The 144,179-nt window shown below is 39.7% G+C and overlaps 5 protein-coding genes, 1 long non-coding RNA gene and 2 pseudogenes across 7 annotated transcripts in view; 3 read left to right on the top strand and 5 right to left on the bottom strand.

Moving 5' to 3' along the window:
- Nucleotides 1–9,690: 9,690 nt before the first annotated feature.
- Nucleotides 9,691–85,155, bottom strand: LOC136671371 (guanine nucleotide-binding protein G(q) subunit alpha-like). The gene is made up of 4 exons (XM_066647044.1): nucleotides 85,013–85,155; nucleotides 83,561–83,689; nucleotides 17,476–17,604; nucleotides 9,691–9,746 (listed from the first exon to the last, which is right to left on the bottom strand). The coding sequence occupies exons 1-4, from the start codon at nucleotides 85,153–85,155 to the stop codon at nucleotides 9,725–9,727; spliced, it is 423 nt and encodes a 140-aa protein (XP_066503141.1). The 3' UTR covers nucleotides 9,691–9,724.
- LOC136672015 (mast cell protease 4-like) lies at nucleotides 23,434–28,892 on the bottom strand. Its single transcript, XM_066647949.1, has 6 exons — nucleotides 28,835–28,892; nucleotides 28,074–28,224; nucleotides 27,078–27,222; nucleotides 24,752–24,982; nucleotides 24,373–24,517; nucleotides 23,434–23,441 (listed from the first exon to the last, which is right to left on the bottom strand). The coding sequence occupies exons 1-6, from the start codon at nucleotides 28,890–28,892 to the stop codon at nucleotides 23,434–23,436; spliced, it is 738 nt and encodes a 245-aa protein (XP_066504046.1).
- Nucleotides 44,764–47,783, top strand: LOC136671581 (uncharacterized). The gene is made up of 3 exons (XR_010795728.1): nucleotides 44,764–46,394; nucleotides 47,181–47,407; nucleotides 47,634–47,783. It is a non-coding gene; the product is annotated as an uncharacterized lncRNA (long non-coding RNA).
- Nucleotides 50,080–54,522, top strand: LOC136671579 (granzyme-like protein 1). The gene is made up of 5 exons (XM_066647313.1): nucleotides 50,080–50,137; nucleotides 51,107–51,257; nucleotides 51,806–51,953; nucleotides 53,665–53,895; nucleotides 54,139–54,522. The coding sequence occupies exons 1-5, from the start codon at nucleotides 50,080–50,082 to the stop codon at nucleotides 54,292–54,294; spliced, it is 744 nt and encodes a 247-aa protein (XP_066503410.1). The 3' UTR covers nucleotides 54,295–54,522.
- LOC136671578 (guanine nucleotide-binding protein subunit alpha-15-like) lies at nucleotides 64,858–79,487 on the top strand. The gene is made up of 5 exons (XM_066647312.1): nucleotides 64,858–67,314; nucleotides 70,175–70,303; nucleotides 72,527–72,656; nucleotides 74,442–74,595; nucleotides 75,381–79,487. Exons 1-5 carry the CDS (start codon nucleotides 67,280–67,282, stop codon nucleotides 75,578–75,580), a joined length of 648 nt encoding a protein of 215 aa, XP_066503409.1. The 5' UTR covers nucleotides 64,858–67,279; the 3' UTR covers nucleotides 75,581–79,487.
- A 4,179-nt stretch (nucleotides 85,156–89,334) lies between the features above and the next one.
- LOC136671372 (duodenase-1-like) lies at nucleotides 89,335–93,297 on the bottom strand (annotated as a pseudogene).
- Nucleotides 93,298–106,704: 13,407 nt separating this feature from the next.
- LOC136671345 (granzyme B(G,H)-like) lies at nucleotides 106,705–111,143 on the bottom strand (annotated as a pseudogene).
- A 27,550-nt stretch (nucleotides 111,144–138,693) lies between these two features.
- The window catches only part of LOC136671343 (mast cell protease 4-like), a 6,987-nt gene continuing 1,501 nt past the window's right edge, over nucleotides 138,694–144,179 (bottom strand). Inside the window, exons 2-8 of one of the 2 annotated variants that reach the window (XM_066647025.1) lie at nucleotides 143,888–144,038; nucleotides 143,111–143,258; nucleotides 141,192–141,422; nucleotides 140,814–140,958; nucleotides 140,270–140,373; nucleotides 140,049–140,113; nucleotides 139,835–139,876 (exon numbers count right to left, since the gene is read on the bottom strand). In XM_066647025.1, coding sequence (XP_066503122.1) covers nucleotides 140,081–140,113; nucleotides 140,270–140,373; nucleotides 140,814–140,958; nucleotides 141,192–141,422; nucleotides 143,111–143,258; nucleotides 143,888–144,038 — 812 coding nt within the window. In that variant the 3' untranslated portion in view covers nucleotides 139,835–139,876; nucleotides 140,049–140,080. Of the gene's footprint in view, nucleotides 139,877–140,048; nucleotides 140,114–140,269; nucleotides 140,374–140,813; nucleotides 140,959–141,191; nucleotides 141,423–143,110; nucleotides 143,259–143,887; nucleotides 144,039–144,179 lie in introns of both variants that reach the window. The other variant, XM_066647026.1, reaches the window with a different exon arrangement.

Consider the following 144,179-nt stretch of genomic DNA (forward strand, 5'->3'; position numbering starts at 1 on the left):
AGGCGCCGCGCTCTCGAGGACAGGCACGGCTGGAGACGCCGTAGGGAACCTGCGACATCGTCCACGGAGGCAGGGGGACCTGCGACGTCGTCCACGGAGGCAGGAGAAACTGCGACGATGTCCACGGAGGCAGAGGAATCTGCGACGTCGTCCACGGAGACAGGAGAAACTGCGACAATGTCCACGGAGGCAGAGGAATCTGCGACGTCGTCCACGGAGACATGAGAAACTGCGACGACGTCGCAGGTTCCCCTGCCTCCGTGGACGTCGTCACAGTTTCTCATGTTCATGTTCTCAGTTTCCACGGAGACAGGAGAAACTGCGACGACGTCCACGGAGGCAGAGGAATCTGCGACGTCGTCCACGGAGACATGAGAGGCGGGCGTCACGCTCACAAAGACAGGAGAGGCGCTCGCCGCGCTCATGAAGACAGGCGCGGCAGGAGGCGTCGCGTTCACAAGGACAGGAGCGGCCGTTGGCGCCGCGTTCATGAAGATAGGCGCGGCTGGAGGCGCCGCGCTCTCGAGGACAGGCACGGCTGGAGACGCCGTAGGGAACCTGCGACATCGTCCACGGAGGCAGGGGGACCTGCGACGTCGTCCACGGAGGCAGGGGGACCTGCGACGTCATCCACAGAGGCAGGGGGACCTGCGACGTCGTCCACGGAGACAGGAGAAACTGCGACGACGTCCACGGAAGCAGAGGAATCTGCGACGTCGTCCACGGAGACATGAGAGGCGGGCGTTGCGCTCACGAAGACAGGAGAGGCGCTCGCCGCGCTCATGAAGACAGGCGCGGCAGGAGGCGTCGCGTTCACAAGGACAGGAGCGGCCGTTGGTGCCGCGTTCATGAAGATAGGCGCGGCTGGAGGCGCCGCGCTCTCGAGGACAGGCACGGCTGGAGACACCGTAGGGAACCTGCGACATCGTCCACGGAGGCAGGGGGACCTGCGACGTCGTCCACGGAGGCAGGGGGACCTGCGACGTCATCCACAGAGGCAGGGGGACCTGCGACGTCGTCCACAGAGGCAGGGGGACCTGCGACGACGTCCACGGAAGCAGAGGAATCTGCGACGTCGTCCACGGAGACATGAGAGGCGGGCGTTGCGCTCACGAAGACAGGAGAGGCGCTCGCCGCGCTCATGAAGACAGGCGCGGCAGGAGGCGTCGCGTTCACAAGGACAGGAGCGGCCGTTGGCGCCGCGTTCATGAAGATAGGCGCGGCTGGAGGCGCCGCGCTCTCGAGGACAGGCACGGCTGGAGACGCCGTAGGGAACCTGCGACATCGTCCACGGAGGCAGGGGGACCTGCGACGTCGTCCACGGAGGCAGGGGGACCTGCGACGTCGTCCACGGAGGCAGGGGGACCTGCGACGTCGTCCACGGAGACAGGAGAAACTGCGACGACGTCCACGGAAGCAGAGGAATCTGCGACGTCGTCCACGGAGACATGAGAGGCGGGCGTTGCGCTCACGAAGACAGGAGAGGCGCTCGCCGCGCTCATGAAGACAGGCGCGGCAGGAGGCGTCGCGTTCTCAAGGACAGGAGCGGCCGTTGGCACCGCGTTCATGAAGATAGGCCTCCGTGGACGACGTCGCAGGTCCCCCTGTCTCCGTGGACGACGTCGCAGGTTCCCCTGCCTCCGTGGACGTCGTCACAGTTTCTCATGTTCATGTTCTCAGTTTCCACGGAGACAGGAGAAACTGCGACGACATCCACGGAGGCAGAGGAATCTGCGACGACGTCCACGGAGACATGAGAGGCGGGCGTCGCGCTCACAAAGACAGGAGAGGCGCTCGCCGCGCTCATGAAGACAGGCGCGGCAGGAGGCGTCGCGTTCTCAAGGACAGGAGCGGCCGTTGGCACCGCGTTCATGAAGATAGGCCTCCGTGGACGACGTCGCAGGTCCCCCTGTCTCCGTGGACGACGTCGCAGGTCCCCCTGTCTCCGTGGACGACGTCGCAGGTTCCCCTGTCTCCGTGGACGACGTCGCAGGTTCCCCTGTCTCCGTGGACGACGTCGCAGGTTCCCCTGTCTCCGTGGACGACGTCGTGGCTCCCTCGGCCGCTCCTGTCCCCGTAGCTATGGCTTCGGCCATTTCGCCACCTGTGACTGTGGCTCCGGCCGCTCCTGGTCGTGTCCGAGGGACGGTCCCTAGGACTACGGGGCCGATCCCCAGAACTGTGCCCAGGCTGGTTCCTCAGACTGCCCCACAGACATTAGCCAGTCCTGGGCACCCCCCTGTTATATTGGTTCCCCTGTCTGTCTCTGTCCTGGCTCCTGTCTCTGTCCTTGTCCCTGTGCCCGTGTCTGCCTTTGTCTCTGTCCCAGTCCCGGTCACTGTGTTTGTGTCAGTCCCTGTGAATGTCTTGGTCCCTGTTCCCCTGTCAAGCCCAGTCCAGTCTCCTGTGAGTCCTGTCCAGTCCCCTGTCAGCCCTGTCCAGTCTCTGTTTCAAACCCCTGTCCAGTCTCAAGTCCCGTCTCCTGTCCAGTCCCCGTTTCAACCCTCTGTCCTGTCTCATGTTCAGTCCCCTGTTAGTCATGTCCAGTCTCCGTATCCTTCCAGTGTTCAGTCACCTGTCTTGTCTCCATTCCAGTCCCCTGTCCTGTCACCTGCCCGTGTCCAGTCTTCTGTCCCCAAACATGTCCAGTCTCCGTATCCGTCCAGCGTTCAGTCACCTGTCTTGTCTCCAGTCCAGTCTCCCTTTCAACCCTCTGTCTTGTCTCAAGTCCTGTCACCTGTCCCGTCTTCTGTCCAGTCCCTGTTCCCATCCAGTGTCAGGTCCAATGTCAAAAATCCTGTCCAGTCTCCCGTCAAGTCTCATGTGTCCACTCCCGTCCTGTCCAGTCCGTTCTCGTCTCTTTTTCAGTCTCTTGTTGCCCCCCTTTGTCAGTCTCCTGTCATGTCCCATGTACCATCTCATTTATCCGGTCCTGTCGTGTCCCCAGTTCCTGTGTCTGTTCCTGTCTAGTCTTGAGTCTTGTCTTCCGTGGTTTTGTTTTCCGTGCCCTCTCCTGTGCCAACTCCTGGGAGGTTTAGGAGTACAAGCCCCGGGAGTTGCGCGTTCATGGGGGGGGGGGGGGGCATCTATCACGCCCTCGTCTCGTCATGTCTGTTTTCCCCGGTCATGTGCTTTTAGCACATGGCTATGTTTTGTTTATGTCCTTGTCTCCGCCCTTGTCCCGCCTTTGTTCCGCCTCCTCGTCCGTGTCATGTGTTAACCCGTCCTCCTCGTTATCTGTCCAGGTGTGTCTCGTTTGTGTCAGTATTTAAGCCCTCTTGTCTCACGTCCTGTTTGTCGTACATTTCACATTTCTCCTTTCTCTAGTTGGTCGTGTTATATAGTCTGTCCGTCTGTCTCCACAGTTTCCCCGTCTCTTTTCCTTTGTCGTTGTTTTCGCTTTTTGTCCGTCTGTCCCGTTTACCCTGTCTAGTTACCCGTGTTTAATTTAGCCTGCTTGGCTCCCTGTTTGTTTTCGTTCTGTTTAAGTCTCGTTGTGTTGTTATAATTCTATATTAAAAACCCTGTGTTTTAGCAAGTGCGTCCGCTTCCGTCAGTCCGCCAAGTGATCCGTGACAATTATGTGCTCTTCCTTATTTCTATATTCACTGTCCATTAACTCAGCTTCACTGACCATACAGGAGCACCTTCTACTTCTACAATTACAAAGTGTAGTTCATCTGTTGCTGTGCACACATTGTTTGTCGCTCTTCACACTGTTCTTCAATGGTCAGGACCCCCACAGAGCAGAGAGTATGATTTGGTGGTGGATCATTCTCAGTGCTGCAGTGACACGGACACAGTATTATTTCTGGCAGTTGATTTTTATTTAGTTTTAATCTTATTCTTTAGACTAAAATGTGTATTAGGTTTAGTCTTATTTTCATCATTAAATTCTTCTCAGATTTAGTCTGGTTTAAGTCGAAGAAAAATACCATTGTTTGTACTTTTTGTCCATTAAATAAACATTTATTAATGTAGTAAAATAAACCAACATTACCAAAATGGATAGTGAAATATATGGAAATGGTAAATAAAATGAAAACAGTCTTTAATTATTTATTGTTTGCAATTTCCAATTTTGCTTGTCACCTGTTCCCATCACACACCCCACAGTTAGAATACCTCTGCTCTACAGCCTCAACAACCAAAGTGGGCTTGAGTATCCTATAGAAATAGTGTAGAATTTATTTCTATTAGTGAATGAGTTCCTAAGAGCTTTACTTCTTTATTCTGTTGAAGTGTAATGTAACTAAAGTGCTAGTGTATACATTTCTAGCAGAAATATCCTCCTATGTTGTAGTGCATATAGTCCATTAACCTTAAACCCTAAGGACTTGATATTTCAGTTCCTCACACTCATCACAACATACATTTCATACTCAAAGAAGTTACTATTAACTTCAGAATACACTGAAAGGCATGTCCTAATATCAATACCTGTACAATAAAGCTAGGCTGAAAGTAAATAGCAGAGTTTACCTTCAAAAGCATGATGTCATTGCTGGGGACAGGGTAATGGAACTCTGGATGAATGTGGTGCTCCTTTACTGCTATACGCTCAAAGTCATTGGACTTCAGATCATGAGCTCCGATCACTGCTGTCACTTCTGCCTTATCCAGTCCTTTACTAGAGGAACCAGGAGACAGTAACTTGTTGAAAAATGGTTTTCTTTACTCAGTTTACTCCCCAGTTTAGTAACTGTCCACTTCTGTCATTACTACTAGGTTACACACAATCGCACCATGCTGACAAACTGTGAAGGCTAGCACATGCTTCTTCTGATACGTGTGAAGCCAGCCCCCAACAAACTGCCAGTGACCTAATATCATGTCAGATTTAACAGATTTAAGTTATCTTTCCTATGTAAGTTGCTTTGTTGGAGATAAAAAGATTATTTACAACTGTGATGAGTGTAGTATCTCAGCTTCACTGAACATACAGGGTTACTTTCTCAGCGAGTCAACTTCAAAAATACTATAATGTTAAATATACAGTACTGTTAAACAAGAAATATACTGACATATATACTAAATGTGCCATGGGGCTGCACGGTGGTGCGGCAGGAAGTGTCGCAGTCACACAGCTCCAGTGACCTGGAGGTTGTGGATTCAAGTCCTGCTCCAGGTGACTGTTTGTGAGGAGTTTGGTGTGTTCTCCCCGTGTGCACATGGGTTTCTGCTGGTTTCCTCCCACAGTCCAAAAGCATACATTGTGAAGTGTATTGGCGACTCAAAAAATGTGTTCGTGTGTGTCACCTTGCCAAGGACTGGTGTGGTTCCGGGTAGGCACTAGACTCAGAGTGACCCTGAATTGAATAAGCGCTTACGGACAATGAATAAATCTGCCATAATCTTTACACGGCCACATTTTATTTTTATGCATTTTCAATTTAGCAAACAAACATCACCTGTTTGATTCAGCTATGATCAAAAGCAGAGGTAACTACACTTTGTACTTCTTCTTCTATAAACTACACAACAGCCAAAGCTAATGTAATATCACCTAATTTCAAACTCAGGCGAACAATATAGAAAAAGTATACATGGATGTATTCTTACTCCTTAAATGCCTCACAACACCAGGGACAACAAGCCTCCCCTTTATTGAGGGTGTACCTATAGACTATAGTCTATAGCCTGAACAGAAGAACAATGTGTAAGTAATTTAATGATATACATATGTACAAATAAAAACCAACACACCCACACCCAGGAAGGTGTATTTCTTAAGGCAGGGTATCACAGTGACTGTACAGAGCTCAAAAATTGGTGGTGCCCTCTAGAAGTGCTTCAAGCCTTGTTTTTTGACAGTTAATGGTCTCAAGCATTAGAAATAATGTCCAAACTGTTGGCCCATGGATCCCATCATGTTCTATGACCATGACGCTTATAGACTACTGCTACAGATATAGTAAGTAAAACAAAAATTAACAAAAATGTAAGTTCAAATGTAAAGGTCAGCACTTCACATTCTTTGCTTTTAAATGAACCTTGCTTGATATTTTCTTTTTTTGAGACAAATTTTACTGTATATTTTTTTCGACAAATTAAATCATTGCTAATTGCACACATTAGCAAATGAGTCTCCTGTTAAAGCACAATGCCACTAACCTGCGAATGTGAGGGCAAGCACATGCTTCCTCCAAAGCATGTGAAGCCAGCCACCTGCTCTTTTCGAGCTGCCAATAATAGAAAACCACTGGACATGCCAACCTCACATAGCCAGGTCTATTATATCAGCAAAATATGGCCACATTTGGTAGCATCGTGCTGAACTAAAGACAAATTTAAACAGATTTTATTCATGGTATACAACAGTATCCATCTAACAAATTTTAAGTGCCAGTATTTATGTGTTTGTGGCTTTGCTTATTTTGCATTTTACATATTGCTGTATTTTAAGGTTGAAACATGATATTGGCTGTAATGGTACAGTGGGTCAATATGTACACAGCACAACAAATAGCACTTAATTTTGTGAAGATGCTTAAACATCGTTAAGTTTAAACAAACGTACGTTTTAAAAAATAACACCGAACATCTATTTCATTTTTAGTGTCTCGCTTATTTATAACTGAATATAAACTTCTATGTTTAAGATGCCAGTTCACAATACTAAGATAAATATGATTTACAAATGTATTGACTACCCCTCTCAATTATCTCATTTAAAAGCAACATGATTAAAATATAGATTGCATGAAGGCGTGAGTGACAGTAGACTAAAAATGGAATGAAACAAATCTGTAACGATAAATAAATATGCAGATCCAAGTAGATAAGAACATCAGCTAGTGGAATAGTTTGGGGTGAATCAGGGATTGGACATTATTTAAAGGTACTATTTTTCTCTCTCCCTCTTGTGATATTCAGCACTGAATAAGAGAAACAATGACCCACACAGCCCAGGAAATATACTGAACGTCATGATACCAACAGCATTCCTTAAAGACAATGAGGAATGACTAAGAGTTTCTGTCCAGTGCAGGGTTTCCCCATAACTGATGAATCTTAGAGATTAGCAAATTGTTCTGTGTAAAATATGTTCTAGTTTTTGCAAAGCCTTCATAACTGCTCAACATTGTTGACTCAGTCAGGTCATCATACATGCCCAAAAATCCACCCATCCACAATCAAATTAATAATTCAGATATCTTTGAGAAATCTGATCATATTTGTAAGGCCACTGCAGTCACTAGAAATAACTAAGAACTAAGAAAAAGTTGCATATATATTATGTGACTGTTGCTGTCGCACAATCAAACATTCTCAGGTCAGCGTAAGCTTTTTTTGTCCTTTTGTTTTAGTGTAATCATAATGCTTTTGTATTTTAGCTTTGCAATAAGCTAATAATACTCTCATTTAATTTCTTCCATGAAAATGAGAATTTGTAAGAAAATAAATGCTTCATAAAATGAGTAAAACATCTTCTGGTAGCCCTAGGAAGTTCACTGATTATAAATATGGGTGATAGCCTGAGCAAAGTGTTTCATCAGTTGTTAGATGTTGGAAAATCAAGCATCAAAAAGCTTGGGTTTTTAAAGTAAAACTCAATGTAAAATTGGTAAAAGATGCATATTAGTTTCCTTTAAATGCTTAAAATAAACATATGGAATGTGTTTGCATATAAAGCCTGGATCGTTTCAACATTTATACTAATTAGACTGGTAAAATTAGTGACACAACAACAATATAGATTTTCAGTTTTCATAGAGTGCAAAACCTTATATAGCCCTAATGAATTTGCTGTTTGCTTATACGAGTTCAGAATAAACACGAAATAAAGAGTATGTGTCCTTGCTCGAAATATGGTTTCTGAATTTTTAACATTTAAAATACTGTGTAAGGTCCCCTTTTTGGTGTTATTTTGGTGCGATAAATGAAGGCTAATGTATACTCTCTTTACATATGTAAATGCATATGTCCATTTCAAACATTGTAACCATCACTGCCACATACTTCTATGCATCCTTTATGTTGGCATGGATGTTAAACACCACATCCACTAGAGCAGTTCAGGGTGAAATGTTTTTCATGACAATAACAAAGATGGCGATGTTGGAGGAGATGCTTATGATGTAACGTTACATAATACAAAAAAAAAAAAAAAGACGAAAGAGGCAGCATTGTAAGAGGCAGTGGTCTGTGAGGCCATTAAATAATTCTCGAAATGACTGTATGCATCCGTAATCTTCCAGAGAATGTGCAAACCTACAGGTGAACTGAACACAGAGTTCTGACTGAAGGCTTCATGCGTATCTGTATACGTATTAAACTTTGAGCATAAATGAATTTATTGTGATGCTGAATTTTATAAATAGGACCCAACACTAATGTATTAATCGATATATGAAGGGTTTTGAGATACTGGAAAAAATAAAATAATTCATTTACAAGTAAGAGAGAATTTACAAGGCATTTAGCAGTATGATGTTTTGGGAACTATTTCCAGTCCTAGAATAGTTTCTGGTCTCCAAGTTTCGGATCTCTTAAGAGTTTAAAAAGATTTTCCTTTATTCTAATAATATTAATCTGAGAAAAGCTACTTCACATCTATGTAAATCTTTCAAATTCTACAGTGAACCCTTCTCCATCTCCAGTAGACACAGCAGCACAGTCATAACCACCTTCACCATAATGACCTGCATCAACATCTAACACAGGAGCAAAAGAAGACAAAAAGCCCTAAAACTATTTGGTGGACAATGACAACTCTGAGCCCAGAAAATGAGCACTACAGGCCAGCTTTGCCAGTCCATACCAGGGCACAGTGGGGTTTTTTTTGCAGCCATTAGAAGCAAGGGAATACCCTCAGTGTCCTGAGCTGGTCACAGCACCCCATACTCCTGCAGAGACTTGATCAGCACTGTATCTTTAACATCGCCAAAGACCATGCGGATGTTGTTCGTGTCTGTCGCGCAGGTGAAGTGAGAGTAGACGCTCTTACACTTCTTGTCCTGGTTTAGGGCCTGATGCTTATACATGTCACGAATGTAGTTCATAGCAGCTTCAGCATCTCGTGGCTTACCTGCAGCCAGCACCCAATAGAGAAGAGGAATGGCAAATGCAATGAACAATGAGTGTGAATATAGACTAATTAACTAATTAACATTGAAAAAAGTATCAAGTTGTGAAACTGATCTGAAGTACAGCAGAATCATTCTAAAAGAGGAAACATTATGAGATTTTATCAGGAAAACTTAAAATACAATGTATATTACTGTGGAAATCAGTTATCATTAAAAGTGATAATGACAGTTCTATATATTTCTGCAGTGCCACTTTTCAGAGTTACAAGCTTAGGTATGTTACAGACAACTTTCATAGTGGCGGAGGTGCAAAAAGTCCAAAAATCCTGATGCAAAAAGGGTGCATTTTATAGTTGCCATGGGTAACAGACGGAAAGGAGAAAGTGGAGATTTGGAGATATAGAGCTATGCAGTAACCGTTTCACAGACACAACCGATGAAGGAACACAATCATGGTCAGGGTTTCCAGTATCAGCTTAATGAGGATGGATGTTTCTTTTTTCTTTTATTTTTTGCACTCTCCCATAAGGTGCTTGATTTAAGCAACAGATTCATCTTACCTGCACATTTGGGGAAGTACACCTGCAGGTCTGATGTTTTGATTTTCTCAGCTAGGATGTCCATTTTGTTCAGAAAGAGAATGATAGAGACATTGGCAAACCACACTGAGTGAATGGTGGTGTAAAACAGTGTTAGACTCTCCTCCATACGGTTCTACAACATCAGGAGAGAGAAGATGAGTGTGGGTTATTCCTTTTCCAAGAGAATAAGGATCAAACAAGGCACTTTTTAATAACACAAAGGAAGGGTGTGGGGGACATATCAAAACACAAGTATTTCAAATCTTGGTTTAGACAGAGTTGAGGTCAAGACGTATCTGATGCCTGAAATTTGCACTTTTTTGGACTGCAGGCACAAGGCTAGCTACACAAGAAAATAATCCACCAATTGGCACTATGCAGACATCATGTCTAAATCACTTACTGGCATAAACTAACGTATGTTCACAAGTTCTGCACATTTTTCCCCTCAATATCTTAAACTCACCAAACATAATGTGTAAATGCTGTGCATTCACTGTAGTTGTTGTGGATCTTATTTATTTAGGAAATCTTGTGAGTGTCAGGTGTGCGTAATGTGAATACAACTGTATATTAAATCTGTGAAACACAAAACCAAATGTATTTAAAACATTTGGCACAGTTATAAACCCAGTGTGTGTGAGAAATCTGAAAGAGAGAGAGAGAGATAGAGAGAGATAATGCACCTGTCAACAGCAGATGTGAACTTCTTTACTCGGATTGAGAACGGTAATTAGGGATTATAAGTGCAGTAGGAAAAAAAGCTTCACAATATCCTCTACTCACATCCTTATTGTTCCCCTCAAGGAGCCGGTCATACTTACTGAGTGAGAATTGGTCTTCCATCCAATCACAATATTTTTTATGGTGAGTTGACCAATCAGAGTGCCAGATGAGGTTCTGTTGGTGTTTTGATGAACCAGAATGATCAGAAGGACCCATGTACAAACCGGATTCCAAAACCAATTGTGAATGAAAACTGAATGCAATGATGTGGAGATGGCAAATGTCAATATTTTATTCGTAATAGAACATAGATGGCAGATCAAAAGTTTAATCTGAGTAAATGTAACATTTTGAAGGAAAAATATGTTGATTTAAAATTTCACAGTGTCAACAAATCCCAAAAGGGTTGGGACAAGTAGCAATAAGTGGCTGGAAAAAGTAAATTGAGCATATAATGAACAGCTGGAAGACCAATTAACACTAATTAGGTCAATTGACAACATGATTGGGTATAAAAAGAGCTTCTCAGAGTGTCAGTGTCTCTCTGAAGCCAAGATGGTAAGAGGATTACCAATTCCATCATTGTTGCGCAGAAAGATAGTGCAGCAATACCAGAATGGTGTTACCCAGCGTAAAATAGCAAAGACTTTTAAGTTATCATCATCAACCGTGCATAACATCATCAAAAGATTCAGGGAATCTGGAACAATTGCTGTGCGTAAGGGTCAAGGCCGTAAAACTCTACTGGATGCTCGTGATCTCCGGGCCCTTAAACATCACTGCACCTCAAACAGGAATGCCACTGTCAAGGAAATAACAGAATGGGCTCAGGAATACTTCCAGAAAGCATTGTCAGTGAACACAATCCACCGTGCCATCCGTCGTTGCCAGCTGAAACTCTACAGTGCAAAGAGGAAGCTATTTCTAAGCAAGCTCCACAAGCTCAGACGTTTGCACTGGGCCAGGGGTCTTTTAAAATGAAGTGTGGCAAAATGGTGGTCAGATGAGTCACGATTTGAAGTTCATTATGGAACACTGGGACGCCATGTCTTCCGGACCAGAGAGGACAAGGATAACCCAAGTTGTTATCGACGCTCCGTTCAGAAGCCTGCATCACTGATGGTATGGGGTTGCATGAGTGCTTGTGGCATGGGCAGCTTGCATGTCTGGAAAGGCACCATTAATGCAGAGAACTATGTTCAGGTTCTAGAACAACATATGCTCCCATCTAGACGTCATCTCTTTCAGGGAAGACCCTGCATTTTTCAACAAGATAATGCCAGACCACATTCTACAGCAATCACAACATCATGGCTAAGTAGGAGAAGGATCTGGGTACTGAAATGGCCAGCCTGCAGTCCAGATCTTTCACCTATAGAGAACATTTGACGCGTCATAAAGAGGAAGGTGTGACACAGAAGGCCCAAGATGATTGAACAGTTAGAGGCCTGTATTAGACATGAATGGGAGAGCATTCCTGTTTCTAAACTTGAGAAACTGGTCTCCTCTGTCCCCAGACGTCTGTTGAGTGTTGTAAGAAGAAGAGGGGATGCCACACAGTGGTAAAACATTACCTTGTCCCAACTTTTTTGGGATTTGTTGATGCCATGGAATTTTGAAACAACATATTTTCCCCTTGAAATGATACATTCTCTCAGTTTAAACTTTTGATCTGTGATTTGTGTTCTATTCTGAATAAAATATTAGATGTTGGCACCTCCACATCATTGCATTCAGTTTTTATTCACAATTTGTTTAGTGTCCCAACTTTTTTGGAATCCGGTTTGTAATCTATCAAGAGTAATTGATCTTGGCCAAAATAATACTGGCCTCACTAGTGTATTTATTAACAATTGATACGTTTGATTTTTTTTTTGACCATGTGCTGTGTTGCTCTTTTTTCCTCCTTAGCGTCTGGAATAAATTTGTTCAGTAATGGCCCTGTCATTCATTTAACAAGGAGGAAATAGGCCAGACAGAGGACATTGATGGCTTTGGACACAATATTGCATCCAAGAATTTCTACTGTTGTCACAAGAAATTACAATAAATCAAGCGTGACGAGGATAACACTCAGAATTGTCCTGATATCTACACCGTCTCAGTATTGTGGGTCCCGCCCGCACAGTTGTCTACGTGATTTGAAATGTGAGTTATTGCTTATTACTTGAGGTGGCTAAAATGATAGTATTTCATAATATTTTACAGGGCCAGGGGGCACAAAATTTCAGTGACTTGATCTAAAAAGCCAAATCTGCCTTATTCAAACTCTTCTGATTACTGACGTTTGGACTAATGATAATTGTTATTATTATGATTGACTTAAATGACAAAAATATTAACAAGTAGTTAGAGAATGAATACTGTCATCGCTACGTGAGTTCTTCAGGATTTTCAGACTTTTAATGAACAGACTCCACACACTTATTTCAAATAATGGAAATATTTTATTAAAAGGAAAAAAATATTCACTTAACATAGCATAATCTCAAAATCTCACGGCATCAATGCAGGTGAAGCCGATTCGAATTTAAAGATAAGCTAGGCGATATGACTTGTGACTAATGTGTTGCTAACTGAGATTTAATTAACGTATAAATTTATCAAGAGACTTAATTCAATTTTCAGCTCTGGAAGTGCATAGTTTTAGCTTACTTTTTCGGCGATTCTCCACCACTCGACGGGTACAGAGGCTCTTTGAGGTTATGGAAGGGAGGAGTCCCGCTTAGTTCCTGCAGTTCTTCCGTGGAAGTTTCCAGGCTGGGTCAGCCTGGATTTAGTCACCCGCGAGTCAAGCCCCCTCGGGCGCACTCAGAGCGTGGTGACGTAGACGAAAGGATTCCCTCTGGCTCACTGTCCTGAGTGGGAGGTTCCAACCATATGGAAGCTTTGGACGAGAAGTCTCGCTGGTCCTTGCAGTCTCCAGAACTGAAAATCGAGTCAATAGGCTTATACTTATTTTACGATTTTCTTCTATCTCTGCGTTGTTTCTTACTCTGGCCACGAATAAGTTTCACCTGCTTTGATCAGTCGTGACATTAAACTTAGATTGGGCGATAAAACATAAACACGATTACACAAAGATTACTTAGAGTTACTCGACGTTACGTTGTAGTTTCTGTATCACACTGCTAACTGGCACAAGGCGTCCCTTGGAGCTGAGTGCGATCCTTCTTAGAGTCTTTGAGTCGTTCCGTCGGAGGAATGAAGAGCGTCGCACTTGAAGAGAGTGAGCGCAACGTGAGAAGGTCGCTGGAGAGCGGCAGAAGAGCTCTGAGAAGAGCGGAAGCTGGAAGAGCGAGAAGAGGAAGCGAGAGAGGCTAGAGAGAGCGACGTGAGCCGGGCACTTTCTTTTCAAAGGTGGCGCCCAATTGGGAGGTATCTTTCCTTTGATTGGATCCTGGGTCTGAGGCTCACGTGATTTGTTTCACGTTTCAGAGAGAGAGAAAAGATTCACGTATATACAAAAATGATTTATACATATTTGTGGTATAGCACAATGAGTGTCCTGGATTATTAATATCAAACATCTATGTATATATATCTTGGGTGTTTTACGATTACATCCCACTACAATATTATGTTAGAGGTTAGATACTAATTCGTTTTCCTAATCAGAGACAGAAACTTTCCTTAATGATTGAAACAGTAATACACATCACTTCATTAGATGTTAGACGTTCATCTGAGGACAACAGAGAGTGACATTTTTACATATTGCATAAACATATCTATTAAAATTCGATTAAGTCCTTTATGTATTTAGATGGCCACAGGGCGAAACGTGATTTCGCAAACGTCCACTTGGGATCGCTGTTGGTCCATGTTGTTCGTCCTGTGCGGATGGGTTAACAGGAGTTCAGGGTGAGGTCAATCCTGTTAGCCATCTGCTGATTTTGTGAGCCATTTAGGCGCCAAGGGCCATAAACGGGTTCTTTTTAATTCTGGTCTTAAACACTTTGTTTGATCTTCTTTTTGCCTAAAAGCATCATAAACTGGCTTGTTATCTTTCATTCATGGACCAGAGGCGGGGGGGTCATGGACAGGGTCCTTTGATGCAGACCTTATGTGTGTGCGTGAGGGTGTGTGTGTGGGGGGGGGAATGCAGAGTCTTTGCACACACGCAGTCTGTGGAATGTAGGGTTCTGTCCCAAGAAATCCTTATTCAGAAATTTTCATTTCTTTATTCGATCCATACTCCACTACAATCTTTATTAGCCCTTGTGTTGTCTTGCGGGTCAAAAGTGACCCACTACCATGTTTAGCTGTAGAAAAAATACCTTAAACTATCTTTTTCCAACTTGAAATTTTATGACTTTTCCTAAAGCGACCCCTTCATTAGAAAAAATGATACTTTGTTTTTGTTTATGTTTCCATGTGAGCTGTACACCACTAGGGTACAAATATTGTCTTATGGGTCATTTTTGACCCGTGAATTATAAAAGCATTTAAACACCAGAAAAAAGTTCAAAGGCCACACACAAATTCTCTCTAATACACACACACACACACACACACACACACATAAAAGAAACTCCGGCCTAATAACACATGATCAGTTCTTAGGTCGGAGTTTCTTTGATGGGACCCTGAATAAAAGTACCCCAGTTGGTTGCTGGCTGAAGCCATGAATAGACATTTCAGTGCCCAACAGGTCCTGGATGAGATATTTTCAGGAGCTCTGGAGGAACAAAAGGATGAAGATGTATCTGAAGAGGAAGATGGGGAGGAATGCAACCCAGAGGATGATGCATCTTCAGATGAAGAAGAAGAGGAAATCCCTAACGCTGACAGAGAGACTTTTTTTGTCAAAGAACGGCAAAAATGCATGGTCCTCATCAAATTCAGACAGCAACCAGGGAAGAACAGCAGCATCAAACATCATAAGGATGACTCCAGGGCCAACAAGGTATTCAGCTGCCCACGTCCAGGACATTTTATCCACCTTTCTCCTGTTCATCACACCAGCCATCAAAAAAATCATCCTGGAAAACACAAATTTGGAGGGTTTCCGCAAATATGGAGAAAACTGGAAAAAAAATGGATGAGATTGACCTGCGTGGCTACATCGGGCTTTTGATGGCAGCAGATCAACCCAACCTGGATGTCAGGGAAGAAAAACAAGAGAAGGATGTTCCTTGAGCAGTTGGGAAAGGCTCTTGTCACCCGTGTATTGAGAGAAGGGAGCGCCTGTCCCGCGCAGAAGCCTCTGCAGCCATTGTGGAAGCTGTTCAGGGAGTTGCATCTTGTCCTGATCCACCTGAGTCTGCAGCTGGGTAACTCAAAAGAAAAAGGTGCCAGTTCTGCACCTGGAAGAAGGACTGCAAGACAAAAGCTGTGTTGCACATGTGAGAAATACATCTGCAAAGCCCATTCTCATGTTCGCACATACTGTCCTACATGTGCTAAATAGAGTTTATGTTGAATATTGTTCACAAAATCAAGCAACATTTTGCTGTTTTGTTAGTGTTATGAGAGAAATATTTTTATAATTCACTTCCTAAAAAATATAAAATAAAAACTGTTGACAAAAAAGTTCCAGATTGTTGACTGTCTTTTCACTTTCAATATAATTAATTCAGAAGTAATAACTTCACATTTATATTATAGCAATAATAAACCTGTATTGTGTAAAAGAAAACTATTGTGACAGTGTAAACCAACCCTCCTCTTTTGAGAACCCTTGTTTGCATGAGACTCCACAACCACATGCAGCCAATGGAATGTCATTGATATCCAAAATCAGATTATTTTTAACATTTTTATTAAAACTTTATTTTATATTTTTCACAAAGCTAATTTTGTCATATAGTGTGCCCAGCAAGCTGAAACTACAAGGTCAGGTTTGGATTGATGTAAAATTTTATATCATAAATTCTGATCTGGCTGTACAGGTTTGCACTGCCACCTACGGAGTCATATTGAAGTTATATTACATTTCAGTTGGGAGAAATCTTTCAGATTCAATGATAGCCACAAATTAGATATTTAGGCCTTTCTGACCTGCTGTCTAAAGGCAGCCATGACAAAGTGTTTTAGTGGATGTTTAACTCTTTTTCTGGTGTGGGAATAAATATAAGTCAATATGAGAATATGGACTTTCAAACAAAAAATAAATAAACAAACAAGGATTAATTTGATTATCAGTCAACAACAGACAGGAGTTGCCCAGTCAGATGTAAACAGTTACTCAGTGATATCCTTCTTCAGTATCATTATATATTTTGTCTTTAAGATAAACAATAATATGTTCTGCATACTGTGGATATTGTATGCAATTAAAGAAAGCTGAATCTAGTTCTAGTTGCAGTTGCAGAAGGATTGGTCATTCATTCATTCATTATCTGTAACTCTTATTCAGTTAAGGTGTCGCAGTAGGTCCAGAGCCTACCTGGAATCATTGGGCACAAGGCTGGAATACACCCTGGAGGGGGCCATCAGTCCTTCACAGGGCAACACACACTCACACCTACGGACACTTTTGAGTCGCCAATCCACCTACCAACGTGTGGAGCAGGACCTGAACCCACAACCTCTAGGTCCCTGGAGCTGTGTAACTGTGACACTACCTGCTACACCATCAGTTACTATTGACAGGCCATTAATAATGGCCTGGGGAATAACATTATAAAATTGGAAACAATATTTTTTTTTATAAACATATAACAATTCATAATGAGGCCATTTACTACCACTTTCAAATTTGGAGAGAATATTTACCAGTGTATATTCCTAGATTTACATATCAGATAAAGACACTCAAAGATTATTCATTCATTACCTGTAATCACTCATCCAATTCAGGGTCACGGTGGGTCCAGAGCCTAACTGGAATCATTGGGTGCAAGGCAGGAATACACCATGGAGGGGGCACCAGTCCTTCACAGGGCAACACACACAGTCACACATTCACTCACACCTACGGACACTTTGGAGTCGCCAATCCACCTCCCAACGTGTGTTTTTGGACCGTGGGAGGAAACCGGAGCACCCGGGGAGAACACACCAACTCCTCACAGACAGTCACCCAGAGCAAGAACCGAACCCATAACCTCCAAGCTGCGCCCGTGCCGCTCCACTCAAAGATTAGTTTACTAAAAAGAGTCAAAAGCAGTTAAATCATTTACTCTTATTACCTCAGAGTTATCTTCTCCACTACAAAGGAATAGTCGTTGATCCCAGTTGTTGGAAAGCGCACTCTCAGAACGTCCTGTGCTGTGGGGATGTAAGCTGGGGCAGCAATGCGGTCCAGGTTGTTCAAGAAGCTACAAAAGCACAGTTATATTAAGTTTAGTATCAAACAGCATAGAGGAAATAATATAAAACACGTTAATATCTGTGTAATATACATGTTGTGCATCAGGGACATGCAAATATAAGAAATTGTTCATTAGAGAAAGAACACAAGGAAGTTGTTATCTTTGAAGATGTATATTCTGTGTTACGCTGGTAGTGCATGTGTAGCCTGAGCTTTAATTAAATGCTGTCCTGGGATTGTTTTAGTTTTCTTATCATGAAAATGTTCTGAGAATTGAGCGTGTAGTAAGAGAGGACCAAATAACAGAGAGAAAGAGACAGAGCGAGAGAGAGAAAGGGAGATGTCAGGAAGACAAGGAAGGGCATGATGATTAAAAGTAACAGGTAAAATGCCTCACTCCACCAATTTTTACAGGAAATTAGACGATAATGAGCAGTTTAATGTGGAGTTTAATGAACGGATGCTTCTTAGCTTGTTCATAAATTAAATACTACAAATAACTGGTGAGTGGACGGTGGCGCAGCAGGTAGTGTCGCAGTCACACAGCTCCAGGGGCCTGGAGGTTGTGGGTTCGATTCCCGCTCTGGGTGACTGTCTGTGAGGAGTTGGTGGGTTCTCCCCGTGTCTGCGTGGGTTTCCTCCGGGTGCTCCGGTTTCTTCCCACAGTCCAAAAACACACAATGCACAAGGTGGATTGGCGACTCAAAAGGTGTGTGTGTGTGTTGCCCTGTGAAGGACTGGCACCCCCTCCAGGGTGTATTCCCTCCTTACGCCCAATGATTCCAGGTAGGCTCTGGACCCACCGCGACCCTGAACTGGATAAGGGTTACAGATAATGAATGAATGAAAATAACTGGTGTAATTTGGAGACACTTTGTAAGCACAACATAAAAATACGCAGAATTTCCATAACATGAGTCTGACTATAAACATTAGAATAAATTACTTAATTCTCCACATTTTTTCCAGGTTCTACTCATACTCCATTTCTTTTACAGCTATTGGGCGCCATCTCGTGGATATATACGGTCCTGCAACTCTTACATCAGAACTAAGACAATTTTATTTATTTATTCATTCAACAGATACATCACTGAGTTTTTCATCTTCTCAATTCAATATTAAGACACAATTGCACTGGCATTTTAACGTTTTTGCTATTTACTATATGACAATAAATATGTGTATTGCCGAGGGGTATATTCCTAATTGGTTTCTCAAAACTTCAGATAATCTGTAAGCAGTTATTCAATTTTGAAAATAATATACTGCTGCTCTCCAACCATGGAATATGACTAATTTTATATTTTAATTTGATTAAAACTTATTTTCTGATGCTATTCTTCTTCCCTTGTCATTTTGAAAGGTATCTGCAGCTGTGTACATTCTTTAACATTCCTTCACTTTTATTTACATCTTCATACATGGCACCACACTATTCATTCATTGATCATTGGTAACAGCCTCATTCTGATCAGAGTTGCGTTGGGTCCAGAGCATATCCAGAATCATTGGACACAAAGCAGAAACACACGCTGGAAAAAAGGGCAAGTCCACTGCAGTGTGATTGCACAGGTCTAACATATCAAAATAATTTTATACACTTCAGCTTACTATTCTTTGGAGTCCAGTAGCTGGTACCGTCGACTGTAGCATATTTTAAGGCCAGAGTCTGCCCTCAAGCAATGAATTGCATCCACATATGTCTGCTCCAACTGTGTCACCTGATGAATGTCTACATCTTGAAACATCTGAGCATACACCTACATATATTGAGAAAAATGGAATCCAAATGAATAAAGTATACAACTCCAAATCAAAGCATGTCAACTATTTACAGTGTATAACACATCATAGTCTAATTTAATGTGACATTTGCCTGATTATGAGTAAAACAATGACCTCAAACAAGTGCCTACTATTTAATATTAATTTAATATTTTACACTTCACCTAGTAGTTTACACTCACAAATATACTTAGCCAAATAGCTCCAGGGACCTGGAGGGTGTGTATTCAAGTCTATGAGTAGATTGGTGTGTTCTCCCTGTGTCCGCATGGATTTCCTCCGGGTGCTCCGGTTTCCCCCCACAGTCCAAAAACACACGTGGTTTGACGACTCAAAAGTGTCCAAAGGTGTGTGTGTGTGGACCGAGTTCTTTGACCTGTAGTTTCTTTACAAATAATCCCAGGTGTCCTGAATTCACCTCTAACTGATCTGCTTAGGGCGATAGACAATGTACTCCCTGAGGTGTCCAGTTCAAGGAACATGATTGGCTAAATATATGTTGCTATTTTCTCATAGCAATGGTTTTTGATGGCTGTGATACTGCATTCACCTGGGCGTCTGAAATATTGCCCAATGAAAGCAATGGAAACATTACCAGTAGCAGCTTAATGATAATGAAATTCTCTTTCTGTCTGTGTTGGACATAAAAGGGTTATTTACATCTGTGATGGGTGTAGTCTGTCAGCTCCACTCCAGTGTCCAAATAGGTTAGAGTCCAAACTCAAACTCAAGTTCAGACGCTTGTCAGAATAAGGGCCAGTGCAAACAAAACGTAATAAGTGCAATATACAATACAATCTAGTCAGTGCTCAAACCTAGAAGGAAAAACTAGTCAGTGCTAGTCACTTCTGTCCATACTAATTCTACGCCCTTGGTTTTGTGAGCCAAGTGCAGCAAGTTTGTCTGACATGGACATGAACTGAGTTCGCAGGGTATATATACGGCTGAGGGGAGAAGTTTGAGCATTGTCCTACTGCCAAAATTGTTATTACATAACTTCAGGTATCAGTACAGCTTGCCCATCATTGAGGGAACGTTGAATCCTGAATCCTCCCAAATTGTTCAGGGAAATTCCAGGATATCTGTTTATTAACTGAATCTCAAGAAAACATGGACCATGTGGTAAGACAACAGCCTTAAGCACAGATCTCATTCTACCAAAGAACAGTTAAAAAGTATAAAGTTAGTGTTTTGGAAAGGTCAAGTCAATGTCCTGATCTTAATCCAATGGAAGAACTTGGGGCAAGAAGTTCATATAAGTAACTTTTTTAGTTGAAGCTGTTCTGTTTGAAGGAGTGAGATTAAAATCAGGTCATGTGCAGGACTGATCCTTAACAGATGTTTACAAGGAAGTCACAACACGCACTGAAAGCAAAAATTCATATAATTTTCTCACTCATAGATAATATTGCCTTATCTTCCTCAACACAAATGTTTTTTGAGAAATGTAGAGAAATTCTAAAGGGTTCACAAACTCTCAGGTACCGCAGCACAAAACTGTGAAGCCCATCACAGCTTCATTTACTTGTGAAGTCCAAATATTCTGAATTTAATTTGTATTAAATTTGTGAGGTTTGTGAGGCTCCTCTGTAGCCTTCACCATCTTCAGGAAGTTGGAAACACCCCAAAAAACAAAGATAAGAATAAACATTTCATCAGATGATTTTATCTGGGTTCTAGTGGAGTTAGTGGTAAAGTTATCAGCATAGTGTTTTACACAACATGCTGTGTTTCTGTAGCATATTGACATTTATATGTTCTGATGTTGGATCTTTTGCAATAATATAATAATTATTAATATGATACTACTATATTTCTGTGCATTGTCAAGGGCAAAATTTTTAAAGGCTCTTTAGTAAAGAAAATGGTTCTATATAGAACCAAGAACACTTGAGGAAAATTTTGCATGATTAAAAGATTCTGCGCAGCAGGTAGTGTCGCAGTCACACAGCTCCAGGGACGTGGAGGTTGTGGGTTCGATTCCCGCTCCAGGTCTGTGAGGAGTTGGTGTGTTCTCGTGGGTTTCCTCCGGGTGCTCCGGTTTCCTCCCACAGTCCAAAAAACACACGTTGGTAGGTGGATTGGCGACTCAAAAGTGTCCGGGGGTGGTGGTGTGTGTGTGTGTTGCCCTGTGAAGGACTGGCACCCCACCAGGGTATATTCCCGCCCTGTGCCCAATGATTCCAAGTAGGCTCTGGACCCACCGCGACCTAGAACTGGATAAGCGGTTACAAATAATCAATGAATGGAGGGATTCTTCAGATTGATGGAGAATGTGCTATAGATTATTCTATATAGCACCTTTAAGTTCTTTTATTGTTACGATGTCAAGCTTGTAACAATAGAGGAAGCGTTTTTGGTGCCATATAGAACCCTTCTCTAAATGGTGCTATATAGATCCATCTATAACCCATTCTCTATCCATATGAAGAACCCTTTCATGATGCAAATGTAACCCAGCTTAACGAAGAAGCCATCAGATGTTAAAACAGACAAATGACCTGTCACAGGAAAGAAAATAGATAAATAATAAAGGTAATTAATTCATATGTTGGAAGGGAAATTAGACCAAAACATGATACATTTTAAATAATGACAAAAATAGGAATTTATATTCATTTTATTATTTTAATAAAACCCTGCATACTTTTGTTTTTTGATTGTGATTGGCTTATAAGGCCCTAGAAAGTGAATGCCAATGAAGTTACAATGTTTATAACTACCAGAATGGTACCCAAATAGGGGTTACACAAAGAACCATTTCCTTTAATAAAGAACCCTTGTAGAACCATAATTTTTAAGAGTGTAGGAAGAATACATTAATTACGCAGGTATTTATTAATATAAATGTGCTCTCTTCATGGGTTCCATCTTTGATTTCATTATGAACATGAATCCTTTTGTGGGGATTTTTTACATCCTTTTACATTGTTTATTTCATAAACCTATCATTACAATATTCAGCATGAGAGGACAGATGGTTTTAATGCAAAACAAGTGGTTTATTTATAATGAAACATCAAGTTCTAGATGATGGTCTAATGACAGTTCTTCATCCATACTCAGTCAACTCTTAACTTTACATTCTTTAAATACAACCGGTTTCAGCATATGGCCATTAAAGAACAATTCCACCAAAATCAAGAGTAAAATTACAGGTTTTTATTCACTTAGAGTATAGTCAGATATCATCCACAAAAACAAGGGCAATTATATCTCTCACTGCTAGTGTCACGCCCTAGTCTTGTCATGTCTGTTTTTTTAAGGCCATGTGCTCGCTCTCAGCACATGGCTCTGTTTGTTGTTTTCCTAGTCCCGCCTTTGTTGCGCCTCCTCGTCTGTGTCTCATCTGTTTCCCTGCCCCCTCGTTACCTGTCCAGGTGTAGCTTGTCTGTGTCTTGTATTTAAGTTCCCTTGTGTTTCTCCTGTTGGTCGGACATTTCACCTTTGTTTTGTACTCTCTGGTCTGTCTGTCTTGCTTATTTCGTATACCCTCCAAGTCAGTCTTTGTATCTCTTTTGTCTGTTTGTGTGTTTACTCAGTTTATGTCTATATTCAAGTTTAGTCTGTTTAACTTTCTGTGTCTTTTTAGTTCTAGCTGTTCGAGTGTCTATTTAGTTCTGTCTAAGATTAGTCTGTTTTTCTCTTTGTATGTTTAGCTCTCTCTTCCTAGGTTTCTATGTCCAGTTCCCTTTCTCTGTCCAAGTCATTGTTTCCAAGTTTCTCTGTCTCAGTCTTTCTTTGTTTAAGTTTTCTCACTAGTTATCTTAGTCTGTCTTTGTATGGTTGTCTTGTAAATAAAAGTTACTGTGTTTTAGCAAGTGCGTCCGCCTCCGTCAGTCCGCTCCGTGGTTCCTGACAGCTAGAAGGGCTTTACACACCACACTAAGTTTTTCTAATAATATGTGAAAAAAAAATACCCATAAAATTTAAGTGACTACTTTTAAAAAACTTGCAATTATATTAATATTAAACCACAATTATATTAATATTAAGCTCAGTTCCACCATCAAATCAATCAATAAATCCAAAGGTACAAAAATGTGACTCAGCCCTCTGCACAAAGAGAAACAAAAACATTAAAAGTCAACATATAAAATCCTAACAAATATAATAACAAAAAACATATTAAATTTAACACAATCATAAAAATAGAAAGGGTTTCACTGACAAAAAATAATGTATAAAACAATTATATTTAACATTACCATTTTAAACTTACCACACTGCTCTGATTCTCCCAACCCTTATCAATCACACTTCTGTTTGAATCCTTGTCTGTATCATCTAAAGACAAGCCCAATAACATATACATCAACAAAATATTTATACATTACACCATAATAGTAATGTCCATCAAACATAAAATTCAACTAATCATAGTTCCAACCTCTTAAAAACTATGCTTTGAGGCAATACGATCACACACACACACACCTTTGGACAAAAGCAGAGCATTGCACACTAAATGCCATTCATCGTTTCCAAGTGGTTGACCTGAGTAGTCACACACATGCACATAGCGCTCCTCCCTACATCCCCTGTTTTTGAATGTGGGACAAACTTACATTAGGAATTCCTCCACAATGTACTCAGGCCTTGTGTGGCACATTGGTTAATTGGTTAATGGTTAACAACAGTGAACAATATGGAAAACACCACCCCCTTAATTTTTTAAAAATTATTCTAATGGACATTACGTTGCTCTAAGCAATCCATTGTATTTACTGTGGTTCAACATTTAAACCGGGTCAAAAGGGGGCACAAACTGATCTACTTACTATGTTTGTGGGTCTAGGCTAGTGAAGAAGTCAGTAGCAGGCAGTGCACGAGTGAAAGCAGTAGCATTATCTCCAGTTAAATCTGTATCTTTTGATGTATTTTCAGACATCCCCCCCAATAAATATGTCACAAAAACTGGACCTTGTGTCTGATTTGAGGCATGTAACGCTTGCACAAGTGCATTACTACTCATTTTGGCGTTTACCGATCATGAGCTTAATCCAGGGCATGAATGCAGAAATATTGGTGTGGACATTTGGTTTTTTGGGTTTGTCACATTTGTCCTTCTCGGTGAAGGAAGCAATGCCGACTGCAGTGTCATTACACACCAGAGGACCACCAATGCCCCCCTGCAACAAAACATAAGCAACGTTAACACACTGCTGAACTAAACCTTTATAAAGCTTCTGATAATTTTTTTTTTTTTTTTCATACCAGGGATTAGGCTTAGACCTGGACTAAATTGTACTTTCTGTAGTTAATCTCCAATCAGAATGCTGGGTAGTCCAGGACTAGGCTTAATCCTGGTCCAGGAAACTGAAATCTGCTTGGGTTTAATGGGTTTAATCTTAAGGATAATTTACCTCACAAAATCCACCTTTAACACCACCTGCACACAGTATGTTGTTGTAGTTCCAGTATGTTTCACAATTTTTATAGACATCGACGTTCGTCTCCAGAAGTACGTTACTTGTATTTCCCTTGGTTTTAATTCTTCCCCAACCAGCTACGCTGCAAGACCCATCCATGCCTTTGCTGAGTTTAGAGATGGAAATATTTGTAGCATTCTTGATGTTTTCAGTCGACTTTCCTAGCTGTAACAAAGGCAAGAAAATTTGTTAAATATTGTAAACAAAACTGAACTTGATTAATGTGAGAGAATCTGGATGATGGAGCATGGTGGGAGAATGAAAATTGGGCAACATTACATTTGCTGAATGTTGTTCTGGGCTCGTATTCTTCAAGCATCAGTAAGGTTACTAACAGCACTGGGTGTAACAGCCTCATGACTCTTACTTTAAACCTGCTCTGAGTCCCTGTCACTTTGAGGTGCACACATTTGTGATGTCATCAGTCAATCAATCAATATGTATTTATATAGCACATTTTTGTAAGTGATGTTGTCACAAAGCAGCTTTACAGAACTGGTATCAGAACAAATAACAATGTGGATCAGAAAGCCCCATGCGAGCAAGACAAATGCAACAGTGGCAAGGAAGGACTCCCTTGAGGCTGGAGGAAGAAACCTTGGGAGGAACCAAGACTCACAAGTGGAACCCTTGGAATCATCCTCTTGTCAAACTTCTGATAGAAATCAAAGAGTGAGCAGTTGTGTAAGAGTTAAAACAGAACAGGGAAAGACTCAGCTCACCCCCCAAAGACCCACACAATAGTTTTTTGAGAACACCTCATCAAAACAAATGCATCAACATGGATATTACGGCAGCGTATATTAAATGCTTCTCCTCTATTCACCACATATGAACATAACATCTTTTTCTTCTCCTCATCCAGTCCATAACTTTCCTCAATTCTATTCCAGTTCTTTAGGTAAAACCTTTATGTTTTTATTTTGTTTGTTTCTCTCGTGTAAACTCAATACAGCATCATATCAGAATATTATGTGCTCTTCCTTGTTTCTATATTCACTGTCCATTGTCTCAGCTTCACTGACCATACAGGAGCACTTTCTACTTCTACAATTACAGAGTGTAGTCCATCTGTTGCTGTGCACACATTGTTTGTCGCTCTTCAATGGTCAGGACCCCCACAGAGCAGAGAGTATGATTTGGTAGTGGATCATTCTCAGTGCTGCAGTGACACGGACACGGTGTTATTTCTAGCAGTTGATTTTTATTTAGTTTCAATCTTAGTCTTTAGACTAAAATGTGTATTACATTTAGTCTTATTTTAATCATTGAATTCTTCTCAGATTTAGTCTGGTTTAAGTTGAAGAAAAATAAAATTTTTGTGTACTATTAGTCCATTAAATAAACATTTATTAATGTAAATAATAAATTAATGTAATAAATGTAATAATGTAATAATGTAATGTAATAATGTAATAAACCAACATCACCAAAATGGATAGTGAAATATATTCATTCATTCATTCATTATCTGTAACTGCTTATCCAATTCAGGGTTGCGGTGGGTCCAGAGCCTACCTGGAATCATTGGGCGCAAGGCGGGAATACACCCTGGAGGGGGCGCCAGTCCTTCACAGGGCAACACAGACACACACACATTCACTAACATCTACTGACGCTTTTGTGTCGCCAATCCACCTGCATCATGTGTTTTTGGACTGTGGGAGGAAACCGGAGCACCCGGAGGAGACCCACGCGGACAACACACCAACTCCTCACAGACGGAGGAGCGGGAAACGAACCCACAACCTCCAGGCCCCTGGAGCTGTGTGACTGCGACACTACCTGCTGCGCCACCGTGCCGCCCTTAGTGAAATATATGAAAATGTTAAATATAAATATTTATTTTTTGCCATTTACAATTTTGCTTGTCACCTGTTCCCATCACACAGCCCACAGTTTGAATACCTCTACTCTACAGCCTCACCAACCAAAGTGGGCTTGAATATCCTATAGAAATAGTGTAGAGTTGATTTCTATTTAGTGAATGAGTTCGTAAGAGTCCTTTATTCTGTTGAGGTGTAATGTAACTAAAGTGCTAGTGTATCTATTTCTAGCAGAAATATCCTCCTATGTTGTAGTGCGTATAGACCATTAACCTTAAACCCTAAGGGCTTGATATTTCAGTTCCTCACACTCATCACAACATACCTTTCATACTCAGAGAAGTTACTATTAATTTTAGAATACACTGAAAGGCATGTCCTAATATCAATACCTGTACAATAAAGCTAGGCTGAAAGTAAATAGCAGCGTTTACCTTCAAAAGCATGATGTCATTGCTGGGGGCAGGGTAATGGAACTCTGGATGAATGTGGTGCTCCTTTACTGCTATACGCTCAAAGTCATTGGACTTCAGATCATGAGCTCCGATCACTGCTGTCACTTCTGCCTTATCCAGTCCACTCCTAGAGGAACCAGGAGACAGAAACTTGTTGAAAAATGTATTTCTTTACTCAGTTTACTCCCCAGTTTAGTAATTGTCCACCTCTGTCATTACTACTATGTTACACACAATCACACCATGCTGACAAACTGTGAAGACTAGCACATGCTTCTTCTGATACGTGTGAAGCCAGCATCCAACAAACTGCCAGTGACCTAATATCATGTCAGATTTAACAAGCTAAGTTATCTTTCCTATGTAAAGTTGCTGTGTTGGAGATAAAAAGATTATTTACAACTGTGATGAGTGTAGTATCTCAGCTCCACTGAACATACGGGGTTACTTTCTCAGCGAGTCAACTTCAAAAATACTATAATGTTAAATATACAGTACTGTTAAACAAGAAATATACTGACATATATACTAAATGTGCCATGGGGCGGCGCGGTGGTGCAGCAGGAAGTGTCGCAGTAACACAGCTCCAGGGACCTGGAGGTTGTGGGTTCAAGTCCTGCTCTGGTGACTGTCTGTGAGGAGTTTGGTGTGTTCTCCCCGTGTGCACGTGGATTCTGCTGATTTCCTCCCACAGTCCAAAAGCACACATTGTTAAGTGGATTGGCGACTCAAAAAGTGTGTTTGTGTGTGTCACCTTGCCAAGGACTGGTGTGGTTCCGGGTAGGCACTAGACCCACAGTGACCCTGAATTGTATAAGCGCTTACAGACAATGAATAAATCTGCCATAATCTTTACACGGCCATGTTTTATTTTTGTGCATTTTCAATTTAGCAAACAAACAGAAACTAGGCACAAGTGTCAATCAGATAAGAAAGGTCAGTTTGCCCAAAACTTTTCATTTAAAATTAACATACTTTTTCCAGCAGTGTGCAGCCGTCATGACAAAGAGATCAGACACGAGGAACCCCCCACAGGCGTGCTCCCTGTCTCCTTGAACAGAAACCATATAGGGTCTGGAGTGGGGCTTAGCCACTGTGCCATTCACGATACACACATTCACACTGGCTGAGACAGAGAGAGACAGAGAGAGGTACAGGATTTCAGTACAGAGACCTGCTGGTTATAAGTACTTACTGGTATGTATATTTTTTTTAAATGTCCAAAAAGTGTATATAGAACTGACTGTTCAAGTTTACTAATCGGTTTTAGGTGATATTCAGAATTAAGAAGTTTATGTGTTGATACGTGTAAATAAGTAAAAAATCATTCATTTTAATCTGAATACATTTACATTGTATCTTGTTCTAATTATATAATACAGATTCCACATTGTCCCAGTCTTCACAAACACTGGAGCTGTTCACAATTACATTGATTGCATTTGGCAGATTCTCTTATCCAGAGCACGTTACAGTTTAATCCTGTTTCAAATGTGAGCCAATGTAGTGCTGGAGTTTTGGCAAAGGACCCTTATTGGTGTAGCATTGGGGGGTTCCCCAGCCACACAATTAACCTACCAGAGCGCTATAAATAGTATAGGGTTCATAGCTGTTTTAGAGAAGACAGCAGTCACAACCAAAAATAGACCCTCAACCCTTGGAACAGAAAGCTGACAATCCACTGAGCTACTGGACAACACAGGCTGTGTGTGTGATTATGTGTGTGTGACACTTACCTGAGTGACCGAGGGGCAGCAGTACAGCCGGCAGTAGGAGCAGATGAACCAGAGCCATGACTCTATGCTTTATGTTCTCCACAGTGAGGGAGAAGGTGTTTAATACAAACTGCTTCTTCTTAAAAAAAACACCAAATTTATTGTGAGGAAAACAGTCCCTTATTAAGTTATCATCATCAACGGTGCATAACATCATCAAAAGATTCAGGGAATCTGGAACAATTGCTGTGCGTAAGGGTCAAGGCCATAAAACTCTACTGGATGCTCGTGATCTCCGGGCCCTTAAACGTCACTGCACCTCAAACAGGAATGCCACTGTCAAGGAAATAACAGAATGGGCTCAGGAATACTTCCAGAAAGCATTGTCAGTGAACACAATCCACCGTGCCATCCGCCGTTGCCAGCTGAAACTCTACAGTGCAAAGAGGAAGCTATTTCTAAGCAAGCTCCACAAGCTCAGACGTTTGCACTGGGCCAGAGGTCTTTTAAAATGGAGTGTGGCAAAATGGAAGACTGTTCTGTGGTCAGATGAGTCACAATTTGAAGTTCTTTATGGAACACTGGGACGCCATGTCATCCGGACCAGAGAGGACAAGGATAACCCAAGTTGTTATCAACGCTCCGTTCAGAAGCCTGCATCACTGATGGTATGTGGTTGCATGAGTGCTTGTGGCATGGGCAGCTTGCATGTCTGGAAAGGCACCATTAATGCAGAGAACTATGTTCAGGTTCTAGAACAACATATGCTCCCATCTAGACGTCATCTCTTTCAGGGAAGACCCTGCATTTTTCAATAAGATAATGCCAGACCACATTCTGCAGCAATCACAACATCATGGCTACGTAGGAGAAGGATCCGGGTACTGAAATGGCCAGCCTGCAGTCCAGATCTTTAACCTATAGAGAACATTTGACGCATCATAAAGAGGAAGGTGTGACACAGAAGGCCCAAGACAATTGAACAGTTAGAGGCCTGTATTAGACATGAATGGGAGAGCGTTCCTATTTCTAAACTTGAGAAACTGGTCTCCTCTGTCCCCAGACGTCTGTTGAGTGTTGTAAGAAGAAGGGGGGATGTCACACAGTGGTAAAAAATGGCCTTGTCCCAACTTTTTTGGGATTTGTTGACGCCATGAAATTTTGAAACAACATATTTTTCCCTTAAAATGATTCTCTCAGTTTAAACTTTTGATCTGTGATTTGTGTTCTATTCTGAATAAAATATTAGACGTTGGCACCTCCACATCATTGCAGTCAGTTTTTATTCACAATTTGTTTAGTGTCCCAACTTTTTTGGAATCCGGTTTGTATTAAATTGTTGCACTGAAATATTATTTTTGAACTGACAATTTTCTCTTGAAATTTAGTTGTAACTTTAGTTGTAATTTCAATTCATTTTCAATTTTCACTCTTAATTTGCCCCCAACTCTCCCAAATGTTTGAGTGAAAATATATTTACAAAATGCAAAATTGGGTCAGTAAAAAATAAATAAATTAAGAGAATGTAAATAAAATATTTAAGAGAATGAAAAATCACTAAGTATTTTTTTGCTTTAACACAATTTGTGAAGTTTTCAGGACATGGGATTGTTTATGTTTAATACTCAGTTCAATATTTAGTAAAGGCTTCAAATATTGTTTTTGTTTTCCTTGGATAACTTGTATGTAATAACTGTAGTGACTAGAAAAAGAATAAAAGATGTGTGGTCTTTCACTCACCAACTAGCCAAAGCTTGGTTACCTTAGGCTCATGTGCAGCTTAGCACCTGATTTCATTATTACTTTTCTATGGATGTTATACTAAATAAGCATCTCTATCAAGAATGGGTGCTCCTTGAAGTAGCTGTTTCCAATCATTAAAATTACAGTATTTTGGACACAGTATCTTCAAATGCCTAGAGATGAAAACGACTCCACTGGTATCTTCATATGCATTTAAAAGCCTGGGAATATAAATCAGAAATGGTATATGAAATCAGATAATAAACTGATGAAATAATTCAGAATTAAACTGATAACCACATATATTAGATTGTGGCTGATACCAGTCTAGCCTTTCACATCTCTAGCAAAAACTGAAAAGGGGAAAAACTACAAGACGATTAGAAATGAGGGAGTGTTCTTCATGTGGCATTCTGACTCGTGGCATTCACCCTTGTGATACACATCAGTGTTGTTTTCTCAGAAATGACACAGGTTCCATGTCCATAGCTATAACATGTTTTGCTCAGTTTACAGATCCACATTAAAATGGATTAGTATTAGCTTCAGATGTTTTGTAAACAGCTGTAATTTCACAGATTTTTACCATTGCAATACCTCACTATAGGAGGAAACCAGAGGGCCTGGAAGAACCCCACACAGATACAGGGCGAAAAACATCAAAGTTCTCACAGACCCGATGCAGGGATCTAACACACAATCTAAGCCCTCTGGAGCAGTGTGAGAGAGACACCACCTGTTATGTCACCTTGTCGCCCTTCCTGTTGTAGTGTATGTTGTGTATACACCATATATATATTATATATATTTATATATTGTGTTTGTAGCGTTTGACCTTATTCAAACTCTTATGATTACTGATATTTGACTAATGATAATAATTAATTTTATAATTGACTTAATTAAAACATTAACAAGTAGTTTGAGAATGAATAATGGCCAAGCTACGTGAGTTCTTCAGGATCTTCAGACTTTTAAATGAACAGACTCCACACACTGTGATTTCAAATAATGGAAATATTTATTAACAAAAGAATATGTACGTAACATAGCATAATCTCAAAATCTCACGGCATCAACGCAGGTGAAGCCGATTCGAATTTAAAGATAAGCTAGGTGCTAGGACTTGTGACTAATGTGTAACTAACTGAGGTTTTAATTAATGTATAAATTTATCAAGAGACTTAATTAGGCACCAGCTTCTGGAAAGTGAGTGAAGTTTGCTTGCTTACTCTTTTGCCGTTTTCACCGAGCCGTCGGGTCTCGCTGTTTTAACCTCCGTGCTCCGTGTTTTTGCTTCTTGTCCTCCCCGCGTCGTTGAAGGTAGGCTCGCTGGAAAGGGGATTCCTTCCAGGTTGAGTCAGACACTCTTGGTCTTAGACGTGGTGACGTCAGTCGGGGGGTTCCCCTTCGCGGAGGATTGCAGGCCTGGCTGGTCTTTCCCCTGAGTGGGGTGGCGTCTCAGAGTCGTTAGCTCGTCACTCGAGTCTCCAGAAGCGGTGCCCTCAGAAGTCGGCTTATAACGCTAAGGTATCCACTATCAACTATCTTATCTAAAGGGGTGATATCTTATTCTGGCCACGAATAAGTTTCACCTGCTTTGGTCAAATCGTGAGATTAAACTTCGGTTGGGCGATAAAACATAAACACAATAAAAGAACAAAGGATTATTCGGATTTACTCGACGTTACTGGTAAATTTTCTTTCACACTTTAGCTAGCGCAAGACGTCTCCTGGGAAGCTGAGTGAGGTCCTTTTAGAGTCTTTGTTTCGACGTAAGGAAGAGAAAAACGTCTCGCTTGGAGAGGTTGAAAATCAGAGAGAGAGAGCATAAGAGAGAGAGTGTAAAACAAAGAGAAGAGTAAAACAAAAAGCAGAGAGAAGCGGAGAGTAGAAGTGCGGCGTGATCCGGGCACACTCTTTTCAGAGGTGGCGCGGTCACGCCCAACTGGGAGGTATCCTTCCTTTGATTGGATCCTGGGTCTGAGGCTCAGGTGACTTGTTTCACGTTTCAGAGAGAGAGAGAAAGGATACACGTATACACAAAATTGAATAACATAAAGATTACCTATACATACTTGTGGTATAGTATAATATGTGTCCTGGATTATTAATATCAAACATCTACGTGCATATATCTTGGGTACTTTATGATTACATCCCACTACAATATTATGTTAGAAGATATTAATTGGTTTTCTTAATTAGAGACAGAAACTTTCTTTCGTGATTGAAACAGTAATACACATCACTTCATTGGTTGGTAGACGTTCATTTGAGGACAACAAAAGGGCTAACATTAATACATATTTGCATAAAACAATGTTCATGAACACTCGTTGCTCAGTGTGCATTTAGGAGTCTGTAGGGCGAAACACGATTTCGCAAACGTCCACTTGGGGTCAACTCGAACAGCTGTTGGTCCATGCTGTTCGTCCTGTGCGGATGGGTTACCCGGAGGTCAACTCGAGTTACGTCAGCGCTGCCATCTGTTGATTTTCACACGAGATAAGTTTCGCCGTTTAGGCGCCACAGCCATAAAGCCGAACTGTCACCCACAGTTATTCCCCACTTTGTTTGATCTCCCCTCTGCCAGAGCATAATAAACGGGTTTGTTATCTTTCATTCATGGCGGAGGTGAGGGGGCCATGGGCAGGCATCCTGGTGAGTCCTTTGATGTGAGTTCGTACGCACACACAAAATTCTGTGGAATGTGGGTTCTGTTCCAAACACAAAAATCCTTGTTAAAGTGGAGAGTTCTTATTCAGAACTTTCCATGTCTTTATTTCTTCATTTGATTTGATCCATACTCCACTACACTGTCTTTGCATGTGCTGAGGTTTAAAGTGAGTTATGGTTAGCTGCAGTGTGAAGCGAGTCATTACGTAGATTAAAGCACACATAGAACACCAGGTTGTGTATAATATTTCATCACCTTTAGAACAGTGGCACATCAGACTTATATTTCAAGTCTTTTTTTAGATCAGAGTCTCTATTCATGTAAATACCATGAGCTAACAAGTGGCTGAATGCTCTGAGCTTCCTGACTAACTGTGTGGGTACACATTAGTGATGTGTCGGTCGCGAACGAACCGGTTCAAAGGGCCGGCTCTTGTAAGTGAACGATGAGAGCCGGTTCCTGTCTAAGACCGAGCCATTTTTTTCTAAGGCTTGTCATTCAACAAATCAGAGAACAACAAGCAAAGCTGAGACACTTGGTTTTCCTGAATGCCAATCTGCCTTCTAGGGCTGCAACAACTAATCGATTAAAATCGAGTGTTAAAATAGTTTGCAACTAATTTAATAATCGATTAGTTGGGTCTAAGTTATTATACACATAGGTACAGTTGCTACACGTGACGAACTCTGGAAGAAGGGTTTGAAAAATGGCGGAGGCGGTCACAGCAGAGGATAATGTTAGCACAAACAGAGAGAAAAATGTACGACCCAAGTCATCAAAAGTATGGGAACACTTTACATTAACGCCTTCAAGGAACAGCGTTAGGTGCAAAATGTGCACAGCTGATCTCGCATGGCACAGCAGCACAACATCACTGCATGAGCACCTGAAAATGAAGCCTGTTGGAGCTATGTGTGAAAGAGATTAAGTATAGTAAGTTAATTCTACTTTTTCTCTCACTCAATGTTACTAGAGCCTGCTAGAGTAGTTAAACAACATTTGTTTTTCTTAGTACATTGATATTACACTCGTGTTTAGTGAACAAGCCTTAGACTCCCCCCGAGTTTTCTCTTCCACCTTAAATGTGTCAAGGCTCGACCAGCAGTTCCAAAATAAACCGTAGTTTTAGTCAAGGTAACGTTAGCGACGATAGTTTTTCTCTCACTCAATGTCACTAGAGCCTGCTAGAGTAGTTAAACAAGATGTCTCATTTTTAGTAAATTTATATCACTCTTGTATTTAGCGAGTTTTCAGTTCCACCTTAAATGTGGCGGCAGTTACATTCAGAGTTAAAACATCAATCCAAACATTTTTTAAAATAATATATTTAAAGCCTTTTTCAAGGTCTTTTCTGACTGGCATTGCGTGTTAGTGTTTGAGTATCACAGCCAAGTGTATATTACATTATAAGTGTTTATTACATTACATACACTGTGTTAAATATTGATGAATATAAAATTAATGTAACGGTTGGGTTAATTCTTCATGTAAACACTAATTTTTAATAATGGCAGGTTGTGTGTTCCTTATACAGTTACAACATTATTTATCTAAAATCTTAAATATCTTAACCATATCTGATCATATGTGTTAGATGAATTTCCCTTTTATTCTCAGCACATGGCAGCATCACCCAATATCCATTTATGTAATTTCAAGTTGCCTGCATTTTAGATCAGTAGTTATTAACTTAAAAAAGGTGTATGTTCATATCTACACTTTCTTTCTTACCTCAGATAAAAACAGCCCAGCATTGCTGACTATGTTTTGAAGACGATCTGCACACCACAGCAAGCAGCTGTTCTCACTGATGGTGTCCTGAATATGCTAGTAACAGACAGTAAACCAAATTTGGCTTGTTTTCCTTTTTATCCGATTAATAATCGATTAATCGAAAAAAATAATCGACAGATTAAATAATTATCAAAATAATAATTAGTTGCAGCCCTACTGCCTTCCAAAAAATAGTTGAAGAAAATGTTAAATCAGTTAAATGTTTGTTGACAGTTGTGGTTGTTTCAATCACTATCGTTGAATGCTGCTGTTTTGTACTTTGCAGAGTATTTGTTTATTTTATTACCCAGAAATGGATGATTATTTAATTTAATAAGCTATTTTATAATACCTACCTTTTGGGTTCCATTGGCTATATTTCAGAGTTTACAAGTGATTTTTTATTAAGGTGTTTAAATAAATCTCCAGTTATTTATACAATTGAATGTGTGAGTGCAATCAGTGAGTTATTACAAGACAGCCATAAAAACATAAAAACAAAAAGAGCCGAAATTCCCATCACTACAGCAGACCCATAGATACTTGTTTCATAACTACATTTTAGGATGAATTGACAGGTTTGGCTTTTTAGATCAAGTCACTGAAATGTTGTGCCCCCTGCCCCCTGTAAAATATTATGAAATACTATCATTTTAGCCACCTCAAGTAATAAGCAATAACTCACATTTCAAATCACGTAGACAACTGTGCTGGCGGGACCCACAATACTGAGATGGTGTAGATATCAGGACAATTCTGAATGTTTTCCTCGTCACGCTTGATTTATTGTAATTTCTTGTGACAGCAGTAGAAATTCTTGGATGCAATATTGTGTCCAAATCCATTAATGTTCTCTGTCTGGCCTATTTCCTCCTTGTTAAATGAATTACATGATCAGACAAGGCCATTACTGAACACATTTATTCCAGAAGCTAAGAAGGAAAAAAGAGCAACACAGCACATGGTCAAAAAATAAATCAGACGTATCAATTGTTAATAAATACACTAGTGAGGCCAGTATTATTTTGGCCAAGATCAATTACTCCTGATAGATCACAATCCGTCTGATCATTCTGGTTCATCAAAACACCAACAGAACCTCATCTGGCACTCTGATTGGTCAACTCACAGTAAAAAAATATTGTGATTGGATGGAAGACCCATTTACATGTTGTAGCCTTCTTCAGTATCTGCATTGCAAAAGCCAATATCATGATAAGGATTAAGAAGTCCTTGCCTCAAACAAACGTGTTCCCCCTGCTGTAGGATTGTGGATGTAGGAGGACAGAAATCAGAGAGGCGGAAGTGGATCCACTGCTTTCCCTCAGCGAGTATGACCAGAACAATAAGAATGTGAGTGGAGGATATTGTGAAGCTTTTTTTTTCCTACTGCACTTTTAATCCCTAATTATCCTTCTCAATCCGAGTAAAGAGGTTTACATCTGCTGTTGACAGGTGCATTATCTCTCTCTATCTCTCTCTCTTTCAGATTTCTCACACACACTGGGTTTATAACTGTGCCAAATGTTATATTCTAAATACACTTGGTTTTGTGTTTCACAGATTTAATATACAGTTGTATTCACATTATGCACACCTGACACTCACTAGATTTCCTAAATAAATAAGATCAACTACAGTGAATGCACAGCATTTACACATTATGTTTGGTGAGTTTAAGATATTGAGGGGAAAAATGTGCAGAACTTGTGAACATACGTTAGTTTATGCCAGTAAGTGATTTAGACATGATGTCTGCATAGTGCTAATTGGTGGATTATTTTCTTGTGTAGCCAGCCTTGTGCCTGCAGTCCAAAAAAGTGCAAAGTTCAGGCATCAGACACGTCTTGACCTCAACTCTGTCTCAACCAAGATTTTAAATACTTTTGTTTTGATATGTCCCACACACCCTTCCTGTGTGTTATTAAAAAGTGCCTTGTTTGATCCTTATTCTCTTGGAAAAGGAATAACCCACACTCATCTTCTCTCTTCTGATGTTGTAGAACCGTATGGAGGAGAGTCTAACACTGTTTTACACCACCATTCATTCAGTGTGGTTTGCCAGTGCCTCTATCATCCTCTTTCTGAACAAAATGGACATCCTAGCTGAGAAAATCAAAACATCAGAGCTGCAGGTGTACTTCCCCAAATATGCAGGTAAGATGAATCTGCTGCTTAAACCTTACCTTACGAGTAAAAAAAAAAAAAAAAAAATATATATATATATATATATATATATATATATATATATACTGATACTGGAAACCCTGACCATGATTGTTTTCCTTCATCAGTTGTGTCTGTGAAACGGTTACTGCATACCTCTATATCTCCAAATCTCCACTTTCTCCTTTTCCGTCTGTTACCCATGGCAACTATAAAATACACCCCTTTTTGCATCAGGATGCAGGCAAGACGTATATGTTGCTGCTGGAACTAGGTTGAAGTTTCACTCTCAGGCACAATAACTGCATGTATGATAGTATTTGTGATGTTCCTGTTGCTGATGTCTATTGATGTCAATTTCTCATTTGAATTGTACTAATGAGGCAATAAACTACAACAAATAAAACACAGCAATATTGCTCTCTTTCGAATTCTGCAATAATATGTCATATTTGTTGTCTGCATAGTGTTTCCTAAACCAGATTTTATTACCTCAGCCACACAGAAAGTTGTCTGTAACATACCTAAGCTTGTAAGTGGTACTGCAGAAATATATAGAACTGTCATTATCACTTTTCATGATAACTGATCTCCACAGTAATATACATTGTATTTTAAGTTTTCCTGATAAAATCTCATAATGTTTCCTCTCAGAATGATTCTGCTGTACTTAAGATCAGTTTCGGAACTTGATACTTTTTTCAATGTTAATTAGTTAATTAGTCTATATTCACACTCATTTTTCATTGCATTTACCATTCCTCTTCTCTGTTGGGTGCTGGCTGCAGGTAAGCCACAAGATGTTGAAGCTGCTATGAACTACATTCGTGACATGTATAAGCATCAGGCCCTAAATCAGGACAAGAAGAGTAAGAGCGTCTACTCTCACTTCACCTGTGCGACAGACACGAACAACATCCATATAATTACTTAATACATTAGTGTTGGGTCCTATTTATAAAATTCATTATCACAATAAATGCTCATTTATGCTCAAACTTTAATACGTATACAGATACGCATGAAGCCTTCAGTCAGAACTCTGTGTTCAGTTCACCTGTAGGTTTGCACATTCTCTGGAAGATTACGGATGCATACGGTCATTTTGAGAATTATTTAATGGCCTCACAGACCACTGCCTCTTACAATGCTGCCTCTTTCGTCTTTTTTTTTTTTTTTGTATTATGTAACGTTACATTATAAGCATCTCCTCCAACATCGCCATCTTTGTTATTGTCATGAAAAACATTTCACCCTGAACTGCTCTAGTGGATGTAGTGTTTAACATCCATGCCAACATAAAGGATGCATGTGGCAGTGATGGTTACAATGTTTTTAAATGGACATATGCATTTACATATGTAAAGAGAGTATAAATGAGCCTTCTTTTTTCGCACCAAAATAACACCAAAAAGGGGACCTTACACAGTATTTTAAATGTTAAAAATTCAGAAACCATATTTCGAGCAAGGACAGATACTCTTTATTTCGTGTTTATTCTGAACTCGTATAAGCAAACAGCAAATTCATTAGGGCTATATAAGGTTTTGCACTCTATGAAATCTGAAAATCTATATTGTTGTTGTGTCACTAATTTTACCAGTCTAATTAGTATAAATGTTGAAACGATCCAGGTTTTATATGCAAACACATTCCATATGTTTATTTTAAGCATTTAAAAGAAGCTAATATGCATCTTTTACCAGTTTTACATTGAGTTTTACTTTAAAAAAAACCAAGCTTGGTGACGCTTGATTTTTCCACATCTAACAACTGATGAAACACTTTGCTCAGGCTATCACCCATATTCATAATCGGTGAACTTCCTAGGGCTACCAGAAGATGTTTTACTCATTTTATGAAGCATTTATTTTCTTACAAATTCTCATTTTCATGGAAGAAATTAAATGAGTATTATTAGCTTATTGCAAAGCTAAAATACAAAAGCATTATGATTACACTAAAATAAATGGACAAAAGCTTACACTGACCTGAGAATGTTTGAATGCACAACATATAAATTTGCAACAATCACATAATATATATGCAACTTTTTCTTAGTTCAGTATTCATTCCAGACTGTCTTCTCACTCTAGTGACTGCAGTGGCCTTACAAATGTTATCAGATTTCTCAAAGACATCTGAATTATTAGTTTGATTGTGGATGGGTATGTGTGGGTATGGATATTTTTGGGCATGTATGATGACCTGACTGAGTCAACAATTTTGAGCAGTTATGAAGGCTTTGCAAAAACTAGAGCATATTTTACACAGAACAATTCGCTAATCTCTAAGATTCGTCAGTTATGGGGAAACCCTGCACTGGACAGAAACTCTTAGTCATTCCTCATAGTCTTTAAGGAATGCTGTTGGCATCATGACGTTCAGTATATTTCCAGGGCTGTGTGGGTCATTGTTTCTCTTATTCAGTGCTGAATATTACAAGAGGGAGAGAAAAAAATATCACCTTTAAATGATGTCCAATCCCTGATTCACCCCAAACTATTCCACTAGCTGATGTTCTTATCTACTGGGATCTACATATTTATTTATCGGTACAGATTTGTTTCATTCCATTTTTAGTCTACTGTCACTCACGCCTTCATGCAATCTATATTTTAATCATGTTGCTTTTAAATGAGATAATTGAGAGGGGTAGTCAATACATTTGTAAATCATATTTATATTAGGATTGTGAACTGGCATCTTAAACATAGAAGTTTATATTCAGTTATAAATAAGCGAAACACTGAAAATGAAATAGATATTCTGTGTTATTTTTAAAAATTTATGTTTTTTTAAACGTAACAATGTTTTAAATAACAGTCTAAAGCATCTTCACAAAATTAAGAGCTATTTGTTGTGCTGTGTACATATTGACCCACTGTACCATTACAGCCAATATAATGTATCAACCTTAAAATACAGCAATATGTAAAATGCAAAATATGCAAAGCAACAAACACATAAATACTGGCACTTAAAATTTGTTAGATGGATACTGTTGTATACCATGAATAAAATTTGTTTAAATTTGAATTATTTAAATCATGAATTAAATTTGTCTTTAGTTCAGCACGATGCTACCAAATGTGGCCATATTTTGCTGATATAATAGACCTGGCCATGTGAGGTTGGCATGTCCAGTGTTTTTCTATTATTGGAAGCTTGAAAGGAGCAGGTGGCTGGCTTCATATGCTTTGGAGGAAGCATGTGCTTGCCCTCACATTCACAGGTTAGTGGCATTGTGCTTTAACAGGAGACTCATTTGCTAATGTGTGCAATTAGCAATGATTTAATTTGTCGAAAAAAATATACAGTAAAATTTGTCGAAAAAAAGTAAACATCAAGCAAGTTCATTTAAAAGCAAAGAATGTGAAGTGCTGACCTTTTAACTTACTTTTTTTTTTTTTGTTGTTAATTTTTGTTTTACTTACTACATCTGTAGCAGTAGTCTATAAGCGTCATGGTCATAGAACATGATGGGATCCATGCTTCAATAGTTTGGACATTATTTCTAATGCTTGAGACCATTAACAATCAAAAAACAAGGCTTGAAACACCTGTAGACGGCAGCACCACTATTTGAGCTCTATATAGTCACTGTGATATCCTGCCTTAGGAAATGCACCTTCCTGGGTGTGGGTGTGTTGGTGTTGGTATTTGTACATATGTATATCATTAGATTTCTTACACATTGTTCTTCTGTTCAGGCTACAGACTATAGTAGGTACACCCTCAAAAAAGGGGAGGCTTGTTGTCCCTGGTGTTGTGAGGCATTTAAGGAGTAAGAATACATCCATGTATACTTTTTATATATTGTTCGCCTGAGTTTGAAATTAGGTGATATTAGATTAGCTTTGGCTGTTGTGCAGTTTATAGAAGAAGAAGTAGAAAGTGTAGTTACCTCTGCTTTTGATCATAGCTGAATCAAACGGGTGGTGTTGGCATTACAAAGGAATCGTAGCTGTGAGTCATGCTGCCTCAGTATGATGCTCCTTAATAATACATTTTTTGTCTTTTGTTTCTTCCTTTTCATGCCATGGGTTGTTTTTCTCCCTTTTTTTAGACACATCATCTCTTTTCCCTCCCTCTTCTGTTATTGTCGATGCCACCTTCACACAGCCAGGCCCACCTACCCATACTTCATGTAGGAGACATTTAATCATAACAGCAGCCAACAGATTAAAAGACTGTTCCCGTTGTCGGTTGGTTGGCCATTTTGCACATAAAAGCAGTACATTTTATTTAGTGATGATATTTTTTTCTGTGGGGATTTGTGTTGTATATTTGGATATTGTTTGCAATTTTATATGTAAACTATAGATGAACTGTATTTGTTTTTCTGCATAAATATGTGAAATAAATATGGTATACAATCTATAATATCAGTAACAAAAAGCACTGTCAATCTACCTTTCATTCTCTTCCTCCGTCCACCCCAAACTGTTTCCAGTTTTCTCAATTATCTTGTGTTTTGAAGTAAGGACTTACTTTCTAACATGCTGGAGTAAACATAAATGTCATTCCAGGAAGTTTTAATCAAATGGATCATCCAGCTGCTCTTGGGCAAATAATCATATAGCAGCTTTGTGGTGCCATTTAGAGGAACAGTATACGGATGTGTACCCACGCAGTTAGTCAGGAAGCTCAGAGCATTCAGCCACTTGTTAGCTCCTGGTATTTACATAGGGGATAGAGACTCTGATCTAAGAAAAGACTTGAAATATAAGTCTGATGTGCCACTGTTCTAAAGGTGATGAAATATTATACACAGCCTGGTGTTCTATGTGTGCTTTAATCTACGTAATGACTCACTTCACACTGCAGCTAACCATAACTCACTTTATTCTTCAGCACATGCAAAGACAGGAAGGGCGACAAGGTGACATAACAGGGTGTCTCGCTCACACTGCTCCAGAGGTCTTAGATTGTGTGTTAGATCCCTGCATCGGGTCTGTGAGAATTCTGATGTTTTTCACCCTGTATCTGTGTGGGGTTCCTCCAGGCCCTCTAGTTTCCTCCTACAGTGAGCTATTGCAATGGTAAAAATCTGTGAAATTACAGCTGTTTACAAAACATCTGAAGCTAATACTAATCCATTTTTAATGTGGATCAGTAAACTGAGCAAAACATGAAGTTATTGCTATAACATTAAACATGGAACCTGTGTCATTTCTGAGAAAACAACACTGATGTGTATCACAAGGGTGAACTCACACACATGAGTCAGAATGCCACATGAAGAACACTCCCTCATTTCTAATCGTCTTATAGTTTTTCTCCTTTTCAGTTTTTGCTAGAGATGTGAAAGTCTAGATGGGTATCAGCCACAATCTAATATATGTGGTTATCAGTTTAATTCTGAAGTATTTCATCAGTTTATTATCTGATTCCCTGTACCATTTCTGATTTATATTCCCAGGCTTTTAAATGCATATGACTCCAGTGGAGTCATTTTCATCTCTAGGCATTTGAAGATACTGTGTCCAAAATACTGTAATTTTAATGATTGGAAACAGCTACTTCAAGGAGCACCCATGCTTGACAAAGATGCTCATTTAGTATAACATCCATAGAAAAGTATTAATGAAATCAGGTGCTAAGCTGCACATGAGCCTAAGGTAACCAAGCTTTGGCTAGTTGGTGAGTGAAAGACCACACATCTTTTATTCTTTTTCTAGTCACTACAGTCATTACATACAAGTTATCCAAGGAAAACAAAAACAACATTTGAAGCCTTTACTAAATATTGAACTGAGTATTAAACATAAACAATCCCATGTCCCGAAAACTTCACAAATTGTGTTAAAGCAAAAAAATACTTAGTGATTGTTCATTCTCTTAAATATTTATTTATTGATTTACTTGAATTGTTTTTTACTGACCCAATTTTTTTTTTTTGTATATATAAATATATTTTCACTCAAACATTTGGGAGAGTTGGGGGCAAATTAAGAGTGAAAATTGAAAATGAATTGAAATTACAACTAAAGTTACAACTAAATTTCAAGAGAAAATTGTCAGTTCAAAAATAATATTTCTCAGTGCAATAATTTCATAAATAAATTCAGGAAATCTGGAGAAATATCAGTCTGTGTCGGGTAAAACACTCTGAACTGAGCAAGACCTTTGAGCCCTCAGACAGCACTAAATCAAAAGCATCAAGCTATAAATTCAAAACATATTCAGTGATGTTAAAGTCTTTGCTCTGGTGCCATCAGTCTATTGTTCTGAGAATACTAGCAGTTTTTTTATTAGTTTTTTTTTTTTTTGGAAATGTACTCCTTGTGTGTTTCCTTTTGATTTATAGCTGTTTCCACTGGGAATAAATTAAAAAAAGAGTGGTGCAGAGTATGATCTCTATGCTCTACTGTGAATTAATAAATGTGACTCACACCATGTGATTAACAACCTTTTCTCAAGTACTAAATGACCATTTATTATTCAAATAAAATTTAAAGAAATGCCACATTCAAAACAGACTCTTTACATTTTGTCTTTTCTCACAGACATTTCAAGCTCTCAGACATTTGTGGCTCTAATGTGAACTTCCTGTGTTATTTTTCTCAACTAGCTGCTGGTTGGTTACCAAACCACATATAGAGCTGTCAACTATATAGTTGACAGAAATTAAAGGGGCAAGGTATGCTTATAATCCCAGAAAACCTGGCCTATCCCCGATTATTGGAAAGATTCTATTTCTAACAAACATTTAGGAATCTATGGAGTCCCTTCCACAGTTATTGTAACAGCTGTCTGGTCAATAGAGGGCACCCTGGAACTTAAAAAAACAAACAAAAAAAAAAAACAACCCTCAGTCTTGCTTCATCTATCGCCCTAAGCAGTGTCAGATAATGGTGAATTCTGTTGATTATTTGTAAAGAAACCACAGGTCATAGAAACGTCTAATGTTGCATTATTAGTGTTTTTGGTAATACATCTGCATTTAGTCTGTAATGTAATGTCCATATAATGTAATTTACCTTAAGCACATTAGAGCTGCAATTTATTCCAATTTTGACACCTATTCATCTGCTGATGAATGTCTATTAAAATGACAAATATTCACAGCTCTGGTGTCTTGCAGTATTAAATGTTAAATTGCTTTGGGATGGTTGTTGAAAATGAAAATGTGGTGCAAACAGCCCTACCTACAATATTTTCACCAGCCACCACTGGTGAATGGCACCATGATACACTGTGGTTTTTGTAAAAATAATTAGTCCTTAATAAGGGACTGTTTTCCTCACAATAAATTGACTTCAGTTAAAGGAACGCTAGGTAATATTTTTTACCTTAAATTACACCTTCAACATCATTTTGATGTTTCAATGTCCAGTTGTTAGTTGTAATGCCAGATAATGATAGGGCCATGAGTTTAAAAAGAAACCAAAAGAACTTCATGTTCACACCCCATGCTGAGCACCGATAACTCTGTCACTAATCTTTACACGGTCTCTGTGAAAGTAAACCACACAGGAAATTTGGTGGAAATTATTATTTATTTTTTTAAGAAGGAGCAGTTTGTATTAAACATCTTCTCCCTCACTGTGGAGAACATAAAGCATAGAGTCATGGCTCTGGTTCATCTGGTCCTATTGCCGGCTGTACTGCTGCCCCTCGGTCACTCAGATAAGTGTCACACACACACATAATCGCACACACAGCCTGTGTTGTCCAGTAGCTCAGTGGATTGTCAGCTTTCAGTTCCAAGGGTTGAGGGTCTATCTTTGGTTGTGACGGCTGTCTTCTCTAAAACAGTTATGAACCCTATACTATTTATAATGCTCTGGTAGGTTAATTGTGTGGCTGGGTAACCCCGCAATACTACACCAATAAGACACCAACACTACATTGGCTAGCATTTGCAACAGGATTAAACTGTAACTTGCTCTGGATAAGAGAATCTGCCAAATGCAATCAATGTAAATGTGAACAGCTCCAGTGTTTGTGAAGACTGGGACAATGTGGAACCTGTATTATGTAGTTAGAACAGGATACAAAATCAATGTTAGCAGATTACTGTTTATCAAAATATTTAGTTAAATTTTGTTTAGTTAATATCAACATATATAGCTCTTAATTCTGAATATCTCCTAAAACTGATTAGTAAAATAGGACAGTGAGTTTAATAAATGCTTTTTGGACATTTTAAAAACTCACAAATATGTCAAATTATGTGCAGCAATGACTTAAAGGTTAAAGATGTGGAATTATGCAACAGCAATTTCTCCTCCCTCAACATTCATCGCTGAAGTGCCCTTGCACAAAGCACCTAACCTTAACTGCTCCCTGGGGACCAATGTGGCTGCCTCTGTGTGTGTGTGTGTGTTGTGTGTGTTCATAGCACTTAGTCACTAGTGTGTGTATGTGTGATCATTGCCATGGATAGGTCAAATAATTTTGCAGTACTCTACAATAGCAATAAAAACATGTTTTACATTTTCATTTTGAAATGGTCCTTTAATGAGAACTGTCAACACTTTGATTTGCAAAGGGTACAAAATATTGATTATTTCAAGCAAAATTAGCCAAATTTGCTAGTACATAAGACACCCGTATAGGCTGAAATGGGCAGGAGTTCAGTGACTTGGATAGATTAATACAAAAAACAAGGGACAGAGACCGGGTGGAGGCAATGTATATAGGGTTGAGGGTAAAAGATTGGGTGTGGTCCTACTCCCACAATCATGCTGTTACATAACTTGAATTATTAGGCAATATTTTGATAGATTAACTAACAATAAGTATATGCCTAGAAGAAAAGTAATTCATCTTAAGAGCTTATTATTACATGATCATAGCTGTCGACTGAATATAATCAATAACACAGATATAAAAACACTGACTAGGTTCCATTGATTTCATTTACCAAGTTTGCTGCAGTGTATTTTTTAAAATGTATATTGTTTAATGGCAGTGGCTTGTGATAGAGCTTTGGTTCAGTGTTGTTTCTGAGAAGAGTGAAAAATATACATACCAGTAAGTACTTATAGCCAGCATGTCTCTGTACTGAAATCCTGCATCTCTCTCTCTCTCTCTCTCTCTCTCTCTCTCTCTCTCAGCCAGTGTGAATGTGGGTATCGTGAATGGCACAGAGGCAAAGCCCCACTCCAGACCCTACATGGTTTCTGTTCAAGGAGACAGGGAGCACACCTGTGGGGGTTTCCTCGTGTCTGATCTCTTTGTCATGACGGCTGCACACTGCTGGAAAAAGTATGCTATGTTTATTACTGAATAGTTTTGGGCAAACTGACCTAATAAAATAAAAATCTAAAGGTTTTACCTAAAGATCTGGAATAGAATTGAGGAAAGTTATGGACTGGATGAGGAGAAAAAAATGTTATGTTCATATGTGGTGAATAGAGGAGAAGCATTTAATATACGCTGCCGTAATTTCCATGTTGATGCTTTTGTTTTCGATGGGGTGTTCTCAAAAAACTGTCGGGTGGGTCTTTGGGGGTAAGCTGAGTCTTTCCCTGTTCTGTTTTAACTCTTACACAACTGCTCACTCTTTGAGTTCTATCAGAAGTTTGACCAGAGGACAATGGGTTCCACTTGTGAGTCTTGGTTCCTCCAGCCTCGAGGAAGTCCTTCCTTGCCACTGTTGCCTTTGGCTTGCTCGCATGGGGCTTTCTGATCCACATTGTTATCTGTTCTGATACCAGTTCTGTAAAGCTGCTTTGTGACAACATCACTTACAAAAATGTGCTTTATATATACATACTGATTAATTGACTGATGACATCACAAATGTGTGCACCTCAAAGTGGCAGGGACTCAGAGCAGGTTTAAAGTAAGAGTCATGAGGCTGTTACACCCAGTGCTGTTAGTAACCTTACTGATGCTTAAAGAATACGACCCCAGAACAACATTCAGCAAATGTAATGTTACCCAATTTTCATTCTCCCACCATGCTCCATCATCCAGATTCTCTCATATTAATCAAGTTCAGTTTTGTTTACCACATTTAACTAATTTTCTTGCCTTTGTTACTGCTAGGAAAGTCGACTGAAAACAGCAAGAATGCTGCAAAGATTTCCATCTCTAAACTAAGCGAAGACATAGATGGGTCTTGCAGCGTAGCTGGTTGGGGAAGAATTAAAACCAAGGGAAATGCAAGTAACGTACTTCTGGAGACGAACATCACTGTCTATGAAAATTGTGAAACGTACTGGAACGACACCAACTTACTGTGTGCAGGTGGAGATAAAGGTGGATTTTGTCAGGTAAATTATCCTTAAGATTAAACCCATTAAACCCAAGCAGATTTCAGTTTCCTGGACCAGGATTAAATGTCGTGAATTACCCAGCATTCTGATTGGAGATTAACTACAGAAAGTACAATTTAGTCAAGATCTAAGCTTAATCCCTGGTATGAAAAAAAAAAAATAGCAGAAGCTTTATAAAGGTTTAGTTCAGCAGTGTGTTAACGTTGCTTATGTTTTGTTGCAGGGGGACTCTGGTGGTCCTCTGGTGTGTGATAACAAAGCAGTCGGCATTGCTTCCTTCACCGAGAAGGACAACTGTGTTGTCTGAATATGGATGAAGCACTGTCATTAGAACTTCACCTAGAACTTGATATTTCACTATAAATAAACAATTTCTGCCTTAAAAACTGTTATGAGTTTTCTCACCACTTGTTCGGATGTCATCTGTCCTCTCACGTTGTATACTGTAATTATAGGTTTATAAAATATACAGAATGTAAAAGATTCTCCAAAAATGATGCTATTAGCACTCGAGTGGAGTTTTTGTGCATAATTATGTCAAAGATTAAACCCATGAATGGAGCTACACCATCAGGAGTGCATTTATATAAATGAATGGCTGCATATTTCATGTGTTATTTTGTTCTTAGACAATATCATTGTCTTTGACAATACCCAAGATGAAGCCTAAAATAATAATATCATAATTCATTCATTCATTCATTCATCTGTAACCGCTTATCCAGTTCAGGGTCGCGGTGGGTCATTGGGCGCAATACACCCTGGAGGGGGCGCCAGTCCTTCACAGGGCAACACAGACACACACAAATTCACTCACACACTCACACCTACGGACACTTTGGAGTCGCCAATCCACCTACCAACATGTGTTTTTGGACTGTGGGAGGAAACCGGAGCCCACGGAGGAAACCCACGTGGACACAGGGAGAACACAACAACTCCTCACAGACAGTCACCCGGAGCGGGACTCGAACACACAACCTCCAGGTCCCTGGAGCTGTGTGATTGTGACTCTACCTGCTGCACCACCATGCCATCTAATATCATAATTATAATTATTAATACATATTAGGAATTCAAAAAGGAAAAAATATATGCATATATAAGTAAATAAAATACATAATAAACAATGAACTGTAATCAAAATATATGAACGTTAATATGCTACAGCCCCTTCTAGGGTGTGTTCTCACCTTGCGCCCAGTAATTCTGGGTAGGCTCTGGACCCACCATGACTCTGAACTGGATAAGCAGTTTCAGATAATGAATGTGCCACAGAAACACAGCATGTTATGTATTAATACTACGCTAAGAACTTTACAAGTAGCCCCTTGATCAGAATCAGGGTGTGATTTATACAATGACAATTATTGGGGTAAAAGTTCACGTCATAATGGGAAACCAGTACAGCGCAGGTGTGTGCTTCAGTAAACTGAAGTCTTACAATCCTTACAGAGTCTTGCTTGTTTACTATAATATCTGCAGTACATTAATGATAAATCCATTACACCAGCCAATGTGTTCCATACAGAACAACAAACTTCAGGGGTCACCAACAATATATTATACAGCAAAATCACACAGTGCTAATGGTTACTACCATACACAGTTTAGGCCTGAACATGACTATCATTTATAGCATAGATCACCCAATAATCTAAATCTGTCAGCTATTTTCTCACCCTAAAAATAAAATTCACATTATACAGAATCGTTTGTATGGGAATCATGTGTTAATTAATTCTGCATACATGGGAATAATATCACTGAAAGTCACTGTAGGTTAGGCTTTTGTCCTATCTCATCCATTCATACTGGGACCAATACAGCATCTAAGTGTGAAATGTTAAGGGAAGTGTGGTGGATTGCCTTCATATAGAAGTTTGGCTATTGTTAGTCTACAAAGTAAAATCTCTTTAAGTGAATCACATTAAGTGAAACGTTCTATATTGTGGTGGTGCACCATCTTGCTGGAAAAACTCAGGGAATGTGCCAGCTTCAGTGCATAAAGAGGAAAACACAACATCATGTAGCAATTTCACATATCTAGTAGCCTTGAGGTTTCCATTGATGAAAAATGGCCCCACTATCTTTGTACACTATCTTAGAGCTGCAATTTATTCCAATTTTGACATGTATTCATCTGCTGATGAATGTCTATTAAAATGACAAATATTCACAGCTCTGGTGTCTTGCAGTATTAAATGTTAAATTAATTTGGGATGGTTGTTGAAAATGAAAATGTGGTGCAAACAGCCCTACCTACAATATTTTCACCAGCCACCATTGGTGAATGGCACCATGATACACTGTGTTTTTCTTAAAAATAATTAGTTCTTATTAAGGGACTGTTTTCCTCACAATACATTTACTTCAGTTAAAGGAACGCTAGGTAATGTTTTTTACCTTACATTACACCTTCAACATCATTTGGATGTTTCAATGGCCAGTTGTTAGTTGTAATGCCAGATAATGATAGGGCCAAGAGTTTAAAAAGAAACCAAAAGAACTTTATGTTCACACCCCATGATCAGAACTGATTACTCTGTCTAATCTTTGAAACCGTCTCCGTGAAAGTAAACCACACAGGAAATTTGGTGGAAATTAAGAAGGAGCAGTTTGTATTAAACATCCTCTCCCTCACTGTGGAGAACATAAAGCATAGAGTCATGGCTCTGGTTCATCTGCTCCTACTGCCGGCTGTACTGCTGCCCCTCGGTCACTCAGGTAAGTGTCACACACACATAATCACACACACAGCCTGTGTTGTCCAGTAGCTCAGGGGAAAATTGTCAAAATTGAGGGTCTAAATCTTTGGTTGTGATGGCTGTCTTCTCTAAAACAGCTATGAACCGTTTACTATGTATAGTGCTCTGGTAGGTTAATTGTGTGGCTGGGTAACCCCCCAATGTTACACCAATGAGGGTCCTTTGCCAAACCTCCAGCACTACATTGGCTCACATTTGCAACAGGATTTAAACTGTAACTTGCTCTGGATAAAAGAATCTGCCAAATACAATCATTGTAAATGTGAACAGCTCCAGTGTTTGTGAAGACTAGGACAATGTGGAATATGTATTATTATAATTAGAACATGATACAACGTAATTAAAATTAATGACTTTTTTAATTTACATGTATCAGCGTATAAACTTCTTAATTCTGAACATGACCTAAACCTGATTAGAAAACTTAACAGTCAGTTCTATAAACGCTTTTTGGACATTTAAAAAACTCACAAATATGTCAAATTATGTGCAGCAATGGCTTAAAAGTGAATTTAGAGACAACAATATTCACACCTGAAGTGCCCTTGCACAATGAAAATTATTGGCAAATATTTTGATAGATTTACTTACAACAAGGATATGTCTAGAAGAAACGTATATAATCTAAAGATCTTATTATTACCTGATCATAGCGGTCGACTGAACGTAATCAATATCACAGATATAAGAAACGTTGACTAATTTCCATTGATTTCATTTACCAAGTTTGCTGCAGTGTATCTTTTAAAATGTACATTGTTTAATGGCAGTGGCTGGTGACATTAGAGCTTTGGTTCAGTGTTGTTTCTGAGAAGAGTGAAAAATATTCATACCGGTAAGTATTTATAACCAGCATGTCTCTGTACTGAAATCCTGCATCTCTTTCTCTTTCTTTCTCTCTCTCTCTCTCTCTCTCTCTCTCTCTCAGCCAGTGTGAATGTGGGTATCGTGAATGGCACAGAGGCAAATCCCCACTCCAGACCCTACATGGTTTCTGTTCAAGGAAACGGGGAGCACGTCTGTGGGGGTTTTCTCGTTTCTGATCTCTTTGTCATGACGGCTGCACACTGCTGGAAAGAGTATGCTCTTTTTTACTGAATAGTTTTGGGCAAACATAAAATGTGGCCCATGTAAAGATTATGGTTAAGATTAAGATTTATTCATTGTCTGTAAGCGCTTATCCAATTCGGGGTCATGGTGGGTTCGGCGCCTACACGGAATCACTGGGCACAAGGCAGGAACACACCAGTCCTTCACAGGGTGACACACACAGACACACACACTTTTGAGTCGCCAATCCACCTATCAACGTCTGCTTTTGGACCATGGGAGGGAACCCTGTATGTTCAGTGGATCTGAGAGACTACTCTCATCACAATTGTAAATAAATCTTTTATCTCCAACACAGCAACTTTACATAGGAAAGATAACTTAGCTTGTTAAATCTGACATGATATTAGGTCACTGGCAATTTGTTGGAGGCTGGCTTCACACGTATCAGAAGAAGCATGTGCTAGTCTTCACAGTTTGTCAGCATGGTGTGATTGTGTGTAACATAGTAGTAATGACAGAAGTGGACAATTACTAAACTGGGAAGTAAACTGTTACTGTCTCCTGGTTCCTCTAGGAGTGGACTGGATAAGGCAGAAGTGACAGCAGTGATCGGAGCTCATGGTCTGAAGTCCAATGACTTTGAGCGTATAGCAGTAAAGGAGCACCACATTCATCCAGAGTTCCATTACCCTGCCCCCAGCAATGACATCATGCTTTTGAAGGTAAACCCTGCTATTTACTTTCAGCCTAGCTTTATTGTACAGGTATTGATATTAGGACATGCCTTCCAGTGTATTCTAAAATTAATAGTAACTTCTTTGAGTATGAAAGGTATGTTGTGATGAGTGTGAGGAACTGAAGTATCAAGCCCTTAGGGTTTAAGGTTAATGGTCTATACGCACTACAACATAGGAGGATATTTCTGCTAGAAATAGATACACTAGCATTTTAGTTACATTACACTTCAACAGAATAAAGAAGTAAAGCTCTTACGAACATATTCACTAAATAAAAATCAACTCTACACTATTTCTATAGGATACTCAAGCCCACTTTTGTTGGTGAGTCTGTAGAGCAGAGATATTCTAACTGTGGGGTGTGTGATGGGAACAGGTGACAAGCAAAATTGGAAATGGCAAAAAAAAATATATATATATATTTAAAGACTGATTTCATTTACCATTTTCATATATTTCACTATCAATTTTGGTAATGTTGGTTTATTTTACTACATTAATAAATGTTTATTTAATGGACTAATAGTACACAAAAATGGCATTTGTCTTCGACTTAAACCAGACTAAATCTGAGAAGAATTCAATGATTAAAATAAGACTAAACGTAATACACATTTTAGTCTAAAGACTAAGATTAAAACTAAATAAAAATCAGCTGCCAGAAATAACACTGTGTCCGTGTCACTGCAGCACTGAGAATGATCCACCACCAAATCATACTCTCTGCTCTGTGGGGGTCCTGACCATTGAAGAACAGTGTGAAGAGCGACAAACAATGTGTGCACAGCAACTGATGGACTACACTCTGTAATTGTAGAAGTAGAAAGTGCTCCTGTATGGTCAGTGAAGCTGAGACAATGGACAGTGAATATAGAAATAAGGAAGAGCACATAATATTCTGATATGACGCTGTATTGAGTTTACACGAGAGAAACAAACAAAATAAAAACCTAAAAGTTTTACCTAAAGATCTGGAATAGAATTGAGGAAAGTTATGGACTGGATGAGGAGAAAAATATGATGTTATGTTCATATGTGGTGAATAGAGGAGAAGCATTTAATATACGCTGCTGTAATTTCCATGTTGATGCATTTGTTTTGATGAGGTGTTCTCAAAAAACTATTGTGTGGGTCTTTGGGGGGTGAGCTGAGTCTTTCCCTGTTCTGTTTTAACTCTTACACAACTGCTCACTCTTTGATTTCTATCAGAAGTTTGACCAGAGGACAATGGGTTCCACTTGTGAGTCTTGGTTCCTACCAAGGTTTCTTCCTCCATTCCCAAGGAAGTCCTTCCTTGCCACTGTAGCATTTGTCTTGCTCGCATGGGGCTTTCTGATCCACATTGTTATCTGTTCTGATACCAGTTCTGTAAAGCTGTTTTGTGACAACATCACTTACAAAAATGTGCTATATAAATACATTTTGATTGATTGACTGATGACATCACAAATGTGTGCACCTCAAAGTGACAGGGACTCAGTTTGAGCAGGTTTAAATTAAGAATCATGAGGCTGTTACACCCAGTGATGTTAGTAACCTTACTGATGCTTAAAGAATACAACCCCAGAACAACATTCATCAAATGTAATGTTACAATTTTCATTCTCCCACCATGCTCCATCATCCAGATTCTCTCATATTAATGAAGTTCAGTTTTGTTTACTACATTTAACACATTTTCTTGGCTTTGTTACAGCTAGGAAATTCGACTGAAAACATCAAGAATGCTGCAAAGATTTCAATCTCTAAACTAAGCAAAGGCATGGATAGGTCTTGCAGCGTAGCTGGTTGGGGAAGAATTAAAACCAAGGGAACTGCAAGTAGCGTACTTCTGGAGACGAACATCACTGTCTATGAAAATTGTGAAACGTACTGGAACGACACCAACTTACTGTGTGCAGGTGGAGATAAAGGTGGATTTTGTCAGGTAAATTATCCTTAAGATTAAACCCATTAAACCCAAGCAGATTTCAGTTTCCTGGACCAGTATTAAGCCTAGTCCTGAACTACCCAGCATTCTGATTGGAGATTAACTACAGAAAGTACAATTTAGTCCAGGTCTAAGCCTAATCCCAGATCAGGAGAAAAATATCAGTTTTTAGAATTTTAGCAGAAGCTTTATAAAGGTTTAGTTCAGCAGTGTGTTAACGTTGCTTATGTTTTGTTGCAGGGGGACTCTGGTGGTCCTCTGGTCTGTGATGACAAAGCAGTCGGCATTGCTTCCTTCACCGAGAAGGACAACTGTGACAACCCCACAAAACCAAATGTCTACACCAATATTTCTGCATTCATGTCCTGGATTGAGAAAATCATTGAACACCAGTAATTCCACTGTAAAGAGGCCTTTATTTGGTTGTAGTGGTGTTTCAGTTCACTGAAGGAAGAGCCTATGTTGTTAAACCTATGCCATTGTAAAAGAATGTAAGGTTAAATGTTGACTGAATATGGATGAAGCACTGTCATTAGAACTTCACCTAGAACTTGATATTTCACTATAAATAAACAATTTCTGCCTTAAAAACTGTTATGAGTTTTCTCACCACTTGTTCGGATGTCATCTGTCCTCTCACGTTGTATACTGTAATTATAGGTTTACAAAATAAAAAATTTGTCAGCTTTCAGTTCCAAGGGTTAAGGGTCTAAATTTTTGGTTGTGACGGCTGTCTTCTCTAAAACAGCTATGAACACGTTACTATTTATAGTGCTCTGGTAGGTTAATTGTGTGGCTGGGGAACCCCCCAATGCTACACCAATAAGGGTCCTTTGCCAAGACTCCAGCACTACATTGGCTCACATTTGTAACAGGATTAAACTGTAACTTGCTCTGGATAAGAGAATCTGCCAAATGCAATCAGTGTAAATGTGAACAGCTCCAGTGTTATTGAAGACAATGTGGAATCTGTATTATGTAATTAGAACAGGATACAAAATCAATGTTAGCAGATTACAGTTTATCAAAATTTTCCCGAATATCACCTAAAACTGATTAGTGAAATTGAACAATTAGTTCTAGAAATGCTTTTTGGACATTTCAAAAACTAATATTTCAAATTATGTGCAGCAATGGCTTAAAGGTTAAAGATGTGGAATTTCAGCAATTTCTTCTCCCTCAACATTCATGGGTGAAGTGCCCTTGCACAAGGCACCTAACCTCAACTGTTCCCTGGGGACCGATGTGGCTGCCTCTATGTGTGTGTGTGTGTGTGTGTGTGTGTGTGTGTGTGTATGTGTGTGATCATTGCGATGGATATGCCAAATAATTTTGCAGTACTGTATAATAGCAATAAAAACATGTTTTACATTTTCATTTTGAAATGGTCCTTTAATGAAAACTGTCAACACTTTGATTTGCAAAGGGTACAAAATATTGATTATTTCAAGCAAAATGAGCCAAATTTGCTAGTACATAAGACACCAGTAAAGGTTGAAATGGGCAGGAGTTCAGAGTGACTTGGTTAGATGAACACAAAAACAAGGGACAGAGACCGGGTGGAGGTAGAGTATATATAGGGTTGAGGGTAAAAGATTGGGTGTTGTCCAGTTCCCAAAATCATGCTGTTACATAACTTGAATTATTGGGCAATATTTTGATAGATTAACTTACAACAAGTATGTGTCTAGAAGAAAAAGTAATTCAACTTAAGAGCTTATTATTACCTGATCATAGCAGTTGACTGGACATAATCAATAACAAAGATATAAGTAACACTGACTAGGTTCCATTGATTTCATTTACCAAGTTTGCTGCAGTGTATTTTTTAAAATGTACATTGTTTAATGGCAGAGACTGGTGATTTTAGAGCTTTGATTCAGTGTTGTTTCTGAGAAAAGGGAAAAATATACATACCAGTATGTACTTATAACCAGCATGTCTCTGTACTTAAACTCTGCATCTCTCTCTCTCTCTCTCAGCCAGTGTGAATGTGGGTATCGTGAATGGCACAGAGGCAAAGCCCCACTCCAGACACTACATGGTCTATATGGGACACTACAAGGAAACGGGGAGCATGTCTGTGTGGGTTTCCTTGCGTCTGATCTCTTTGTCATGACGACTGCATATTGCAGTAAAGCGTATGCTCTTTTTTTACTATATAGTTTTGGGCAAACTGACCTTTATATCTGACTGACACTACTGCCTAGTTTCTGTTTATTTGCTTATTTAAAAATGCATAAAAATAAAATGTGGCTTAGTCAATGCTTAGTCAATTCAGGGTCACGGTGGGTCCAGAGCTTACCCGGAATCACTGGGCATAAGGCGGGATCACATCTTGAAGCAGGTGCCAGTCCTTTACAGGGCACATCCTGCATTAAACAATCATAGTTGCTCTTCTGTGTTTTCTTACAAATTACGCTAACACACGTATCAGAAGAAGCATTTGCTAGTCTTCACAGTTTGTCAGCATGGTGTGATTGTGGGAAATCTAGTAGTAATGACAGAAGTGGACAATTACTAAACTGAGGAGTAAACTGAATAAAGTTTCTGTCTCCTGGTTCCTCTAGGATTGGCTTGGATGAAGCTAACGTGACAGCAGTGATCGGAGCTCATAATCTGAAGTCCAACATCTTTGAACGTATAGCAGTAACAGAGCACCACATACATCCAGAGTTCCTTTACCCCTCCCCCAGCAATGACATCATCTTTTTGAAGGTAATCTCTTTCCCAGAGAGCAAAAAAATATTGGGCCTAAATGTGGCCCATCCTCAGTTCTCTTATGGCCCACATTTGGCCTGGAATGACTGCAGTGACTACCTGATTTCAGTCACAACTTCACTGCATCTGAACCAGATTTTGGCATGTGTAATGTATGCACTTCGAAGTGACAGGGAGTCAGAGCAGGTTTAAATTAAGAGTCATGAGGCTGTTACACCCAGTGCTGTTAGTAACCTTACTGATGCTTAAAGAATACGACCCCAGAACAACATTCAGCATATGTAATGTTAACCAAGGATTTTTATTCTACAGTAAGGAGACCTTATCGCTCGAGTGGGAAAATCAAACCCTTGTCTGCTGCACAGAAGACAGCAGTATCTCCCACCATGCTCCACCATCCAGATTCTTTCTCATTAATCAAGTTCTGTTTACTACATTTGTAACTAATTTTCTTGGCTTTGTTACAGCTAGGAAACTCAACTGAAAACAGAAAGAATGCTGCCAAGATTTCCATCTCTAAACTAAGCAAAGGCAAAGGTGGGACTTGCAGCGTAGCTGGTTGAGGAAGAATTAAAACCAAGGGAAATGCAAGTAACATACTTCTGGAGATGAACATCACAGTCTATAAGATTGTGAAAGATACTGGAACTACAACATACTGTGTGCAGGTGGTGTTAAAGGTGGATTGTGTGAGGTAAATTATCCCTAAGATTAAACCCATTAAACCCAAGCAGATGTCAGTTTCCTGGGCCAGTATTAAGCCTAGTCCTAAACTACCCAGCATTCTGATTGGAGATTAACCACAAAAAAGTACAATTTAGTCCAGGTCTAAGCCTAATTCCAGGTCAGAAAAAAACATCAGTTTTTAGAATTTTAGCAGAAGATTTATAAAGATTTAGTTCAGCAGTGTGTTAACCTTGTTTATGTTTTGTTGAAGGGGGACGCTGGTGTGTAATAACACTGCAGTCAGCATTGCTTCTTTCTATGAGAAGGACAACTGTAACAAACCCACAAAAACAAATGCCTACACCAATATTTCTGCATTCATGCCCTGGATCAAGGCAATAATCGGTAAACACCAAAGTGAGTAGTAATGTGCTTGTGCAAGGCCTGAGTATATTGGGGAGGAATCCCTAATGTAAGTTTGTCCCACATTCAAAAACAGGGAATGTAGGGAGGAGCGCTATGTGCATGTGTGTGACTCCTCAGGTGAACTACTTGGAAACGATGAATGGCATTTAGTGTGCAATGCTCTGCTTAAAACTAGATTGTATTGCCTCGAAGCAGAGTTTTTAAGAGGTTGCAACTATGGTTAGTTGGATTTTATGTTTGATGGACATTACTATTATGGTGTAATGTATAAATGCTTTGTTGAAGTATATGTCATTGGGCTTGTCTTTAGATGATACAGACAAGGATTCAAACAGAATTGTTATTGACAAGGGTCAGGAGAATCAGAGCAGTGTGGTAAGTTTAAAATGGTAATGTTGAATATAATTGTTTGATACATAATGTTTTGTCAATAAAAGCCTTTCCATACTAAGTGGTCATCCGAAAGTTACGACCACCATTAAACCAAAGATAATGCCAACAAAGCCTTGGGAACTGAGTCATAAAACTCACCACGTGAGGAGACCCCCAGCCCCCCTGGGCATGTTTCACCCAGCTTCGGTCTCAATCTTATTGCAAGATCAGCAGATGGCCCCCGAGGAATTTGCTGATATTCTTCTCTTCAACCCGGCAGGAACAGCATGGACCAACATTTCACTGGAGGAAGAACTCTCCAATTACCTGTCACAGACAGAACTGGCTGCTGCTTTGAATGTAAAACAGCAATTCCAGGAATCCCCTCAGCAGTATTATAACAGACTCAGACAGGCATATTTCAGACGTTATATAAACGTTATTTATCCAAAACATCCATCCCCACACTAGTCACCAACTGGGAGTCTCAGCTTGCCCTCGCACCCTGTCTAGCAGACAGGTGCGTGACTTAACTCTTAGAGGTTTCCTAATATCCCAACAAAATGCAAATAAACAGCCTGAAATACCCCTAGTCTTAAATGTCAACTCCAAATCTCCACCTTTAGAGTTGGAGGGTGCTACCCATGCCGATTCACCAAGATACACCCAGGACCCTTCACAAACGCTGTGGTCCAGAGAGGGCCCAAAATCTCCTCTGCCCTCACAACACTACAAACGCTACCCTCCTCACAGGCCAGACAGAAATTGAGGCAAAGATTTCTGGAACCCTCGGGACAGGTCTGGGTATGGTCGTGACTATTACCCTGCAGAAAACCGCAGTGCGGGCCGCAGAAAATCAGCATATCCCCATAAGGGATATAAGCGAACAGCTTAGAACCAGCCTTCTAATTGTACTAAAAATACTGGTATCAAAATAAAGAAAATCATGCCAAAAGCAAGTCTAAATGCAAGGAACTTAACTCTGCGGAGTTAGAGAAAATCCGCCGAATGCTTGCAATGATTTGTAAAGAGAATCACCTCTGTGCAATCTGACTTAGAGCCAATCTCTAACACACCAGAAATGGTAGAGAGTTATGTAGGAGAGGTGACAAGCGAAGCTCCGTCTTCCATTGTACAGTGCGATCTACTTGTGACCCAGACAAGCGCTGGGAACCAAATGGTGCAGGGGGGTGACTCACAAACACCCTCCAGGACTGTCTTGGTTGTTCAGTTAGATGGCAGAGAAGGTTTAAAGCCAGATGATCCCTCAGTCATTGAAGACGATACACCCGTCCAACAGTTCATGGGACATTTAACTGAAAAAGGGGTTGCACATAAGTTCTATTTGTCCAACATTGTGGAAGGAAGGTTAGTGCATAAGGCCCTGCTGGACACTGCATCAGATGTCACCCTAATATCTTCCACCTTGTTCAACCAGGTTCGAGCCATTGTGCAGTGTGAAAATTGTGAGCTACAGCTCCAAGACTGTTCTCTTAAAATTCAACCTTATTCACATGCAGGCCTCACAATTCAATCTATGGCACTAATACAGTTAGCCATCGGGCCGATGACTTTGGTGCGTTCAGTTTATGTGTCTCCTCTTGAAACAATTCCCTTCCTCATCGGCAAAGACCTCCTTAATCACTTCAAACCACTGATTGACTTCAAAAGGTCAAAAATCTGGGCACAAGTGCATGAGCCTTTGCCCATTTGCACCCCACACCACTGGGAAGCTCAGTGTTGCCGCCTCGAAATCTGACCTGAATCGATAGAAGGTCCACCAAGTCCGACCCCTCACATTGAGGAGGAGGAAATTGAGCCCATGGTAGCCACACCAGAGACCGCAGTCTCCTCTTGGCCCCCTAACAGCGGAGCACATTTCTGTGCACTTTCATTTTCACAGATACTCTTGGCCTTCCCATCGAGAATGGCCTCACAATACAAGGTCATCACATTGACAATGCCGTTCTGGCTCTGTGGATTGACAAGTCTGCCATAAGCAGAACATTCTTTGAGACCCTGTGCCTCACTCAACCAAATATTCCTTTGGTGAGCAGTCTTTGTCGCTTTCCTCTCGACACAACATCAAAAGTAATGTCACCCACTGATGGAATTTGTGCTCTAACAATCCAATTGAACAATAGGGTACTCACCCATTACTTCTTGGTCGTCCCTAGCTTGCCACATGACATTTACATTGGAAGTGATTTCTTGGTGCACCTTGTTGTCCACGTAGACACCCTCAATAATGTGCTGTGGTCCTTGACTGAAATTTCAACAGAAACCTGGTCCTCAGATCCCAGCAACCTAGGCTCAGAGCAAACTATTCATGAGGTATATCAGGTTGCCAACCAAGGTTCCCTTGTGATACCCGCGAAAACCGCAAATGTACCCATCCGCTTGGTAATGCGGCCTGGCCAACACTTAAGTCACGCTCATGCGCTTTTCCAACTGTCACCTCAGTTCTTTGAACTAGGTGTCACCTTAGAAGCCACACCTTTGGTGAAAACACGAGCAAGATCCACCTATCTGTTCTGTTCTCTGAATTTATGATTCAAGTCGAACAAGTTCTAAAGGAAGCCGATGCACTCCAAAGCGAAGCCGAACACAGGAAACTCTGTGGTGTGTCAAATATTTTTGTAAATATCAAAAATCTTTTGCCAAATATTCAATGGACTGTGGTCTCACTGACATTCACTCAGTGCACATTCCCACTTGTCCAGGAGCACCACCCACGTTTGTCCACCAATACAAAATCCCGTTGGCATCATATGAACCAGTACAGGAATTCATTGATGACTTTCTGGAAAAAGGCATAATTCGACCCTGCAACAGCACCTTTATCTGCACCATTATGGCCTATCATATAACCCAATGGTAAATGGCGCCTGACCATTGATTATCGGAAACTTAATCAACAGGCTCCATAGTCTCGGTGGCCGATGAAACAATTAGAGCAAGAACTTCCCTCAGTCCGAAATGCTAAATACTTTTCCACCATCGATGTAGCCTCTGGATGTGCAAGCAGAAGACCAACACAAGCTAGATTTCACCTTTGTGAACTGACAGCATACAACTCGCCAGCAGAGTTCAACATTTTCTTGAACAAAGCATGCCCTGATGCCCACAAGCGAGGCACCCTGATATATGTGGATGACATCCTCATGCATAACCACTCCTTACAGGCACACATTGAAGAGATTTATCATGTTCTTGACCAGCTCACGATAGCAGGTGCGAAAATATCACTCTCCAAGTGTCAGTGGTGCAGAACAAAGGTGAATTACGTCAGTCTACTCGTGAGCACTGATGGCGTTGAACCACAAGTGAGTCGAGTGCAAGGGATAACAGACCTCGCAGCACCAACTAATCTTAAGGAACTCCATAGTTTCTTAGGGGTACGCAACTACTCACACCAGTTCATCGAAAACTATGCGGACCTAGCCCATCCACTTTATAACCTACTAAAAAAGGATACCCAATTCACCTGGGGCAAAGCCCAGGAACAAGCCATGCAGGCACTGAAATCGAAACTGTGCACGGCCCCATGCCTTGCCTATCCTGACAGTAACAAAGAATTCTACCTAGAAGTGGATTCTCTGACCACTGTCTCAGCTGCGGTCTGCATCAATTACATGACCAAGACAAACGTGTCATAGCCTATGCTAGTAAAACTATGCTGGCTGCTGAACACAAATATAGTGACTGCGAAAAAGCTATACTAACAGTGTGGGCAGTTAAACACTTCTACAACTACCTAGGTGGTCAGAAGGTGATTGTTGAAACTCATCATCAGCCAGTCACTTTCCTGAACAGCCAACGAATTCAAGAGGGTGTCGTGACTAATGCTCGAGTAGCCTCCTGGCTAATGGCTCTTCAAATCTTTGACTTGGAGGTATGTTACACACAAAACTACAAGGGCCCTCTAGGCACAGGCCTTTCCTCTTGCAGGCGATGCGAAGGAGACATTCCTTCCCAAGTGCTACAGACTCCGGAAACCCTTGTACCTACCGTGGCTAACCACCACTATTTTGACTCTAACACATGCAAAGACCTTGTCACTGCATATGTGGATGGTTGTTCATTCCACCGAGAACACACACTAATGGCAAGGGTGGGCATTGTTGGAATAAACGGGTGGCCTCACAAACCCCTAATGCTCAAATTGGGTGCTCAGTCCTCCCAATATGCTGAAATAGCAGGAATTCTCATAACAATTCAGTCTGCCGTCCAGAAAAGCATAAAAACGTTGGTGATCTGCACAGACTCCAACTATGCGTGCCTAAGCTTCACATGCCACTTGGAACACCAACAACTACACTACATCAAACAAAAGGCCAGTCAAACACAAAGAGCTTTTTGCGGCGTGTGAACACTTGGTAGACATACATGACCTGCAGATCTCTGTAAGAAAATGAGGGGCCACTCCCGAATCCCGGGAGATGACAAAAAACTCAATGACCAGGCAGATAGCTTAGCCAAACAAGGGGCCTTTCCTCCTGAAGGCACATCATGGACATTCAATCCCTCCCTTTATCCAAACCCACCTGACACCAATGTCCTAGCTATTACACGGTCTCAAACAGTAATGACAGTGACACCTAACAATGCTAAAAGTACCATTGTCTCCATTAACCCTGTTTTTTCTGATGTCAACTTAATTGCTCTCCAGGCTTGGGACCCGTCCATCTCCAAAATGCATATGCATGCCTCTGACCCATCCACATGTCCCATCTCGGCTCAAGATCTTGACACCATACCAGGCCTTAAAGACCTATACAACACCAGAGCATCTCTCCAGGTCATCAAAGGCTTGCTTGTTCATGCCACTGACTCGCACACTTCACCTGCGTTTGTGGTTCCTCAGTGCCACAGGGGGGTGATGCTGCTGCACGCCCATGACTCCCCATCTGCGGGACACAAATGGGTCAAAGCAACACGCTCCAGCAGGTGGCATATTGGCCCCACAGGGTAAAAGATGTGGCTGATTAAATTAAAGGTGTGATGGGAAAAATGCAGATTAACAATAATGAGTAATGGTTAATGATTACTAATGAGTTATATTAATGATAAAATATATTCAGGGAGTAATGGTATTGATTAATCTTGATTAATCTTACTAAATTAAGTGTGCAGCTTAGTGTGCTTGTGACCTGAAAGGACTTGTTACATTGTGTTGTGTTACTGTGACCCAGGAGATAACGGAGACTGTGGGAAAGTGCTGAAAAGAGCAATTCTGAGAGTAGTAGGGGAGACTAAATAGAGTGAAAGAAGGGAGTCAACAAACTGACAGACACACCTCACCTGCAACCATTTCTCCTGACAATAATAAACTAGGATTCACCAATAAGGGAATATTTGGGTTGATGTAATAATGCATGATGGTGTACGTGACTGGGGTCATATATAAACTGCATGATTTTGTTCAATAAATGAGAGATAAGAGAGAATCCTTGACTGCATGTCCTTATTCCTCTGGTCTCAAAAAAAAAGAATTCTTTGAGCATCGATCTTCCTTCCTGGTGATACTTAGAGATTAATTTTAGATTTGCCATAACAATTTGGGGGCTCGTTGTCCGGGATATCTCGTGTGTCTGGTGTCTTCTGAGCGGGGGAAAATGGCGGATTGAAAAAGCAAGTCCAGCCATCCACCAAAAGCCTCCTGAGTGGGGAGGTGGCTTCATTTTGGGTCCACCGGCACCGCTGATATTGAACTTGGCATGGGACACCAGGAGGGAACACAGATTGAACCGTGGTAAGGTTGATGGTTGATAATTTTATGTTTCCAGAGCTGACAAGCTCCTAGGGCAGAACATCCTCTTAAATGAAGTGCCTGTAGAAATAGTTCACTAGAGAGGAACATATAGGTGACATCAAAGTAGTTTCTAAGGGAGAAAGGGAAAAAAAACACAACAAGAGTTTTTTCTTCCTGGGGTTGATTAAAAAATAATTATAAGGGTTTTTTTCTTTCAATTTTGGTTAATTAATTCAATTAACTTGGGATTTTTAAAATACAATTATGTATGTCTAAGGAAAAAGATAAAATTAATAAGGCTGTGTCACAATACAGACACATGTTGAAGGTGTATGGCCCAAGCAGTGTGAGGCAGATGGGAGAATGGGTTAAACTGGGGTTTCCTGAGGGAGGAAGTTTCAGTCCAAATCAGTTGGAACGGTTGACAGATGAATTAACGCAGGAGACTGAAATACTCAGACAGAATATTCAGCTTAGTGGGTGTGGGTGTTGTATAAAACTTCCAGAGCCGTCTGTAGCGGACCAGCAGGTGCTACAAATGTGGAACGGAGAAGCAGATAAAAGAATTCAGAAAAAGAACAGAAATGCAAGGAAGAGAGAAGTTAATGAGGATGTTAAACCAAATGTTTGTGCTGTTTCACCAATGTCTAACGATTGTGCAAATGTTGGTGCTGTTGTTCCATATACGCCCGTGCCTGTTCTGGCCCCTCTACCCCTTCCTGAGTACGGCCTATATCCGAAGATCTACTGGGACCTGGACGTGAATCCACATCGCCCAGCGCAGGCCTCAGCACCTCCTCATCCTCTGCATTCACCTGCACTCCCTCCACCCGCCGTGACACAACCAACCGCTCAACAACAGCTGCAGACTCCGCCAAGGGCCCCTCCCATCCAGGCAGCATGAGAGATAAGGGTGAAGGAGAACGAAACTGATGAGGAAGCAGAGCCACTGTTCACTGTGGACGTGAGCCAACTGAAGGAGGTGGAAAATGCAGATATGCAGCGCATGCAGAAAAGCTCCTGAATGCCAAGAGAGAAAAACTATGAGGAAAGGAGGAGCGCAAATTGGTTGATGCACAGCTGGTGTTGTGGAAGCAGGCAACAAACCATGACCAAAGAGGTGAGGGATGGCGCGGAGGTCGAGGCAGGGGTCGAGAATGCGGAAGAGGCCATGGCAACGCTGGCAGAAGCGCAGGGTGTTTCACCTGCGGAAGACCTGATCACTTCATAAGGGATTGTCCCAACAGACACGGAAACCAGAGACAAGCCCCACAAGCAATGGAGCCTTCCGACTGAGAGAAGGCCTTGGGGGTGGAGGAGCTGGATGGGAATGGAGTGCCTGGAAGAACACCAGAGTCGATAAGTGAACAGTTTTTATTATTAACACAAACTAATGCTTACACAGCCATGCCTAGAGTAACCATGACAGTGGCAGGGAGAGAGCTTAGTTTTCTGGTTGATTCAGGGGCAACCACATCCACTGTTAAAGCATCACACTTCCCCGAAAAGCCTCAGCTTACACGGAAAGCGATAACATCAATCACCAAACATCAGGTACCAAAACCACAGAATTTGTCACAGAACCTTTAAAGTGTTCTTTACAAACAGGGGAAACTTTTTCACATGCATTTTTGTTTCCAGAAGTGTGTTCAATTAATCTCTTGGGGAGTGTTTTAATGTGTAAATTGAAAATTTCTTTAAAAGCATCCTCTAACGGCATCAAGGTTTGTGCGGAGGACTCAGTGGATTATGCAATGGTAAAACAGGCATGTGCCCAACCTTTGTATAATTATGAGTGAAAACTGGCTAATTTAATATTAGATCTTGATTTATTATCCACTGTAAAAGCTAAATTTCCAATATCCACTGACTGCCTCACAGACATCCAGGTGATGTTAGCAGAGGATCTTCAGTGCACAACACATGTGCACGAAGGCTCTGACAGTGAGTTTGAATCAAAATGGAACATATGGGTTTTAATTGAGAAACTGACTTTAAATTACATTTACATTTAACCAGTCGTGGTCACTCCAAAAAGCGGTTACCGACCCAAAAAAAGTCAGTATCCTCTGAAACGTGACGCTGCAGAGGGTATCACCCCGGTATTTGACTCACTCGTTGAGGCTGGGGTGATCGTTTCGTGTCCAGAATCTCCTCCTGATAAATAGACGTTTTTACAGGATTTACAAGCTGTAAATTCCGCCATTCAACCGCGTGCGCCAGAGGTTCCGAATCCACACACAATTCTATCACAGGTACCTGTAAATAGTACTCATTTTTCTGTAATTGATTTAGCAAATGCATTTTTCAGCATTCCGGTCCATCCGGAAAGCCAGTACTGGTTTGATTTTTCATTCAAGTGTAAATTGTGGACATCGACACACCTGCCCCTGCTCTAATTCATGGGAAAGGACTATCCACTCATGACAAATTTGAATGGACTCCTGAAGCTGATTTTGCTTTCACAGATTTGAAAACTGCTTTGACACAAACCCCTACTTTGGGTTTACCAGATCCTAACAAACCTTTCTTCCAAACAGTAGACAAGAAAAAAGGTTTCATGACTTCTGTGTTGCTGCAAAAGCATGGGGGTCGTAAGTGCCCAGTGGCGTATTTTTCTAGAAAACTTGATTCTGTAGCACAGGGTTTGCCTAAGTGTCTGTGTGCAGTAGCGGCAGCAGAGAGAGCAGTTTTAGCCTCCTGAGATATTGTGTGTTACAATCTGCTGACATTGTTAGTCCTACATGCGGTTTCAATGATTTTGTTGGAGCAGAAAACATCTCACTTGTCAGCAGCAAGATGGTTGCGATATCATGTTATGCTGCTCGAATTACCCAGTGTCACTATTCAGCGTTGTACAATTTTAAATCCAGCAGCTTTACTCCCTACATCAGATGACGGAGAACCTCATGACTGTTTAGTAGCCATTTCACAGGTGTGTTCCCCCAGGCCTGATTTAACTGATGTTCCAATTCATAATGCTGATCTTAATTTGTATGTGGATGGATCCGCATCTCGCGATGACTGTGGGATTTGCAGAGTGGGATTTGCAGTTGTGACCTTGCATGAGTGTTTGTGTTCTGGCAGGCTTTCAAGTTCTCTATCAGCACAAGCAGCAGAGTTGGTGGCTCTCACAGAAGCATGCAAACTGAATGTCGTTGGAGGCGAAGCTACACTCTCTGAAACCAGGAGAACGGATTGTGATAAAGGATCACAGACATAAGCACTGGAGAAATCAACGGTGGTTGGGGCCCTTCCAAGTCCTGCTCACTACAGAAACTGCGGTGAAGGTCGAGGGACGCGGACCCTGGATCCACGTGATGCACTGCAAAAAGGCACCAACTTTACAGAGAGACGACAGCGATGCTGTGAAGCAAGAATGAATGTTTACCAACTGTTAATCATTTGGTTGTTGGCACCAGCATTGACTAGGTCATTTCAATGTTCAGGCTATCCCAGCAACAACATACGGTCAGGTACAAATCTTTGAGAAACACATGACACATGAGAAAAATGCCTCCAGATCCATTAAAGATAGAATGCTCACTGCAGGGGAATAAAAGTAGAACGTGTAAGGATGAAGACGTCTTAGATCAGTCAATAAAGGGGGGCTATATGTTTCCCAGAGATTGCGCTCTAGCAGCTGGCTCAATAACATTCAATTATTCAGTTATACGACGTGAATGTCCCACATGGCTTAAATCTTTCTTAATGTTGTCCCCTACAGGGATAATTGAAAACCCAGATGATTATGTTGACAATTTGGATGCTCCCTATGAGTGTTACACCAGAAACTTGTCAAAGGACATAATGTGTGTTGTAGCGAACCGCTTGCGCCCTTGCGCTATAGAAGTGGGACATTTTCCAGGGCATTGCTCCATCATGTGGGTGGTTGATCAAAATCAAAAAGTGTTTCAACTGGAGTCAGATCATTTCAGAACATGAATACTCTCTATCCCCCAAGCTACACGCTCCTGGTGACGCTCCGTGGGATATCCGATGAATCCAAAGCACAGAACCCTATAGCAGCAGGGTTTGAGTCTATTTTTGTATGGGTAACAGTCAACAAAAATGTAGATTGGATAAATTTCATATGGTATAATCAACAACGTCTGGCTAATATGACTCGTGACACACTGAGAATTCAGAAGGAACAGTTGCATTACACTTCACAAATGACATATCAGAACCGAATTGCCCTAGATATGATTTTGGCTGAAAAGGGAGGTGTATGTCACACGTTTGGTGATCATTGCTGCATTTTCATTCCTAATCACTTAGTAGCAAACGGGTTGTTGACTGAGGCAATGAAGGAGTTAACAACTTTTACTGAGTTGTATGGATTTTCACTTATAAATAATGACTGGATGGCATGGTTTGGCAAATGGGGAGCACTGGGGTTGAAACTGGCGGTGATCATTTCTCTATTATTAATGTCACTAATCGGATGTTGTATTATTCCTGTTATACTGTTATCATGCTACAGTACAAAAATGTAACTCTGCCCTCTGCAAAAAGAGAGAAACAGAAAACATTAAAAGTCATCCTATAAAAATCTAACATTAATATAATAAAAATAACAAATATTAATTTAAACACAATCATAAGTATAGGTATGGGCATTTTTGTGAGCGTCATGAGTCTTCAACACACACTGCTGTGGAATGTGAGGTCTTGATAAATAAAGTCTCAATCTTAAAATTTCTCCATTTCTTGATTTAGATCCAGAGTCTTAAGAAAAAGGTTCAGCATACCTGGGCCTTCCTCCACTACAGTACCTTTGGATTTATTGATTGATTTGATGGTGGAATTGAGTTTAATATTAATATAATTGTAGTTCGCAAGTGTTTTAAAGTAGTCATTGGGCAGTGACTGGGCTCTCACTTGTGGGCAGACTCTGGCCTTAAAATTTGCTACAGTCGACGGCGAGAGTACCAGCTACTGGACTCCACAGAGTAGTAAGCTGAAGTGTATAAAATTATTATAATATGTTAGACCTGTGCAATCACACTGCAGTGGACCTTTTTCCAGCTTGTGTTCCTGCTTTGTGTCCAATGATTCTGGATATGCTCTGGACCCAACGCAACTCTGATCAGGATGAGGCTGTTACCAATGATCAATGAATGCAAAGTGCGTTGCCATCTCTCAGGTTTTCCGATAATTACTAGAGCATAATGAAGATGTAAATAAAAGTGAAGGGATGTTAAGGAATGTTAAGGAATGTGTTGTGTCCACAGTGATGTACACGGCTGCAGATACCTTTCAAAATGACAAGGGAAGAAGAATAGCATCAGAAAATAAGTTTTAATCAAATTAAAATATAAAATTAGTCATATTCCATGGTTGGAGAGCAGCAGTATATTATTTTCAAAATTGAATAACTGCTTACAGATCTCTGAAGTTTTGAGAAACCAATTAGGAATATACCCCTCAGCAATACACATATTTATTGTCATATAGTAAATATAAAAAAACTTTAACATGCCAGTGTAATTGTGTCTTAATATTGAATTGAGAAGATGAAAAACTCAGTGATATATCTGTTGAATGGATAAATAAATAAAACGGAAGTTTATTGCTAATAGATACTTTTTTTTTGCAACAAATACATGCATTTGTTGGTAAACATACTGCTTGTCTTAGTTCTGATGAAGATTTGCAGGACCGTATATATCCACGAGATGGCGCCCAATAGCTGTAAAAGAAATGGAGTATGAGTAGAACCTGGAAAAAATTACTTATTTAATATATACATTATTCTAATGTTTATGGTCAGACTCATGTTATGGAAATTCGGTGTATTTTTATGTTGTGCTTACAAAGTGTCTCCAAAGTAAACCAGTTATTTGTAGTATTTAATTTATGAACAAGCTAAGAAGCATCCGTTCATTAAACTCCACATTAAACTGCTTATTATCGTCTAATTTCCTGTAAAAACTGGTGGAGTGAGGCATTTTACCTGTTACCTTTAATCATCATGCCCTTCCTTGTCTTCCTGACATCTCCCTTTCTCTCTCTCGCTCTGTCTCTCTTTCTCTCTGTTATTTGGTCCTCTCTTACTACACACTCAATTCTCAGAACATTTTCATGATAAGAAAAACAAACAAACCCAGGACAGCATTTAATTAAGGCTCAGGCTACACATGCACTACCAGCGTAACACAGAATATACATCTTCAAAGATAACAACTTCCTTGTGTTCTTTCTCTAATGAACAATTTCTTATATTTGCATGTCCCTGATGCACAACATGTATAACACACAGATATTAACGTGTTTTATATTATTTCCTCTATGCTGTTTGATACTAAACTTAATATAACTGTGCTTTTGTAGCTTCTTGAACAACCTGGACCGCATTGCTGCCCCAGCTTACATCCCCACAGCACAGGACGTTCTGAGAGTGCGCTTTCCAAAAACTGGGATCAACGACTATTCCTTTGTAGTGGAGAAGATTACTCTGAGGTAATAAGAGTAAATGATTTAACTGCTTTTGACTCTTTTTAGTAAACTAATCTCTGAGTGTCTTTATCTGATGTGTAAATCTAGGAATATACACTGGTAAATATTCTCTCCAAATTTGAAAGTGGTAGTAAATGGCCTCATTATGAATTGTTATATGTTTATGTTGTTATATTTATGCAGTCCTCTAAGTAGTTTACAAGTAATTTTATCATAATAAACAAGTTTACCTGCAAATCTAATTAACACTTCATATAAATACACTCATACCTTTTATAAGCTTGTTTCCAATTTTATAATGATATTCCCCAGCCCGTTATTAATGGCCTGTCAATAGTAACTGATGGTGTAGCAGGTAGTGTCGCAGTCACACAGCTCCAGGGACCTGGAGGTTGTGGGTTCAAGTCCTGCTCCACACGTTGGTAGGTGGATTGGCGACTCTAAGTGTCCATAGGTGTGAGTGTGTTTTGCCCTGTGAAGGACTGGTGCCACCTCCAGGGTGTATTCCAGCCTTGTGCCCAATGATTCCAGGTAGGCTCTGGACCCACTGCGACCCTGAACTGAATAAGAGTTACAGATAATGAATGAATGAATGACCAATCCTTAAATGCACTGCAACTAGATTCAGCTTTCTTTAATTGCATACAATATCCACAGTATGCAGAACATATTATTGTTTATCTTAAAGACAAAATATATAATGATACTGAAGAAGGATATCACTGAGTAACTGTTTACATCTGACTGGGCAACTCCTGCCTGTTGTTGACTGATAATCAAATTAATTCTTGTTTGTTTATTTATTTTTTGTTTGACAGTCCATATTCTCATATTGACTTTAATATAAATATAATTCTATATAATATAATAATATAATATTTATTCCCACACCAGGAAAAGGGTTAAACATCCACTTAAACACTTTGTCATGGCTGCCTTTAGACAGCAGGTCAGAAAGGCCTAAATATCTACTTTGTGGCTATCATTGAATCTGAAAGATTTCTCCCAACTGAAATGTAATGTGGCTTCAGTATGACTCTGTAGGTGGCAATGCAAACCTGTACAGCCAGATCAGAATTTATGATATATAATTTTACATCAATCCAAACTTGACCTTGTAATTTCAGCTTGCTGGGCACGCTATACGACAAAATGACCATTTTTTTCTTTTTTCAAAATTAGCTTTGTGAACAATATAAAATAAAGTTTTAATAGAAATGTCAAAAATAATCTGACTTTGGATGTCAATGACGTTCCATTGGCTGCATGTGGTTGTGCAAGTTTCATTTGTTCTAAACACACACTCATGCAAACAAGGGTTCTCAAAAGGGAACAAGAAAATTACACTAATAAAGATGTATTTAGAAATTACATCTGAAGTACTATAACTGGACTGTTCATTAATTTTTTCTATTCATTCATTCTTTAAGTGAGATGGATTGTTTAGTTCACGTGGGTCAGTTTAGGAGTGTGATCAGAGACTCAGCACACCCATAGATACTTGTTTCATAACTACATTTTAGGATGAATTGACAGATTTGGCTTTTTAGATCAAGTCACTGAAATGTTGTGCCCCCTGCCCCCTGTAAAATATTATGAAATACTATCATTTTAGCCACCTCAAGTAATAAGCAATAACTCACATTTCAAATCACGTAGACAACTGTGCTGGCGGGACCCACAATACTGAGACGGTGAAGATATCAGGACAATTCTGAGTGTTTTCCTCGTCACGCTTGATTTATTGTAATTTCTTGTGACAACAGTAGAAATTCCTGGATGCAACATTGTGTCCAAAGCCATTAATGTTCTCTGTCTGGCCTATTTCCTCCTTGTTAAATGAATTACATGATCAGACAAGGCCATTACTGAACACATTTATTCCAGAAGCTAAGGAGGAAAAAAGAGCAACACAGCACATGGTCAAAAAATAAATCAGACGTATCAATTGTTAATAAATACACTAGTGAGGCCAGTATTATTTTGGCCAAGATCAATTACTCTTGATAGATTACATGGGTCCTTCTGATCATTCTGGTTCATCAAAACACCAACAGAACCTCATCTGGCACTCTGATTGGTCAACTCACATTAAAAAATATTGTGATTGGATGGAAGACCCATTTACATGTTGTAGCCTTCTTCAGTATCTGCACTGCAAAAGCCAATATCATGATAAGGATTAAGAAGTCCTTGCCTCAAACAAACGTGTTCTCCCTGCTGTAGGATTGTGGATGTCAGAGGACAGAAATCAGAGAGGCGGAAGTGGATCCACTGCTTTGAGAATGTGACATCCCTCATCTTTCTAGCTTCCCTCAGCGAGTATGACCAGCTCCTTGAGGAGAACAATAAGGATGTGAGTGGAGGATATTGTGAAGCTTTTTTTTCCTACTGCACTTTTAATCCCTAATTATCCTTCTCAATCTGAGTAAATATGTTTACATTTGCTGTTGACAGGTGCATTATGTCTCTCTCTCACTCTCTCAACATTACTTTCCTCCTTAAGCAATAATTCATTCATTTTACACAAGTCAATCAGCCATGACTCATTACCAAAAGCTTGACCAAATTTCTCACACACACTGGGTCTATAACGGTGCCAAATGTTATATTCTAAATACACTTGGTTTTGTGTTTCACAGATTTAATATACAGTTGTATTCACATTACGCACACCTGCATTTCCTAAATAAATAAGATCCACAACAACTACAGTGAATGCACAGCATTTACACATTATGTTTGGTGAGTTTAAGATATTGAGGGGAAAAATGTGCAGAACTTGTGAATATACGTTAGTTTATGCCAGTAAGTGATTTAGACACGATGTCTGCATAGTGCTAATTGGTGGATTCTTTTCTTGTGTAGCCAGCTGTGTGCCTGCAGTCCAAAAAAGTGCAAAGTTCAGGCATCAGACACGTCTTGACCTCAACTCTGTCTAAATCAAGATTTTAAATACCCCATGGACCCTATATATATAGCTATTTTGCTATTCCGTTTTTTTGTCAGTGCCTCTTTCAGTTGCATTTAAACAGTAATTATGTGACATAGCCATATTCAATATGTTGTTTTATTTTCTAAAGAACCTTAGCTACTCAAATATGTAATCACTTGAGGTTTTCATGCTGACCAATAAATCAATTTTTCTATAAATTTGTCATGTTTTGACCAAATATTTTACCTAGCGCCTGCTTTTTTTTTCATATTTCTCAATGTACAGCCTTGAAATCATATTCCCACATCGGATATCTTGACACAGATTGTTAGTGTGAGGTGTCTTTTAGTTGAAAATATAAGCATTTTTGATGCTAATTTATTACATGTCATATTACTGTGATAAAATAAATTTGTAGCATCAGACAGATATATTTTTCTTGATATTCTAAGCTCTGGGATGTATGACTGATAAAGTTCTGACAGTCACAGCAGGCCCAGACTTTCAGGAATTTAGTTCAGGGCAAATATGGACAATATCCCAACAAATAAAAAACATTTTGGTACTTTGGCAGTTTTCTCAGATGCTGATAATATTTACAATTATTATTATTATTATAATCCTTTTAAAAAATGATGAAATAATACTTGTTTATTTAGAAAACACACAATAAATAATTATTTAAGCTTTTTAGTTTATATTTGTTGACCTAATGCAGTGTTATTTGATGTGAAACCTAAAAAAAACCTTGAAAAACTATAAATCAATAATAGGAATATGTTTTTGCTGATGACTCATAGTTTTCTGCCCAGAGACAGCGTGGGTTGACGTTATGTGAGTCAAAACTAAACTGAAAGTAAACAGCGTCTTTCTTGTCCCTTTGCAGCGTTTTTTTTTTATGATACTCCCAAAGGCTTCACAGCACCGCGATGAGAGCGCTATTTTTAGAAACGGTAGGATCTGCGCTTTCTAACGGTATACGGAGCTCACAGACGCATTCAGACATTCAAGACTTACAAAGCTGATTATATAAGGTGTGTTTCTACCCCGCTCATTGCGGGGTTCGAGTTGAAAGGGTTAAATACTTTTGTTTTGATATGTCCCCCACACCCTTCCTGTGTGTTATTAAAAAGGTACCTTAGTTTGATCCTTATTCTCTTGGAAAAGGAATAACCCACACTCATCTTCTCTCTCCTGATGTTGTAGAACCGTATGGAGGAGAGTCTAACACTGTTTTACACCACCATTCACTCAGTGTGGTTTGCCAGTGCCTCTATCATCCTCTTTCTGAACAAAATGGACATCCTAGCTGAGAAAATCAAAACATCAGAGCTGCAGGTGTACTTCCCCAAATATGCAAGTAAGATGAATCTGCTGCTTAAATCTAACACCTTATGGGAGAGTGCAAAAAATAAAAGAAAAAAAACATCCATCCTCATTAAGCTGATAGTGGAAACCCTGACCATGATTGTTTTCCTTCATCAGTTGTGTCTGTGAAACGGTTACTGCATAGCTCTATATCTCCAAATCTCCACTTTCTCCTTTCTGTCTGTTACCCATGGCAACTATACAATGCACCCCTTTTTGCATCAGGATGCAGGCAAGACGTATATGTTGCTGCTGGAACTAGGTTGAAGTTTCACTCTCAGGCACAATAACTGCATGTATGATAGTATTTGTGATGTTCCTGTTGCTGATGTCTATTGATGTCAATTTCTCATTTGAATTGTACTAATGAGAAAATAAACTACAACAAACAAAGCACAGCAATATCGCTCTTTCAAATTCTGCAATATCATGTTTATTGTGTGCATAGTGTTTCCTAAACCAGATTTTATTACCTCCGCCACTATGAAAGTTGTCTGTAACATACCTAAGCTTGTAACTCTGAAAAGTGGCACTGCAGAAATATATAGAACTGTCATTATCACTTTTCATGATAACTGATCTCCACAGTAATATACATTGTATTTTAAGTTTTTCTGATAAAATCTCATAATGTTTCCTCTCAGAATGATTCTGCTGTACTTAAGATCAGTTTCGGAACTTGATACTTTTTTCAATGTTAATTAGTTTAACGTCTATATTCACACTCATTGTTTATTGCATTTACCATTCCTCTTCTCTGTTGGGTGCTGGCTGCAGGTAAGCCACGAGATGCTGAAGCTGCTATGAACTACATTCGTGACATGTACAAGCATCAGGCCCTAAACCAGGACAAGAAGAGTAAGAGCGTCTACTCTCACTTCACCTGTGCGACAGACACGAACAACATCCGCATGGTCTTTGGCGATGTTAAAGATACAGTGCTGATCAAGTCTCTGCAGGAGTATGGGGTGCTGTGACCAGCTCAGGACACTGAGGGTATTCCCTTGCTTCTAAAGGCTGCAAAAAAAACACTCTGCCCTGGTTAGAACTGGCAAAGCTGGCCTGTAGTGCTCATTTTCTGGGCTCAGAGTTGTCATTGTCCACCAAATATTTTTAGGGCTTTTTGTCTTCTTTTGCTCCTGTGTTAGATGTTGATGAAGGTCATTATGGTGAAGGTGGTTATGACTGTGCTGCTGTGTCTACTGGAGATGGAGAAGAGTTCACTGTAGAATTTGAAAGATTTACATAGATGTGAAGTAACTTTTCTCACATTAATATTATTAGAATGAAGGAAAATCTTTTTAAACTCTTAAGAGACCCGAAACTTGGAGACCAGAAACTATTCTAGGACTGGAAATAGTTCCCAAAACATCATACTGCTAAATGCCTTGTAAATTCTCTCTTACTCGTAAATGAATTATTTTATTTTTTCCAATATCTCAAAACCCTTCATATATCGATTAATACATTAGTGTTGGGTCCTATTTATAAAATTCAGCATCACAATAAATTCATTTATGCTCAAAGTTTAATACGTATACAGATACGCATGAAGCCTTCAGTCAGTACTCTGTGTTCAGTTCACCTGTAGGTTTGCACATTCTCTGGAAGATTACGGATGCATACGGTCATTTCGAGAAGTATTTAATGGCCTCACAGACCACTGCCTCTTACAATGCTGCCTCTTTCGTCTTTTTTTTTTTTTGTATTATGTAACGTTACATTATAAGCATCTCCTCCGACATCGCCATATTTGTTGTTGTCATGAAAAACATTTCACCCTGAACTGCTCTAGTGGATGTAGTGTTTAACATCCATGCCAACATAAAGGATGCATAGAAGTATGTGGCAGTGATGGTTACAATGTTTGAAATGGACATATGCATTTACATATGTAAAGAGAGTATAAATGAGCCTTCATTTATCGAAACAAAATAACACCAAAAAGGGGACCTTACACAGTATTTTAAATGTTAAAAATTCAGAAACCATATTTCGAGCAAGTACAGATACTCTTTATTTCGTGTTTATTCTGAACTCGTATAAGCAAACAGCAAATTCATTAGGGCTATATAAGGTTTTGCACTCTATGAAATCTGAAAATCTATATTGTTGTTGTGTCATTAATTTTACCAGTCTAATTAGTATAAATGTTGAAACGATCCAGGTTTTATATGCAAACACATTCCATATGTTTATTTTAAGCATTTAAAAGAAACTAATATGCATCTTTTACCAATTTTACATTGAGTTTTACTTTAAAAAAACCAAGCTTTGTGACGCTTGATTTTCCAACATCTAACAACTGATGAAACACTTTGCTCAGGCTATCACCCATATTCATAATCAGTGAACTTCCTAGGGCTACCAGAAGATGTTTTACTCATTTTATGAAGCATTTATTTTCTTATAAATGTTCATTTTCATGGAAGAAATTAAATGAGAGTATTATTAGCTTATTGCAAAGCTAAAATACAAAAGCATTATGATTACACTAAAATAAATGGACAAAAAAAGCTTACGCTGACCTGAGAATGTTTGATTGTGCGACAGCAACAATCACATGATATATATGCAACTTTTTCTTAGTTCAGTATTCATTCCAGACTGTCTTCTCACTATAGTGACTGCAGTGGCCTTACAAATGTTATCAGATTTCTCAAAGACATCTGAATTATTAGTTTGATTGTGGATGGGTGGATTTTTGGGCATGTATGATGACCTGACTGAGTCAACAATTTTGAGCAGTTATGAAGGCTTTGCAAAAACTAGAACATATTTTACACAGAACAATTCGCTAATCTCTAAGATTCATCAGTTATGGGGAAACCCTGCACTGGACAGAAACTCTTAGTCATTCCTCATTGTCTTTAAGGAATGCTGTTGGCATCATGACGTTCAGTATATTTCCAGGGCTGTGTGGGTCATTGTTTCTCTTATTCAGTGCTGAATATCACAAGAGGGAGAGAGAAAAATATCACCTTTAAATGATGTCCAATCCCTGATTCACCCCAAACTATTCCACTAGCTGATGTTCTTATCTACTGGGATCTACATATTTATTTATCGGTACAGATTTGTTTCATTCCATTTTTAGTCTACTGTCACTCACGCCTTCATGCAATCTATATTTTAATCATGATGCTTTTAAATTAGATAATTGAGAGGGGTAGTCAATACATTTGTAAATCATATTTATATTAGGATTGTGAACTGGCATCTTAAACATAGAAGTTTATATTCAGTTATAAATAAGCGAAACACTGAAAATGAAATAGATATTCTGTGTTATTTTTAAAAAATTATGTTTTTTTAAACGTAACAATGTTTTAAATAACAGTCTAAAGCATCTTCACAAAATTAAGAGCTATTTGTTGTGCTGTGTACATATTGACCCACTGTAACATTACAGCCAATATCATGTTTCAACCTTAAAATACAGCAATATGTAAAATGCAAAATATGCAAAGCAACAAACACATAAATACTGGCACTTAAAATTTGTTAGACGGATACTGTTGTATACCATGAATAAAATTTGTTTAAATTTGAATTGTTTAAATCATGAATTAAATTTGTCTTTAGTTCAGCACGATGCTACCAAATGTGGCCATATTTTCCTGATATAATAGACCTGGCTATGTGAGGTTGGCATGTCCAGTGTTTTTCTATTATTGGAAGCTTGAAAGGAGCAGGTGGCTGGCTTCATATGCTTTGGAGGAAGCATGTGCTTGCCCTCACATTCACAGGTTAGTGGCATTGTGCTTTAACAGGAGACTCATTTGCTAATGTGTGCAATTAGCAATGATTTAATTTGTCGAAAAAAATATACAGTAAAATTTGTCTCAAAAAAAGAAAATATCAAGCAAGTTCATTTAAAAGCAAAGAATGTGAAGTGCTGACCTTTTAACTTACATTTTCTTTTGTTAATTTTTGTTTTACTTACTATATCTGTAGCAGTAGTCTATAAGCGTCATGGTCATAGAACATGATGGGATCCATGCTTCAATAGTTTGGACATTATTTCTAATGCTTGAGACCATTAACAGTCAAAAAACAAGGCTTGAAACACCTGTAGGCGGCAGCACCACTATTTGAGCTCTATATAGTCACTGTGATATCCTGCCTTAGGAAATGCACCTTCCTGGGTGTGGGTGTGTTGGTGTTGGTATTTGTACATATGTATATCATTAGATTACTTACACATTGTTCTTCTGTTCAGGCTATAGACTATAGTAGCTACACCCTCAAAAAAGGGGAGGCTTGTTGTCCCTGGTGTTGTGAGGCATTTAAGGAGTAAGAATACATCTATGTATACTTTTTCTTTATTGTTCACCTGAGTTTGATATCAGGTAATATTAGATTAGCTTTGGCTGTTGTGTAGTTTATAGAAGAAGAAGTAGAAAGTGTAGTTACCTCTGCTTTTGATCATAGCTGAATCAAACAGGTGGTGTTGGCATTACAAAGGAATCGTAGCCGTGAGTCACGCTGCCTCAGTATGATGCTCCTTAATCATTTTTTGTCTTTTGTTTCTTCCTTTTCATGCCATGGGTTGTTTTTCTCCCTTTTTTAGACACATCATCTCCTTTCCCTCCCTCTTCTGTTATTGTCGATGCCACCTTCACACAGCCAGGCCCACCTACCCATACTTCACATAGGAGACATTTAATCATAAGAGCAGCCAACGGATGAAAAGACTGTTCCCGTTGTCGGTTGGTTGGCCATTTTGCACATAAAAGCAGTACATTTTATTTAGTGATGATATACTTTTCTGTGGGGATTTGTGTTGTATATTTGGATATTGTTTGCAATTTTATATGTAAACTATAGATGAACTGTATTTGTTTTTCTGCATAAATATGTGAAATAAATATGGTATACAATCTATAATATCAGTAACAAAAAGGACTGTCAATCTATCTTTCATTCTCTTCCTCCGTCCACCCCAAACTGTTTCCAGTTTTCTCAATTATCTTGTGTTTTAAAGTGAGGACTTAATTTCTCACATGCTGGAGTAAACAGAAATGTCATTCCAGGAAGTTTTAATCAAATGGTTCATCCAGCTGCTCTTGGGCGAATAATCATATAGCAGCTTTGTGGTGCCATTTAGAGGAACAGTATACGGATGTGTACTAGTGATGGGAATTTCGGCTCTTTTTGGGGAGCCGGCTCTTTTGGCTCGGCTCTTCATAAAGAGCCGGCTCTTTCGGCTCCTAAATGGCTCTTTGTTTTACCACTTATTTCCACTGGTACAGAACAATATTACCTACATTTTACATGACTATATGGACAAAATATTTTTATTCAATATTAAAAATAATAAATAGTGTTCCAATGGCCAATTGTTTTTATGGCTGTCTTGTAATAACTCAATAATTGCACTCACACATTCAATTGTATAAATAACTGGAGTTTTATTTAAACACCTTAATAAAAAATCACTTGTAAACTCTGAAATATAGCCAATGGAACCCAAAAGGTAGGTATTATAAAATAGCTTATTAAATTAAATAATCATCCATTTCTGGGTAATAAAATAAACAAATACTCTGCAAAGTACAAAAGAGCAGCATTCAACGATAGTGATTGAAACAACCACAACTGTCAACAAACATTTAACTGATTTAACATTTTCTTCAACTATTTTTTGGAAGGCAGTATGGCTGCAACTAATGATTATTTTGATAATCATTTATTTATTTATTCATTATTTGATAATGATTATCAATTATTTTTTTTGATTAATCGATTATTAATCGGATAAAAAGGAAAACAAGCCAAATTTGGTTTCCTGTCTGTTACTAGCATATTCAGGACACCATCAGTGAGAACAGCTGCTTGCTGTAGTGTGCAGATCTTCTTCAAAACATAGTCAGCAATGCTGGGCTGTTTTTATCTGAGGTGAGAGAGAAAGTGTAGATATGAACATACACCTTTTTTAAGTTAATAACTACTGATCTAAAATGCAGGCAAATTGAAATTACATAAATGGATATTGGGTGATGCTGCCATGTGCTGAGAATAAAAGGGAAATTCACATATGATCAGATATGGTTAAGATATTTAAGATTTTAGAGAACTAATGTTGTAATTGTATAAGGAACACACAACCTGCCATTATTAAAAATTAGTGTTTACATGAAGAATTAACCCAACCGTTACATTAATTTTATATTCATCAATATTTAACACAGTGTATGTAATGTAATACACACTTATAATGTAATATACACTTGGCTGTGATACTCAAACACTAACACGCAATGCCAGTCAGAAAAGACCTTGAAAAAGGCTTTAAATATATTATTTTAAAAAATGTTTGGATTGATGTTTTAACTCTGAATGTAACTGCCGCCACATTTAAGGTGGAACTGAAAACTCGCTAAATACAAGAGTGATATAAATTTACTAAAAATGAGACATCTTGTTTAACTACTCTAGCAGGCTCTAGTGACATTGAGTGAGAGAAAAACTATCGTCGCTAACGTTACCTTGACTAAAACTACGGCCTGTTTTGGAACTGCTGGTCGAGCCTTGACACATTTAAGGTGGAAGAGAAAACTCGGGGGGAGTCTAAGGCTTGTTCACTAAACACGAGTGCAATATCAATGTACTAAGAAAAACAAATGTTGTTTAACTACTCTAGCAGGCTCTAGTAACATTGAGTGAGAGGAAAAGTAGAATGAACTTACTATACTTAATCTCTTTCACACACAGCTCCAACAGGCTTCATTTTCAGGTGCTCATGCAGTGATGTTGTGCTGCTGTGCCATGAGAGATCAGCTGTGCACATTTTGCACCTAACGCTGTTCCTTGAAGGCGTTAATGTAAAGTGTTCCCATACTTTTGATGACTTGGGTCGTACATTTTTCTCTCAGCTTGTGCTAACATTATCCTCTGCTGTGACCGCCTCCGCCATTTTTCAAACCCTTCTTCCAGAGTTCGTCACGTGTAGCAACTGTACCTATGTGTATAATAACTTAGACCCAACTAATCGATTATTAAATTAGTTGCAAACTATTTTAACACTCGATTTTAATCGATTAGTTGTTGCAGCCCTAGAAGGCAGATTGGCATTCAGGAAAACCAAGTGTCTCAGCTTTGCTTGTTGTTCTCTGATTTGTTGAATGACAAGCCTTAGAAAAAAATGGCTCGGTCTTAGACAGGAACCGGCTCTCATCGTTCACTTACAAGAGCCGGCCCTTTGAACCGGTTCGTTCGCGACCGACACATCACTAGTCTGCTGAGTCTCTGATCACACTCCTAAACTGACCCACGTGAACTAAACAATCCATCTCACTTAAAGAATGAATAAATAGAAAAAATGAATGAACAGTCCAGTTATAGTATTTTTTGACAAAAGGAGTAATAGAAATAGGTATTAATCATTTGAATTAAAAAATGAGAAAATAGCTAATTTCTCAATACATCTTTATTAGTATAATTTTCTTGTCTTTAAGAAGCTTGACTGTGGGTCATATGTAAAATTTAACCAATTTCATTGGCTCTCCAACCCTCCTCTTTTGAGAACCCTTGTTTGCATGAGACTCCACAACCACATGCAGCCAATGGAACGTCATTGACATCCAAAGTCAGATTATTTTTAACATTTCTATTAAAACTTTATTTTATATCTTTCACAAAGCTAATTTAAAAAAAAAATGTGGTCATTTTGTCATATAGTGTGCCCAGCAAGCAGAAATTACAAGGTCAAGTTTGGATTGATGTAAAATTATATATCATAAATTCTGATCTGGCTGTACAGGTTTGCACTGCCACCTACGGAGTCATACTGAAGCCACATTACATTTCAGTTGGGAGAAATCTTTCAGATTCAGTGACAGCCACAAAGTAGATATTTAGGCCTTTCTGACCTGCTGTCTAAAGGCAGCCATGACAAAGTGTTTAAGTGGATGTTTAACCCTTTTCCTGGTGTGGGAATAAAGTCAATATGAGAATATCGACTGTCAAAAAAATAAATAAACAAACAAGACTTCAATTGATTATCAGTCAACAACAGACAGGAGTTGCCCAGTCAGATGTAAACTGTTACTCAGTGATATCCTTCTTCAGTATCATTATATATTTTGTTTTTAAGATAAACAATAATATGTTCTGCATACTGTGGATATTGTATGCAATTAAAGAAAGCTGAATGTACTTCTAGTTGCAGTGCATTTAAGGATTGGTCATTCATTCATTCATTCATTATCTGTAACTCTTATTCAGTTCAGGGTCGCAGTGGGTCCAGAGCCTACCTGGAATCATTGGGAACAGGGCAGGAACACACCCTGGAGTGTGGAGCAGGACCTGAACCCACAACCTCTAGGTCCCTGGAGCTGTGTAACTGTGACACTACCTGCTACACCATCAGTTACTATTGACAGGCCATTAATAATGGCCTGGGGAATAACATTATAAAATTGGAAACAATATTTTTTTTTATAAACATATAACAATTCATAATGAGGCCATTTACTACCACTTTCAAATTTGGAGAGAATATTTACCAGTGTATATTCCTAGATTTACATATCAGATAAAGACACTCAAAGATTATTCATTCATTACCTGTAATCACTCATCCAATTCAGGGTCGCGGTGGGTCCAGAGCCTACCTGGAATCATTGGGCACAAGGCTGGAATACACCCTGGAGGGGGCACCAGTCCTTCACAGGGCAACACACACACTCACACATTCACTCAGACACTCACACCTACAGACACTTTGGAGTCGCCAATCCACCTACCAACGTGTGTTTTTGGACCGTGGGAGGAAACCGGAGCACCCGGGGAGAACACACCAACTCCTCACAGACAGTCACCCAGAGCAGGAACCGAACCCATAACCTCCAGGTCCCTGGAGCTGTGTGACTGCGACACTACCTCCTGCGCCCGTGCCGCCCCACTCAAAGATTAGTTTACTAAAAAGAAGTTAACTCATTTACTCTTATTACCTCAGAGTTATCTTCTCCACTACAAAGGAATAGTCGTTGATCCCAGTTGTTGGAAAGCGCACTCTCAGAACGTCCTGTGCTGTGGGGATGTAAGCTGGGGCAGCAATGCGGTCCAGGTTGTTCAAGAAGCTACAAAAGCACAGTTATATTAAGTTTAGTATCAAACAGCATAGAGGAAATAATATAAAACACGTTAATATCTGTGTGTTATACATGTTGTGCATCAGGGACATGCAAATATAAGAAATTGTTCATTAGAGAAAGAACACAAGGAAGTTGTTATCTTTGAAGATGTATATTCTGTGTTACGCTGGTAGTGCATGTGTAGCCTGAGCCTTAATTAAATGCTGTCCTGGGTTTTTTTTTTTTTTCCTTATCATGAAAATGTTCTGAGAATTGAGCGTGTAGTAAGAGAGGACCAAATAACAGAGAGAAAGAGAGACAGAGCGAGAGAGAGAAAGGGAGATGTCAGGAAGACAAGGAAGGGCATGATGATTAAAGGTAACAGGTAAAATGCCTCACTCCACCAGTTTTTACAGGAAATTAGACGATAATAAGCAGTTTAATGAACGGATGCTTCTTAGCTTGTTCATAAATTAAATACTACAAATAACTGGTGTAATTTGGAGACACTCTTTAAGCACAACATAAAAATACGCAGAATTTCCATAACATGAGTCTGACCATAAACATTAGAATAATTTATATAATAAATAAGTAATTTATTAGAATAAATTACTTAATTCTCCACATTTTTTCCAGGTTCTACTCATACTCCATTTCTTTTACAGCTATTGGGCGCCATCTCGTGGATATATACGGTCCTGCAAATCTTACATCAGAACTAAGACAATTTTATTTATTTATCCATTCAACAGATACATCACTGAGTGTTTCATCTTCTCAATTCAATATTAAGACACAATTGCACTGGCATGTTAACGTTTTTGTTATTTACTACATGACAATAAATATGTGTATTGCCGAGGGGTATATTCCTAATTGGTTTCTCAAAACTTCAGATAATCTGTAAGCAGTTATTAAATTTTGAAAATAATATATTGCTGCTCTCCAACCATGGAATAGGACAAATTTTATATTTTAATTTGATTAAAACTTATTTTCTGATGCTATTCTTCTTCCCTTGTCATTTTGAAAAGTATCTGCAGCTGTGTACATCACTGTGGACACAACACATTCCTTAACATTCCTTCACTTTTATTTACATCTTCATAATGCTCTAGTAATTATCTGAAACCTGAGAGATGGCACCACACTATTCATTCATTGATCATTGGTAACAGCCTCATTCTGATCAGAGTTGTGGTGGGTCCAGAGCATATCCAGAATCACTGGACACAAAGCAGAAACACACACAGGAAAAAAGGCAAGTCCACTGCAGTGTGATTGCACAGGTCTAACATTAAAATTATTTTATACACTTCAGCTTACTACTCTGTGGAGTCCAGTAGCTGGTACTCTCGCCGTCGACTGTAGCATATTTTAAGGCCAGAGTCTGCCCACAAGCGATGAATTGCATTCACATATGTCCGCTCCAACTGTGTCACCTGATGAATGTCTAAATCTTGAAACATCCGAGCATACACCTACATATATTGAGAAAAATGGAATCCAAATGAATAAAGTATAACTCCAAATCAAAGCATGTCAAGTATTTACTGAATATAGCATCATAGTCTAATTTAATGTGAAATACATTAAAAATAAATTAACAAAAACATATGACATTTGCCTGATTATGAGAAAAACAGTGGCCTCAAACAAGTGCCTACCATTTAATATTAATTTAACATTTTACACTTCACCCAGTAGTTTACACTCACAAATATACTTAGCAAAATTTCAGAATTTAACTTCAAGCCTGGGCGGCACGGTGGCACAGCAGGTAGTGTCACATTCACATAGGTCCAGGGACCTGGAGGGTGTGTGGGTTCAAATCTGTGAGGAGTTTGGTGTGTTCTCCCTGTGTCCGCATGGGTTTCCTCCAGGTGCTCCGGTTTCCCCCCACAGTCCAAAAACACACGTTGGTTGGTGGATTGCGTTGGTTTGGACTCAAAAGTGTCCAAAGGTATGTGTGTGTGTGTGTGGACCAAGCTCTTTGACCTGTAGTTTCTTTACAAATAATCCCAGGTGTCCTGAATTCACCTCTAACTGATCTGCTTAGGGCGATAGACAAATGCACCCCTGAGGTGTCCAATTCAAGGAACATGATTGGCTAAATATATGATGCTATTTTTTGGTTTTTGATGGCTGTGATTCTGCATTCACCCGGGCGTCTGAAATATTGCCCAATGAAGGCAATGGAAACATTACCAGTAGCAGCTCAATGATAATGAAACTCCCTTTTTTTTTGAAACTCCTCAGTTTTTCTCATATTACATGTTGTTCTACATTTGTAGCATACACAGTTCTGAAATAAGAAGTTAATTATTATAGAATCTTTTTTTATAAAGTAAAAAAACTTATATCTCCATCATGGAGGGTACTGCCTTAGTGCCAATAACTGTGGAGTGGTCTCCATAAATGGTTGTAGGAAATAGAATCTTTCCATTAAATGGAGATAGAACAGGTTTTCTAGGATCCTACCCATGCCTTGACCCCTTCATTTCTGCACAGGAAATTAGGTATTCTGTTCTGAAACTGTGAAGCTGCTTTGTGACAACATCAGTTATAAAAGGCGCTATACAAATAAATTTGATTTGATTTGATTAGGTAGACAGCTATATGTGTGTTTTTGATTTTGTTTTTTTGATGTGATTGAATGTTTTTGATGTGAACAGTTGATTAATAAAAGTAGCATATCTGGATTGTGACCAAAGGGGCTTGTTGTAAAGTTATCAATATAGTATTATTAACTTGCTGTGTTTCTGTAGCATTCTTCACCCAGTGATTCCTGGTAGGCTCTGGATCCACTATAACCTTGATGAACGAATGAATGAATGAATGAATGAATGAACAAATGAAAGAAGGTTCTAATGACAGTGTTTCATCCATATTCAGTCAACTTTTAAACTTACATTCTTTTACAATGGTATAGGTTTAATACCTTAAACCCTAAGGCCTTGATACTTCACCTCCCCACACTCTTCACAACATACCTTTCATACACAAAGAAGTTACTAATAATTTTTAGAATACACTGAATGACAAGTCTTAATATAAATTCCTGTACAATAAACCTAAGGTTAAAGTAAATAGCAACCCAGATAACAGACATTTGTTTTGTTGTGTGGGCTAGACATCCAGCTCAAATACAATGAAGCTGCGGCTGAGTTCAGGTAGCCAGACTAACCCTGAGTCACTGCTGTCATTCCAAGCCAAAAGTGGGCCATAAGAAAACAGCAGACGTGCCAGATTGGGACAAAATATTTTTTGCTATCTGGGAATAAGTTTACCTTCAAAACCATGCTGAAAAACTGTGAAGACTAGCACATGCTTCTTTTGATGTTTGAAGCCAGCCACCAACAAACTGCCAGTGACCTAACATCATGTCAAATCAAACAAGATTTCTTTCCCATGTAAAGTTTCTATGTTGGAGGTAAAAGGATTATTTACATCTGTGATGAGTGTAGTTTGTCAGCTCAACACCAGCATCCAAAATAGGTTAAAAAAAAATAGGAGTCCAAACTAAAACTCAAGTTCAGACGCTTGTCAGAATGAAGGCCAGTGCAAACAAAACGTAATAAGTGCAATATACTATACAATCTAGTCAGTGCTCAAACCTAGAAGGAAAAGCTAGTCAGTGCTAGTCACTTCTGTCCATACTAATTCTACGCCCTTGGTTTTGTGAGCCAAGTGCAGCAAGTTTGTCTGACATGGACATGACCCGAGTTCGCAGGATATATATACGGCTGAGGGGAGGAGTTGAGCATAGTCCTACTGCCAAAATTGTTATTACATAACTTCAGGTATCACTACAGCTTGCCCATCATTGAGGGAACGTTGAATCCTGAAGTATCCCAAATTGTTAAGGGAAATTCCAGGATATCCGTTTATTAACTTAATCTCAAGAGATCCTGGACCATGTAGTAAGACAAAGGCCTTAAGCACAGATATCATTCTACCAAAGAACATTTAAAAAGTATAAAGTTAATGTTTTGGAAAGGTCAAGTCAATGTCCTGATCTTAATTCAATGGAAGAACCTGGAGCAAGAAGTTCATATAAGGAGCTTCTTTAGTTGAAGCTGTTCTGTTTGAAGGAGCGAGATTCAAATCCTTTAAGTCATGTGCAGGACTGATCAGCAGTTATGGGAATGTTTACAAGGGAGTCACAACACGCACTGAAAGCAAAAATTCATACAATTTTGTCACTCACAGATAATATTGCCTTATCTTCCTCAACATAAATGTTTTTTCAGAAATGTAGAGAAATTCATGTAGAATTACAGAAATGTAGAGGGTTCACAAACTCTCCAAAAAAAAAAAGGTACCGCAGCACAAAACTCTGAAGTCCATCACAGTTTCATTTACTTGTGAAGTCCAAATATTATGAATTTAATTTGTGAGGTTTTGTGAGGCTCCTCTGTAGCCTTCACCATCTTCCGGAAGTTGGAAACCACCACAAAAAACAAAGATAAGAATAAACATTTCATCAGATGTTTTTATCTGGGTTCTAGTGGAGCTAGTGGTAAAGTTATCAGCATAGTGTTTTACACAACATGCTGTGTTTCTGTAGAATATTGACATTTATATGTTCTGATGTTTGAATCCCTCGCAATTATATAATAATAATTATTAATATGATACTACTATATTTCTGTGCATAGTCAAGGACTAAAGAGTTTTAAAGGCTCTTTAGTAAAGAAAATGGTTCTATATAGAACCAAGAACACTTGAGGAAAATTTTGCATGATTAAAAGATTCTTTGCGATTCTTTGCAGATTCTTTGGAGAGATTCTTCAGGTTGATGGAGAATGTGCTATAGATTGTTCTATATAGCACCTTTAAGTTCCTTTATTGTTACGATGTCAAGCTTGTAACAATAGAGGAAGCGTTTTTGGTGCCATATAGAACCCTTCTCTAAATGGTGCTATATAGAACCATCTATAACCCATTCTCTAGCCATATGAAGAACCCTTTCATGATGCAAAGAACCATTTCCTTTAATAAAGAACCCTTGTAGAACCATCATTTTTAAGAGTGTAGGAAGAATACATTAATTACACAAGCATTTATTAATATAAACGTACTCCTGATGGGGTGGCTCCATTCATGAGTTCCATCTTTGATTTCATTATGAACAAAAATTCTTTTGTGGGGATTTTTTTTACATCCTTTTACATTCTGTTTAATTCATAAACCTATCATTACAATATTCAGCATGAGAGGACAGATGGTTTTAATGCAAAACAAGTGGTTTATTTATAATGAAATATCAAGTTCTAGATGATGGTCTAATGACAGTACTTCATCCATACTCAGTCAACTCTTAACCTTACACTTTTAATACAACAGGTTTCAGCATATGGCCATTAAAGAACAACTCCACCAAAATCAAGAGTTAAATTGCAGGTTTTTATTCACTTAGAGTATAGTCAGATATCATTCACAAAAACAAGGCAATTATATCTTTCACTGCTAGAAGGGCTATACACTCCACACTAAGTGTTTCTAATAATTAATATGTGAATAAAATATACATCCATAAAATTTAAGTGACTACTTTAAAACACTTGCAAACCACATTTATATTAATATTAAGCTCAGTTCCACCATCGAATCAATCAATAAATCCAAAGGAACAAAAATGTGACTCAGCCCTCTGCACAAAGAAAGAAACAGAAAACATTTAACGTCATCATATAAAATCTTAACATAAATATAATAATAAAAAAACAAATATTAATTTTAACACAATCATAAAAATAGAAAGGCTTTTATTGACAAAAAATAATGTATTAAACAATTATATTCAACATTACCATTTTAAACTTACCACACTGCTCTGATTCTCCCGACCCTTATCAATCACATTTCTGTTTGAATCCTTGTCTATATCATCTAAAGACAAGCCCAATAACATATACATCAATAAAACATTTATACATTACACCATAACAGTAATGTGCGTCAAACATAAAATCCAACTAATCATAGTTCCAACCTCTTAAAAACTATGCTTCGAAGGCAATACAATCTAGTTTTAAGCAGAGCATTGCACATTAAATGCCATTCATTGTTTCCAAGTGGTTCACCAGAGGAGTCACACCCATGCACATAACACTCCTCCCTACATTCCTTGTTTTTGAATGTGGGACAACCTTACATTAGAGGTTCCTCCCTAATGTACTCAGGCCTTGCACAAGCGCATTACTACTCACTTTGGTGTTTACTGATTATGGCCTTGATCCAGGGCATGAATGCAGAAATATCTGTGTAGACATTTAGTTTTGTGGGTTTGTCACAGTTGTCCTTCTCGGTGAAGAAAGCAATGCCGACTGCAGTGTTATTACACACCAGAGGACCACCAGCGTCCCCCTGCAACAAAACATAAGCAACGTTAACACACTGCTGAACTAAACCTTTATAAAACTTCTGCTGAAATTCTAACAACTGATGTTTTGTCCTGACCTGGGATTGGGCTTAGATCTGGACTAAATCGTACTTTCTGTAGTTAATCTCCAATCAGAATGCTGGGTAGTTCAGGACTAGGCTTAATCCTGGTCCATGAAACTGAAATCTGCTTGGGTTTAATGGGTTTAATCTTAAGGATAATTTAGCTGACAAAATCCACCTTTATCACCACCTGCACACAGTAAGTTGGTGTAGTTCCAGTATCTTTCACAATGTTTATAGACGGCGATGTTCGTCTCCAGAAGTACGCTACTTGCAGTTCCCTTGGTTTTAATTCTTCCCCAACCAGCTACGCTGCAAGACCCATTAATTGTCATGTTTTCGTTTAGTTTAGAGATGGAAATTGGGGCAGTATTCTTGCTGTTTTCAGGTGAGTTTTCTAGCTGTAACAAAGCCAAGAAAATTAGTTACAAATGTAGTAAACTGAACTTAAATAATAAGAAAGAATCTGGATGGAGGAGCATGGTGGGAGATACTGCTGTCTCTGTGCAGCAGACAAAGGTTTGATTTTCCCACTCGGGCAATAAGGTCTCCTTACTGTAGAATAAAAATCCTTTGGTAACATTACATTTGCTGAATGATGTTCTGGGGTCGTATTCTTTAAGCATCAGTAAGGTTACTAACAGCACTGGGTGTAACAGCCTCATGACTCTTAATTTAAACCTGCTCTGAGTCCCTGTCACTTTGAGGTGTACACATTACACATGCCCAAATCTGGATCAGGTACAGTGAAGTTGGGACTGAGATCAGGTAGCCAGACTCTCCCTGAGTCACTGCTGTCATCCCAGGCCAAATGTGTGCCATAAGAGGACTGCGGATGGGCCACATTTGGGCCCAATATTTTTTGCTCTCTGGGAATGTGTTTACCTTCAAAATCATGATGTCATTGCTGGGGGAGGGGTAAAGGAACTCTGGATGTATGTGGTGCTCTGTTACTGCTATACGCTCAAAGTTGTTGGACTTCAGATCATGAGCTCCGCTGACTGCTGTCACGTTGGCCTCATCCAGTCCAGTCCTAGAGGAACCAGGAGACAGCAATTTTAGTCAGTTTACTCCCCAGTTTAGTAATTGTCCACTTCTGTCTTTACTACTAGGTTTCCCAAAATCACACTATGCTGACAACCTGTGAAGACTAGCACATGCTTCTTCTGATACACGTGTTAGCGTAATTTGTAAGAAAACACAGAAGAGCAACTATGATTTTTTAATGCAGGATGTGCCCTGTAAAGGACTAGCACCCCCTTTAGGGTGTGATCCCGCCTTATGCTCAGTTATTCCGGGTAGGCTCTAGACCCACCACAACCCTGAATTGACTAAACAGTTACAGACAATGAATGAATGAATGAATAATGCAGTATGTAATAAGACTTCAAAATATGCTAAAAAATTAAATATGCAGTATGAATAAACACCATATATTTTTACATATATATGTACTAAATCTGCCATAAACTTAACATTTTATTGCCACATTTTATTTTCATGCATTTTCAATTTAGCAAATAAACAGAAACTAGGCAGAAGTGTCAGTCAGATAAAAAGGTCAGTTTGCCCAAAAGTATTCAGTACAAAAAGAGCATACCATGTCCAGCAGTGTGCAGCCGTCATGACAAGGAAACAAGGAAACCCCCACAGACGTGCTCCCTGTCTCTTTGAACAGAAACCATGTAGGGTCTGGAGTGGGGATTTGCATATGTGCCGTTCATGATACGAACATTCACAATGACTGCGAGAGAGAGGGAGGGAGAGAGCAAGAGAGGGAAAGATGCAGGATTTCAGTACAGAGACATGCTGGTCATAAGTACTTACCGGTATGAATATTTTTCACTCTTCTCAGAAACAACACTGAATCAAAGCTCTAATATCACCAGCCACTGCCATTAAACAATGTATGTTTTACACTGCAGCAAACTTGGTCAATGAAATCAATGGAAATTAGTCAAGGTTCAGTCGACCGCTATGATCAGGTAATAATAAGCTCTTAAGATTAATTACTTTTCTTCTAGACATATACTTGTAAGTTAATCTATCAAAATATTGGCCAATACCCAATCTTTTACCCTCAACATATATAATATATACCCTGTCTCCACCAGGTCTCTGTCCCTTGTTTTTGTATTAATCTATCCAAGTCACTCTGAACTCCTGTCCATTTCAGCCTTTACGGGTGTCTTATGTACTAGCAAATTTGGCTCATTTTGCTTGAAATAATCAATATTGTGTACCCTTTGCAAATCAAAGTGTTGACAGTTTTCATTAAAGGACCATTTCAAAATGAAAATGTAAAACATGTTTTATTGCTATTGTAGAGTACTGCAAAATTATTTGACCTATCCATGTCAATGATCACACACACACACACACACACACACACACACACACACACACACACACACACACATAGAGGCAGCCACATTGGTCCCCAGGGAGCAGTTGAGGTTAGGTGCCTTGTGCAAGGGCACTTCAGCCATGAATGTTGTGGGAGGAGAAATTGCTGTTCCTTAATTCCACGTCTTTAACATTTAAGTCATTGCTGTACATAATTTGACATATTTGTGAGTTTTTGAAATGTCCAAAAAAACATTTATAGAACTGACTGTTCAATTTTACTAATCAGTTTTAGGTGATATTCAGAATTAAGAGCTATATATGTTGATATTACCTAAACAAAATATAACTTTTAAAAATATTTTGATAAACTGCAATCTGCTAACATTGATTTTGTATCCTGTTCTATCCTGTCCACATTGTCCCAGTCTTCACAAATACTGGAGCTGTTCACATTTACATTGATTGCATTTGGCAGATTCTCTTATCCAGAGCAAGTTACAGTTTAATCCTGTTGCAGATGTGAGCCAATGTAGTTTTGGCAAAGGACCATTATTGGTGTAGCATTGGGGGGTTCCCCAGCCACACAATTAACCTACCAGAGCACTATAAATAGTATAGGGTTCAATGCTGTTTTAGAGAAGACAGCCGTCACAACCAAAGATAGACCCTCAACCCTTGGAACTGAAAGCTGACAATCCACTGAGCTACTGGACAACACAGGCTGTGTGTGTGATTATGTGTGTGTGACACTTACCTGAGTGACCGAGGGGCAGCAGTACAGTCGGCAGTAAGAGCAGATGAACCAGAGCCATGACTCTATGCTTTATGTTCTCCACAGCAAGGGAGACAATGTTTAATACAAACTGCTCCTTCTTAAAAAAACACCAAATATATTGTGAGGAAAACAGTCCCTTATTAAGAACTAATTATGTTTAAGAAAACCACAGTGTATCATGCTGCCATTCACCAGTGGTGGCTGGTGAAAATATTGTAGGTAGGGCTGTTTGTGAATATTTGTCATTTTAATAGACATTCATCAGCAGATGAATACGTGTCAAATTGAAATAAATTGCAGCTCTAATGTGCTTAAGGTAAATTACATTATATGGATCTTTACATTACAGACTAAATGCAGATGTATTACCAAAAACACTAATAATGCAACATTAGACATTTCTATATTGCTGGAGCATATTGTATCTATATGCAACGGAATGTGCTCTCTCTTTCTCTCTGTCACTCTCCCTTTGTGTGTGTCTGCATTGAACTCTTTGACCTGTGGATTCTTTACAAATCATCAACAGAATTCACTATTATCTGACACTGCTTAGGGCGATAGATGAAGCAAGCCTGTGGGGTTTTTTTTTAAAGTTCCAGGGTGCCCTCTATTGACCAGACGGCTGTTACAATAACTGTGGAATGGACTCCATAGATTCCTAAATGTTTGTTAGAAATAGAATCTTTCCAATAATCGGGGATAGGCCAGGTTTTCTGGGATTATAAGCATACCTTGCCCTTTTAATTTCTGTCAACTATATAGTTGACAGCTCTATATGTGGTTTCGTAACCAACCAACAGCTAGTTGAGAAAAATAACACAGGAAGTTCGTTAGAGCCACAAATGTCTGAGAGCTTGAAATGTCTGTAAGAAACAACATCATTCCTGCTGATCCCCGTATTCGGAGCCGCATTCGGCCTTTATCAAGAAAGGCTTCGAGCCTCCCCTTATCTTCATCTTCGGCTACGCTGCTACGGGACTGCCTCGTGTTTTGGGGAACGCGAATCTACCGTCGTCACGGCTGCGGCTCCACATCTATGAGCTCTACAGTGCCTTGAGACTCCCATTTCCTCCTCTCCGGCAGAACAGCCTCGGCGTTCCAGCAACGTGCTCCAAAACAATTGCGTCGCTCACTCAGCTAAAGAGAGAGAACCGTGTAAAGATCCCCTGCGCAGCAATGCGATGACATCACAACCGTCTATCTCCGACGCCCCCTGCTGGAGTATCCTTCGTCTTTTCGTTAACCTTTCTGGTCGTATCTAAGCTGGAGACATTAGCCTCAATGTCTTATAGTCTTTGCTGTCTCACAGGTCGGTGCCTTAGAGGGCTGTTTTGATAATAATATAATTATCTGAGCTGAATTGGATAATGGCTTAGAATCTGCATTATTTATGCACATCTCCCATGCAGTAGTTTACCTACACTGCTTGCCAAACTGGTCCTATCTGAAATGTTGAAAAAAAAAAAAAAAGCAAAGCAGGCAGCATGTTTAAGCCTCCATTCCAAACCAGCTCCTCTTTCCATCTGAACACTACCTTGATTGACAGCATCGCACCCATTTAGACATAGCCCTCCGAGTTCGTTTTGTTCTCTCTTATCCTCTCTACGCATCATCCCACCCCTCCCTTTATCATCCCACCCCTCCCCCCTTTTTCTTCCTCTACATCTGTCTCTACGCATCATCCCACCCCTCCCTTTATCATCCCACCCCTCCCCCCTTTTTCTTTCTCTACATCTGTCTCTATGCATCATCCCACCCCTCCCCTTTTTCTTTCTCTACATCTGTCTCTACGCATCATACCACCACTCCCTTTATCATCCCCCCCTCCCCTTTTTCTTTCTCTACATCTGTCTCTATGCATCATCCCACCCCTCCCCTTTTTCTTTCTCTACATCTGTCTCTACGCATCATCCCACCTCTTCCCCTGTTGCATGCCTCAGACCTTCTAGCTCGCACCCCTCTATAGGTGCTGCGGTGGGCCTGTCTCCTGTCCAGCGCTCTGACCACTCGACGCGATCTACTCTTTGTAGGTCTACTCTACGCATCATCCCACCCCTCCCTTCATCTTCCCACTTTTTCCCCATTGCAGCCGCAGCTGTATGCCTCAGACCTTCTAGCCCACACCCCTCTATAGGTGCTGCGGCGGGCCTGTCTCCTGTCCAGCGCTCTGGGCACTCGATGCGTTCTTCTCACTGCATGGCTTCCTCATTGCTGATTCATTTTCTTTCCACCCTCTTCCCCTGCTGCTGCTCTATGCCTCATACTTTCCAGCTTGCACCCCCTCTATAGGTTGCTGTTGCGGGCGTGCCTCCTGCCTGGCGTTCTGGGCATTCTATGCAGTTTCCTTGTTGCACAGCTTCCTCACCCTAGATTCGCTCCCATCCGATCGTCTCATTCTCCCAGCCTCTACATCAGCAGCTTGCATACTTCATGGACACTCATCCCAACCTCTTTAATTTGTGGCCATGCCATACCCCGCCTCTAACATTACAATTCTCATTTTTCTATTTACGTGCTGCTGCAGACCCTCATCCTGACTCCTCTGCTGATGTGCTTCTCCCAACCTCTGGCTTCCAGTTTATACTGTCTTTTCAGATGCTGCTGTGGACTATCGTACCAGACCCTCCTCTGTGCTGCCTTGCTGCTCACACTCTACAGCTTCTAGCTCCTGCTCTGTTTTCAGGTGCTTCGGTGGACCTTCATCCCCCACTTCTTACTGCTGCACTACTCAGAGTCTCTGACTTTCCAGCTCATCGTCTTCCCGGGTGCCGTTACAGGCCATGTCCTAATCCTCGGCTTTGCATCTGTCCCGCACCCCGCCTTTTCCTTTACAGCACACCCTCTCTCCTGATGTGGACCTTCATCCTAATCCCCTTCCCCTCGTGGTTTCGCTGCATCCTGCTTCTTCCTTTACAGCCCTCCTCTCTCATGCCACAGACCTTCGTCCCAACCCCATAGCTTTGTGGCCGCACCACCCACCTTCAACTTCTCAGCTTGCACTCTCTCCTCAGAAACTGCTGTGGACGCTCATCCCTATGCCTTCCCCTCACAAACAAATGGCGCCCTGCATCCACTGTACGGCTTGCGCTCTCTCCTGCTGGATCTTACCTTCGCACTGCCTCTTATGGTACTGTTTGTACTAATTCTTCCAGCAGCTGCGGGCTTTCAACCTGACCTCTCCTCTTTGCGATCATGACGCTCCGAGCCCCTAAGTTCCAGCTTATGCTCTCTTCTCAGGCGTGGCCTTGGACCAGCCCCCCTACGCAGCACTCAGGCCCTTGATGCCACCTCAAATTCTATTCACCCTCTCACATACAGCCTTGTTGCTCTCAGCTTCTAACTTTCCAGCTGGTGCCAGTGAGGACCTTACTCTTCTAATCATCTCTCGCTAGCAACAGCACTTCACCCTGCCTCCTATGGTAAGGTTCGCACTGATTCCTCCAGGCACTGTGGACCTTCAACCTGTCCTCCTGTCTTCACAACCACGCTGCTATATAGCCCCTAAGTTCCAGCTTATGCTCTCTCCCTAGGTTACCTTGGACCGACACTTGATGCCACCTAGGGCACCTGTTATTTCAACACCCTCTAGGCATCTTCATTATCTTGTAGTCAACTTTCTACATTGCCACCTTGCTTGAGCTCCTTGGCAATTTTTGGATTTTCCTCTTTCAGAGTTTTCTCCCGTGTGACAAAATGCCTTTTCTATCTCGCCCTTCCTGCGGTGCTGACCTTTTAGGGCTTCTTAACTGGCCTCATCTGTCATCCCTCTAGATCACCATTCCGGTCTCGATTCTCTCTATGCCATTGGAAAAGCACCACCAGGGCACACCTGCCAACGAAGAGTATCTCGCTTTATTAACACTGCCCCTCTGTAGTACTTGACTTCAAGGCTGCTACTAATCCACTTTCCACCCATTATTGCCAGCCTCAGACCCCTCACTATTACCCAATCACCATCAATTACACTGAAGTAGATATTGGACTTAGCAACACTCTGTCCAGTGCATGGTGGCCTAGATAAATGTCACTATTATTGTTACACCGTAGCAAAATGACATTTAGCTGGTGATATGTTAAAATTCTATTATTAGTTGATAAATTTGATTTCTGCCAATGCGATGATCTTGTCCATCTTAAGACCAACTCTGACTCTATATCACTTTTCACAATCATCACCCCTTTACCACTGCGGCATCTGAATACTCGAATTACCAGTCACACTAGAATTTCCGTTATCATAATCAATAAAGGACATTCAACTTACTCATGCTGTTTCTCTACTGTCTCAAATGACACTCAGTCATACACCAGTGTATTAAAGGTAGTTCATTTAAAGACTCACTAACCCCTTCATTTCACCTAAACACAATCAGGACACCAATCAAACCCTTGACCCGAGTACCTGAACCTATCCATTCTGTAGCACTTAATGACCAGCATTCCTGTAAATTTTTGGGGGTCCAGCTTCATACGCATTCATAAGCCGCCCTGAACTCTTCCCCAAAAGACTTCTGAGTTTGCCTCCCCGTTTTGGCCTCTGCGGGCGTGGTCCGTACTAGCAAAGTGAAGTTATGCTAATAACATAATTTTGGGCGTAGGACCACGCCCGAACTCCTCCTCTCAGCCCTATATATACCCTGCAAATTCACGTCATTTCTGCGTCAGACAAACTCGCCTCATTTAGTTCAGGAGACGGATCTTGACTCGACTGCTTCATGACGTCAGCTTGCTCCTCCGCACAGAGTCATTCCTGCTGATCCCCATATTCGGAGCCCTTTATCAAGCCCACTGAGCCTCCTGTTTTAAACTCGCTCCCGCCTCCACCCCGTCTCCACCCTTTTCTCATATTACTTTATCCAACAGGGGGTCCGGCTTCATACGCATTCATAAGCTGCCCTGAACTCTTCCCCAAAAGACTTCTGAGTTCGCCTACCCGTTTCGGCCTCTGCGGGCGTGGTCCGTACTAGCAAAATTTTATTTGAATAATAAATTGTCATTTTGTACTTGAGAAAAGGTTGTTAATCACATGGTGTGAGTCACATTTATTAATTCACAGTAGAGTGTAGAGATCATACTCTGCAACACACAAGGTAAAACACAAGGAGTAAATTTCCCAAAAAAACAAAAAAAAAACTAATAAAAAAACTGCTAGTATTCTCAGAACAATAGACTGATGGCACCAGAGCAAAGATTTTAACATCACCGAATATGTTTTGAATTTATAGCTTGATGCTTTCTGATTTAGTGCTGTCTGAGGGCTCAAAGGTCTTGCTCATTTCAGAGTGTTTTACGCGCCACACACTGATATTTCTCCAGATTTCCTGAATTTATTTATGAAATTATTGCACTGAGAAATATTATTTTTGAACTGACAATTTTCTCTTGAAATTTAGTTGTAACTTTAGTTGTAATTTCAATTCATTTTCAATTTTCACTCTTAATTTGCCCACAACTCTCCCAACTGTTTGAGTGAAAATATATTTATATTTACAAAATAAAAAATTGGGTCAGTAAAAAACAATTCAAGTAAATCAATAAATAAATATTTAAGAGAATGAACAATCACTCATTTTTTTTTTTGCTTTAACACAATTTGTGAAGTTTTCCGAACATGGGATTGTTTATGTTTAATACTCAGTTCAATATTTAGTAAAGGCTTCAAATGTTGTTTTTGTTTTCCTTGGATAACTTGTATGTAATGACTGTAGTGACTAGAAAAAGAATAAAAGATGTGTGGTCTTTCACTCACCAACTAGCCAAAGCTTAGTTACCTTAGGCTCATGGGCAGCTAAGCACCTGATTTCATTAATACTTTCCTATGGATGTTATACTAAATGAGCATCTCTGTCAAGAATGGGTGCTCCTTGAAGTAGCTGTTTTCAATCATTATAATTACAGTATTTTGGACACAGGTTTTCTATTTTCAAATGCCTAGAGATGAAAATGACTCCACTGGTATCTTCATATGCATTTAAAAGCCTGGCAATATAAATCAGAAATGGTATATGGAATCAGATAATAAACTGATGAAATACTTCAGAATTAAACTAATAACCACATATATTAGATTGTGGCTGATACCCGTCTAGACTTTCACATCTCTAGCAAAAACTGAAAAGGAGAAAAACTATATGTCACGCCTTCGTCCTGTCATGTCTGTTGTCCCCGGCCATGTGCTTTTAGCACATGGCTATGTTTTGTTTATGTCCTTGTCTCCGCCCTCGTCCCGCCTCCTCGTCCGTGTCATGTGTTAACCTGTCCTCGTTATCTGTCCAGGTGTATCTCGTTTGTGTCTGTATTTAAGCCCTCTTGTCTCTCATCCGTTTGTCGTACATTTCCCCTTTATCCTTTGTTTAGTAGGTCACGTTATTTAGTCTGTCCGTCTGTCTCTAGAGTTTCCCCGTTTCTTCTCCTTTGTCGTCGTGTCGCTTTTCGTTCGTCTGTCCTGTTTACCCTGTCTAGTTTCCTTTGTTTAATTTAGCTTGTTTGGCTCCTTGTTTGTTTTTGTTCTGTTTAAGTATCGTTGTTTTGTTTATATTAAAATATCCCGTGTTTTAGCGAATGCGTCCGCCTCCGTCAGTCCGCACCTCTCATCCCTGACAGAATGTACGACCATTACCAGGATGCAGCTAGCACGGACTATTACCTCAAGGGATGTGCCGTTCGCCGGACTCCATTCCGTACAGGCCCCAAAGATCCTGTGGGGGAGGCTTTGAAAGCGGCCTCGGAATGGAGTCGCCGGCTCCAGCTCCTGCCTGGCGCTGTTCCGGATCCAATATCGGAGGAGTCGACTCGTGAATCGAGTAGTTGCGCCAGCGGGAGTCGAAAGAGTCGGCGGAAGAAGCGTGCTGGAGTCCCCCCCTCGCTGGAGGATTACCCCCTCAGGTCCGGGGAAATTTTTGGGGGGGCGTTAAGGGTTGGGGCTGTTAGCCTCACCTCCGTGGTTGGAGGCTAACAGGGGCGCACCTCGAGGGGATCTAATGGGTGCGCCTGTGAAACCCCCTAAACCCTTTACAGCTCCAGCACGAGCCCGGCGAGCAGCACAAACCCCTGTCCTCGAGAGCGCGACGCGCGCCTCTCCTGTCTTCATGAGCGCGACGCGCGCCTCTCCTGTCTTCGTGGACGATGTCGCAGATTCATCTGCCTCCGTGGACGTCGTCGCACGTTCTCCAGTCTCCATGGACGACATCGCAGATTCATCTGCCTCCGTGGACGTCGTCGCACGTTCTCCAGTCTCCGTGGACGACGTCGCAGATTCATCTGCCTCCGTGGACGTTGTCACAGTTTCTCCTGTCTCCGTGGACGACGTCGCAGACTCCTCTGCCTCCGTGGACGTCGTCGCACTGTCTCCAGTCTCCTTGGACGTCGTCGCAGGTCCCCCTGCCTCCTTGGACGTCGTCGCAGGGTCCCCTGCCTCCGTGGACGTCGTCGCAGGGTCCCCTGCCTCCGTGGACGACGTCGCAGGGTCCCCTGCCTCCGTGGACGACGTCGCAGGGTCCCCTGCCTCCGTGGACGACGTCGCAGGGTCCCCTGCCTCCGTGGACGACGTCGCAGGGTCCCCTGCCTCCGTGGACGACGTCGCAGGGTCCCCTGCCTCCGTGGACGACGTCGCAGGGTCCCCTGCCTCCGTGGACGACGTCGCAGGGTCCCCTGCCTCCGTGGACGACGTCGCAGGGTCCCCTGCCTCCGTGGACGACGTCGCAGGTTCCCCTGCCTCCGTGGACGTCGCTGCAGGGCCTCCTGTCTCCGTGATGGCGGCACCCGCCGCTCCAGTCTCCGTGACGGAGGCACCCGCCGCTCCTGTCTCCGTGACGGCGGCACCCGCCGCTCCTGTCTCCGTGACGGCGGCACCCGCCGCTCCTGTCCCCTTGACGGCGGCACCCGCCGCTCCTGTCCCCTTGACGGTAGCTACGGCCGCTCCTGTCCCCTTGACGGTGGCTACGGCCGCTCCTGTCCCCTTGACTGTGGCTACGGCCGCTCCTGTCCCTTTGACTGTGGCTACGGCCGCTCCTGTCCCCGTGACTGTGGCTACGGCCGCTCCTGTCCCCGTGACTGTGGCTACGGCCGCTCCTGTCCATGTCCGTAGGACGGCCCGAAGGACTTCAGGGCCGATCCCCAGAACTGTGCCCAGGCTGGTTCCTCAGACTGCCCCACAGACATTAGCCAGTCCTGGGCACCCCCCTGTTATATTGGTTCCCCTGTCTGTCCTTGTCTTGGTTCCTGTCTCTGTCCTTGTCCCTGTGCCCGTGTCAGCCTTTGTCTCTGTCCCTGTCCCGGTCACTGTGTTTGTGTCAGTCCCTGTGAATGTATTGGTCCCTGTTCCCCTGTCAAGACCTGTCCAGTCTCCGTTTCAACCCCCTGTTCAGTCCCCTGTTAGTCATGTCCAGTCTCCGTATCCGTCCAATGTCCAGTCACCCGTCTTGTCTCCGGTCCAGTCTCTGTTTCAAACCCCTGTCCAGTCTCAAGTCCCGTCTCCTGTCCAGTCCCCGTTTCAACCACCTGTCTTGTCTCCGGTCCAGTTTCCCTTTCAATCCCCTGTCCAGTCTCCAGTCCCGTCTCCGTTTCAGTCTAGTGTCATGTCACCTGTCCTGTCTTCTGTCCAGTCACGTACCCCTGTCCAGTCTAACGTTCTTATCCTGTCCAGTGTCTTGTCACCAGTCTCTGCTCCTGTCCAGTCCCAGCACCAAGTCCTGTCACCTGTCCTGTCTTCTGTCCAGTCCCTGTTTCCATCCAGTGTCATGTCCAATGTCAAAAACCCTGTCAAGTCTCATGTGTCCACTCCCGTCATGTCCAGTCCGTTCCAGTCTTTTGTTACCTCCCTTTGTCAGTCACCTGTCATGTCCCATGTCCCATCTCGTATATTCGGTTCTATTGTGTCCCCAGCTCCAGTGTCTGTTCCCGTATTGTCCTGAGTCCTGTCACCCGTTGGTTTGTTGTCCTGTCTTGTTTTCCGTGCCCTCTCCTGTGCCAGCTCCTGGGGGGTTTAGGAGTACGCGCCCGGGAGTTGCGCGTTCTTGGGGGGGGCATCTGTCACGCCTTCGTCCTGTCATGTCTGTTGTCCCCGGCCATGTGCTTTTAGCACATGGCTATGTTTTGTTTATGTCCTTGTCTCCGCCCTCGACCCGCCTCCTCGTCCGTGTCATGTGTTAACCCGTCCTCGTTATCTGTCCAGGTGTGTCTCGTTTGTGTCTGTATTTAAGCCCTCTTGTCTCTCATCCGTTTGTCGTACATTTCCCCTTTATCCTTTGTTTAGTAGGTCACGTTATTTAGTCTGTCCGTCTGTCTCTAGAGTTTCCCCGTTTCTTCTCCTTTGTCGTCGTGTCGCTTTTCGTCCGTCTGTCCTGTTTACCCTGTCTAGTTTCCTTTGTTTAATTTAGCTTGTTTGGTTCCTTGTTTGTTTTTGTTCTGTTTAAGTATCGTTGTTTTGTTTATATTAAAATATCCCGTGTTTTAGCGAATGCGTCCGCCTCCGTCAGTCCGCACCCCTCATCCCTGACACTATAAGACGATTAGAAATGAGTGAGTGTTCTTCATGTGGCATTCTGACTCATGAGTGTGTGAGCTCACCCTTGTGATACACATCAGTGTTGTTTTCTCAGAAATGACACAGGTTCCATGTTTAATGTTATAGCTATAACATGTTTTGCTCAGTTTACTGATCCACATTAAAAATGGATTAGTAATAGCTTCAGATGTTTTGTAAACAGCTGTAATTTCACAGATTTTTACCATTGCAATAGCTCACTGTAGGAGGAAACCAGAGGGCCTGGAGGAACCCCACACAGATACAGGGCGAAAACACCAAAATTCTTACAGACCCGAGGCAGGGATCTAACCCACAATCTAAGCCCTCTGGAGCAGTGTGAGAGAGACACCCTGTTATGTCACCCTGCCACCCTTCCTGTCTTTGCATGTGCTGAAGAATAAAGTGAGTTATGGTTAGCTGCAGTGTGAAGTGAGTCATTACGTAGATTAAAGCACACATTGAACACCAGGCTGTGTATAATATTTCATCACCTTTAGGACAGTGGCACATCAGACTTATATTTCAAGTGTTTTCTTAGATCAGAGTCTCTATTCATGTAAATACCATGAACTAACAAGTGGCTGAATACTCTGAGCTTCCTGACTAACTGTGTGGGTACACATCCGTATACTGTTCCTCTAAATGGCACCACAAAGCTGCTATATAATTATTTGCCCAAGAGCAGCTGGATGATCCATTTGATTAAAACTTCCTGGAATGACATTTATGTTTACTCCAGCATGTTAGAAAGTAAATCCTCACTTTAAAACACAAGATAATTGAGAAAACTGGAAACAGTTTGGGGTGGACGGAGGAAGAGAATGAAAGATAGATTGACAGTCCTTTTTGTTACTGATATTATAGATTGTATACCACATTTATTTCACATATTTATTCAGAAAAACAAATACAGTTCATCTATAGTTTACATATAAAATTGCAAACAATATCCAAATATACAACACAAATCCCCACAGAAAACAATATCATCACTAAATAAAATGTACTGCTTTTATGTGCAAAATGGCCAACCAACCGACAATGGGAACAGTCTTTTCATCTGTTGGCTGCTCTTATGATTAAATGTCTCCTACATGAAGTATGGGTAGGTGGGCCTGGCTTTGTGAAGGTGGCATCGACAATAACAGAAGAGGGAGGGAAAAGAGATGATGTGTCTAAGAATGGGAGAAAAACAACCCATGGCATGAAAAGGAAGAAACAAAAGACAAAAAATTATTATTAAGGAGCATCATACTGAGGCAGCGTGACTCACGGCTACGATTCCTTTGTAATGCCAACATCACCTGTTTGATTCAGCTATGATCAAAAGCAGAGGTAACTACACTTTCTACGTCTTCTTCTATAAACTACACAACAGCCAAAGCAAATCTTAGAAATGTATTCTTACTCCTTAAATGCCTCACAACACCAGGGACAACAAGCCTCCCCTTTTTTGAGGGTGTACATATAGACTATATTCTATAGCCTGAACAGAAGAACAATGTGTAAGTAATCTAATGATATGCATATGTACAAATAAAAACCAACACACCCACACCCAGGAAGGTGTATTTCTTAAGGCAGGGTATCACAGTGACTATACAGAGCTCAAATAGTGGTGCTGCCCTCTAGAGGTGTTTCAAGCCTTGTTTTTTGACTGATAAAGGTCTCAAGCATTAGAAATGATGTCCAAACTGTGGGAGCCATGATGACCATGATGCTTATAGACTAATCATCATACATGCCCAAAAACCCACCCGTCCACAATCAAACTAATAATTCAGATGTCTTTGAGAAATCTGATCACATTTGTAAGGCCACTGCAGTCACTATAGTGAGAAGACAGTCTGGAATGAATACTGAACTAAGAAAAAGTTGCATATATATTATGTGACTGTTGCAAATTTATATATTGTACATTGAAACATTCTCAGGTCAGTGTAAGCTTTTGTCCATTTATTTTAGTGTAATCATAATGCTTTTTTATTTTAGCTTTGCAATAAGCTAATAATACTCTCATTTAATTTCTTCCATGAAAATGAGAATTTGTAAGAAAATAAATGCTTCATAAAATGAGTAAAACATCTTCTGGTAGCCCTAGGAAGTTAACTGATTATGAATATAGGTGATAGCCTGAGCAAAGAGTTTCATCAGTTGTTAGATGTGGAAAAATCAAGCATCACAAAGCTTGGGTTTTTTAAAGTAAAACTCAATGTAAAATTGGTAAAAGATGCATATTAGTTTCTTTTAAATGCTTAAAATAAACATATGGAATGTGTTTGCATATAAAGCCTGGATCATTTCAACATTTATACTAATTAGACTGGTAAAATTAGTGACACAAAACAATATAGATTTTCAGATTTCATAGAGTGCAAAACCTTATATAGCCCTAATGAATTTGCTGTTTGCTTATACAAGTTCAGAATAAACACGAAATAAAGAGTATCTGTACTTGCTCGAAATATGGTTTCTGAATTTTTTACATTTAAAATACTGTGTAAGGTCCCCTTTTTGGTGTTATTTTGGTGCGAAAAATTAAGGCTCATTTATACTCTCTTTACATATGTAAATGAATATGTCCATTTCGAACATTGTAACCATCACTGCCCCATACTTCTATGCATCCTTTATGTTGGCATGGATGTTAAACACTACATCCACTAGAGCAGTTCAGGGTGAAATGTTTTTCATGACAACAACAAAGATGGAGATGTTGGAGGAGATGCTTATAATGTAACATTACATAATACAAAAAAAAAAAAAAGACGAAAGAGGCAGCATTGTAAGAGGCAGTGGTCTGTGAGGCCATTAAATACTTCTCAAAATGACCGTATGCATTCGTAATCTTCCAGAGAATGTGCAAACCTACAGGTGAACTGAACACAGAGTTCTGACTGAAGGCTTCATGCGTATCTGTATACGTATTAAACTTTGAGCATAAATGAGCATTTATTGTGATACTGAATTTTATAAATAGGACCCAACACTAATGTATTAAGTGATATATGAAGGGTTTTGAGATACTGGAAGAAATAAAATAATTAATTTAAAGTAAGAGAGAATTTACAAGGCATTTAGCAGTATGATCTTTTGGAAACTATTTCCAGTCCTAGAATAGTTTCTGGTCTCCAAGTTTCGGATCTCTAGAGAGTTTAAAAAGATTTTCCTTCATTCTAATAATATTAATGTGAGAAAAGTTACTTCACATCTATATAAATCTTTCAAATTCTACACTGAACTCTTCTCCATCTCCAGTAGACACAGCAGCACAGTCATAACCACCTTCACCATAATGACCTTCATTAACATCTAACACAGGAGCAAAAGAAGACAAAAAGCCCTAAAAATATTTGGTGGAAAATGACAACTCGGAGCCCAGAAAATGAGCACTACAGGCCAGCTTTGCCAGTTCATACCAGGGCAGAGTGTTGGTTTTTTTTTGCAGCCTTTAGAAGCAAGGGCAGACCCTCGGTGTCCTGAGCTGGTCACAGCACCCCATACTCCTGCAGAGACTTGATCAGCACTGTATCTTTAACATTGCTAAAGACCATGTGGATGTTGTTCGTGTCTGTCGCGCAGGTGAAGTGAGAGTAGATGCTCTTACTCTTCTTGTCCTGGTTTAGGGCCTGATGCTTATACATGTCACGAATGTAGTTCATAGCAGCTTCAGCATCTCGTGGCTTACCTGCAGCCAGCATCCAATAGAGAAGAGGAATGGTAAATGCAATGAACAATGAGTGTGAATATAGACGTTAAACTAATTAACATTAAGTCCCGAAACTGATCTGAAGTACAGCAGAATCATTCTGAGAGGAAACATTATGAGATTTTATCAGGAAAACTTAAAATACAATAAATATGACATATTATTGCAGAATTTGAAAGAGAGTTATATTGTTGTGTTTTGTTTGTTGTAGTTTATTGCCTCATTAGTACAATTCAAATGAGAAATTCACATCAATAGACATCAGCAACAGGAACATCACAAATACTATCATACATGCAGTTATTGTGCCTGAGAGTGAAACTTCAACCTAGTTCCAGCAGCAACATATACGTCTTGCCTGCATCCTGATGCAAAAAGGGGTGCATTGTATATTTGCCATGTGTAACAGACAGAAAGGAGAAAGTGGAGATTTGGAGATATAGAGCTATGCAGTAACGGTTTCACAGACACAACTGATGAAGGAACACAATCATGGTCAGGGTTTCCACTATTAAAATGCTTTTTCTTCTTTTTTTCTTTTTTAAAGAACATGATTCACTTAATGTGATTCACTAAAAGAGAGTTTACTTTGGAGACTAACAATAGCCGAACATCTATACGAAGGCATTCCTCCACTCTTCCCTTAACATTTCACACTGTAGATGCTGTATTGGTCCCAGTATAAATGGATGAGATAGGACAAAAGCCTAAATGAATTTAAATGTTTTTTTTATAGTGAAATATCAAGTTCTAGGTGAAGTTCTAATGACAGTGCTTCATCCATATTCAGTCAACATTTAACCTTACATTCTTTTACAGTGGCATAGGTTTAACAACATAGGCTCTTCCTTCAGTGAACTGAAACACCACTACAAAATTAAGGCCTCTTTACAGTGGAATTACTGGTGTTCAATGATTTTCTTGATCCAGGACATGAATGCAGAAATATTGGTGTAGGCATTTGGTTTTGTGGGGTTGTCACAGTTGTCCTTCTCGGTGAAGGAAGCAATGCCGACTGCTTTGTTATCACACACCAGAGGACCACCAGAGTACCCCTGCAACAAAACATAAGCAACGTTAACACACTGCTGAACTAAACCTTTATAAAACTTCTGCTGAAATTCTAACAACTGATGTTTTGTCCTGACCTGGGATTGGGCTTAGACCTGGACTAAATTGTACTTTCTGTAGTTAATCTCCAATCAGAATGCTGGGTAGTTCAGGACTAGGCTTAATCCTGGTCCAGGAAACTGAAATCTGCTTGGGTTTAATGGGTTTAATCTTAAGGATAATTTAGCTGACAAAATCCACCTTTATCACCACCTGCACACAGTATGTTGGTGTAGTTCCAGTATCTTTCACAATGTTTATAGACGGCGATGTTCGTCTCCAGAAGTACGCTACTTGCAGTTCCCTTGGTTTTAATTCTTCCCCAACCAGCTACGCTGCAAGACCCATCCATGCCTTTGCTTAGTTTAGAGATGGAAATCTTTGCAGCATTCTTGCTGTTTTCAGTCGACTTTCCTAGCTGTAACAAAGCCAAGAAAATTAGTTAAATGTGGTAAACAAAACTGAACTTGATTAATATGAGAGAATCTGGATGATGGAGCATGGTGGGAGAATAAAAATTGGGTAACATTACATTTGCTGAATGTTGTTCTGGGCTCGTATTCTTTAAGCATCAGTAAGGTTACTAACAGCACTGGGTGTAACAGCCTCATGACTCTTACTTTAAACCTGCTCTGAGTCCCTGTCACTTTGAGGTGCACACATTTGTGATATCATCAGTCAATCAATCAAAATGTATTTATATAGCACATATTTTAAGTGATGTTGTCACAAAGCAGCTTTACAGAACTGGTATCAGAACAAATAACAATGTGGATCAGAAAGCCCCATGCAAGCAAGCCAAAGGCAACTGTGGCAAGGAAGGACTTCCTCGAGGCTGGAGGAATCAAGACTCACAAGTGGAACCCATCATCCTCTGGTCAAACATCTGCTAGAAATCAAAGAGTGAGCAGTTGTGGAAGAGTTAAAACAGAACAGGGAAAGACTCAGCTTACCCCCAAAGAGAACACCCCATCGAAAACAAATGCATCAACATGGAAATTATGGCAGCGTATATTAAATGCTTCTCCTCTATTCACCACATATGAACATAACATCATTTTTTTCTCCTCATCCAGTCCAAACTTTCCTCAATTGTATTCCAGTTCTTTAGGTAAAACCTTTAGGTTTTTATTTTGTTTGTTTCTCACATGTAAACTCAGTACAGCGTCATATCAGAATATTATGTGCTCTTCCTTATTTCTATATTCACTGTCCATTGTCTCAGCTTCACTGACCATACAGGAGCACTTTCTACTCCTACAATTACAGAGTGTAGTCTATCTGTTGCTGTGCACACATTGTTTGTCGCTCTTCACACTGTTCTTCAATGGTCAGGACCCCCACAGAGCAGAGAGTATGATTTGGTAGTGGATCATTCTCAGTGCTGCAGTGACACGGACACAGTGTTATTTCTAGCAGCTGATTTTTATTTCATTTTAATCTTATTCTTTAGACTAAAATGTGTATTATGTTTGGTCTTATTTTAATCATTGAATTCTTCTCAGATTTAGTCTGGTTTAAGTTGAAGAAAAATACCATTTTTGTGTACTTTTAGTCCATTAAATAAACATGTATTAATGTAGTAAAATAAACCAACATTACCAAAATGGATAGTGAAATATATCCATCCATCCATCCATCCATTATCTGTAACCGCTTATCCAATTTAGGGTTGTGGGGGGTCCAGAGCCTACCTGGAATCATCGGGCGCAAGGCGGGAATACACCCTGGAGGGGACGCCAGTCCTTCACAGGGCAACACAGACACACACACATTCACTCACACACTCACACCTACGGACACTTTCGAATCGCCAATCCACCTGCAACGTGTGTTTTTGGACTGTGGGAGGAAACCGGAGCACCCGGAGGAAACCCACGCGGTAGTGAATTATATGAAAATGGTAAATAAAAATGCAAACAGTTTTTAAATATTTATTTTTTTGCAATTTCCAATTTTGCTTTCACCTGTTCCCATCACACACCCCACAGTTTGAATACCTCTGCTCTACAGCCTCACCAACCAAAGTGGGCTTGAGTATCCTACAGAAATAGTGTAGAGTTGATTTTTATTTAGTGAATGAGTTCATAAGAGCTTTAGTTCTTTATTCTGTTGAAGTAAAATGTAACTAAAATGCTAGTGTATCTATTTCTAGCAGAAATATCCTCCTATGTTGTAGTGCGTATAGGCCATTAACCTTAAACCCTAAGGGCTTGTTACTTCAGTTCCTCACACTCATCACAACATACATTTCATACTCAAAGAAGTTACTATTAACTTCAGAATACACTAAAAGGCATGTCCTAATATCAATACCTGTACAATAAAGCTAGGCTGAAAGTAAATAGCAGAGTTTACCTTCAAAAGCATGATGTCATTGCTGGGGGCAGGGTAATGGAACTCTGGATGAATGTGGTGCTCCTTTACTGCAATACGCTCAAAGTCATTGGACTTCAGATCATGAGCTCTGATCCCTGCTGTCACTTCTGCCTTATCCAGTCCACTCCTAGAGGAACCAGGAGACAGAAACTTGTTAAAAAATGGTTTTCTTCTCCCCGTTTCCTTGAACAGAAACCATGTAGGGTCTGGAGTGGGGCTTTGCCACTGTGCCATTCACTATACCCACATTCACACTGGCTGAGAGAGAGAGAGAGAGAGAGAGAGAGAGAGAGAGAGAGAGAGAGAGAGAGAGATATCCTTGTTTAAGAAAATATTGCTTAATAATTTTAAAAAATTATTTTTTTATTAATTTTTTTTTTATTATTTTTTTAAAAATTAATTTTGCTTAAATAAATCAACATTTTTGAGAATTTGCAAATTTAATTTTTGACAATTTTCAATCTTCTGTGCAAGGGCACTTCAGGTGTGAATATTGCTGTCTCTAAATTCAGTTTTCTAACTTTTAAGCCATTGCTGTACATAATTTGACATTTTTGTGAGTTTTTTTAATTGTCCAAAAAGCATTTATAAAACTGACTATTCAAGTTTACTAATCAGTTTTAGGTGATATTCAGAATTAAGAAGTTTATGTGCTGATACATGTAAAATAAAAAAAAAAATAAATTTGAATCTGAATACATTTACTTTGTATCCTGTTCTAATTTCATAATACAGATTACACATTGTCCCAGTCTTCACAAACACTGGAGCTGTTCACATTTACATTGATTGCATTTGGCAGATTCTCTTATCCAGAGCAAGTCACAGTTTAATCCTGTTGCAAATGGGAGCCAATGTAGTGCTGGAGTCTTGGCAAAAATACCCTTATTGGTGTAGTATTGGGTGGTTCCCCAGCCACACAATTAACCTACCAGAGCACTATAAAGTATATAAAGTATAGTATAGGGTTCATAGCTGTTTTAGAGAAGACAGCCGTCACAAACAAAGATAGACCCTCAACCCTTGGAACTGAAAGCTGAAAATCCACTAAGCTACTGGACAACACATGCTGTGTGTGCGATTATGTGTGTGTGTGACACTTACCTGAGTGACCGAGGGGCACAGCTGGCAGTAGGACCAGATGAACCAGAGCCATGAATCTATGCTTTATGTTCTCCACAGTGAGGGAGAAGATGTTTAATACAAACTGCTCCTTCTTAAAAAAATAAATAATAATTTCCACCAAATTTCCTGTGTGGTTTACTTTCACAGAGACCGTGTAAAAATTAGTGACAGAGTTATCGGTGCTCAGCATGGGGTGTGAGCATGAAGTTTTTTTGGTTTCTTTTTAAACTCATGGCCCTATCATTATCTGGCATTACTACTAACAACTGGACATTGAAACATCAAAATGATTTTGAAGGTGTAATTTAAGGTAAAAAATATTACCTTGCGTTCCTTTAACTGAAGTCAATTTATTGTGAGGAAAACAGTCCCTTATTAAGAACTAATTATTTTTAAGAAAACCACAGTGTACCATGGTGCTATTGGAATAAATTGCAGCTCTAATGTACATAAGGTAAATTACATTATATGGATCATTACATTACAGACTAAATGCAGATGTATTACCAAAAACACTAATAATGCAACATTAGACATTTCTATATTGCTGGATCATATTGTATCTATATGCAACGGAATGTGCTCCCTCTGTCACTCTCTCTTTGTGAGTGTCTGCATTGAACTCTTTGACCTGTGGTTTCTTTACAAATAATCAACAGAATTCACCATTATCTGACACTGCTTAGGGCGATAGATGAAGCAAGCTTGAGGGGTTTTTTTTAAAGTTCCTCCAGGGTGCCCTCTATTGACCAGCCGGCTGTTACAATAACTGTGGAAAGGACTCCATAGATTCCTAAATGTTTATTAGAAATAAAATATTTCCAATAATCTGGGATAGGCCAGGTTTTCTGGGATTATAAGCATACCTTGCCCCTTTAATTTCTGTCAACTATATAGTTGACAGCTCTATATGTAGTTTCGTAACCAACCAGCAGATGGTTGAGAAAAATAACACAGGAAGTTCACATTAGATCTGAGATATATTTATCAGACGGCCTCATAAGACAGTATTAAGAAATGTTCAGTGTGTTTTTTAGAGCATATGGCTGAACATATGTATGTGCGCTACAGAGAGGGATGTTTAGGATAAGCTGTCAGTGAGGCAGGACACTATCAATTTTACACCCTCCCTTACAGCATGCAAATGTAAACTATTCTCTATGTTTGCCTTATTTGGAAAGGAGAGAACTATATAGACGAAAGGATCCGAGCCAGCTGAGAGAGACAAATAGACATGAGACAGAGATGATCGGAGCGCTCAATTGAACACTCTCTCACGGGATCCTTAAGAACCCGTAAGACACTGTTTTGGTAAATAAAGATGTATTTACACTTTTAACCGTGTCTGCGGAGATTCTTTTCCATCACCTGTCTTCACAACACAGCAAAAGTTAACAACAAAGATGGCGACGAGGATGGGATTTGAGCTGTGACCTGCCTGCTTCAGATGACCCCTGCATTCGAACTCCCGCTTAAAAGCCGGCAAATAGAAGGTGAGATTTTCACAAATTTGAGCGCTGGTTGGGTGTTTGGGCTGTCTGATGCAGAAAGAGTTGCATTCATAAATAGACTCATTAGTGTATGTAGTGTTGTGTTGATAATGGTGTCGGATAAAGTTCTCCGTTCTAAATTTTTAACTATAGTCATTGTAATAGAGAAATTAAGGAAATAAAAGGGAATAATGAAGAAAAGAGTAAAGAGGAAAAAGAAAAGGAAATGTTGAAGTATAAGTAGAATAGCTTAATTAGTAACGATAAGGTGAGCTGATGATGACATGCACGTTTGGGTAAACAGGGCCCTATTTTTGCTTGAAACTGTAAGACATGAATCACAGTCATTGCGTGAAAGTAAGCTTTGTGTATTTTGGAATTGGATTGTATTGAAATAGTGAGAAGCCCTGGGCCCAGTGGCATTTGGTTAAAATTTATTTAAGGTTAAAAGGAATTTAAGGTTTTAAGGATAACGAAAAGGAATAAAAGAGACAATAAGAAAGTTAAATAAAGAGAGGATGCCGCTGATTTGGAAAAAGCCCTCGTGGAGGCGAGATTAGCCCGGCCGCAAATCCTGAAAAATTCACTAGGTGATTTTTTGGGTCAGTTTGATGAGAAACTGGAGGTGTGATGCAGAGATTTAATTAGGGGTGCCCACTCGAAACACTGTTGACGAACACTGTATTGATGCTGCCTCTTTTTGAATTATTACACCTCATAAGGTAGCATAAATTAAAAATAAGGAATAAGAAATAAGGAAATAAGGTAAGGGCGGCAATAAAAAGCATGCTGTTAATGTGTGAATGGGTCGACTATGAGAAATTGTGTTGAAAATGATGAGTGTGTGTAAGCGCTGTTTGGAGGATGTTGGAGTATGTGTGTGTGCCTAGTGAGTTAAGAAAAAAGGAGTGTCTTGCTGTGCATGTGTGTGTGTCAGCTGAAATAATTTTTTTTGGGAGAAAAAAGAGAAAAGGGGGAGTGATCAACCCCCATATTGAGTGTGTGAGGGGGAGAACTGGTTTCTCCCTTGCGCTGTAAAAAAGCCATGAATTATAAATTAATTTATAATTCATTAATAAATTAAAGAAAACAGTAGAAAATGAGCTCCAGAGAGACGATTTTATGAGCTTTCTTGGAGACTATACATTAAGAAAATATAGACAATGAGCTCCAGAAAGACGTTTTTAGATGCTGAGAATAGGAGAAAGGAGAGCAAGGTGTAAAGCTGAGTAATTAATAGGGTACATTGGGGAAACTGTAAGGTTTAATCATGGGAATTAAAGGGAAAATTGTTATTGGGGAAAGGAGAAAAAATTTTGAAATCTCCATATGATGGCTTTTATTGAAAAAAAAGGGGGATCATGGGTCTAGCTCCTCTCATTTTATTGAATTTTTGAAATCTTATGCTTTGCAAGGGGGGTCTCTTTCTGCAAGTGTGTAAGGCCTTAAATTCACTTTTGAAAAAGAGAGAAATGGCAGGACTTTGATTTGTGACGTACTGATAAAAGCCACGTTGATTTGATTTAAATAGAAACTAATAGTTATTGGGCAAATTAGAAAATATTGATGTATAGTGCTGTGCAGGGGTTTGGAGCTCCTGGGTGCGTTTGAACTGAATTTTTTTTTTTATGGGTGTGGTGCTTGTTATGGTCTAAAATAAAAGGGAATAGAGGATTAATTTAACATAGTGGGTGAGAGTGAATTGGTGGAGCAGTAATTTGTTTGTGTTCTCTTTGAATGCAATAGTTTGATGAAATTGAGATACATTGAATGGGGTAATTGTTTTAGGCCAGTGGAACTGAGGAATGGCCTTATATGGAGAGAGCTGCTACAAGATGGAAATAAAGTGTGTTGGAATGGTGTTATTTCAGTTGCTCAGAAAAAGGGGTTGAATTTTATAGTCTATGGTGTTGAGATCTCTGTGAAGTACTGTTACTTTATATGAGAAAAATAATAATTTTTAGCTGCCAAATGATAAGTGAAAGTACTGCCAAATGTGTGAATATTGGATAACTCTGAGTGTTTGGCATTGGTGCTTTCTGGGGTTTAAACATACCACTGCGATGTTTATATGTGAAGAGTACAACATAGTACATTAATCTTATCTTAATATATACATCTTAGGAACCAAGATGCAGGGTTGGAAATTTACTATCATGTGGTCATAGAATAGTATGTGAAATGTTTATGCTAAACTAGTTAAGCCGAACCAGATGTTAAAGGAAGCTGCATTAAGGATGAACTTATTGCCATCAATCACTTTGGACCCTTTTTAGGGGGGTTGAGATTAAGGTCGTTTAGGCTTCAAGCCAATAAAGAGATTTGTTGGAGGTGTTTACAATATTGAATGAAGGGTAAAAATGTTATGAATGAACTACATGTTGGTAAATAAAATACAAATAAGTATATTGAATGTTTAATTACTAAGAAGTAAGCTGAATGTATTAAATTTCTATTTGTCTTTTTATCCTGTGGGGGGTGTGTGTATATGTGTGTGAGTTATCTCATCTGTGAAGAGACAGTGAGAAGAGGAAGGAGGAAAAGAGGGGGTCTGCCCAGAGCAGAGCAGACTGCACAAAGGCCAGTCATTTTATCCACAAACTTCTTTCACAAACACCTGCATTGATACATTTAGATTAAATCATTAATAGGTCTCATTATTAAAAAGTAATAATTGGAAATTCATTGATTTGTTTATCTATTTGCATTTAGTCCATTATTGGTGCTATAGTACATGACATAGACTTCTTCAAAGAAAGCTTGGCAACAGGTTGTTCATTTTTAAGGTAATAATTTGATTATAAAGAATTAACAACGAGGTTTATGAAGAAAAAATATTATTTGTAAATGGGTTTTTTTTTATTTAAGCTTTGCTATAAGTGTATGGGGTTGCAAATATTTAGTGGTAATCATATTTAGAAGTGCTTGTTGAGTCTTATATAAGTTTGTATATTCTTTAATTACAAGATAGTTATTGAATGTTTAATAACTTTAGGTTTATGGTGCACTTAGTAGTTATATCACTTAGTAAAGGGGATTTAGTGGTGTGAATTGTATTGCATATTAAGGTTTGATTTCTCTGAAGTTGGAAAATTCAATTGGGGATTAATTTTTATTGATTGTGGTAATATAGTGGCACATAAACAGAGGAAAAAGGGGAGAGAAATAATTAATAAGTGTAAGTTGGGAACATATTTAGTCATTATTATGCCAGAAATGAGCACTAATGTTTCAAAAGGGGTTACTCCTGTTGATATAGTTAAGAAAAATAATCCTTTAATAAAAGGCATAGCAAGAATATCAGAAAAATTTTATAAGCGATGGCCTGACATAGACCAACCATGGCCGGTAGAGGGGACACTTAACCCAGATGTAATTAAATCAATAGAGGTACTTGTATCAACATATAAAGCAGGACAGAAAAAGGGCGTCAATGAGAAAAGCGAAAGGAAAAAAGAGAAATAGAGCTTGGCATTCTCCAGTTATTTGAACAAGAGAGTCAGAAACTGATGAAGGCAGCGAATGACAAGAGGGAGAAAAGTGTAGACGCGATTAACCAACTTACGAAGAAAACCGAAAAAAAGTGAAAAAGCCTATCCTCAGCTTCCAGTGATTAGTCAAGGAGGAAATTATCACATTGAAGATGAAGATGAATGCATCATTGAAACAGGACAAGCAGAGACAACGATAAAACTGTATCCGAGTTCCAAAAGCAAGAAGAAAACTCGACGTCTGCAGACTAGAGGTGAACTGAGAATGAGAAGGAGGACCATTGGAGATGAGGATCTGAGTGACCAGGAGGAGGCCATGGGTGGATATGACCCAGCCATCAGACGAATGCTAGCTAAAGCAGAAAAAAGAGGATATGTGAGTAGAAAGAAAGAGGACTCAAGAGATTCTGATGAAACAGAGAATGAAGAAAGTGATGATGGATGGAAGAGTAAGGGATCTTTCTCTGAAAGAGGATTCTTTCCTGCAACATCCAGCACAAGAGGAGAAGACAGACGAAGAGCTTTGAGAGAAGTAGAAAAAAGTATAGACCAATGTTTATTGAACTTAGATAATGCTTCTAGCTCACTGGAGACACAACTGAAAGAGTTGCAGACATATGAGGAGGATCTGAAAAATGAAGACACTAAAAAATCTGAAAAACAATACACTTTGCGTCCAAGGAAAGGGAAATCACTTGAAAAGATGTGGATTTCAAAATTGGAAGAGCTTCTGGTGGGAACGCAGCCAGCAATAGGTGACATAAAGAGACTTTTAGCAAATCTCCTGGGAGTTCCAGCCATGGAAGAAATTCTACAGAAAGCGGGCCTAGAACGATATGTAAGAACTGCTGTTAATGATCCAGAGCTGTTTGCTGCAATCAGAGGTCGAATGTGGAGAGCATTGAAAGATTCATTTCCAACCAATGTGCATCCTGACAATATCCTGATTGAGCCTTTGGGAGAAGAAGAGAACCCGAGAGCCTATGTGTCAAGAGTCCATCAGGTATGGAGAAATGTCACAGGAAATGATCCAGATTTAAATCAGATGGAACCGTCAATTTTGCGAGCCAAATTACAGAAAGGACTACCCTTACCAGTGAGAAGTAAACTGGCAGAAGTAGTGGGTCTCGGAAGCATGGCAAAGAGTGTCTATACAGATCATATAGCCCATCAAGTGGAGCTATATAGAAAGAAGGAACATGATCAGAAAATACAGGATGAGGAGACCCTCAGAAAGCTGAACCAAATACAACTGGTGGACAACAAGCAAAAAAAGAAAAGAAACAAGCTGTAGTCATACAAAGTCAGCCTCCTAATCAGCCAGGACCGCATCTGGATCAGACTCAACCTCAAGTGAGCCAGTCAGCATCAGTTGCTCCAGTGACTCCCTGGCCACAGCCAGTGTTTGGTCAGGTGCAGACATGGAGAGGAAGAAGTCAAGGAAATCTAGGAAGAGGAAGACCAGGAAGATTCAGTCTGAACTTCCAGCAGCCTCCTGAAGTGTGGACAGTTTGGTCATTTTGTTCGTGAATGCAACCGGCCAGGAGGAAACTTCAGGGGATACTTTAGAGGAGAATTCAGAGGACAACCAAGGTCAATCAAGGGACCTGTGAACCCTTATAGGGGCCCGGAACCAGGATTCTAGGGATGCCCGGAGAACTCGTGTGGGAGGTGTCAGCTGGTAGCAATAGGGCCGGAGAGAGATCCAACAATAGAGGTGAAAATAAATAATCGACCATTGACAATGATGGCAGATAGTGGAGCTGCTTTCACCTGTATTCGGCCTGAAGATGCTATACACCTCCCCAGGACTGGTCAGATGATTCGGACAATCAGGTTTGAGGGAGTAAAACAGCTGATTCCTCTCACAGAACCAGTTGAGCTCTGCTATAAACATCTGAAAACTACAATACCCATACTGGTATCAGAACATACACCTATTGCACTTTTGGGAAGAGATGCTTTGTGCAAACTGAACTGTACAATAAAATGCACACCAGACGGCTGCCTGGTGGAAGTGCCGAGTGAAATGATTGATCAACTGATGATGAAAACAGAGACTGAAGCTTCTTCAGTATTTTGGATTGGAAATCTTAGCGAAGAATTCTTGGAACCAGCCAAGATGTGGGAGAAGTTTATTGTAGCAAACATGCCTGATGCAAAGACTCCAGAGTATCCATTTCATTGTACACTGAAATACTTTAAGGATGCTGAACAATCAGATGGAGAACAATGGCTGAGTCATCAACCAAAGCAAGTTGAATTACGTTCATGTTGCATAATTTTGGGACCACAAGGAGCTGCTATGAAGATAGACAAAAATGATTACTTGCGTAAAGAGTTTGAGATGGGAAAAAGTGTACCACATGTGACTTTGCTGGTGTCTGAAGATTGTGAGCAGAAACAAATAGGTGAAATGATGGCAGAAGCAGAAGAAGTTGTCTTTAAACCGCTTAAAGAGAATCTTTCCATCTGGAGGAGTGAAGATCAGAGATTTATTAAGATTATGATTACTGCTCAAGGACAAGGACAGCCACAAGTCATCAGGATGACACATGAATCACTTTACAATGAGAAGCTGGATTCAAACTCTTTGAAAGAGGAAATGCTGCGATGTGTTCCAAAATGTTTATGGTCACAACATAGCACTGACATTGGATTTGTGAAGTCAGCTCAACCAGTGAAAGTTGAACTCCGACCAGGAACAAAACCTCCGTGGAAGCCTCAGTATCCTTTGAATGAAGAAGCAATCAAAGGGATCGAACCACAAATTGAAGGTCTTGTGAAGGCAGATGATCTGAAGATAACACAGAATCCGCAGAGTAATACACCTTTGTTGCCTGTGAAGAAGCCAGATAACTCTTATCGTTTAGTACATGATTTGAGAGCAGTAAATGAAGTAGTCGCAGACTTTCCAGCAGAAGTGCCAGATCCACATGTTTTGTTAGCCCAAATTCCTCCGGATGCAAAGTATTTCACAGTATTAGATTTATGTGGTGCATTTTTTAGTGTTCCACTAAGTGTAGAAAGTCAGGGTTTATTAGGGTTTACTTACAAGGGACAATTCTATGAGTATAAGAGATTACCCCAGGGATATAAACATAGTCCTCACATTTTCAATAAAGTATTGAAAGATGATTTAGTTGGGGTAGATCAGAAGTTAAAAAGTACTGTCATTCAATACATGGATGATATTCTTCTTAGTGCACCAGGTGAGGAAATAGGTCATAAACTGTGTAAGGATGTACAGACTGTGGTCAAGTTTTTGTGTAGAGAAGTCATAAGCAGGTGGGGACTTCCAGATCGAATATCCTCAGATAATGGGAAAGAGTTTGTGGATAAAACAGTGAAATTAATTTTGCAAAAATTGGGAATTAAACAGCGTCTGGGAGCTGTGTACCATCCGCAAAGTCAAGGGATTTGTGAAAAAATGAATGGTGTCTTGAAAAATCGGATTGTTAAAATCTGTCAGCACACGGGGTTAAATTGGATAGCAGCACTTCCATTAGCATTAATGGTTTGTCGCTCAAGTGAGCTGCGTGATTTACACATGACTCCTCATGAGTCCTCATCATTGATGACAGGCAGACGAATGCCAACGCCATGTTTGCGTACAAGTGGGAAAGGTCCAAGTTTAGCTCTTTTAGAAGATGACATGAGAGCATATGTTTCATACTTAGCTAATTTACATAAAAGAATATCCACATACGTTTCAGAAAAGCAAAGAAAAGAGGAGGAGCAGGAGAGACTGGATGAGCAAAGGAAGAATACAGTGCAGCCTGGAGACAAGGTGTTTGTAAAGGTATTTAAAAGAAAATGGTATAACGAACGCAGAGAAGGACCTTTTGAAGTTGTTCGCAGTACTGGAACAGCAGTTCAAGTCAAGGGGTCTCCAACGTGGTATCATTTATCTCACTGTGTTAAAGCACCAAGTGAAGAGGAGCCTTTCTCAAAGGGAGGAGAGGTTGCAGGTTCAGGAGAACCAAAAGAACATGAGGGAGAACAGGTTGAAAATAACATGCAAGAAACAAATCAGAGTAGATCTCCTGAAGAGGAGATTGTCCCTGGTTTGGATGATGCTGATGACTCTGTGTATATTTCTGATGATGCCAGACATGACACAGCAGATTGTAAACGAGACAAAAAGTTTGGAGAAATTGAATTTCAATATGTCCCAGAAACAGCAGGTCCTATTCCAGAAAGCAGTAATTCCATTTCAAAACAGTTCAGAGACTTGGATCAAGAAAAGAGTCCAAGACCAGTTCGGAAAAAGGTTAGACCTAAACGGTATGAGAACTAAAGAGAATGAAACTTTAAAGAATTTTACTTTTTCAGTGTCGAAAGTTAGTGAGGGGGTAAATGGATCACATCTAACTACACTAATGCCTTTGATAATTTCAACAACGTCATCACCTTTCAAGACAGTGGTTAAAGCTAAATTAGGTAAAGCAGTTCATCTTCCCTGTAAATGTGGAAGATTTAATACAGGGACTAATCAGGAGGACTAACCTCCTGAGTGGAAAAATAGTCGTGGTGAAAAAGTGGTGTTAACAGTACCTGAAGTTGATCATTTGCCTCATGACCAGAGAAAGTATCTTTTGTTTAATGCCTTTAGGTGGTTCAGAGTTAGAGATGATTGTTCAATTCTTTTACGTAATGTTACATGGGAAGATCAAGGGGAATACACTTGTACTTATTTGGAACCAGAGCTTAAGTTTGTGCCATTTCAAAATGTGTGGAGAGAAGGGTACATAACTCGTACAGTAATAGTGATGATAAAGGACCAGAGTCCTATTGAAGTTTTTAGATCTATTAAAAGAGTTCAGGACCAAACCACTATGGCAATGACTAAAGGTTACTAAAGAACAAATTAATTAATTACTTTAGCACCAGAAATAAGTAAAGGAAATAATGTAACTAATCGGATTACTACTTTAGATATGCCATTAAAGGAGATGAATAGCACTACACTGCCAATGATGACATCTGCTTCGGGTTCATCTGAATCTAGTACAACTGTTGAAAATGAAAAAATAACAAGATCACATAATGTTGTAAAAGTAACCCAGACTCCAGAAGTAATGTCCTTTCCATTGCAGAAGGAAATAAACATAACACAGGGTCCAGAGTTGAATATGGAGCATGAAGTGAATATTAGTCAAGTGACTTTTGAAGCTAGAAACCCAATGGAAGACATGGATTCAAAGGGTTTAGTAGCCACTGAGAAAATCACTTTAGAAGGGCAGAGAGAGTTTTTTGATTCTGACTGGACATCTGAAGAAATGACTGACCATTACCATGCATTACAGAAAAGAGAAGCAAAATGGAAAGCATATGGATTTGATTCTTCAGTGTTACAAATCACAGACCCATGGGCATCTAGAAATTTATGGTTTCAGCAAATAACCCATTCCGTAAGAATGAGTACGATGTTGACTGGTCCATGTGTGGTGAAAGTTCCATCACCAAGCACATGGCCTTCAATTTTAGAGACAGTACCAGAACCACTGCATGCTATGTGTCAATCTTATGCTTTATCGTGGTTAATATATCAGCAAAACTCTGAAGAAGATAGAATAATTACTTTATCAGTGCATTTGTTTAGACCTAGATTAAATTGTACTTGGTTGATGAAGTTGCCATATGTGAATTTCCTTAATCAGCATGAAAATATACTGACAGCACGGCCTGATGCGATGGAAGTAAAATCTGTGAAGACTAAAGACTGCTTTTGTTCCAATGATACTCACAATGGACAGGGAATGTTTATGGGAATATCTGATTGTGCTCGATATAAGATGAATTTTAAAGAGCCTAAACCTAAGGATGTTTTGTTTAAAGTGAATTTTCATACACCAGATAGCAAACAGAGTAGAACATTAATGGTGCAGTATGACATTTTGCCAGTAAATGTGACTATAGGAAATTTTAAGGATATTTGGTGGGTTTGTGGAGATAAAGCATACATATTTCTACCATATGGGTGGACAGGCTGTTGTTATATGGCAACATTAAAGCTTCCTTATGAGGTTTATACTCTCCAAAAAGTTGAAACAACTAATGAAGGGAATTCTGAAGGTAATTCTGTGAGAAGAAAGAAAAGGAAAATGGCTCAGTTTCATAACTTGGAAGCATATCATTGGAGAATCAGTATAGGAGAAAAATGGGGTATAGGATTATTCCCATGGTATGGTGTGACATTTTTAGCGGATCATATAGATAATATTACGTACAATTTACAAGGGTTTGCTAATGAAACAATAAGAGGGTTTCAGTATTTGTCAGATACTCAAAAAAGTCACAGATTAACTTTGTTGAAACATGACATGGCTCTGGATTACATTTTAGCTAAGCAAGGAGGTTTATGTGTAGCTTTGAATCTAACAGGGGATGCCTGTTATACTTTGATTCCGGATAATTCTGATAATATGACTAGTGTTATAGAAGCATTGAAGCATATAAGGGAGGCGTTTGGTCCATCAAAAGGAGCTGGATGGTCTGTGAATGCTTGGTTATTGGAGAAATTAGGATCACTAGGAGCAATGTTGGCTCAAGTTTTTGGAGCAGCTCTTTTAGCAGTGTGTATAATGTTTTGTTTTTGTACACTGTTGTTAACTTGTGCGAAAGCTATGATTTTGAAATGGGTTGGAGTTGTAATGCCTGGAAATCAAGTACAGATGCCATTATTAAGTAGAACCGACTCAGACAAACATGAGGAGGAAATGTTGGAAAACAACCTGGTAGAAAGATATCCATTTTGAATATCCACTATTATATATTTTTCCATTCACTTATGATATTATCTTTTATTTTGTTAGATTTATTATTTAGTAATCAAGTATAAAGATTGTAGGATAAAGTATACACTGTAGCTTATGAAATGTATTAATCCATTAATTTTACTATTATTAAAGTTTTGTTTGATGTTTATTTGCATCTGTCATTTTTGCAAAAGATACTGGCTGTTGTTTCTTTCTTCCAGAAAGAAAAAGGTGGGAAGATCACTGTAAGGGAGGATGGTTGTTCGAGATTCCTGAAATGCTACAGGGATCCAAAAACTCAAAAGAGGACAATAAAACAGAAGGACTTTGAAACAGAATGGTGAAGACTTGCTGAAGCTCAATATGTCATCAACATCACATCAGAAGACAAAATTGCTGAAAAGTCAATATTATGTCATATGTTTCTATTGAATTGTTTATTATTAGTAATCTTTGATAGTGATAAACCATTATATGAGTGATATTAAAAATTGTAACAACTGTGTATTATGGAGATTTATAGACTGATGAAATGTAATCTGTGTAAGTGTATTGAAATCTCAGAGTTTTTGTTTGTTTTATCGATGTTAGGGCCAAGGGGTGTGTCAGGTAGGGACAGGTCCACTGGAAGGTCCGATGGGTCGACCAGCCTGAATTTGGACATTGGTTTGATTTTATTTTCTGAGATTTTTATATACATTTACTTAAGTCAACTCCCTACACATATAGAATAAATTTAATTGGACTGGAGTACACTTTTGTGATCGCCTGGGAGAAGGGGATCGTTGAGGGAATTTTTCCTGTCCAAAATGTTTGAAGGACTTTCAAGAAAGATGGCTGCCGGGCAGGTTTTTTCACCCTCACACTCCATGAAATTTTGTTACATCATAATGCAAGTGATGTTAAAATTGTGTGTAGGAAGGTATCACTTATTTGTTATGACATTAACATGCATGGGTTGCTTAAATTTTTACGAGACTTTAACAGTCTCGAAGGGAGGAAATTATGAGGTATATTTATCAGACGGCCTCATAAGACAGTATTAAGAAATGTTCAGTGTGTTTTTTAGAGCATATGGCTGAACATATGTATGTGCGCTACAGAGAGGGATGTTTAGGATAAGCTGTCAGTGAGGCAGGACACTATCAATTTTACACCCTCCCTTACAGCATGCAAATGTAAACTATTCTCTATGTTTGCCTTATTTGGAAAGGAGAGAACTATATAGACGAAAGGATCCGAGCCAGCGGAGAGAGACAAATAGACATGAAAGAGAGACAAATAGACATGAGACAGAGATGATCGGAGCGCTCAATTGAACACTCTCTCACGGGATCCTTAAGAACCCGTAAGACACTGTTTTGGTAAATAAAGATGTATTTACACTTTTAACCGTGTCTGCAGAGATTCTTTTCCATCACCTGTCTTCACAACACAGCAAAATTTAACAACAAAGCCACAAATGTCTGAGGGCTTGAAATGTCTGTGAGAAACGACAAAATGTAAAGAGTCTGTTTTGAATGTGCCATTTCTTTAAATTTTATTTGAATAATAAATGGTCATTTAGTACTTGAGAAGAGGTTGTTAATCACATGGCGTGAGTCACATTTATTAATTCACTGTAGAGCATAGAGATCATACTCTGCGCCACTCTTTTTTTAATTTATTCCCAGTGGAAACAGCTATAAAAGGAAACACACAAGGAGTAAATTTTGAAAAATTGTTTGAGGGCTCAAAGGTCTTGCTCATTTCAGTGTGTTTTACCCGACACAGACTGATATTTCTCCAGATTTCCTGAATTTATTTATGAAATTTTTGCACTGAGAAATATTATTTTTGAACTGACAATTTTCTCTTGAAATTTAGTTGTAATTTCAATTCATTTTCAATTTTTACTCTTAATTTGCCCCCAACTCTCCCAACTGTTTGAGTGAATATATATTTATATTTACAAAATAAAAAATTGGGTCAGTAAAAAACAATTCAAGTAAATCAATAAATAAATATTTAAGAGAATGAACAATCACTAAGTTTTTTTTTGCTTTAACACAATTTGTGAAGTTTTTGGGACATGGGATTGTTTATGTTTAATACTCAGTTCAATATTTAGTAAAGGCTTCAAATGTTGTTTTTGTTTTCCTTGGATAACTTGTATGTAATGACTGTAGTGACTAGAAAAAGAATAAAAGATGTGTGGTCTTTAACTCACCAACTAGCCAAAGCTTGGTTACCTTAGGCTCATGTGCAGCTTAGCACCTGATTTCATTAATACTTTTCTATGGATGTTATACTAAATGAGCATCTCTATCAAGAATGGGTGCTCCCCATTCTTGTAAATTGGTCTTCCATCCAATCACAATATTTTTTTATGGTGAGTTGACCAATCAGAGTGCCAGATGAGGTTCTGTCGGTGTTTTGATGAACCAGAATGATCAGAAGGACCCATGTACAAACCGGATTCCAAAACCAATTGTGAATGAAAACTGAATGCAATGATGTGGAGATGGAAAATATCAATATTTTATTCGTAATAGAACATAGATGACAGATCAAAAGTTTAATCTGAGTAAATGTAACATTTTGAAGGAAAAATATGTTGATTTAAAATTTCACAGTGTCAACAAATCCCAAAAGGGTTGGGACAAGTAGCAATAAGTGGCTGGAAAAAGTCAATTGAGCATATAACGAACAGCTGGAAGACCAATTAACACTAATTAGGTCAATTGACAACATGATTGGGTATAAAAAGAGCTTCTCAGAGTGTCAGTGTCTCTCTGAAGCCAAGATGGTAAGAGGATCACCAATTCCATCATTGTTGCACAGAAAGTGCAGCAATACCAGAATGGTGTTACCCAGTGTAAAATAGCAAAGACTTTTAATTTATCATCATCAACCGTGCATAACATCATCAAAAGATTCAGGGAATCTGGAACAATTGCTGTGCGTAAGGGTCAAGGCCGTAAAACTCTACTGGATGCTCGTGATCTCCGGGCCCTTAAACATCACTGCACCTCAAACAGGAATGCCACTGTCAAGGAAATAACAGAATGGGCTCAGGAATACTTCCAGAAAGTATTGTCAGTGAACACAATCCACTGTGCCATCCGTCGTTGCCAGCTGAAACTCTACAGTGCAAAGAGGAAGCTATTTCTAAGCAAGCTCCACAAGCTCAGACGTTTGCACTGGGCCAGGGGTCTTTTAAAATGGAGTGTGGCAAAATGGTGGTCAGATGAGTCACGATTTGAAGTTCTTTATGGAACACTGGGACACCATGTCATCCGGACCAGAGAGGACAAGGATAACCCAAGTTGTTATCGACGCTCCGTTCAGAAGCCTGCATCACTGATGGGATGGGGTTGCATGAGTGCTTGTGGCATGGGCAGCTTGCATGTCTGGAAAGGCACCATTAATGCAGAGAACTATGTTCAGGTTCTAGAACAACATATGCTCCCATCTAGACGTCATCTCTTTCAGGGAAGACCCTGCATTTTTCAACAAGATAATGCCAGACCACATTCTGCAGCAATCACAACATCATGGCTACGTAGGAGAAGGATCCGGGACTGAAATGGCCAGCCTGCAGTCCAGATCTTTCACCTATAGAGAACATTTGACACGTCATAAAGAGGAAGGTGCGACAAAGAAGGCCCAAGATGACTGAACAGTTAGAGGCCTGTATTAGACATGAATGGGAGAGCATTCCTATTTCTAAACTTGAGAAACTGGTCTCCTCTGTCCCCAGACATCTGTTCAGTGTTGTAAGAAGAAGAGGGGATGCCACACAGTGGTAAAACATTACCTTGTCCCAACTTTTTTTGGGATTTGTTGATGCCATGGAATTTTGAAACAACATATTTTCCCCTTGAAATGATACATTCTCTCAGTTTAAACTTTTGATCTGTGATTTGTGTTCTATTCTGAATAAAATATTAGATGTTGGCACCTCCACATCATTGCATTCAGTTTTTATTCACAATTTGTTTAGTGTCCCAACTTTTTTGGAATCCAGTTTGTAATCTATCAAGAGTAATTGATCTTGGCCAAAATAATACTGGCCTCACTAGTGTATTTATTAACAATTGATATGTTTGATTTTTTTTTTGACCATGTGCTGTGTTGCTCTTTTTTCCTCCTTAGCGTCTGGAATAAATTTGTTCAGTAATGGCCCTGTCATTCATTTAACAAGGAGGAAATAAGCCAGACAGAGGACATTAATGGCTTTGGACACAATATTGCATCCAAGAATTTCTACTGTTGTCACAAGAAATTACAATAAATCAAGCGTGACGAGGAAAACACTCAGAATTGTCCTGATATCTTCACCGTCTCAGTATTGTGGGTCCCGCCCGCACAGTTGTCTACGTGATTTGAAATGTGAGTTATTGCTTATTACTTGAGGTGGCTAAAATGACAGTATTTCATAATATTTTACAGGGGGCAGGGGGCACAAAATTTCAGTGACTTGATCTAAAAAGCCAAATCTGCCTTATTCAAACTCTTCTGATTACTGACGTTTGGACTAATGATAATTGTTATTATTATGATTGACTTAAATGACAAAAATATTAACAAGTAGTTAGAGAATGAATACTGTCATCACTACGTGAGTTCTTCAGGATTTTCAGACTTTTAATGAACAGACTCCACACACTTATTTCAAATAATGGAAATATTTTATTAAAAGGAAAAAAAATATTCACTTAACATATCATAATCTCAAAATCTCACGGCATCAATGCAGGTGAAGCCGATTCGAATTTAAAGATAAGCTAGGCGATATGACTTGTGACTAATGTGTTGCTAACTGAGATTTAATTAACGTATACATTTATCAAGAGACTTAATTCAATTTTCAGCTCTGGAAGTGCGTAGTTTTAGCTTACTTTTTCGGCGATTCTCCACCACTCGACGGGTACAGAGGCTCTTTGAGGTTATGGAAGGGAGGAGTCCCGCTTAGTTCCTGCAGTTCTTCCGTGGAAGTTTCCAGGCTGGGTCAGCCTGGATTTAGTTACCCGCGAGTCAAGCCCCCTCGGGCGCACTCAGAGCGTGGTGACGTAGACGAAAGGATTCCCTCTGGCTCACTGTCCTGAGTGGGAGGTTCCAACCATATGGAAGCTTTGGACGAGAAGTCTCGCTGGTCCTTGCAGTCTCCAGAACTGAAAATCGAGTCAATAGGCTTATACTTATTTTACGATTTTCTTCTATCTCTGCGTTGTTTCTTACTCTGGCCACGAATAAGTTTCACCTGCTTTGATCAGTCGTGACATTAAACTTAGATTGGGCGATAAAACATAAACACGATTACACAAAGATTACTTAGAGTTACTCGACGTTACGTTGTAGTTTCTGTATCACACTGCTAACTGGCACAAGGCGTCCCTTGGAGCTGAGTGCGGTCCTTCTTAGAGCCTTTGAGTCGTTCCGTCGGCGTAAGGAGGAATGAAGAGCGTCGCACTTGAAGAGAGTGAGCGCAACGTGAGAAAGTTGCTGGAGAGCGGCAGAAGAGCTCTGAGAAGAGCGGAAGCTGGAAGAGCGAGAAGAGGAAGCGAGAGAGGCTAGAGAGAGCGACGTGAGCCGGGCACTCTCTTTTCAAAGGTGGTGCCCAATTGGGAGGTATCCTTCCTTTGATTGGATCCTGGGTCTGAGGCTCACATGACTTGTTTCACGTTTCAGAGAGAGAGAAAAGATTCACGTATATACAAAAATGATTTATACATATTTGTGGTATAGCACAATGAGTGTCCTGGATTATTAATATCAAACATCTATGTATATATATATATATTGGGTGTTTTACGATTACATCCCACTACAATATTATGTTAGAGGTTAGATACTAATTCGTTTTCCTAATCATAGACAAAAACTTTCCTTAATAATTGAAACAGTAATACACATCACTTCATTAGATGGTAGACGTTCATCTGAGGACAACAGAGAGTGACATTCATACATATTGCATAAACATATCTATTACAATTCGATTAAGTCCTTTATGTATTTAGATGGCCGCAGGGCGAAACGTGATTTGGCAAACGTCCACTTGGGATCGCTGTTGGTCCATGTTGTTCGTCCTGTGCGGATGGGTTAACAGGAGTTCAGGGTGAGGTCAATCCTGTTAGCCATCTGTTGATTTTGTGAGCCATTTAGGCGCCAAGGGCCATAAACGGGTCCTTTTTAATTCTGGTCTTAACAGGGGTCATGGACAGGGTCCTTTGATGCAGACCTTATGTGTGTGCGTGAGGGTGTGTGTGTGGGGGGGGGGATGCAGAGTCTTTGCACACACGCAGTCTGTGGAATGTAGGGTTCTGTCCCAAGAAATCCTTATTCAGAAATTTTCATTTCTTTATTTGATCCATACTCCACTACAATCTTTATTAGCTCTTGTGTTGTCTTGCGGGTCAAAAGTGACTCACTACCATGTTTAGCTGTAGAAAAAATACCTTAAACTATCTTTTTCCAACTTGAAATTTTATGACTTTTCCTAAAGCGACCCCTTCATTAGAAAAAATGATACTTTGTTTTTGTTTATGTTTCCATGTGAGCTGTACACCACTAGGGTACAAATATTGTCTTATGGGTCATTTTTGACCCGTGAATTATAAAAGCATTTAAACACCAGAAAAAAGTTCAAAGGCCACACACAAATTCTCTCTAATACACACACACACACACACACATAAAAGAAACTCCGGCCTAATAACACATGATCAGTTCTTAGGTCGGAGTTTCTTTGATGGGACCCTGAATCAAAGTACCCCAGTTGGTTGCTGGCTGAAGCCATGAATAGACATTTCAGTGCCCAACAGGTCCTGGATGAGATATTTTCAGGAGCTCTGGAGGAACAAAAGGATGAAGATGTATCTGAAGAGGAAGATGGGGAGGAATGCAACCCAGAGGATGATGCATCTTCAGATGAAGAAGAAGAGGAAATCCCTCACGCTGACAGAGAGACGTTTTTGTCAAAGAACGGCAAAAATGCATGGTCCTCATCAAATTCAGACAGCAACCAGGGAAGAACAGCAGCATCAAACATCATAAGGATGACTCCAGGGCCAACAAGGTATTCGGCTGCCCACGTCCAGGACATTTTATCCACCTTTCTCCTGTTCATCACACCAGCCATCAAAAAAATCATCCTGGAAAACACAAATTTGGAGGGTTTCCGCAAATATGGAGAAAACTGGAAAAAAATGGATGAGATTGACCTGCGTGGCTACATCGGGCTTTTGATGGCAGGAGATCAACCCAACCTGGATGTCAGGGAAGAAAAACAAGAGAAGGATGTTCCTTGAGCAGTTGGGAAAGGCTCTTGTCACCCGTGTATTGAGAGAAGGGAGCGCCTGTCCCGCACAGAAGCCTCTGCAGCCATTGTGGAAGCAGTTCAGGGAGTTGCATCTTGTCCTGATCCACCTGAGTCTGCAGCTGGGTCACTCAAAAGAAAAAGGTGCCAGTTCTGCACCTGGAAGAAGGACTGCAAGACAAAAGCTGTGTGCTGCACATGTGAGAAATACATTTGCAAAGCCCATTCTCATGTTCGCACATACTGTCCTACATGTGCTAAATAGAGTTTATGTTGAATATTGCTCACAAAATCAAGCAACATTTTGCTGTTTTGTTAGTGTTATGAGAGAAATATTTTTATAATTCACTTCCTAAAAAATATAAAATAAAAACTGTTGACAAAAAAGTTCTAGAGTGTTGACTGTCTTTTCTCTTTCAATATAATTAATTCAGAAGTAATAACTTCACATTTATATTATAGCAATAATAAACCTGTACTGTGTAAAAGAAAACTATTGTGACAGTGTAAACCAACCCTCCTCTTTTGAGAACCCTTGTTTGCATGAGACTCCACAACCACATGCAGCCAATGGAATGTCATTGATATCCAAAGTCAGATTATTTTTAACATTTTTATTAAAACTTTATTTTATATTTTTCACAAAGCTAATTTTGTCATATAGCATGCCCAGCAAGCTGAAACTACAAGGTCAGGTTTAGATTGATGTAAAATTTTATATCATAAATTCTGATCTGGCTGTACAGGTTTGCACTGCCACCTACGGAGTCATATTGAAGTTATATTACATGTCAGTTGGGAGAAATCTTTCAGATTCAGTGACAGCCACAAATTAGATATTTAGGCCTTTCTGACCTGCTGTCTAAAGGCAGCCATGACAAAGTGTTTAAGTGGATGTTTAACTGATTTTCTGGTGTGGGAATAAAGTCAATATGAGAATATCGACTGTCAAAGAAAAAATAAATAAACAAACAAGGATTAATTTGATCAGTCAACAACAGGCAGGAGTTGCCCAGTCAGATGTAAACAGTTACTCAGTGATATCCTTCTTCAGTATCATTATATATTTTGTCTTTAAGATAAACAATAATATGTTCTGCATACTGTGGATATTGTATGCAATTAAAGAAAGCTGAATCTAGTTCTAGTTGCAGTGCATTTAAGGATTGGTCATTCATTCATTCATTATCTGTAACTCTTATTCAGTTAAGGTGTCGCAGTAGGTCCAGAGCCTACCTGGAATCATTGGGCACAAGGCAGTAATACACCCTGGAGGGGGCCATCAGTCCTTCACAGGGCAACACATACACTCACACGTACGGACACTTTTGAGTCGCCAATCCACCTACCAACGTGTGGAGCAGGACCTGAACCCACAACCTCCAGGTCCCTGGAGCTGTGTAACTGTGACACTACCTGCTACACCATCAGTTACTATTGACAGGCCATTAATAACTGGGCCATTAATGGCCTGGGGAATAGCATTATAAAATTGGAAACAATATTTTTTTTTATAAACATATAACAATTCATAATGAGGCCATTTACTACCACTTTCAAATTTGGAGAGAATATTTACCAGTGTATATTCCTAGATTTACATATCAGATAAAGACACTCAAAGATTATTCATTCATTACCTGTAATCACTTATCCAATTCAGGGTCGCGGTGGGTCCAGAGCCTAACTGGAATGATTGGGTGCAAGGCAGGAATACACCCTGGAGGGGGCACCAGTCCTTCACAGGGCAACACACACAGTCACACATTCACTCACACAATCACACCTACGGACACTTTGGAGTCGCCAATCCACCTCCCAACGTGTGTTTTTGGACCGTGGGAGGAAACCGGAGCACCCGGGGAGAACACACCAACTCCTCACAGACAGTCACCCAGAGCAGGAACCGAACCCATAACCTCCAGGCTGCGCCCGTGCCGCCCCACTCAAAGATTAGTTTACTAAAAAGAGTCAAAAGCAGTTAACTCATTTACTCTTATTACCTCAGAGTTATCTTCTCCACTACAAAGGAATAGTCGTTGATCCCAGTTGTTGGAAAGTGCACTCTCAGAACGTCCTGTGCTGTGGGGATGTAAGCTGGGGCAGCAATGCGGTCCAGGTTGTTCAAGAAGCTACAAAAGCACAGTTATATTAAGTTTAGTATCAAACAGCATAGCGGAAATAATATAAAACACGTGAATATCTGTGTGTTATACATGTTGTGCATCAGGCACATGCAAATATAATAAATTGTTCATTAGAGAAAGAACACAAGGAAGTTGTTATCTTTGAAGATGTATATTCTGTGTTACACTGATAGTGCATGTGTAGCCTGAGCTTTAATTAAATGCTGTCCTGGGATTGTTTGTTTTTCTTATCATGAAAATGTTCTGAGAATTGAGCATGTAGTAAGAGAGGACCAAATAACAGAGAGAAAGAGAGACAGAGCGAGAGAGAGAAAGGGAGATGTCAGGAAGACAAGGAAGGGCATGATGATTAAAGGTAACAGGTAAAATGCCTCACTCCACCAATTTTTACAGGAAATTAGACGATAATGAGCAGTTTAATATGGAGTTTAATGAACGGATGCTTCTTAGCTTGTTCATAAATTAAATACTACAAATAACTGGTGAGTGGACGGTGGCGCAGCAGGTAGCTCCTGGGGCCTGGAGGTTGTGGGTTTGATTCCCGCTCTGGGTGACTGTCTGTGAGGAGTTGGTGGGTTCTCCCCGTGTCTGCGTGGGTTTCCTCCGGGTGCTCCGGTTTCTTCCCACAGTCCAAAAACACACAATGCACAAGGTGGATTGGCGACTCAAAAGGTGTGTGTGTGTGTGTGTGTGTGTGTGTGTGTGTGTGTGTTGCCCTGTGAAGGACTGGCACCCCCTCCAGGGTGTATTCCCTCCTTGCGCCCAATGATTCCAGGTAGGCTCTGGACCCACCGCGACCCTGAACTAGATAAGCGGTTACAGATAATGAATGAATGAATGAATGAAAATAACTGGTGTAATTTGGAGACACTTTGTAAGCACAACATAAAAATACGCAGAATTTCCATAACATGAGTCTGACCATAAACATTAGAATAAATTACTTAATTCTCCACATTTTTTCCAGGTTCTACTCATACTCCATTTCTTTTACAGCTCTTGGTCGCCATCTCGTGGATATATACGGTCCTGCAAATCTTACATCAGAACTAAGACAATTTTATTTATTTATCCAGTCAACAGATACATCACTGAGTGTTTCATCTTCTCAATTCAATATTAAGAAACAATTGCACTGGCATTTTAACGTTTTTGCTATTTACTATATGACAATAAATATGTGTATTGCCGAGGGGTATATTCCTAATTGGTTTCTCAAAACTTCAGATAATCTATAATAATAATAATAATAATATACTGCTGCTCTCCAACCATGGAATATGACAAATTTTATATTTTAATTTGATTAAAACTTATTTTCTGAATCTATTCTTCTTCCCTTGTCATTTTGAAAGGTATCTGCAGCTGTGTACATCACTGTGGACACAACACTTTCCTTAACATTGCTTAACATTCCTTCACTTTTATTTACATCTTCATACATGGCACCACACTATTCATTCATTGATCATTGGTAACAGCCTCATTCTGATCAGAGTTGCGTTGGGTCCAGAGCATCGTTGGACACAAAGCAGAAACACACGCTGGAAAAAAGGGCAAGTCCACTGCAGTGTGATTGCACAGGTCTAACATATTAAAATAATTTTATACACTTCAGCTTACTATTCTTTGGAGTCCAGTAGCTGGTACCGTCGACTCTAGCATATTTTAAGACCAGAGTCTGCCCTCAAGCAATGAATTGCATCCACATATGTCTGCTCCAACTGTGTCACCTGATGAATGTCTACATCTTGAAACATCCGAGCATACACCTACATATATTGAGAAAAATGGAATCCAAATGAATAAAGTATACAACTCCAAATCAAAGCATGTCAACTATTTACAGTGTATAACACATCATAGTCTAATTTAATGTGACATTTGCCTGATTATGAGTAAAACAATGACCTCAAACAAGTGCCTACTATTTAATATTAATTTAATATTTTACACTTCACCTAGTAGTTTACACTCTCAAATATACTTAGCCAAATAGCTCCAGGGACCTGGAGGGTGTGTATTCAAGTCTATGAGTAGATTGGTGTGTTCTCCCTGTGTCCGCATGGATTTCCTCCGGGTGCTCCGGTTTCCCCCCACAGTCCAAAAACACACGTGGTTTGACGACTCAAAAGTGTCCAAAGGTGTGTGTGTGTGTGTGGACCGAGTTCTTTGACCTGTAGTTTCTTTACAAATAATCCCAGGTGTCCTGAATTCACCTCTAACTGATCTGCTTAGGGCGATAGACAATGTACTCCCTGAGGTGTCCAGTTCAAGGAACATGATTGGCTAAATATATGTTGTTATTTTCTCATAGCAATGATTTTTGATGGCTGTGATACTGCATTCACCCGGGCGTCTGAAATATTGCCCAATGAAAGCAATGGAAACATTACCAGTAGCAGCTTAATGATAATGAAACTCTCTTTTCTCAGTGTTTCTCATATTACATGTTGTTCTACATTTGTAGCATACACAGTTCTAAAATAAGATGTTAATTATTATAGAATCTTTTTTTATAAAGTAAAAAAACATCATGGAGGGTGCTGCCTTCGTGCCAATAACTGTGGAGCAGTCTCCATAAATGGTTGTAGGAAATTGAATCTTTCCATTAAATGGAGATAGAACAGGTTTTCTGGGATCCTACGCATGCCTTCACCCTTTAAGTTCTGCACTGGAAATTAGGAGACAGCTATATGTGTGTTTTTTATGAGACAGCAGTTGATTAATAAAAATAGCATATCTGGATTGTGACCAAAAGGGCTTGTTGTAAAGTTATCAATATAGTATTATTATACAACATGCTGTGTTTCTGTAGCATTCTTCACCCAGTGATTTCTGGTAGGCCCTGGACCCACTATAACCTTGATGAACGAATGAATGAATGAATGAATGAATGTTCTAATGACAGTGCTTCATCCATATTCAGTCAACTTTTAAACTTACATTCTTTTACAATGGTATAGGTTTAATATAAATTCCTGTACAATAAACCTAAGGTTAAAGTAAATAGCAACCCAGATAACAGACATTTGTTTTGTTGTGTGGGCTAGACTTGTCCCAGTGTCGACATCCAGCTCAAATACAATGAAGCTGCGACTGAGTTCAGGTAGCCAGACTCACCCTGAGTCACTGCTGTCATTCCAAGCCAAATGTGGGCCATAAGAGATCTGCAGACGGGACAGACTGGGACCAAATATTCTTTGCTATCTGGGAATAAGTTTACCTTCAAAACCATGCTGAAAAACGGTGAAGACTAGCACATGCTTCTTTTGATATGTCTGAAGCCAGCCACCAACAAACTGCCAGTGACCTAACATCATGTCAAATTTAACAAGATTTCTTTCCCATTTAATGTGTCTGTGTTGGACATAAAAGGGTTATTTACATCTGTGATGGGTGTAGTCTGTCAGCTCCACTCCAGCGTCCAAATAGGTTAGAGTACAAACTAAAACTCAAGTTCAGACGCTTGTCAGAATAAGGGCCAGTGCAAACAAAACGTAGTAAGTGCAATATACAATACAATCTAGTCAGTGCTCAAACCTAGAAGGAAAAACTAGTCAGTGCTAGTCACTTCTGTCCATACTAATTCTACGCCCTTGGTTTTGTGAGCCAAGTGCAGCAAGTTTGTCTGACATGGACATGAACTGAGTTCGCAGGGTATATATACGGCTGAGGGGAGGAGTTTGAGCATAGTCCTACTGCCAAAATTGTTATTACATAACTTCAGGTATCAGTACAGCTTGCCCATCATTGAGGGAACGTTGAATCCTGAATCCTCCCAAATTGTTCAGGGAAATTCCAGGATATTTGTTTATTAACTGAATCTCAAGAAAACATGGACCATGTGGTAAGACAACGGCCTTAAGCACAGATATCATTCTACCAAAGAACAGTTAAAAAGTATAAAGTTAATGTTTTGGAAAGGTCAAGTCAATGTCCTGATCTTAATCCAATGGAAGAACTTGAGGCAAGAAGTTCATATAAGTAACTTTTTTAGTTGAAGCTGTTCTGTTTGAAGGAGTGAGATTAAAATCAGGTCATGTGCAGGACTGATCCTTAACAGATGTTTACAAGGAAGTCACAACACGCACTGAAAGCAAAAATTCATACAATTTTGTCACTCATAGGTAATATTGCCTTATCTTCCTCAACACAAATGTTTTTTGAGAAATGTAGAGAAATTCTAAAGGGTTCACAAACTCTCAGGTACCGCAGCACAAAACTCTGAAGTCCATCACAGCTTCATTTACTTGTGAAGTTCAAATATTCTGGATTTAATTTGTGTTAAATCTGTGAGGTTTTGTGAGGCTCCTCTGTAGCCTTCACCATCTTCAGGAAGTTGTAAACCACCCCAAAAAACAAAGATAAGAATAAACATTTCATCAGATTGTTTTATCTGGGTTCTAGTGGAGTTAGTGGTAAAGTTATCAGCATAGTGTTTTATACAACATGCTGTGTTTCTGTAGAATATTGACATTTATATGTTCTGATGTTTGAATCTTTTGCAATTATATAATAATTATTAATATGATACTACTATATTTCTGTGCATTGTCAAGGGCAAAATTTTTAAAGGCTCTTTAGTAAAGAAAATGGTTCTATATAGAACCAAGAACACTTGAGGAAAATTTTGCATGATTAAAATATTCTGCGCAGCAGGTAGTGTCGCAGTTACACAGCTCCAGGGACGTGGAGGTTGTGGGTTCGATTCCCGCTCCAGGTCTGTGAGGAGTTGGTGTGTTCTCGTGGGTTTCCTCCGGGTGCTCCGGTTTCCTCCCACAGTCCAAAAAACACACGTTGGTAGGTGGATTGGCGACTCAAAAGTGTCCGGAGATCTGGGAATAAGTGGTGGTGTGTGTGTGTGTTGCCCTGTGAAGGACTGGCACCCCACCAGGTGTTACGCCCCTACTATTGGGCTCCAGGGTCTAGGGTGGTAGTAGTAAGGGAAACGTAACAATATGTGCAGGTGAAAAAGAAAAGCCAGCCAAAAAGCTAGAGACCAAGTGGTTCAGGACTATAAACCTTACTTTAATATAAACGACCATACCACAATAACACACGACAGGTGGACAAACCTTAGGAGGGAGGAACATGGACAGTACCAAAGAAAAGAAAATAACAAAACATGACTAACACCTAAGCTATGTCAAGATACTCTAACTATATTCTATAAAGGAAAATACAAGGGGTGGTACCTGCCCTCTACTCTGGTGTGTCTATACAATACAGAGCCTACGTGTGCACCATGTAAGTGCGCGCACATCTAACTTGTTCTCACCCTCCTAGGGAGACAGAAACAAACAGACAACCTGACAGGACTAGGACACGGTTTCAAACACAAAAATATAAATACTTCAAAGGCAAAACAACACTAACATAAGGTAGACCTCAGTAAACTAGTTTTTTAAGACACACACCAGCACACAAGACCATACAACCAGACAGAGTCAAACAATTTCCAAACAAAACAAGTGAGCCCAAAGATGGCTGCCTTTTTGATTTCCTGGTGCAGCTTAAAACGTTTAAGCCCCACCCTTTTAGGAGCAGTAAGCTGTTGTGGCTGGTTGGGATTGGCTGGAGCTGGAAGGGTTGCCAGGTCCATGAAGTGACAGTCCAATCTACCCATGAGAAGAAGAGAGAGAGAAAAAGAAAGAACCAGGAAACAAAACAAGATAACAAATACATGCACAAAATTGTTACATGTAACACCAGGGTATATTCCCGCCTTGTGCCCAATGATTCCAAGTAGGCTCTGGACCCACCGTGACCTAGAACTGGATAAGCGGTTACAAATAATCAATGAATGGAGGGATTCTTCAGATTGATGGAGAATGTGCTATAGATTATTCTATATAGCACCTTTAAGTTCTTTTATTTTTACGATGTCAAGCTTGTAACAATAGAGGAACCGTTTTTGGTGCTATATAGAACCATCTATAACCCATTCTCTATCCATATGAAGAACCCTTTCATGATGCAAATGTAACCCAGCTTAACGAAGAAGCCATCAGATGTTAAAACAGACAAATGACCTGTCACAGGAAAGAAAATAGATAAATAATAAAGGTAATTAATTCATATACTGTGGGAGGGAAATTAGACCAAAACATGATACATTTTAAATAATGACAAAAATAGGAATTTATATTCATTTTATTATTTTAATAAAACCCTGCATACTTTTGTTTTTTGATTGTGATTGGCTTATAAGGCCCTAGAAAGTGAATGCCAATGAAGTTACAATGTTTATAACTACCAGAATGGTACCCAAATAGGGGTTACACAAAGAACCATTTCCTTTAATAAAGAACCCTTGTAGAACCATAATTTTTAAGAGTGTAGGAAGAATACATTAATTACGCAGGTATTTATTAATATAAATGTGCTCCCTTCATGGGTTCCATCTTTGATTTCATTATGAACATGAATCCTTTTGTGGGGATTTTTTACATCCTTTTACATTCTGTTTATTTCATAAACCTATCATTACAATATTCAGCATGAGAGGACAGATGGTTTTAATGCAAAACAAGTGGTTTATTTATAATGAAATATCAAGTTCTAGATGATGGTCTAATGACAGTTCTTCATCCATACTCAGTCAACTCTTAACTTTACATTCTTTAAATACAACAGGTTTCAGCATATGGCCATTAAAGAACAACTCCACCAAAATCAAGAGTAAAATTACAGGTTTTTATTCACTTAGAGTATAGTCAGTTATCATCCACAAAACAAGGGCAATTACATCTCTCACTGCTAGTGTCACGCCCTAGTCTTGTCATGTCTGTTTTTTTAAGGCCATGTGCTCGCTCTCAGCACATGGCTCTGTTTGTTGTTTCCCTAGTCCCGCCTTTGTTCCGCCTCCTCGCCTGTGTCTCATCTGTTTCCCTGCCCCCTCGTTACCTGTCCAGGTGTAGCTTGTCTGTGTCTTGTATTTAAGTTCCCTTGTGTCTCTCCTGTTGGTTGGACATTTCACCTTTGTTTTGTACTCTTTGGTCTGTCTTGCTTATTTCTTATATCCTCCAAGTCAGTCTTTGTATCTCTTTTGTCTGTTTGTGTGTTTACTCGGTTTATGTCTATATTCAAGTTTAGTCTGTTTAACTTTCTGTGTCTGTTTAGTTCTAGCTGTTCGAGTGTCTATTTAGTTCTGTCTAAGATTAGTCTGTTTCTCTCTTTGTATGTTTAGCTCTCTCTTCCTAGGTTTCTATGTCCAGTTCCCTTTCTCTGTCCAAGTCATTGTTTCCAAGTTTCTGTCTCAGTCTTTCTTTGCTTAAGTTTTCTCACTAGTTATCTTAGTCTGTCTTTGTATGGTTGTCTTGTAAATAAAAGTTACTGTGTTTTAGCAAGTGCGTCCGCCTCCGTCAGTCCGATCCGTGGTTCCTGACAGCTAGAAGGGCTTTACACACCACACTAAGTTTTTCTAATAATATGTGAAAAAAATATACCCATAGAATTTAAGTGACTACTTTTAAAAAACTTGCAAACCACAATTATATTAATATTAAGCTCAGTTCCACCATCAAATCAATCAATAAATCCAAAGGTACAAAAATGTGACTCAGCATTCTGCACAAAGAGAGAAACAAAAACATTAAAAGTCAACATATAAAATCCTAACATAAATATAATAACAAAAAACAAATATTAAATTTAACACAATCATAAAAATAGAAAGGGTTTTACTGACAAAAAATAATGTATAAAACAATTATATTCAACATTACCATTTTAAACTTACCACACTGCTCTGATTCTCCCAACCCTTATCAATCACACTTCTGTTTGAATCCTTGTCTGTATCATCTAAAGACAAGCCCAATAACATATACATCAACAAAACATTTATACATTACACCATAATAGTAATGTCTGTCAAACATAAAATCCAACTAATCATAGTTCCAACCTCTTAAAAACTATGCTTTGAGGCAATACGATCACACACACACACACACACACCTTTGGACAAAAGCAGAGCATTGGACACCAAATGCCATTCATCGTTTCCAAGTGGTTGACCTGAGTAGTCACACACATGCAAATAGCGCTCCTCCCTACATCCCCTGTTTTTGAATGTGGGACAAACTTACATTAGGAATTCCTCCACAATGTACTCAGGCCTTGTGTGGCACATTGGTTAATGGTTAACAACAGTGAACAACATGGAAAACACCACCCCCCTTAATTTTTTTTTAATTATTCTAAAGAACATTATGTTGTTCTAAGCAATCCGTTGTATTTACTGTGGTTCAACATTTAAACCGGATCAAAAGGGGGCACAAACTGATCTACTTACTATGTTTGTGGGTCTAGGCTAGTGAAGAACAGTCAGTAGCAGGCAGTGCACGAGTGAAAGCAGTAGCATTATCTCCAGTTAAATCTGTATCTTTTGATGTATTTTCAGACATCCCCCCAATAAATATGTCACAAAAACTGGACCTTGTGTCTGATTTGAGGCATGTAACACTTGCACAAGCGCATTACTACTCATTTTGGCGTTTACCGATTATGAGCTTAATCCAGGGCATGAATGCAGAAATATTGGTGTGGACATTTGGTTTTTTGGGTTTGTCACATTTGTCCTTCTCGGTGAAGGAAGCAATGCCAACTGCAGTGTCATTACACACCAGAGGACCACCAATGCCCCCCTGCAACAAAACATAAGCAACGTTAACACACTGCTGAACTAAACCTTTATAAAGCTTTTGATAATTTTTTGTTTTTTTTCATACCAGGGATTAGGCTTAGACCTGGACTAAATTGTACTTTCTGTAGTTAATCTCCAATGAGAATGCTGGGTAGTTCAGGACTAGGCTTAATCCTGGTCCAGGAAACTGAAATCTGCTTGGGTTTAATGGGTTTAATCTTAAGGATAATTTACCTCACATAATCCACCTTTTTTACCACCTGCACACAGTATGTTGTTGTAGTTCCAGAATGTTTTACAATTTTTATAGACGTCGACGTTCGTCTCCAGAAGTACGTTACTTGTATTTCCCTTGGTTTTAATTCTTCCCCAACCAGCTATGCTGCAAGACCCATCCATGCCTTTGCTGAGTTTAGAGATGGAAATATTTGTAGCATTCTTGATGTTTTCAGTCGACTTTCCTAGCTGTAACAAAGACAAGAAAATTTGTTAAATGTTGTAAACAAAACTGAACTTGATTAATATGACAGAATCTGGATGATGGAGCATGGTGGGAGAATGAAAATTGGGCAACATTACATTTGCTGAATGTTGTTCTGGGCTCGTATTCTTTAAGCATCAGTAAGGTTACTAACAGCACTGGGTGTAACAGCCTCATGACTCTTACTTTAAACCTGCTCTGAGTCCCTGCCACTTTGAGGTGCACACATTTGTGATGTCATCAGTCAATCAATCAATATGTATTTATATAGCACATTTTTGTAAGTGATGTTCTCACAAAGCAGCTTTACAGAACTGGTATCAGAACAGATAACAATGTGGATCAGAAAGCCCCATGCGAGCAAGCCAAAGGCAACTGTGGCAAGGAAGGACTCCCTCGAGGCTGGAGGAAGAAGCCTTGGGAGGAACCAAGACTCACAAGCGGAACCCATCGTCCTCTTGTCAAACTTCTGATAGAAATCAAAGAGTGAGCAGTTGTGTAAGAGTTAAAACAGAACAGGGAAAGACTCAGCTCACCCCCCAAAGACCCACCCGACAGTTTTTTGAGAACACCCCATCGAAAAACAAATGCATCAACATGGATATTACGGCAGCGTATATTAAATGCTTCTCCTCTATTCACCACATATGAACATAACATCATTTTTATTCTCTTCATCCAGTCCATAACTTTCCTCAATTCTATTCCAGTTCTTTAGGTAAAACCTTTAGGTTTTTATTTTGTTTGTTTCTCTCGTGTAAACTCAATACAGGGTCATATCAGTATATTATGTGCTCTTCCTTATTTCTATATTCACTGTCCATTGTCTCAGTTTCACTGACCATACAGGAGCACTTTCTACTTCTACAATTACAGAGTGTAGTCCATCTGTTGCTGTGCACACATTGTTTGTCGCTCTTCAATGGTCAGGACCCCCACAGAGCAGAGAGTATGATTTGGTGGTGGATCATTCTCAGTGCTGCAGTGACACGGACACAGTGTTATTTCTAGCAGCTGATTTTTATTTAGTTTTAATCTTAGACTTTAGACTAAAATGTGTATTACGTTTAGTCTTATTTTAATCATTGAATTCTTCTCAGATTCTGGTTTGAGTCAAAGAAAAATACCATTTTTGTGTACAATTAGTCCATTAAATAAACATTTACTAATGTAGTAAAATAAACCAACATTACCAAAATGGATAGTGAAATATATGAAAATGGTAAATAAAAATGCAAACAGTCTTTAAATATTTATTTTTTTGCAATTTCCAATTTTGCTTCTCACCTGTTCCCATCACACACCTCACAGTTTGAATACCTCTGCTCTACAGCCTCACCAACCAAAGTGGGCTTGAGTATCATATAGAAATAGTGTAGAGTTGATTTTTATTTAGTGAATGAGTTCGTAAGAGTCCTTTATTCTGTTGAAGTGTAATGTAACAAAAGTGCTAGTGTATCTATTTCTAGCAGAAATATCCTCCTATGTTGTAGTGCGTATAGACCATTAACCTTAAATCCTAAGGACTTGATACTTCAGTTCCTCACACTCATCACAACATACCTTTCATACTCAGATAAGTTACTATTAATTTTAGAATACACTGAAAGGCATGTCATAATATCAATACCTGTACAATAAAGCTAGGCTGAAAGTAAATAGCAGCGTTTACCTTCAAAAGCATGATGTCATTGCTGGGGGCAGGGTAATGGAACTCTGGATGTATGTGGTGCTCCTTTACTGCTATACGCTCAAAGTCATTGGACTTCAGATCATGAGCTCCGATCACTGCTGTCACTTCTGCCTTATCCAGTCCACTCCTAGAGGAACCAGGAGAGAGAAACTTGTTGAGAAATGGTTTTCTTTACTCAGTTTACTCCCCAGTTTAGTAACTGTCCACCTCTGTCATTACTACTAAGTTACCCACAATCACACCATGCTGACAAACTGTGAAGACTAGCACATACTTCTTCTGATACGTGTGAAGCCAGCCTCCAACAAATTGCCAGTGACCTAATATCATGTCATATTTAACAAGCTAAGTTTTCTTTCCTATATAAAGTTACTATGTTGGAGATAAAAGGATTATTTACAACTGTGATTAGTGTAGTCTCTCAGCTCCACTGAACATACAGGGCTTCCTCCCACGGTCTAAAAGCACACTGTGTTAGGTGGATTGGCGACTCAAAAGTGCGTGTGTGTGTCACCCTGTGAAGGACTGGTGTGTTCCTGCCTTGCACCCAATGATTCCGGGTAGGCGCTGGACCCACCATGACCCTGAATTGAATAAGCACTTACAGACAATGAATAAATCTGCCATAATCTTTACACGGGCCACAATATATTTTTGTGTATTTTCAATTTAGCAAACAAACAGAAACTAGGCAGAAGTGTCAGTCAGATAGAAAGGTCAGTTTGCCCAAAACTATTCAGTAAAAGAAGAGCATACTCTTTCCAGCAGTGTGCAGCTGTCATGACAAAGAGATCAGACACGAGGAAACCCCCACAGACGTGCTCCCCGTTTCCTTGAACAGAAACCATGTAGGGTCTCGAGTGGGGCTTTGCCACTGTGCCATTCACGATACCCACATTCACACTGGCTGAGAGAGAGAGAGAGAGAGAGAGAGAGAGAGAGAGAGAGAGAGATGCAGGATTTCAGTACAGAGGCATGCTAGTTCTAAGTACTTACTGGTATGTATATTTTTCACTCTTCTCAGAAAGAACACTAAATCAAAACTAAT

This window comes from Hoplias malabaricus, chromosome 16 (genome assembly GCF_029633855.1).
Source record: "Hoplias malabaricus isolate fHopMal1 chromosome 16, fHopMal1.hap1, whole genome shotgun sequence".
NCBI classification, from domain to species: domain Eukaryota; kingdom Metazoa; phylum Chordata; class Actinopteri; order Characiformes; family Erythrinidae; genus Hoplias; species Hoplias malabaricus.

Excerpts from the sequence above, each read along its gene's own strand:
- LOC136671371 (XM_066647044.1), bottom strand. The coding sequence starts at position 85,155 with ATGTTTCAAGATTTAGACATTCATCAGGTGACACAGTTGGAGCGGACA. Across the intron at positions 17,605-83,560 it reads GTGGAGAAGATAACTCTGAG|CTTCTTGAACAACCTGGACC; the intron begins GTAATAAGAGTA and ends GTGCTTTTGTAG. Across the intron at positions 9,747-17,475 it reads GTGGAGAAGATAACTCTGAG|AACCGTATGGAGGAGAGTCT; the intron begins GTAATAAGAGTA and ends CTGATGTTGTAG.
- LOC136671578 (XM_066647312.1), top strand. The coding sequence starts at position 67,280 with ATGTTCAGGCTATCCCAGCAACAACATACGGTCAG. Across the intron at positions 70,304-72,526 it reads GTGGAGAAGATTACTCTGAG|GATTGTGGATGTCAGAGGAC; the intron begins GTAATAAGAGTA and ends TCCCTGCTGTAG. Across the intron at positions 72,657-74,441 it reads TTGAGGAGAACAATAAGGAT|AACCGTATGGAGGAGAGTCT; the intron begins GTGAGTGGAGGA and ends CTGATGTTGTAG.
- LOC136671579 (XM_066647313.1), top strand. The coding sequence starts at position 50,080 with ATGGCTCTGGTTCATCTGCTCCTACTGCCGGCTGTACTGCTGCCCCTC. Across the intron at positions 51,258-51,805 it reads GCTGCACACTGCTGGAAAGA|GAGTGGACTGGATAAGGCAG; the intron begins GTATGCTCTTTT and ends TGGTTCCTCTAG. Across the intron at positions 51,954-53,664 it reads ATGACATCATGCTTTTGAAG|CTAGGAAATTCGACTGAAAA; the intron begins GTAAACCCTGCT and ends GCTTTGTTACAG.
- LOC136672015 (XM_066647949.1), bottom strand. The coding sequence starts at position 28,892 with ATGGCTCTGGTTCATCTGCTCCTACTGCCGGCTGTACTGCTGCCCCTC. Across the intron at positions 24,983-27,077 it reads ATGACATCATGCTTTTGAAG|CTAGGAAAGTCGACTGAAAA; the intron begins GTAAACGCTGCT and ends CCTTTGTTACAG. Across the intron at positions 24,518-24,751 it reads TTAAAGGTGGATTTTGTGAG|GGGGGCATTGGTGGTCCTCT; the intron begins GTAAATTATCCT and ends GTTTTGTTGCAG.